Source organism: Anomaloglossus baeobatrachus, chromosome 6, assembly GCF_048569485.1.
Source record: "Anomaloglossus baeobatrachus isolate aAnoBae1 chromosome 6, aAnoBae1.hap1, whole genome shotgun sequence".
Taxonomy (NCBI): domain Eukaryota; kingdom Metazoa; phylum Chordata; class Amphibia; order Anura; family Aromobatidae; genus Anomaloglossus; species Anomaloglossus baeobatrachus.
In genome coordinates, this window is record NC_134358.1 from 259,047,619 (window position 1) to 259,191,797 (window position 144,179).

At 47.1% G+C, this 144,179-nt stretch overlaps 1 protein-coding gene across 1 annotated transcript; it reads right to left on the reverse strand.

Moving 5' to 3' along the window:
- Positions 1 to 2,840: 2,840 nt before the first annotated feature.
- On the reverse strand, positions 2,841 to 72,435 carry LOC142243187 (nucleoside hydrolase-like). Its single transcript, XM_075314827.1, has 6 exons — positions 72,222 to 72,435; positions 58,454 to 58,641; positions 36,386 to 36,568; positions 18,590 to 18,701; positions 5,908 to 6,044; positions 2,841 to 3,327 (listed from the first exon to the last, which is right to left on the reverse strand). Exons 1-6 carry the CDS (start codon positions 72,235 to 72,237, stop codon positions 2,980 to 2,982), a joined length of 984 nt encoding a protein of 327 aa, XP_075170942.1. The 5' UTR covers positions 72,238 to 72,435; the 3' UTR covers positions 2,841 to 2,979.
- Positions 72,436 to 144,179: the final 71,744 nt, after the last annotated feature.

Below are 144,179 nucleotides of genomic sequence, written 5' to 3' on the forward strand. Positions count from 1 at the left end.
CTCCATTGTTTAGGCACCTCAGGGGGTCTTCAAACCCGACATGGCGTCCGCTAACAGGTGCAGCTAATTTTGCACTCAAAAATTCAAATGGCGCTCCTTGCCTTCCGAGCACTGCTGTGTGTCCAAACATTTGATTTCCACCACATATGAGGTATCTGCGTACTCAGGAGAAAATGCACAATACATTTTATGGTGCATTTTTTCCTGTTACCCTTGTGAAAAAAAAAGCTACCTAGTTGAAGCAACCGTTTTGTGGTAAAAAAAATTTTTTTTCTTTTCACGGCTCAACGCTATAAACTTTTGTGAAGCCCCCAGGGGTTCAAAGTGCTCACCAAACATCTAGAAAAATTATTTGAGGCCTCTAGTTTCCAAAATGGGGTCACTTATGGGGGAGCTCCATTGTTTAGGCACCTCAGGGGGTCTTCAAACCCGACATGGCGTCCGCTAATGAGTGCAGCTAATTTTGCGTTCAAAAATTCAAATGGCGCTCCTTCCCTTCCGAGCTCTGCCGTGCGCCCAAACAATTGATTTTTACCACATATGGGGTATCAGCGTACTCAGGAGAACATGCACAATAAATTGTATTGTGTACTTTCTCTTTTCTCCCTTGTAAAAATGAAAATTTTATGGCTAAAGTAACATTTTTGTGTTAAAAAGTAAAATTTTCATTTTTTCCTTCCACATTGCTTTGGTTCCTGTGAAGCACCTAAAGGGTTAATAATCTTATTGGATGTGGTTTTGAGCAGTGTGAGGGGTGTAGTTTTTAGAATGGGGTCACTTTTGGGTATTTTCTGTCACCTCGGCCTCTCAAAGTCACTTCAAATGTGATGTGGTCCCTAAAAAAATTATTTTGTAAATTTTGTTGGAAAAATGAGAATTTGCTGATGACCTTTGACCCCTTCTAACTTCCTAACGGAAAAAAAATTTGTTTCGAAAATTGCGCTGATGTAAAGTAGACATGTGGGAAATGTTATTTAGTAACTATTTTGTGTGACATATCTCTCAGATTTATGGGCATAAATTTTCAAAGTTTGAAATTTGCGAAATTTTCAAAATTTTCGCCAAATTTCCTAAATTTTCACAAATAAACGCAAAAAATATCGGCCTAAATTTACCACTGACATGAAGTACAATATGTCACGAAAAAACAATGTCAGAATCGCCAGGATCCGTTGAAGCGTTCCAGAGTTATAACCTGTCAAAGTGACACTGGTCAGAATTGCAAAAAATGGCCCGGTCATTAGGGTGTTTTAGTGGCCGGGGGTGAAGGGGTTAATGATTATTATTAATAATTATTAATAATCAATAACTATTAATTATTATTCTGGATGTAATAATTAGTATTATTAATTATAATTTGGTAAATTATGTTTCTGATTCATATATTGATAGTACCCAAATCATTAAAAATTTGTCATTTAATAAAAAAAAAATGAAAATTGCTAATTTGGCAAGTAATGGGACATATCCAATTGTGGAAATCATTATTACTTCAAGATGTATTGATTAACATGAACTTTGCTTATGGTACAACCCCTTTAAGTGTTATAAAAATAAACTAGACTCAGTTGAAACAAGTAGTTATATTGTGACCAAACTCCTCTTGCTTCTTTTTTAGTTTTGTTTTGTTTGTTTTTTGTTTTTTAAAAAAAGCCATTATCCTTCCCAACCATGTTGATACATTTTTTTTATTGAAGATAGTAGGTGACAAAGTAATTAACCCGATGTGTACTCTGGCTAGGAGTGCATGGAGCAGGGAGCCGGCACTGGCAGCGTGAGAGCGGCGGTGCTAGTAACTAAGGTAAATATCGGGTAACCAAGGAAAGGGCTTCTTGGTTACCCGATGTTTACCTTGCTTACAGATTACCGCAGGCTGCCAGAAGCTGGTTCCCTGCTCGCTTCAGTTCGTCGCTCTCTCGCTGTCACACACAGCGATGTGTGCTTCACAGCGGGAGAGCGACGAGCAAAAAATGAAGCTGGACATTCAGCAACGAGCGGCGACCTCACAGCAGGGGCCAGGTCGTTGCTGGATGTCACACACAGCGTCAGCGACAGGACGTCGCTGCCACGTGACAGAAAATGGTGACGTAGCAGCGACGTCGTTGTCGCCGTCGCTGTTTGTGACACCACCTTTACCTAGGTGATGGTCATCTCAAGTTGATAAAGGTAGCTTGCTCCCCTATGATGGCATGAAACAATGAAACAGCTGTTGCAGTCCCCATGCAAGATGAAGCAGATAAAATGCTGGAAAGGAAGAGGTTGTATGGCAGCGCGACAATATTAACCCATTCCTTCCCGGCATTTTATCTGCTTCTTAATTCTGCATTAGTAAGGAAGATCGGGGAACATGTATCAGTGTTTCTGCCAGACAACTGGTGTAAAATACTTTGTAAAGTCACAAAGTTTTGGGCACAAAGATGAGTTGTGCAATATTGTTGCTACTTTTGGCACTTTTACATCAGCTCTGCAAAAAAAACAGAAGAGCTGAGGAGGAGCCGAACTGTATAGGTTGTGGCTTAACTTGCCAGTCAAATTCATCAATACTGCAAGTCCTTTCTTAATCCAGAAATGTCACTCCAGTTAATGACTAGAGTAACATTTCTGTCAAGGCACAGACCACTGAGAAGATGAGCAAAATTCACTGAGTGGAGTAAGTTTCTTTATCATTTTGGCTTATGTTGTTCCTGCATGTCCATTATGGTATATGCAATGCCAGTCTTAATTATTAAAGGCCCAAATGTAAAAGTGAGCAGAAAGCTGCCAGGTGGGGATCTAGAATAAGATACCATCTTCATTTAGGGTCTCCTTCAAATGAACTAAGAACAAAGAATGAGAACAGATTGTAGTCATATGCACTTTAATACTTATTACTAAGTATAAAGGATTCCATCATGAACAAGCCCAGTCTGATACACAATCTTGACTCTACTGCATATAAAGCTTACTAAGTGCCTATGTTACATATATAATACAACCAGATTATCTGATAGTGGATTCCAAAAGTGCTTTAAACTTTTCCATATCACATCCATTCATCACAAAGGCCTTGTGTGTTTTCTTAAGATCATCGATTAAATCCAGTACCATCATTCCACGAGCATATTTTCCATACAGCTCCACAGTTACTGCACATTCAATGACCTTTGTAACTATATCGCCATCAATAGCTGCCGCCATTGCAAAGGAATCACAGGGAACAAATCCAGGTCCATCCACAAGGGCCTTCTGCTCCTTCTCACTCCTAGAGTATTGTAAGCTGTGGGCATAGATCTTCTTTATAAAGTCTGATTTCTTGGTCCCCATATTCACCCATTCATCATACCACTCCTGTGTGATCAAAACAGAAAATATTAGGTACCATGTAGTATGAGGACTATTTACTTCTGCATAATATAACATAGGATGCATTAAAACAGGCATAGATCCTCATGAGAAGAACATAGTTTCACCCCTATACAGGTCACTAGTGTGACCACACTAAGAATACTGTGTACAATTTTGGTCTCCGGTATATCAGAAGGACAAAGCTGAACTAGAGAGGGTAAAGAGAAAAGCAACCAAGGCTATTAAAGGAATTGGTGTACCAAGACAGGTTGGAGTTATTCAGTTTGGAAAAAACCTAGCTTAGGGGAGATCTAATTACAATGTACAAATATATGAAGAGGCAGAAACCTTTCAATGATCTTTTCACACCTAAACCTGCAACAGGGACAAGGGGGCATCCACTACGGTTAGAGGACAGGAGGATTATTCATAATCATAGATGCAGATTCTTTACTGTAAGAACATTGAGACTATGGAACTCTCTACCACTTAATGTTGTAATGGTTGATTCATTACTAAAATGTAAGAGAGGCCTGGATGCTTTTCTAGAAAAATATAATATTACTGGTTATGTGTCCTAGATTCTGTGATTGGGCATTGATTCAAGTAACTAGTCTGACTGCCGTATGTGGAGTCAGGAAGCTATGATATCTGTCAAAGAAGGTGCTACTAGGTGCTAACCATACATCGACCCATTTTCCTTTTTTGTTAATTTAAAAATGTAAAAGATGGAAATAATTTTGGGGGCCTAAAATACAAAGGAAATGCGTAATCTTTACCTGTGTGTCTTTTAAAGATCATTTCTAGTGATGGGCGAACCAAGACTATAAAAGTCCGGATCTGCGCGGTTTCAAACGTACCTAAGTACCGGGCCTCAAGTATTTTTCCTTTATTTTTTTTTATTTCCCGAATTGCCAGATCCGGAGCAATTCCCTGGGAATTGCAGCCTGTATCTGTATGCTTTATCTGTGCTCGGTATCATAAAATGGGGGACCCTAGGCCAATTAATTTATTTATTTTTATACCATGATAGATGCACATAGTGCCTGTGATTGACAGCATTCAGCTGACACGCTGACACTCAGGGTGGAGGCGTGTCTTACTGCAACCAATCACAGACACCGGTGGGCCAAGGAAGCAGTGCATATGCATGAAGATACATGAGCCGCCCTGGAAGTGAATGAGCGGACACGGGAGCAGGTACAGATGCATCGGGGACTCAGTAAGTATGTAGAGATTGCTCCTATCCCCCTGTGTCTTCTACCACCATTTTTAACCTCCAGATTCTGGTCCCCATAGACTTCTATGGGGACCAGCGTCCAGGCAGATAACCGGGTTCAATTCTGGGCCGGAACCAGATTTTTTTTTAAATCTAGTTAGGTCCGCTGGTCTCGGTTATCTTTGAGTCTGCCCATCACTCATCATTTCATCTTCAAATTGCTTAACTGTTCACAATAACAGTATTCTAACCAGCGGTGCCCAAACTGTTGCATGCCACTGTATGTGAGGTCTTGTTTTTGGGACACAAATTGTAGTTTTGAATGAGCCCATTCATTTATCCTACGATAAGCTGAAAACTGGGTGACATAGTCCAGTGAAATGATGAATTGTCGTTTTTGTTTTAGTTCTTATCTCATTCAATGCGCGGTTAGAAATTATCTAACATTATGCATTTCCAGGTCAGTATTTTTACTATGAATTTAAACTTATAAATTTTGCTTTGCTTTTATTTAAATAATTGGATAAAAATGTAAAAAAAAATATGGAATCTCTGTCTCAATTTTCTAAAATATGCATGATTGTGTGGACGGCACTCTGGGACTGCTTATTGTTTTTTTTTGCATGGTGAACTCACCTTATAATTGCTATATTGTGATACATACACTGTTTTGATCATTTGTATCTGAATTTTTGTGAAGGTGGAGGGCAACCATAAATTGGCAATTATGGCATTTCATTTTTATGCCTTACATCGTTTATTATTATCATTATTATTATTATTATTATTATCATTACTTCGATATTGCAGTGAACAGTAGCTCAGCCTACAACCTTCAGCATGTCACCAGCTGCCATGGCATCATAGGGTAGGGTGATAGGTACCTGAATCAGCACACCGGGGGATCACTGCCAGTGATTCATGGTGACATTAAAGAAATTAAGCAGCCGTGATTAGAACTATGTGAAGTTTCTAATGAAGGGAGCTTCTTTTACAACACAAAAATTGAGCCCACTCTACAGACCTGCATCCAACATCCGTTATACATGTATGGCAGATGCCTAGAAGGTGTTAAATTGTTTTTATTTGGCCAGATAACCTATCAGGTATATTATTGATGGGGTCAAAATAACAAAGCCAGACATAGTCAACTGCCGTCACTGCCATGGATCCAGGGCAGGTTACCCTGGTGGTCTTCACCAACACCGTGAGCATCTATGCCTCTTGTCAGAGGACCAATGGAGCCTGTGATTGGATATAGCGGTCAAGTGACTAGAAGGGAGCATCATCTGATGATTCCCTATAAACCGTTAAGATATGATATTAGCATACATTAGACTTTGGAATTTTTAGGTTCTTCTTACCCATGAGAGCTTGTGACGACATGAAAATTCCCATGTAGCAATATAGGTTGTACACAAGTAGTCATTGAGGACAATATAAGCGGCTTCTGGATCGGCAAGGAAGTTGAATTCTCCACAAGCTGAAGTATTTCCTCTTGCTAAGACAAAGAAATATCTCATTAGTAACATGACTTTACAAGGCAACAAAGTAATGTAGTGCAACATTTGCATCTGAATATACCATAACATATTCTGACACCTGGCGCCGAGTAAATCCAAAATGGGCACAATAGACAATGCTGTAATTCCTAAAGCGGTTTTCCAAACATATAAAATGCAGAGTGCATTCTATTATATATCTATCAGACTATAGATGATGCCACCATAGCTCTGATGTATTTATATGAGAGCTTGTCTTTGGTGAAACAAGTTGTTATTGTGCCACCATTTACTTTATCAAAAAATAAAATGTTATGTGCACTGGAAAAAAAGTTGCAATATCTCTTTTTTTATTCTGTATATGTGCAGTAAAAATAGCCCCTTAACTTTATTCTAGGGATCAGTAGGGTTACATAATTTCCAAATTGTATATTTTTGCTACTTTTACAAATTTAGTTCACTTTGCTATATTCTGAGAGCAGTAAGTTTTCTTTTACCATTAATGAGCTTATTTTTTTGCTGGACAAAGTGTAATTATTAAAGCCATATGATGTTTTGATCATTCTTTTATTCTAGTTATTAGGGCAATAGAGCAAAAAATAAAATTAAAAGAGTATTTATTATTGTTTAATAACCTCTTAATGACTGCGAGCAGTAAAGTTACGTCCTAGCGGTCATAGTGTTAATCTTCACCGGCTGCCGCGGGCAGCCGGGGGAAGATCCGCGCACATGTCAGCTGATTTGTATAGCTGACATGTGTGCCTTGCAGGCATGAATGGAATCATTATCCACCCGTAGCGGTTAACCCCTTATAGTGCTGTCAAAATGTGACAGCGCAATTTTAATGGAAATCGCGGTAGATCTGTACTCACCGCCCACCACCGGAATTCACATGACGTGATCACGTGGATCCGATGGTTGTCATGGTAGCACAGGGTAGTGTGAAGACTCCTGTAGCTCAGAGGGCTCTGGTCCTGTAACCAGCAGCCGAGTACTGCAGGGTACAAGAGATGATCATTTCTCTTTCATCTGAGCGATGCTGCTCTGATTGGGAGAAAAGAATGAGCGATCGGATAGTTGATCCTTATAGCCCTGTAGGCTGGGGGACTAATAAAATAAAAAAAAAGTTTTGAAAAATTTAAAAAAATAAAAAAAAACTTAAAAGTTCAAATTACCCCCCTTTCGCCCCATTAAAAATTAAAGGGTTAACAAAATAAAAAATATACACACATTTGGTATCGCCACATTCAGAAATGCCCGATCAAAATATAAAATCAATTAATCTGATCGGTACACAGCGCAGCAGCAAAAAAATTCCAAACGGCAAAATTACGTTTTATGGTCGTCACAAATTTTGCGCAAAATGTAGTAACAGGCGCTCAAAAGATAGCATCTACGCAATGGTACAATTAAAAACATCAGCTTGAGACAGAAAAAATAAGCCGCCACTGAGCCATAGATCACGAAAAATGAGAAGGCTACAGGTCGTGGAAAATGGCATAAAACGTGCAACACTTTTTTGCACAAACTTCAGATTTTTTTTAACCCCTTCGATAAAAGTAAACCTATACATGTTTGATGTCTACAAACTCACACCAACCTCAAGCATCACACCAACACATCAGTTTTACCATATAGTGAACACAGTGAATAAAATATCTCAAAACCCATCGTGCAATCGCACTTTTTTTGCAATTTTTCTGCATTTGGATTTTTTTTGCTGTTTTCCAGTATACTACATAATAAAACTCATAGCTTCATTTAAAAGTAAAACTCGTTCCACAAACAACAAGCCCTCACATGGTTATATTGACGGAAAAAATAAAAAAAAGTTATGGCTCTTGGAAGAAGAGAGGCGAAAAAAAAATGGAAAGCGCAAAATCAGTCAGTTGTGAAGGGGTTAATGGTCTTCAGCTCAATCTAGAGCCATGGTGACATGATGGATGAACGCTGTGTAGGAAGATCGATGTTGTGCAAGCCAAGATAGGTCCACCAGAGTTTTCTCTGCCATTATCTTGATTGTATCAAGCCATTAGGTTAATGGTCTTCCCCTTCACCTTGTTCCTTCTATTCTTTTGACCATGATCTCCTTCTCCAGTGATTTTCTCCCTTCTTATGTGATGCACCCACGGGATCGCTGGGTGGACACTCGTCACTGGGCCGGTGTCGATTCGGGTTGTCACAGCGGCCTAACCTGGTTCCATGACCCCATCGATGTCAATAAAGATGGGGATGGGGATGATGGAAGTAGGTATTCATGACGCCATTTGTAGTATGTGGCTATTGATAAGCTGCTGCGGGAAGCATCTCTCTTCTGGGTCAGATGGTGTCACAGCTCAGGTGTTGCAGCTCTCCACAGGTAGAGCTAGGCACCAGGGCGGATGGTTGGTGTAGTAGTTGCATATGGCACAGGGGCGCAATGATGGGATCGCCAGCAATGATGGGACAACACAGTGCAGTTCAAGTTCTTTACTCAGTGAAATCACAACTCCTTTGGAGTGCTGTGTCCCACTAGGCTCCAGCCGATCCCGGATAGTTCGGAGGTCAAGGCTGGCATTTTATCTCTGTGTCCTTTCCAGTGGTCTTCCCTCCAACCCAGCTCCTAGGCCATGGAACAGGTCACGGGTGCCTGCTGCGAACCCTGGGATCCCCCTTCTTCCTAAGAACCGGGTCGAGCCTCCAGCTCCAGACCACAGGCCCCTTTTCTGTCCTTGACACTTCTGACTAACGTCTGTTTCCAAGTCCCACCTGGCACAGACCGCTGCCTGGTGCTAACTGCATAATGTGTGAGATGGCTCCTAACTTCCCCTGCAGGTGCCCCACCTCCCGAATTGCTGAACTAGTGGGCAAGAGGACCCATACCTTGTGATGGCCACCCCTGGCACCTACCCTAGCCGAGTCCCAGTGGAAGACCTCTCGTGTTATGTGTTGGATGTGTTGTGGTGGTAGTTTACTGGTGATTACCTGCTCCATATCCGAGATGAAAATTGCACCTCGGGTGAGGTGCAGTACCCTGTGGCGCCTGAAGCCGCAGGGGCGCCACATGTGATCATTGATCCGAATAGGTTGAAGTACTTTACAACTTCCAGTTTGTCACCTTTCATCTCAAATGTGACCCGGTTGTACCTGGCAATAGTCAGTATCTTTGTCTTCTTTGTACTAAGTCGGACTCCCATGTTTCAGCTTTCCATCTTGACACTCTGTTGTTTCTTGGTTGAGGAAAAGGTTCCTAATGAGGCTGAACAGATGTTTTGGCACACTCATATCCTTCATAGTACTCCAAAGTTTCTGGTGATCAACACAGTCAAAGGCTTTGCTGTAATCGATGTAGCACAAATAGATCTCCTTGTTGTATTCTTTGGCCTTTTCCATTATCTATTTAATGTTTGCAATTACATTTCATGGCATCTGCATGAAGGTGAAGCACAGCTGGCAACTGCTGTCTATGGAGCCGGGTTAACATTTAAGCTTACACTTTGCATAGATGAATTATATCACCAAAATAAAGACTGTGGCACCACGCTATATATTGTGGTAATACAATTAATCTATGCACTTTATATCCTTCTAATTTTGATTCTATTAGTGATTTAAACCCTCAGTATTTAACTTCACTAGGAGGTCTATTCCATTATACTTCACTTTGCAGTGATGTTTATAGATACACTCTGTTGTTATTGTGATTGTATTGGTTTTGTGGTGCCACCTACTGGCTATTTGAGATATTGCAATTGTGATTATTGGATTTGTAGTGCCACCTACTGGTTATTATTGGTTTTGCCACCTACTAGCTACCGTATTTGTGATATTATTATTATTATTATTGGTTTTGTGGTGTCACCTACTGGCTATTTGTGATATCACTTCTATTTTAAAATATATTAATAAAAATGTATTTTATAATTTCATGGTCTTTTTCTGCACATTTTTTCGAAATTATTTTATGTTACTTCATGCTTCACTAATTACATTTGGCCCTTTATTCTCCTTTGCAATATAGGTATGTAAAATTTGGGTTATAACATTTTTTCAAATCCAATGACTGATTTTTATGTTTTCTTATGCCCTGATTAAAGAAAAAAAAAACACTTCTATTTTCAACTATCATTTATGGATTTTGCACAAAGCACACTCAAAATGTGCACAATATTATATATAAACAGTTATTCAACATTCGTTCTGTAACTTTCTTGGAAATTAATTCTTGCGCCTTTTCCTTTTTTCCTTTTCTCGACAAACCTTCTCTTGATACCTGTTCTCTTATAGAAGACTTGTGGATCTTTTCTGTGAAGCATCCAGTAGTTTTCCTCCATCATGTTCACACTCCATCTACCTTGGAATCGTCGTTCCATCTCCTTGATATCCTGATTACATTTTTCCCTTTATCTTCGCTATCACCACCAAGGTTTCAAGGAAAGTAGTCCAAATGGGAATGTAAAATTATAACTCCTAACTCATGACAACCCAAAGCTTTGAAATGTTTCATCATGTTCTCCAAGACAGACTTAAATTTTTTATCTTTAATGTTACCTAGAAATTACTTCACTACTTCTTTAAAAGAATCCCAAGTCCTTTTCTCAACAGCTTTCATTTTTGTTTTCAATATGTCATCCTTCATGAGTTCCGAATATTTGGACCCACAAAAATGCCTTCTTAAAGTTTTGCTTCAGACAGTCCCTGAAACTTGGTACTTAAAAGTTTCTTCTTCTTTTGGTAGAACTTTCATAAACTGCGTCATAAGTCCAAACTTAATGCAGAGTAGTAGCAGGGGAACTTTAGTGAACTCAACTAAACTTTCTGCAACTATGTTGTTAAGTCTAGATTACAAGATGTTCTTGTTGGCCAATTTTTTGGGATGCAGTGATAAGTCCTATCCCGGCTGTACCTTTAACACAAAAAAACATGGGTACTTTGTGTATCCTCCTTGCTGCCCAAAGGACAAAGAGACACTGTTCAGAGCACCACATATTGATCATCCTTGATCGTTGTAGTTAAGGTTCTTGAGAATAAAGTCTATATTCTCAATGCTTTCCTTCAAGTGCACAAAATGCCCTACAGGCCCTGAAGCATACTTGCTACCATTGTGCAGTAGCACAGCTTTCAGATTTTTTTGGGATGAATCAATAGAGTCTCCACTCACTCACACTATAAAATACATTTTTCCCAGGAATATTACTACAATACACTAGAGCACTGTTTTCAGAAAAGTATGGAAGAAATTCCTTTTTTCTGCTACTGTACCATGAAAAACAAGTAAAAGAAGCTAGCAGGTTCTCTTCTTTTAAGGGTACTTTACACGCTGTGATATCGGTATATGTGGTGGAAATCAACTGTTTGGGCACACGGCAGGGCTTGGAAGGGAAAGAGCGCCATTTGACTGCAAAATTGGCTGGAATCAATAGCAGACGCCATGTTGCATAAGGAGAGTCCCTGAGGTGCCTAAACAGTGGAGGTCCCCTACAAGTGACCCCATTCTGGAAAATAGACCCCTCAAGGAATTTATCTAGATGTTTGGTGAGTACCCTGAACCCCTAGGTGCTTCACAGAAGTTTATAATGTTGAGCTGTGAAAATAAAAAAAAATACATTTTTACCACAAAATTGTTACTTCAACCAGATAGCTTTTTTTATTTTAACAAGAGTAAAAGGAAAAAAATCAGCATAAAATTTATTGTGCAATTTATCCTGAGTATGCTGATACCTTATGTGTGGTGGAAATCAACTGCTTGGGTGCACAGCAGGGCTCGGAAGGGAAAAAGTGCCATTTGACTGAACAATTGGCTGGAATAATTAGCGGACGTTATTTCGCATTTGGAAAGCCCCTAAGGTGCCTAAACAGTGGAGGTCCCCCACAAGTGACCCCATTCTGGAAACAAGACACCTCAAGAATACTTCACAGAATTTCATAAGCTTAGGTTGCCATATTGAAAATTTTCATTTTTTTCACAAAAATGTTGATTTAGCATCACATTTCTCACTTTTTCAAGAGGCAACAACAAACCGTGGACCCCACAGGTTGTTATCCAATTTCTTGTGAGCGCAGGGATACCCCACATGTGGCCAAAAACCTCTGTTTGGATAAATGGGAGGGCTTGGAATGGAAGGAGCACAATTTGAATTTTGGAAAAGTTGAAACAAATTGCGCGCACCATGTCACATTAGCAGGGCCTCTTGGGTACCTATACATCAGAAACCCACCACACGTGACCCCATTTTGGAAACTGGACCCCTCAAGGATTTTATTCAGGAGTATAGTAAGCATTTTGAATCCACAGGTACTTCACAAAAATGTTGCTGTGGCAACAATATTCTCACTGTTAGGCTATGTGGCCATGATCCAGCGACACGGCGTCTACTACACAGTGTCAGCCTTCCTGAAGAGATGTGTTGTCCACGGGAGAACGCAGCTGCCCATGCCCAGGATTTGGGTTTAGGCTGCTGTGGACTTTAGCTCTATTCTACCTGCAAAGAAAACTCTTGTCTCCGCAGCATAAATTGACTTGCTGATGCTTGGGAAGCTGCACCACAGGTCAGTTTATGCTGCGGAGAAAAGAAGCACAGTGGGCATGGGATTACTAAAAATCCTTCCACTGTGCTTCTACTGCACAACACAGCGTTATGGATGCAGGGAAAACACTCTGCACCCAAAACGCTGCAAACCCTGATTGTGGGCACACAACCTAAAATGCTACAATGGATGAATGGATAGATGTCAAACATATATATATATAACGTCCCACCCCCCTTGCATATTCTAAGCTGGCGCCCTTTAGTGCCTTTCATGTGGCACTAAAGGGTGCCTAGCCTTGTATTTAGCCCAAAAAAATAAATAAATAATTAAAATAAATGACATGGGGTCCCCCTTATTTTTGATAGCCAGCTAGGGTAAAGCAGACAGCTGTAGCCTGCAAACGACAGCTGACAGCTTCATCTTGTCTGGTGATCAATTTGGAGTGCTCCCCAAGCTGTTTTTTTTTTTTATAAATAAATAATTAAAAAACAAACAAACGTGGGGTCCCCCCAAATTAGATCACCAGCAAAGGTGAAGCTGACAGCTGGGGTCTGGTATTCTCAGGGTGGGCAGAGCCATGGTTATTGGACTCATCCCAGCCTAAAAATAGCAGGCTGCAGCCGCCCCAGAAGTGGCGCATCGATTAGATGCTCCAATCCTGGCGCTTCGCCCCAACTCATCCCGTTGCCCTGGTGCGGTGGCAAAACAGGGTAATAAATGGGGTTGATACCAGATGTGCAATGTCACCTGGCATCAAGCCCAGCAATTAGTGATGTCACGGCGTCTATCTGATACCAGACATAACTAATTGACAGTAATAAAAAAAAAAATTGACAACAAAAAAAAAAAATTATTTGAAAAAACACTCCCAAATCATTCCCTCTTTCACCAATTTATTGAAAAGAAAAAAAAGAAAAAAAAAAAAAAAAAAATCGGGTCCACAGTAATCCATTTTGGAAGTCCCACGACGACTCTGGACCTTGTAGAATATGGGGGGCACGCTCAGGGAACGTATCCCCCATTTTCTAGGCATGCAGACCCTCCATTTGAGGAGAGTGGGTGCAAAGAATCTGCACCCACTCTCCCCGGGTCACAGCAGCGGTGTGCGAGCAGCTTTCTGAAGGCAGGAAGCTGAGCTGTCAGCTGCTCTGCACATGTGAGCAGCGTGCACTGTGAAGGAGGAGGGATTGCGGTGGATGAAGGCTGTAAAAGGTACGGGGGACACTGGGGAACACCGGTGGGATTATAGGGGGTGACCTGGCAGGGCCTGGGGAGCAGTTTTCTGTCGCATGTGTCATAGCACATGCGACAGAAATCAGAGGAAAATGGTAAATGATATCAGATATCTATGTTGCTGATTTACCCTATGTTAAGTACTCTGTTTTACCACTGTTACTTGTGTCATATCATTATCTCTCATAATCCTGAATCAGTATGTAGTTAATAAGCCGTTTTTGGTTTAGTCACCAGGGCCTCCTCATTGTCTATTCCCGGAACGTGAGGCACTGGACGAATCGCTGACTGGAGATACGGATATATAATTTCCTTTTTATTTTTAAGGTTGAATCTTTCCACGTTGCACGTACAACACTAGCAGTCATCACTATGATTTTGCAGTTCCTTCCAGATCATAGGCACGCCAATTTTAAAGTCCCCTTTCTCCCCTTTTAGACCACTGTCTTAGTTCTTCTAAAGAAACAGAACACATTACATGTGGAGCCAAAGACTTGAACTGATCCATTAGATGTACACCAGAGTACGGATAATGTACTTTTATAACTAAAGCCTGCTCGATCTATTGTGCGATAGCACGAGTGATCGTACCCGCCCCCGTCGTTTTTGCATCACGGGCAAATCACTGCCCGTGGCGCACAAACTCGTTTAACCCCCATCACACGCACTTACCTTCGGGACGACCTCGCTGTGGGCGATGAACGTCCACTTCCTGAAGTGGGAGGGACGTTCGGCGTCACAGCGACGTCAGACGGCAGCCGGCTAATAGAAGCGGAGGGGCGGAGATGACCGGGATGTAAACATCCTGCCCACCTCCTTCCTTCCACATAGCCGGCGGGTGCCGCGGGACGTAGGTAAGCTTTGTTCATCGTTCCCGTGGTGTCACACGGAGCAACGTGTGATGCCACGGAAACGATGAACAACCGGCGCCATTTTAATTAAACAATTTTATGAAACCTAGCGATGAGTACACGACTCACGATTTGTGAGCGATACTGCGTCGCTAGGAGGTGTCACACGAGACGACATCGTGTATGATGCCGGATGTGCGTCACGAAAACCGTGACCTCGACGATGCATCGCACGATCAGTCGTCTCGTGTAAAGCCCGCATAAGTCCATAATGTTCTTTTGTTGTTTCTTCACTACAAAACAACCATAAATGTAGCAAAAGTTATGTGAATTACGACACCTGCGTGTAGCCATTTAGATCACATTGTTAGAAACAGAAGCTTAATCCACCACAACCACCAAATACTGAAAGGAATCATGGTAAGCACATCACCACACTCATGAACTCTGTCTAAAGGCTGCTTTACACGTTACAATTTATCGTGCAATCACACCTGCCCCCATCGTTTGTGCGGCACGGGCAATTTGTTGCCCGTGTCGCACAATGTTGTAACCCCCGTCACACGTACTTACCTTCCAAACGACCTCGCTGTGGGCGGCAAACATCCTCTTCCTGAAGTGGGAGGGATGTTCGGCATCACCGCGACGCCACTCAGCAGCCGGCCAACCGAAGCGGAGGGGCGGAGATGAGCAGGACATAACAACATCCCGCCCACCTCCTTCCTTCCACATTGCCGGCGGGACGCAGGTAAGCTGCAGTTCATCATTTCCGGGGTGTCACACGGAGCGATGTGTGCTGCCTCAGGAACAATGAACAACCGGACGTTCGTTTTTTAGAAAATGAGCAACGTGTAAACCAGCAACGATAAGGTGAGTATTTTTGCATGATCACAGTTGCTCGTAGCTGTCACACACTACGATATATCAAACGATGCCGGATGTGCGTCACTAACGACGTGACTGCGACGACATATTGTTAGATATATCATAGCATGTAAAGTCCGCTTTACAGAAAACCTGCCTTTACCACCCACAGCAAAAAAACACAGGGCGGTTTTAATTTCTTATATTGCTGAGGTAAAATGAAAGCTGTGCTCTGATTGGATGCTATGAACACCACCACACTCTATATAAGCTAGGTTAAGAAAATCTTCCCTGCCCACTGCATCCAATCGTAGCACAGCGTACATTAATTTCTAACCAATCTAATGACACTATTGTGATGCCCTGGCCTATCAGGTCATCACAGGGTATTGTGCAATCTGCCCTTCTGCATGATATCTACCTCCTCCTTGGTTACGGGTCCCTGACCTTTGGTGTTGCTAAGAACAAGCTAATCAAAACCCTAGGAAGACTCTGCACCACACCCACCAGACACACCAGTGGCTGAACTGAAGGGAATAGGGTCGCCCACTTGGGGGGTTGGTAAGGGGAGGTCAGGAAAGACTGAGTTGAGAAGTGACTCTCGAGAGGAGAGGTCAGGAGCTGCGCTCCTTGGTGTACTAGGTGGCAGACGTTGGTCTGGGCCTTGTAGGGGCTGGACCCCAGGCGCAGGGGATCATGACAAGGGACACGGACTGTCGAGGAGGACAGCTGGCAGCCTTATGCCATCACCGGGCAGGGGCCAGGGCACTACAGGGTACGTGGACTCTAGGCCAGGAAGTAGCTTCAGGCGTCCTGATAATTTACCAGACGAGGACAGAGCCTTCAAGATCCGTTCTCCACCCACTCCAAAATCGGGGTACTAGCGCAACGAGGGGGATAGGACTTTCCCACTACATAGTCCAGAAAATTCCAAGTGTGAACCCTGAGAGCAAGCTCACCCAGTTAGCCATACTGGTGAGTGGGACCCGTTTAGTTCCATGCTAAAAGGGACCAACTACAGAAAAGAGGTGCCAAGGTTAAGGTCACAGACTAACAAGCAACACCAACGGGCACGGGATCCAGGCGTGCTCCCTCCCTGCTGCGGTGCATTAAGAACTTTGGTTTACTACGATTGTCAGCGTTATTGGACTGAGTGAGTACGCAATTAACCCTTACCGGCCCGACGGCACCTCCCCAACGCAATCACAGAGTTTCGGGGCATCCCCCCAACCCGTGGAGGGGTTAAACACCTGGCTGCATGCACCATCGCCACCGGGTACTCCCAATCGCAGCGGTGGTACTCCAATCTTACCACGCACCACGGATGGCGTCACGAACCTTCCATATATTCCCCTGTAAATACCCCCTTTTTTATTCTGGGTGGCCGCGCGACCCCGACTCCTCGAGCTCGGAGACCCCTCGAGCCACCACGGATCCGGATCAGAGTGGCAACGGCAGTCTGCCAGCGTGAGGGTGACACACTAATCATACACCAAAGGTCACGCAAAAGGGTCAAAGTATAGTGCAAGAAAAAGAATATGGTGTCAGTGTTTGTGAAAAAATGTAAGTAATGGAATTTTTTGATTATTTTTATTGAGTTCAGCTATCAAATTTTAGCCTTGGAGAACTGTGTAATTATTATGAACCATTACCATTACTAGTGTATTAGAAAATTGCAGTTATTTCCTGACTCCATTCACAAAAATGTACGAGTAATTCCATTTTAAGGTTTTGTTCCCACTGGCTGTATATAGAGTGGATTTTCTGCTGATTGCAAGTAGTGGAAAATTAGCTGCGTATAGCAGCATTGTGGATATGATATTCTGAAATGTTATGCCCAGGCTGACCAATGCAATTTCAATTTATCCTGCAGATATCAATCCAAAATGTCTAATTATCTTTATAACAAAATCCGCTGTGATTTTTGGACTGTGTTTTCATTGACAGTTTGTGTCAGTGACATCCCTGCAGCTCTGGCTCTAAATGTACAGTATAACCCTAATATAGTGAAAGCAGAGCCAGCTTTTCCTCTGCAGCATCAATAGAGCTTGAAAGCAGCACTTACAAGCTCTATAGCTAACAGCTTATAAAAGCTGAATTTATTAGAACGATCATCACCTACGATTATAAATGTGGCTGGTAACCTATGCAACGAGTTGTAATGTAAACCATTAGAAATGTTTCTGTACTTGTGAATAAAGAAGATTTTTAATAAAGCGGACTTTACACGCTGCCACATCGCTAGCTGATGCTAGCGATGGCGAGCGTGATAGCACCCGCCCCTATCGTTATGCCGATATGTGAAGATCGCTGCCGTAGCGATCATGTTCGCTACGGCAGCGTCACGCGTACTTACCTGCTCGGCAACGTCGCTGTGACCGGCGAACCGCCTCCTTTCTAAGGGGGTGGTTCGCTCGGCGTCACAGCGACATCACTAAGCGACCGCCCAATCAAAGCGGAGGGGCGGAGATGAGCGGGACGAACATCCCGCCCACCTTCTTCCTTCCTCATTGCTGGCGTGTGGCAGGTAAGGAGAGGTTCCTCGTTCCTGCGGCGTCGCACGTAGCAATGTGTGCTGCCGCAGGGACGAGGATCAACTTCGCCCAAGCGACAGCAGCGATAATTGGGAGAGGACCCCCATGTCAACGAGGAGCGATTTCGGACGTTTTTGCAACAATCCAAAATCGCTCCTAGGAGTCACACACAACGAGATCACTACAGCGGCCGGATGTGCGTCACAAAATCCGTGACCCCAACGAGATCGCTGTAGCGATCTCGTAGCGTGTAAAGCCACCCTAAGAAGTAAATTGCAAAGTTGCAGGTTTTTGTAATTTCATCTATTTAGGAAGCTGAAAGAAACAATCTTGCAGATGAGATTCCTTTAAAGGCTAACAATTTTCTCCTCTGTTAGCCATTAAAAAGTATATCTACAATATCTTTTTTTTCCTACCAAAAGCAATAAATCTTTCAACTATCAAACCACTAGAAAAAACCTATTTCTCTTGCCTAACTTTAGACATAGGCAATATTAAATTTACCAAAATACTAACGTAGTGCATATAGACAAGCCATATACCGTTACTTACATTCCATATTTCCTCCCATTATGTACAAGCTGTAAAGTTTCTTAGGAAAGGTAGGGTCCATTCTTACGGCAAGAGCTAGGTTAGTCAATGGGCCTGTAGCTACTAAAGAAATCTGAAATTAAAAAAAAAAACAAATTGAAAGAATGAACCACACGGTGTGCACAATTATTAGCCAATTGGTATTTTTGATTATTCATTTTATCATTGAACAATTACAGTTCTGTTGGTCAATCCAACAGGTTAATAAACCTGAAATATTTAAAGCAAGAAAAAGTGAGGTTTTGCCTTTTTAAGAGAATATCTATGTGATCATAATACTTGGGTAACTATTAATGTCAAATAAGGACCACAGCCACACCATGACTTATATAGGTTGTTATGTAATAAGTTCAGTATATAAATTACATGGTGAAGTGAAAGACCCAGACAGGTCGCTAATATATAATTGAAAGAAGAGAGAACACGCGACCATATGCCAATTTGTGCAAAAAGTGATGTTTTTATTAAAGTCAGGGAGGTGAAAAAATGCGGCACAAATACAAGTGAAAAAGCAGGGCACAGGCAATCCAAGGTATTACATATGGTAGAAAGAAACCGTACGACGTACTATATTAGGTAAGTTGGTACTACCCCATCAATAATGGGATGGTATGCATTGTCAACCAGGATAGAACCCAAAAGAAAGGTAACCGGACCACAATTGATCCTATAGGTTACACATACAATTGCATGTGGATGAAATTGGGTAGAACCGCATTCAAGGTATATGCACGTACCTGGGAGACAAAGAACCTCAGTATGCCCAGTGATCTGCGTCACCCTACGATGATCACTGGGCATACTGAGGTTCTACCCAATTTCATCCACATGCAATTGTATGTGTAACCTATAGGACCTATAGGATCAATTGTGGTCCGGTTACCTTTCTTTTGGGTTCTATCCTGGTTGACAATGCATACCATCCCATTATTGATGGGGTAGTACAAACTTACCTAATATAGTACGTCGTACGGTTTCTTTCTACCATATGTAATACCTTGGATTGCCTGTGCCCTGCTTTTTCACTTGTATTTGTGCCGCATTTTTTCACCTCCCTGACTTTAATAAAAACATCACTTTTTGCACAAATTGGCATATGGTCGCGTGTTCTAACTATTAATGTGCAGAATTATTATGCAGTTAAATGAAAAACACATTTTCCATCTTAAATGTTTATTTTCATCTGTTACAGTGAGAAAAATAACCAAACAACTCATGATGTACAAAAATAAATCAGTGAACAATATATCTACCCTTCTTTTCAATAACAGTTATAAGTCTTCCATCCATGGAGTTTGTCAGTTTCTTAATCTATTGGCAGTCAACTTTTTGGGCAGCACCAACTACAGTCTCCAAGACACTGTTCTAAGAGGTGACTGTTTTCCTTCAATGTAAATCTCTCATTTAAAAGGAATCTGCCAGCAGGTTTTTGCTATCTCACCTGAGAGCAGCATAATGTAGGCAAAGAGATTCTGAATCCAATGGTGTATCACATAGATTACTGGCTGCAACTGTTTTGAAAAAAATCAAAGAATGTAGGTTCAGGAACCCTGCAGGGCTGGGATAGCTGCCCCAGCCCACACCAGACTCTCTATAGAAATTGTACATTGTGAGGTGTCAATCACAGCAGGAGGCGTGTCAGACTGCCCTGCATGTGTTTTTCTAGTCCTGTAATGGCAAATCACAGGGTAATAAACCCTTTAGATTATGTAAACAATTGCATAGATGCTGATAAGTGAGGTACAGTTGCGTTTTGTATTGTTTTTTTTAACTCTTGCAGCATTCTGTCCTTGGCTTACATAGCAAAAACCTGCTGACAGATTCCCTTTAAGAAGGGCACAAGAGTTCTCAATATGGTTTATGTCAGGAGATTAAGGGAACATCTTATTATTATTCTTTAAGACCTCTACTGGCTAGCCAATGTCATGACCATGCTCTGCATTACCGCTGTCCTGCAGAGCCGGTTTCTCACCTTGCTCTGCTGGCCGGCTCCCTGCAGAGCTGGTTTACCCCTTTCGGTCCCCTCCGGGTTTTCGGCCTCTCCCTGACCCTGGGGGAGGGGTCCTTCAGACCTCGTTTTGGACTCACTTCCGCTTTATTACGGAGCTGACCCTGCTGCCTCGCCGCCAGTGATATTTCCGGCTTCAGCAAGTGCTCGGCTTGGTTTGGCTTTGCTTAGGTCTTCCCTGATCCTGTCCCGTTACTGTTCCACTTCTCTTTCTGACTATGCCCGTGTTTGCTCTCCATGACCTCCCCGTGACCCCTCCGTCTCATGTCCACGTCTCAACTCGTCCCTGTTCTGTCCTTTTCCCTCTGTATTACCCACATTCTTCACCAAGTCCCACCTTTGTTGTCTGATCTCATCCCCTCCCTTCGACGGACTCCCTTGTGTACCGACTCCGGCTTGTGTTTTGACTCTGCTTCGGTTTCCCCTTTCGGTCTGGACTAGTACCTCTGTGTGTATCGACCTCGGCTTGTTTCTATTTCTCTCCCCTAGGTTCAGCGCCACCTAGGGTTTCTGCTATTAGATCCTGTTTGGTTGTGCTTGGGCGACACCTGGTGATGTAGTTGCCAACTGCAACAGGTGTAGCTTCACAGCCAATCAGTGGAGTACTTCTATGAGTGTGAGGGAGCATTGTCCTGGAAAAAATAATGGTTTTCTTGAAAAATGCAAAACTTTTCCCCCTACCATTGCTTGAAGAAAGTGTCTTCTAAAAGCTGTCAGAAGCTTTGGAAGTTGATTTTGAGTTCATCTTCAACCTGAAAAATGTCCAACTAGCTTATATTTAATAATTCCAGCCTATAACAGTACCCCACCTCCACCTTGCTAGTGTCTAAATTGGGGTCTATTCCTAACTAATTGTTCCAGTCATAGGCCCATCCATCTGGTCCACCAAGAATCACTCTCATCTCATCAGTCCATAAAACCTCTGAAAACCCTGTCAACAGATATTTCTTGGCCCAGTCTTGACATTTCAATTTTTTGTCTTGCTCACTGCTTGTCAGGCTTTTATTACCCTGGGCATGTGTCTAGGCACTGAACACCTTGTACTTCAGGGCACTCCAGGGAGGTTGCTGTTCTGGAATAGGACATCACTGAAGGACAATGCGTTCCTAGTCACATATTTTCTGCAACCCTATTAATAGTGATGAGCGAGTACTAAAAAGCTCGGGTGCTCGAAGCTCGGGCCGAGCCTCCCAAGATACTCGTGTACTCGGCCCGAGCAACGAGCCCAATGTTATCCTATGGGAGACCCGAGTATTTTTGTGAAATGACCTCCCGGCAGCATGGAGAAACCCTAAAAATGGCACAAAAGTCTCAGAAGAGTGCTCAAATGACATGGCAACAGCATGGGGAAGACCCCTTGAAGCATTTATCACTCAAAAGTCACAGCTGTGAACAATTTTGTCCGCGTTTTACGCCATTTTTACGGACTCACCAGAAAACCTTCCAAAATGACCCCAAAATGATTTTTTCATGGCGGAAATGTTAAGGGCACATACCCAATAGTGAGATAGATCTGGTGTATGTTACTTTTTGAGATTAATACATGAAAGATTTTACGTGAAAACATTGTGTGGCACTCCGATGTCCCTGAGAAGAGACGTACATGAAGGCCTCTTGAGTCTAATGTGCCCATTTTGAGGAAGTGAGTCTTTGTAGTATTTTCCTTTGCCAGGGCAGTCCAAAATTGTGAGGTTCACCAATGCCCCTGCATACAGACGTGCATGAGGGCCTCAAAACATTAAGTGTCCATTGTCAGGAAGTGGGTGTATTATAGTATAGCCCTTAGGCAGGGCAGCCAAAAATTGGGAGGCTCCACATTGTCCCTGGATAGAGACGTGCATGATGGCCTTTAAACCTGAAGTGCCCATTGTAAGGAAGTGGGTCTATTTCAGTATAGCCCTTTGCCAGGGCAGCCAAAAATTGGGAGGCTCCACATTGTCCCTGGATAGAGCCGTGCATTATGGCCTGTAAACCTGAAGTGCCCATTGTAAGGAAGTGGGTCTATTTCAGTATAGCCCTTTGCCAGGGCAGCCAAAAATTGGGAGGCTCCACATTGTCCCTGGATAGAGCCGTGCATTATGGCCTGTAAACCTGAAGTGCCCATTGGAAGGAAGTGGGTCTATTTCAGTATAGCCCTTTGCCAGGGCAGCCAAAAATTGGGAGGCTCCACGTTGTCCCTGGGTAGAGACGTGCATGATGGCCTCAAAACATTAAGTGTCCATTTTAAGGAAGTGGGTGTATTTCAGTATAGCCCTTAGGCAGGGCAGCCAAAAATTGGGAGGCTCCACATTGTCCCTGGGTAGAGACGTGCATGAGGGCCTCAAAACATTAAGTGTCCATTTTAAGGAAGTGGGTCTATTTCAGTATAGCCCTTTGCCAGGGCAGCCAAAAATTGGGAGGCTCCACATTGTCCCTGGATAGAGCCGTGCATTATGGCCTGTAAACCTGAAGTGCCCATTGTAAGGAAGTGGGTCTATTTCAGTATAGCCCTTTGCCAGGGCAGCCAAAAATTGGGAGGCTCCACATTGTCCCTGGGTAGAGACGTGCATGAGGGCCTCAAAACATTAAGTGTCCATTTTAAGGAAGTGGGTGTATTTCAGTATAGCCCTTTGCCAGGGCAGCCAAAAATTGGGAGGCTCCACATTGTCCCTGGGTAGAGACGTGCATGATGGCCTCAAAACATTAAGTGTCCATTTTAAGGAAGTGGGTGTATTTCAGTATAGCCCTTAGGCAGGGCAGCCAAAAATTGGGAGGCTCCACATTGTCCCTGGGTAGAGACGTGCATGAGGGCCTCAAAACATTAAGTGTCCATTTAAAGGAAGTGGGTGTATTTCAGTATAGCCCTTAGGCAGGGCAGCCAAAAATTGGGAGGCTCCACATTGTCCCTGGGTAGAGACGTGCATGAGGGCCTCAAAACATTAAGTGTCCATTTTAAGGAAGTGGGTGTATTTCAGTATAGCCCTTAGGCAGGGCAGCCAAAAATTGGGAGGCTCCACGTTGTCCCTGGGTAGAGACGTGCATGAGGGCCTCAAAACATTGTTCCCATTGCAAAGGAGCGGGTCTCCTGTCGTTGTAATGTCCATTCTGCAAAGAATGGGCGAAAAAATTTACCACTGGGGGTATACCTGAAACAAAGACCTAACTATTGTAACGGTCATCATGATGGCGCATGAGGAGAAGGAGGAGCAGTCCAGCGATTATCCAAAGTCGAGAAGTGTACCCATGGGTGAGTGGAGGTACATGGCAAACTTTAAATTCCGCTCTCATTTGCTGGTGGTGTGGTGAAGTCTGGCCCAATCCAACCCTTGTTCATCTTTATCAGAGTCAGCCTGTCAGCATTTTCAGTTGACAGGCGGGTGCGTTTATCTGTAATGATTCCACCTGCGGCACTAAAAACACGCTCTGACAAAACGCTAGCAGCAGGGCAGGCCAGGACTTCCAAGGCGTAGAGAGCCAATTCATGCCACGTGTCCAGCTTGGATACCCAATAATTGTAAGGCACAGAGGAATGTCGGAGTACAGTTGTTCGATCTGCAAGGTACTCCTTCAGCATCTGGGCAAACTTAGGATTTCTTGTGGCACTACCCCGCACCTCAGGGGCTGTGGTACGTGAGGGGCTGAGAAAACTGTCCCACATCTTAAAGACTGTTCCCCTACCTCTGGCGGATTGGACTTGTGCCTCTCTCGGCTGTACGCCTCGGTTGTCCACTGATTCCTGACCTATGCCGCTAGCGTTTTGTGAGGGGAATGCTTTGCCTACTTCCGTGAGTATGGCCTTCCGAAACTGCTGCATTTTGGTTGACCTCTCCTCCACGGGAATAAGAGACAAAAAGTTCTCCTTGTAGCGTGGGTCTAACAGTGTTACCAACCAGTAATGATTGTCGGCCAAGATGTTCTTAACGCGAGGGTCACGAGACAGGCAGCTTACCATAAAGTCAGCCATGTGCGCCAGACTCTTAACAGCCAGGACTTCAGTAGCCTGACCAACAAGATGACTGAACATGCTGTCCTCCTCCTCCTCCTCCTCCTCCTCCTCCTCATCTACCCTGTCCTCTGGCCAGCCACGCTGAATCGAGGATATGACTGGTGTGCATGTCATATCCTCAATTTGGCCGGAGAGTTGCTCCATGTCTTCATCCTCCTCCTCGTCATAGTCCTCCACTGCACGTTGTGATGAGACGAGGCTGGGCTGTGTGTTATCACCCACACCCACTACTGTTTCTTGCTGCAACTCATCGCGCTCCGCCTGCAATGCATCATGTTTGTTTTTCAGCAGGGACCGTTTTAGAAGGCAGAGTAGCGGTATGGTGACGCTAATAATGGCGTCATCACCACTCACCATCTTGGTGGAGTCCTCAAAGTTTTGGAGGATGGTACATAGGTCTGACATCCATCTCCACTCCTCAGGTGTTATGTGTGGAGTTTGACCCATTTCCCGACGGCTTAGGTGATGCAGGTACTCAACAACTGCCCTCTTCTGCTCACATATCCTGACCAACATGTGCAGAGTTGAATTCCAACGCGTGGGGACATCACACACCAGTCTGTGAGCCGGAAGATGCAAACGGCGCTGAAAGCCGGCAAGGCCGGCTGAAGCAGTAGGTGACTTTCGAAAATGTGCAGACAGGCGGCGAACTTTTACCAGCAGATCAGACAGCTCTGGGTATGACTTTATAAACCGCTGAACCACGAGGTTGAGCACATGGGCCACGCATGGAACATGTGTCAGCTGGCCTCGCCTCAAAGCCGCCACCAGGTTCCGGCCATTGTCACAAACGACCTTTCCTGGCTTTAGGTTCAGAGGTGTGAGCCAGTGATCTGCCTGCTGTTTCAGAGCTGTCCACAGCTCTTCTGCATTGTGGGGTTTGTCACCTATGCAGATTAGCTTCAGCACAGCCTGTTGCCGCTTCGCCGAGGCAGTGCTGCAGTGCTTCCAGCTTGTGACTGGTGTGGAGGGCACAGTGGATGAGGATGCGCAGGAGGAGGAGGAGGCTGAAGAGCATGACATTCCGGAGCTGTAGAGTGTGGGTGAAACACTGACTGAGGTAGGGCCTGCAAACCTTGGTGTGGGAAGGACGTGTTCCGTCCCTCGCTCAGACTGGGTCCCAGCTTCCACAATATTAACCCAGTGTGCCGTCAACGAGATGTAGCGGCCTTGCCCACAAGCACTTGTCCACGTGTCTGTGGTTAGGTGGACCTTGGGTGAAACAGCGTTGTTCAGGGCACGTGTGATGTTTTGTGACACGTGGTTATGCAACGCGGGGACGGCACACCGGGAGAAATAGTGGCGGCTGGGGACCGAGTAACGTGGGACAGCTGCCGCCATCAGGTCACGGAATGCTTCTGTCTCCACCAGCCTAAAAGGCAACATTTCCAGCGCAAGCAGTCGCGAAATGTTAGCATTTAGAACTGTGGCATGTGGGGTGTTGGCAGTGTATTTGCGCCTGCGTTCAAAGGTTTGCTGAATGGATAACTGAACGCTGCGCTGGGACAAGGACGTGCTTGATGATGGTGTTCTTTCTGCGTAGGCAACTGCAGGTGCAGGAGTGGAGGAGGCTTGTTCGCAGGCAGCATGGACAGAGGATTGGCTCGCATGCACAACCAGCGAAGACGTAGCAGTGACATCAGCAAGCACTGCTCCTCGACTCTGTTGTACTTCCCACAAAGTCGGGTGCTTGGCTGACATGTGCCTGATCATGCTGGTGGTGGTCAGGCTGCTAGTTTTGGTACCCCTGCTGATGCTGGCACGGCAGGTGTTGCAAATGGCCTTTTTTGAATCATCTGGATCCAACTTAAAAAACTGCCAGACTCGTGAAGACCTAACATTTGTACAGGCACCTTGTGTCGTCGTGTTGTTCCGGGGAACGGTTGCCTGACTTCTGCCTGGGGCCACCACCCTGCTTCTTACTGCCTGTTGTGATGCTACGCCTCCCTCCCCCTGTGCACTGCTGTCCTCGCTCTGCATATCCTCCTGCCAGGTTGGGTCAGTTACTGGATCATCCACCACGTCGTCTTCCTCTTCCGCACCCTGCTCCTCCTCCTGACTTGCTGACAATTGTGTCTCATCATCGTCCACCACTTGTTGAGACACGTTGCCAACTTCGTGAGAACGTGGCTGCTCAAATATTTGGCCATCTGTACAGACGATCTCCTCATGACCCACTTCAATATGAGCTGGCGAGAGGCCAGAATGTGTGAATGGAAACGTGAACAGCTCTTCCGAGTGTCCAAGTGTGGGATCATTAATGTCCGAGGAGGACGTGTACTCAGCCTGGTGGTAGGAAGGAGGATCAGGTTCAGAAATGTGCGGTGCAGTATCACGGCTACTGACACTTGACCGTGTGGAAGACAGAGTGTTTGTGGTGGTGCCAATCTGACTGGAAGCATTATCCGCTATCCAACTAACAACCTGTTGACACTGGTCTTGGTTCAAGAGCGGTGTACTGCTGCGGTCCCCAAGAATTTGGGACAGGACGTGCGAGCGACTAGATGTGGCCCTTTGTTGTGGCGAAATTAGAGCTTGCCCACGACCTCGGCCTCTGCCTGCACCACCATCACGTCCACTTCCTTGTTCCTTGCCAATGCCCTTGCGCATTTTGCAATGCTGTGCACTGCTGACGTGTATATTCACTACTTGTGCGTTATATCAAAGTTTGTGGAAATTGCACACAAGTGCACCTGTACGCTGCCACCGACAGGCACACACGTGCGGTTTTTAAATGCAAGCACGGACGCACTAAGAACCTAACACAGGTTTTAGGAGCAAAAATTAAGAACTCTGACACTATCAGCCACTGCTGACTGACGTGTATTATACACTACACTTGTGCGTTATATAATAGTTTGGTAAAAACGCACACCAGTGCACCTGTACGCTGCCACCAACAGGCACACACGTGCGGTTTTAAAAACCAAGCACGGACGCAATAATAACCTAACACAGGTTTTAGGAGCAAAAATTAAGAACTCTGACACTATCAGCCACTGCTGACTGACGTGTATTATACACTACACTTGTGCGTTATATAATAGTTTGGTAAAAACGCACACCAGTGCACCTGTACGCTGCCACCAACAGGCACACACGTGCGGTTTTAAAAACCAAGCACGGACGCAATAATAACCTAACACAGGTTTTAGGAGCAAAAATTAAGAACTCTGACACTATCAGCCACTGCTGACTGACGTGTATTATACACTACACTTGTGCGTTATATAATAGTTTGGTAAAAACGCACACCAGTGCACCTGTACGCTGCCACCAACAGGCACACACGTGCGGTTTTAAAAACCAAGCACGGACGCAATAATAACCTAACACAGGTTTTAGGAGCAAAAATTAAGAACTCTGACACTATCAGCCACTGCTGACTGACGTGTATTATACACTACACTTGTGCGTTATATAATAGTTTGGTAAAAACGCACACCAGTGCACCTGTACGCTGCCACCAACAGGCACACACGTGCGGTTTTAAAAACCAAGCACGGACGCAATAATAACCTAACAGGTTTTTTTGGGGAGCGACAATTACAGTACAGACAAGTCAGACACTATCTGGACTGTTTTACACTGTGTACACCAGCCCCAGATATGAAGGCTGGTATACGGTCACCACTACCCTGCCTGCCTGCCTGCCTGTATACTGCTACAATAGTCCTGACAAGGACTCTTTTGGTCACTAGCCTGTATTCAGACCTGGCTATACCCTGCCTGTATATAGCAACAATAGTCCTGAGAAGGACTCTGCTACTGTACGCCGACCTGGCTATACCCTGCCTGCCTCTATACAACTAGAATAGTCCTGAGAAGGACTTTTGGTCACACTGTTTGCAGCCCTGCAACTGAAAAAGCTATAAAGGGCCGCAAAGCTTTCCCTGAATCAGCGACACTCTCCCTACACTCACTGTCAGAATAGCTGTGAGCAGAGCACAGCGCGCCGGCCTATATAAAGGCTCGGTGACGCTGTGCAGGCCGGCCAATCACTGCAATTCCACAACTAACAGGGCTGTGGCATTGCAGTGGTCTGCCAGCCAATCCCTGCATGAGGGCTGGCTCTCAAAAGAGCACCAACATGCAGGGATGAAGACCACGAGTAAAGCACGAGTATCGCGAGATTACTCGGTCCCCGCCGAGCAGCCCGAGTACAGTGATACTCGTGCGAGTACCGAGTAGTGACAAGCATGCTCGCTCATCACTACCTATTAACTGTTTGCAACAATACTTGTGATGCTTCTTTGATCATACCTCAATATCTTAGCAATTTCAAGTGTTGCATCCCTCTGAAAGACCTTTAACAATTTTTGACATGACTCCGGAATGTCTGACTGAAGGCCTTTGACCTTCCCCAACAACCCCCTACCCCCTAGGGTTCTTATCTAAAATAAACACAAACACTGTGTGACGTTGGATATGAAGGCCACAGCAGCCCCATTTATTCGTAGCAGAAACATCAGCCATGTAACAATACAATTCTTCATTGAAGAACCCGAAAAGGAAGGGGGGGGGTACCTGAAGGTTAACCAAAATGTTCTTTGCAACATCAGCCCGTCTCCTGACCCTCAGCCGCAACACACCGACTCGAGAGCCCAAGCCAGATGTTGCCCCCACTATGTCCCGCTGAGACTCAACCCAGCAAGGACCCGTTTACCAAACAATTGCACCGCTAGAGGTAACCCGCTCCGGCACTGGGTTCCGTCCTCTCCTCTGTGCAAACCCCCACCTTCAGACACCCCCCTCCTTTCCGCCGCTGCGACAAATACGATCTTCCTTCTTTTCTTCATTGCTGTCGAATCCACAATCAGGGCGGGCGGGCGGGAACGATTCCAGTCACCGTCCAGGTAGGAATGGCCCACCCCCCCTCTGACCTGCCCTATATACTACCCCCTATAGCACCACCCCCTAACCAATCACACTGACCCCTGATCCTAACTGCCCCTTAGCACCACCCCCAAATTTCTCGCCCAAACTGACTTCTCCATTAACCCCTTATTAACCCTATGGCCTGGCATCCCTCCTAGTCATGTAGCCCTCCCTTAAGCCCCTTCGGGTCAGCAGTCCGGGCTCTTCCTTGACTCCGGAATGTCTGACTGAAGGCCTTTGACCTTCCCCAACAACCCCCTACCCCCTAGGGTTCTTATCTAAAATAAACACAAACACTGTGTGACGTTGGATATGAAGGCCACAGCAGCCCCATTTATTCGTAACAGAAACATCAGCCATGTAACAATACAATTCTTCATTGAAGAACCCGAAAAGGAAGGGGGGGTACCTGAAGGTTAACCAAAATGTTCTTTGCAACATCAGCCCGTCTCCTGACCCTCAGCCGCAACACACCGACTCGAGAGCCCAAGCCAGATGTTGCCCCCACTATGTCCCGCTGAGACTCAACCCAGCAAGGACCCGTTTACCAAACAATTGCACCGCTAGAGGTAACCCGCTCCGGCACTGGGTTCCGTCCTCTCCTCTGTGCAAACCCCCACCTTCAGACACCCCCCTCCTTTCCGCCACTGCGAGCGCGCATGACCCCTTGTGCGCGCGAGTCCTCCCACACCAACAAAGCCTTCTCAACCCCCTCCATCAGCCCTAAGGCCCAAATATCATTTCCCACCGAATTTAAATGGACCCCGTCCCGGCGCAACAAGTCGGCGGACGCCGCTTCCAACTCCGGGTGCCGAACAGAGACACCCCCAACCCGGGAAATGAACCGTCCAATCTCCCGATTCACTTTACTTCGCGCCCTGTTTACTGCCTCCACCGACCTGGCGTGCCGCCATGTCAGCCGCGCAACCATATCCGACCAGACAATTATTAGACCCGGGTGGGAAGACAGGAGCCGCAGGCAGTCACATTTTATGTCTTGGATCAGGTCCCTGGAAGCCCGGAGACCCAGGTCATTCCCACCCGCGTGTAGTACTACCACGTCCGGTGCTCTGTCCAGCTGTGAATGGTGGCGCCAGGTAGGCAACACCTCACACCACAGCATGCCCCTGACCCCGATCCATCGCACCGTAGCCTTTTCCCTGGGAAGCCCCAACTGGCGGCCGTCCGGTCGTATTCCCGCACGAAACGCCCCCCAATACACGTATGAGTGGCCGAGCACCCACACCAACAACGGTAAACCTACAAAACAAAAGGTGACAACACAAGGGGGGGTGGGGGGGGGGCACGAGGAAGAAAAGATGGGTAATGATTACCAAACAAATACCGCCCCCGACCCCCCCCCCCACCAATATCTCACAACAAGTTCGGCCGGACGTAAGATCTAAACCTGGCCGAGTCCCATCGTCCAATCTTACGGAGAGCCTGCGCGCCCAGACCCCAACGAGCCGCCTGAGTCGCAGCCCCAATCCGAAAGGAATGCGACGCGAACTCAGCCTCGTTGAGACCGCAACACTGCAGGCACCTCCGAAAGATGCAGACAAATTGGTAACTAGACAAGGCTGACCCGTCCTGGTGGGACAAAAGGGACCCCGGGCGAGCTCCCCTCACTTCTAAAAACGCCGACAGCCATCTGACAGGGCACTCCGCTAAACCAGGTACACCCCATAGTTCCACCATCCGACCTCTACCCAGCTGGTCCGTCTTTGACCGTCTCAAGCAACACCGTACCACATCCATACCGCATTCCACGTCCTCCAACAACAAACCTCCGTGACTCCTCGTATTTCTGCTCACCAGTTCACTAATTCTAAACGCCCCAAAGAAGGCCAAAACAAAAGCGGTCCCGAACAACTGGCATTCATACTCCGAACAGCACACCCGAGGCAAGACCGACAACAGCTTGCCCAGCAGCTCAAAAGATACCGGGCGCCGGAGGTCTCGGCGCGCCCCCGCCCTCCTGTAACCCTTCAGCGCCTGGCGCACCCAGAAATCCTTCGTAACATCCTTCCAGCCCAGTAACTTGAAAAAGAAAGCAATGCCCGCCAACCTGCCCGCCACGGCCGACCACGACAGGCCTTCTTCCTTAGCCCTGCCCAACATGAACAAAACTAAATAAACTCTGTCACCTTCAGATACATGACCTCCCACCTCATCAACCAACTCGAGCCAACGGTCCCACGCTGAATTATAGCTGCGCCACGTACTGGGTGCCACCGAATGTCTGATCAATTCCCAGGCCGGCTGCAAACCAGGTCCCACAACCAGACGGGCCACACGGTCTCCTGCTGCTCCGCGTCCGGCGCCAGCATTCGAAAGCGGTCCCACTGGAAGCGAGATAAAGCATCAGCCACAGAATTCAGCACCCCCGGCACATGTACAGCACAGACCCACAAGTTCAACTCCAGACATTTCAGCACCAAATGACGCAAGAGATCCACCACCGGGGGGGAATCAGCTGTCAACTTGTTAACACACTGAACGACCCCCAGGTTGTCACACATGAAACGCACCTTCCTGTCTTTCAAATCCTGTCCCCAAACCTCTATGGCCACGACAATAGGGAAAAGTTCCAACAGGGCCAAATTCCTAGTCAGACCGCAAGCCCGCCACGAATCAGGCCACCTGCCGGCACACCATCTCCCCCCAAAATATGCGCCAAAACCACTGGATCCCGCCGCGTCCGTATACAGTACCAACTCCTCATTTGACACCACCTCGCGAAGCCACAATGACCGTCCATTATACAGCTGCAAAAAACGGGACCACACTCTCAGGTCCGCCTTATGCTCCACCTTCAAACGCACAAAATGCAAAGGGTGCAACACACCGGTGGTGGCTTGAGCCAAGCGACGGGAAAAAACTCTCCCCATCGGCAAAATCCTACACGCAAAATTCAACTTCCCCAACAGGGACTGCAAGTCCCGTAAACGAATCTTCTTGGCCTCAATGGCCCCTTGAACGCAACGCCTCAAATCCACCAGCTTGTCCTCCGGCAAGCGGCACTCCATGGCAACCGTATCCAGCTCGATACCCAGGAATTTCAAAACCGTGACCGGACCCTCCGTCTTCTCCGGCGCCAACGGAACGCCAAAGCGGCGAGCAACCTGCTCCACTGTTCGAAGCAAAAGGGAACACTGCGAGGATCCAGCAGGTCCCATGCACAAAAAGTCGTCCAAGTAGTGCAACACTGAATCCAGACCCGCCTCCTCCTTAATTACCCATTCCAAGAAACAACTAAACTTCTCAAAATATGAACATGAAATTGAACAGCCCATAGGCAAACAACAATCTACATAAAACTTGTCCTCCCACCAACACCCCAACAGGTGAATGCTGTCCGGGTGCACCGGCAACAGGCGGAAGGCCGCTTCTATATCCGTTTTCGCCAAAAGCGAACCACAACCCAACTTCCTTAACCATTCCACAGCCTTATCAAAACGGACATACGATACCGAAACCAGCTCAGGATCAATACCATCGTTCACCGACCGGCCAGTAGGATAGGACAAATGGTGGATAAGCCGGAACTTGTTAGGTTCCTTTTTCGGGACCAACCCCAACGGGGACACAACCAAGTCCGGCAATGGAGGGGCATCAAAAGGCCCCGCCATCCGTCCTAGTTCCACCTCCTTCTGTAACTTATCCGCAACAATCTCACCATGTAGGCGAGTCGACTGTAAATTTTTCAAACGAATCTCTCCCGTCTTAACCACTGACGGTATCTTGAAACCAAAACTAAAACCGTCACTCAACAATTCAGCCGACCCCCGATCCGGGTATCTACTTAGAAACGGCGCCATCCGATCTACCCTCACCGGGGTCCTCCTTTTTTGACGAAGACTCAGCGGCCTTTCCTTTTCCCTTCCGGAAGCACTTAAGGTGACTATGGGCGCCACCACAGCCCGAACACTCGTGCTTGAATCGGCAGGAGGAACCAAACCGGCATTCCTTCTCATTGAACTGCCAGCAAACGCCCTTTTTGGGCCCCGGCGAGGTGCCAAATGACCCCCCGCCGGTGCCCCCTGGAAAGGACTGCGATGCCGACTTCGGCGCAGCCATCAGCCGCATCCATAGACTAATCTCTTTGTGGTCCCACCGTAAACTGGGTCTGACCGCCTTCCTCTGGCGAAACTGCTCGTCATATCTTAGCCAAGCAGTCCCCCCATAGGTCCTATACGCCTCACAGATAGAATCCAGATAACAAAAAAGCGCCGAACAGTTATCCGGAGCCTTTTCCCCCACCACACTGGCCAGTATCACAAAGGCCTGCAACCAGTTCTGAAAAGTGCGAGGAATAAGGCGATAACGCCGCCGTTCTTCCTCGTCCTTCTTGCTCTCATCCGGTTTAACCCGATCCAGATTAAACTTTTCCAACGGAAGCAATGAGAATATTTCAACATATTCATCCTTCCATATTTTTTCCCTGGTCTCCTGCATCAGATGCGCCCCCAACGGGCCATCAAAGCAGACATACACTTCCCCTCTCGCCTTGTCATCCAATCGAACAATGTCCACTGCAGCCGCAGCTGCGGCAGCGGGAGCCGCAGCTGCGGCCGCGGGAGCCGCCACCACCGGCTCACCAACCCCATTGCCACTAGCAACCCCTCCAACCGCAGGAGTCGCAACCTCCTGCCCCGTCGCTCCCTGCCACACCAAGCTAGGGCCCCCCACAGGGGCAAACAAACCCCTGACCAACCTCAACAACTCGGATGCCACACTGCCGTCACCCGTCACCACATTCATGACCTGCCCACCACTCGGGCCACCAAGCAAACCACCCGTACCACCAACCACATTCACGCCCTGCACGCCATCCATAGCACCAGACACACCATCCATAGCCAAACCAGGTGCACGAGAAATAGGAGAAACCGTGGTCTTACCAGGCTGACTCCGAGAAGATCCCGAAACAGCCGTCACATGTCCTCCGCGTCGCACTCCAGCCGCTTCGCCGACCTCCACGATCTGGTCCCCGGTGTCGTCCTCCGCGGCGTCCTCCTCCAAGGTGGCCTCATCTTCCTCACTGGACCCAGGCCCAGGGAGCCCGCCGTCCGGCAGACTCGACCTTAGGCCCCGTCCGCCCGCAGCACCGTCCATCCTCCGCGACGAACCAGACGCTGGCGCCGCCACATAATCACCGCCTGGGGCATGCCGTCCGACATCCCCGCGTGCTCCAGCTGATCCCGACGCCGTCCCATCGCTGTCCCTCCGCTGTGATCCCAGGCTGGGCCCCGCTGCTCCGGGCCGTCTCCGTACGGACTCCCCCGCCGACACTGGGACCCCATGCTCCTGCATGGGCCCCGCTCTGCTCCTGGCCCTTGCTGCCGCCGCCACTGTGGCCTCATCTGTGCCCCGCGGTCCCGCTGGCCCACGCAACCCAGCCGGCCCCCGTGACCCCGCTGGCTCATGCGACCCCGCCGACCCACGCGACCCCGCCAACCCACGCGCCCGCGCCGGCCCACGTGACCGCGGCGGGTCAGGTGACCGCACCGGGTCAGGCGAGCCTGCCGGATCGCGGGGACGCGCCGGGACGGGTGAGTACTCGGGGTCACATGACCGCGCCGGGTCAGGTGACCGCGCCCGGTCAGGTGACCGCGCCGCCCCACGTGACCGCGCCGCCCCACGTGACCGCGCCGCCCCACGTGACCACGCCGCCCCACGTGACCGCGGCGGGTCAGGTGAGCGCGCTCGGTCAGGTGAGGCCGCCGGAGCACAAGGGGACGCCGGGCCATGCGAGCGCAGCGGGCCACGTGACCGCGCCGGGTCAGGTGACCGCGCCGGGTCAGGTGACCGCGCCGGGTCACGCGGCCGCGACGCGCGCGTCACTGCCGTGCGCCGCGAACCGGAAGAGGAGGGGAGGCCGGCCGTGTCGCTCACCGCCCCGTTGCCTTGGCGCCCGCGGCCCGACTTCCGGCCGGGGCCTCGCGACGTCCCGGCTCCCGGATCCACCGCCGCACGTCCACTCGGGCTCCGTCTCCGCTGCCGGCTCCTCGGCGTCATCTCCGGGCTGAGGCGCTCCGGGGGCCGTGTTCTTCGCTGCCGCTTCGGAGGCAGGGGGGTCCCATCTTCCTCGCCGACGCCGGACCATCGCTGGAGCTGCTCGTCCATCCAACGCTGTCCACGCTGCTCCGCCATCCTCTTCATCTGTGCCATGAAGTCCTCCATCTTCGGGATCCAGCCACAACGATTCCAGTCACCGTCCAGGTAGGAATGGCCCACCCCCCCTCTGACCTGCCCTATATACTACCCCCTATAGCACCACCCCCTAACCAATCACACTGACCCCTGATCCTAACTGCCCCTTAGCACCACCCCCAAATTTCGCGCCCAAACTGACTTCTCCATTAACCCCTTATTAACCCTATGGCCTGGCATCCCTCCTAGTCATGTAGCCCTCCCTTAAGCCCCTTCGGGTCAGCAGTCCGGGCTCTTCCTTTTCAGAGTCATTTACATTTTTGGACCATTTTTCCTGAGGAAAAGAATCTGCCTAATAATTCTGTACATCTCAATTAAGGATGTTTATCTCTTTAGCCCTCACGCTCTCTCCCATTTCCCAAATACACATCACCTGGTAGGTTTTATTCAATAAGCATTCAAGTTTATACAGCTTGGAGTTGGAAAATCAGCATAAAAATGATGATATGGTGAAAATACTCACTTGACTAATATGTGCACATAGTATAGATGGCATAGTGATGTATATATATATATATATATATATATATATATATATATATATATATATAGGTTTGGTCATCATTATTTAGTCTCTAGAGAAGCAGCTTTATAAAAAACTCAAATTTTCTAATGACCCAATTAGTACATATAATGATTTTACAATTAATTGAATTTACATTGATGGTACCTTGCCAGGATTTTCAGATACAAGTCGTATCATAGCATCAACAGCATGTTCCTTCTGCAGATATTCCAAACCAGGAGCATTGGCATCAGGTACATCTCCTAGACCATCTACACCATGAAAATCTGTTGCATTGATATTTTGTCCTAGGATAGCTGTTGGTGATCCTCTAAAGACAGGAATTTCCTAAATCAGGAAAAAATAAAATAAAATTAATAATGTCAAATATGTATTATATTAGTGCATTGCTTTCTTAAAGCCCCACACCGGCACTTATTTTTTATTACAGTGGTGCTTTAAATGTAAGTCTTCTGCCCCAATCTTATACTCACTTTCTGGAGGCTTCATCTTTTCCCAGCGTTGCTCCGGTCAATGTCCGGCGATTTGTGATCTGCCGGCAGTTCCCATGTTTCATGGAGTGTGCCAAAGGTCACAACTCAATGTAACTCTATGACAGCCTCATTCTGGCTATCATAGACTTGTACTGGGAGCTTGTGACTTTACTTCTGACTTCCAGTCAGATGATAAGGGCACAAGATAGTGCTAAGAGACTGGAGTGGCACTGAAAGATGATGGAGGCCACCAGAGGGTGAGTATATGACAGGGGGTTTACATATAAAGCCCCAGAATAAAAGAAATGCTGGAGCAAAATAAATGTTTGCAAGATCAAATCATGGATATGTAATATCTTGTTCATTGTAAAACATTAGTATGTATTTTTATTAAATAATGTGTAGCTGTGTACTGCAAAAAAATTACGTGCATAACTATTAGTGTATAATGTACATAATATATTGCCATATCTCGCCTTTGAGCAATATCATTTTATAAAGGAGGTTAAAAAAAGCATTAGCGCCACCTGCTGACCAAGACTGAATACTACAACTTCATATCTTTCTCCAGACTTCTGACACTGGGGGGAGAGTCAGGACACTGCCATACACATTAAAGAGAACGTGTCATCTGATGCATGCTACCCAAACCACGAGCAGCATTAGGCCTAAGCCACACGGCGAGAAAATCGGTGCGAGTGGAGTGCGATAAAACATCGCATTCCCCTCGGACCAATTCTAGCCTGTGTGTCAGCACACATGAGCGATTATTTTCTCAGCCCTAATCGGACCGAGAAAACAATCGCAGCTTGCTGCGATTGTAAGCTGAGACTCTTTCTCTCGCACCCATTCAAGTGAATGGGGCGAGAGAAAAATCGCACTGCACTCGCGGTACACCGGTGTACTGCTAGTGCAGTGCGAGAATGGCTATAGCCGGCTACGCAGGAGAGAGGGGGAGAAATCCCTCCCTCCCCTCCTCCGTGCCAGCCCGCCCCCCGCAGCTGAGGTCTGCTCGCACGAACGGACCTCAGTTGCAAGGACACACGCATGACACTCGGCTCTGCTGTACTGCCAGCACGAGCCGAGTGTCATGCAAGGGGATCGCAGTAGTCCCCGTGTGGCCCCAGCCTAACCCAGAGTCTGGCTGCATGAATGGAGTCAGGTATATTTTTTGCAGAAACGCATACTCTGATATGTTTGGAGTATATGGCCAGGGAATACAGGAATAGAAAAGACTAGTCCAGAGCTTTCCCCTTGTTGCAGGATTGTCCAGAAATTTATGGATCATCTATAAAAAGGCCAAATGTTTCCATAATTTATTTTTTTTTTTAAGGTTGAAGAAATTTGATCAGATCATTATAACTGTAAGGCCAAGTTCACATGTTCAGTATTTGGCCAGTATTTTGAAAGCAGAACTTAAGAGTGGGTGAATAATGCAGAAGTGGTCATGTATTTCTATACTCCTTTCCCACTGATTGTTCCATTCTTCGTTTTGGTTACAAATACAGAGGTAAAATACTGACCAAATACTGAAAGTGTGAATGTGAGCTAGCTGTAATCATCTTGCAGAATGTAGTTGTCTTTGTTTCAGAAAAATTGACTGCAAACATGTTTCACTTAAAATGTTAATAATTATGTTATTCCAATATGTCTATAAAAAATATTTACTGTCCATGATTTTTGGATAAGCTCTCCAGGAAAATAAAAATTGGCAGCCATGCCTGGTTGGTTTCTCCTAAAGGGGGCTTTACACGCAACAACATCGCTAACGAGTTGTCGCTGGGGTCACGGAATTCGTGACTCACATCCGGCCTTGTTAGTGACGGCGTTGCATGTGAAATGCAGGAACGACCGTTAACAATCAAAATTACTCACCTCATCGTTGATCTTTGACACATTGTTCTATTCTTAAATATCGTTGCTGCTGCAGGTACGATGTTGTTCGTCGTTCCTGCGGCAGCACACATCGCTACGTGCGACACCGCAAGAACGACGAACATCACCGTCCCTGCGGCCGCCGGAAGGTGGAGGTGGACGGGATATTCCGGCCGCTCATATCCACCCCTCCGCTTCTATTGGGCAGCCGCTTAGTGACGCTGCTGTGACGTCGAACGAACCTCCCCCTTAGAAAGGAGGCGGTTCGCTGGCTACAGCGACGTCGCTAGGCAGGTAAGTACGTGTGACGGGTCCCAGCAATGTTGTGCGCCACGGGCACCGATTTGCCCGTGGCCTTAACTCTAACTGATTGACAGGTCTCTCCTATACAGGGTCATATCTGGGGGGTGGGGGGGAACAGGCAAAGAATTTGCCCCAGGCATAGCCAGCAGAAGGGTGTGGTCAGGCCAGCTGATGTAGTGTGTCCCACAAGCTTATCCCAGTCTGCTACATATTAATGCTGCCCTATCACGCCCACCCACCGGGAGTGGGATTCTTCATTCTGTGACCTATTGTCAAACTGACAGCCATTTCATGGAGCATATAATTCACTGGCTCCCTGCATTCAATTGCACTTGTGTCTTTAAGGCTACTTTCACACTTGCGTTGAACGGTATCCGTTGCATTGCGTTGTGTAACGGATGCAACGGATGTGTTGCATATAGTGACACAACGGATGCAACGGATGCTGCAAAACAACGCAATTCGTTTTGATTTTTTTTTTTTTTTTTTCCCGGTTTTACCAGCGGCAGACTATAGTGAACGATCAGCTGATCGTTCCCTGCAGCCGGCCGCTGGGTGATCAGCTGATTGCTCCCAGTAGCCGGCCGCCGGGTGATCAGCTGATCGCTCCCGCCCGCCGGGTGATCAGCTGATCGCTCCCGGCTGCCGGGTGATCAGCTGATCGCTCCCTGCAGCCGGCTGCCGGGTGATCAGCTGATCGCTCCCGGCCGCCGGGTGATCAGCTGATCGCTCCCGGCCGCCGGGTGATCAGCTGATCGCTCCCGGCCGCCGGGTGATCAGCTGATCGCTCCCTGCAGCCGGCCGCCGGGTGATCAGCTGATCGCTCCCTGCAGCCGGCCGCCGGGTGATCAGCTGATCGCTGTCACTTGCCGGCGCCCGGGCATGCCGGCGGGCGGGCGCTCAGCTGAGCGCTGTGACTTGCCTGGCGGCCGGGCATGCTGGTGGCCGGTCATTCAGCTGAGCGCTGTCGCTTGCCGACGGCCGGGCGCTCAGCTGAACGTTCGGCCACCGCGAGCCAAAATAAAGTTTGATTTAAAAAAAAAAAAAAAAAAGAGCATGCGCAGTGAAATCCAGAGGATTCCGCTGCTCAAAATAACGTTACATGCTGCGTTCCTCCCGCTGGGCGGAAGCAACGGAGCGTCGCCCAGCGGAAGCAACGCAGCTCCTTTTGGTACAATCCGTCAACCATACAAGTCTATGGGAAACAGCGGAATCCGTTAACGGATTCCGCTGTTTCCCAAAAGGGCGGATTGTAACGGAAGGAAAATAACGCAAGTGTGAAAGTACCCTTAAGAGTAAGAACATCAGCTGATGTCACTCCTGTAGCAGAGAGGAAGTAGACAGCGGTAAGATATGTGCTCCAATCAAGCAGGAGGAAAAGGAAAATTATTGAGGGGGCACTCTTCTGAGGTGGACAAATGTAAGGATGGACAAAAAAATGTATGTGCACAGAATAGAGACGAGGTAATATGGAGGTGGCAATACAGAGAGTGGGCAGCATGTGGGGGAAAATATGAGAGCACTGTGTGGAAGGGACAGTATGCAGGGAGGAGCGCAGAGTAAAGATGGGAGGAAAGTAAAGGACAGTGTGGAGTCCATGAACCATAAGACCAGCGAGAGGTAATTTTTTGTGCAGGGAACACTGTGATGGGCAATTATTCAAAGACACAGTGTAGAACAGATGGAAATAAAAAAGAGAACAATTCCAATCAGAGAAGATGTCACTTATAAAGTGTCTGGATGTAAATGTTTATTTTACAGACTAATTCTCGTCAGTACTATGGTTCATGTATGGTCCACATTCTGAATGATAGCTATTAACTCCAACTATCTCTTTATCATTGATAAGAACATACTGGGAGTTGCAGATATATCCTATATAATTGTATACAAGGTTGACCTGACACTGCAATTGATTTCTGTACTAAGCTTGGTGATGTATTCATGTACTAATGATTGTTCTGGTGATGTACTCATGTGCAGATGGTCATTCTGGTGATCTATTTCTGTTCTGATTGTGCTCCCGGTGATGTATTTCTGCACTGTTGGTGGTTGTAATGCTGTGTTTCTATACTGCTAGTGGTTCTGGTTTAATTTTGGACTGCTATTTGTACTCATCCTATACACATGTTGTATTCAATACATTTTCAGAATACGTGATACATGCCTATGTTAATAAAGTATTGTGCAGTCTGGCAAGTTAATGGTTATTTCATCTATATGTTTGAAGCATTAATTCTAAAATTAGCATAATGAATCCTAAAAGCATATGTTGTTCTCACAGTCAGGATTTGGTTTTGCTTGCCAATTTCAGCAGTCATCACATGACCACTCAGACCGCTATATTTTCTCTGACATACAAGAGTGCTTCAGAAAAAAATTAAACCTGTCTGCATTCGTGCAACCAGGCTCTAATTCATGCTACCTGTGGTTTGATCAATATATATCAGCTAACAGGTTCCCTTTAAATAGTAGTTTGGTCTCAGCAGGAGCTGTCAACATTTTCTTAATTGCCAGCTTAAAGGGGTTGTCCAGAACGTTTATACTGATGGCCTATCCTTAAAATAGATCATTGATATCTGATTGGTGGGGAGGTGCAACACCCAACGCCCCTGCTAGCCTGCTGTTCTTGGTGACACCATCAGTCGGATGTGCTTAGTTGTGGAGCAGAATTATAACCATGTCACTTGTTTCGTGGCCATGGACAGTTGTTGCAGATTCTCATCCTATTCAAATCAGTAGGGGGCTGATGTGCAGTACCCAGCTGCGACCACCATACAGCTGACTAAGGGTATGTGCGCACGTTGCTTTTTACCTGCTTTTTACCTGCTTTTTTGCTGCTTTTTCTTCTGCGCTGTTTAATGCCAAAATGGATGTGTTCTTCTATTCAAGCAAAGTCTATGGGAATTTGGGTTTCTTGTTCACATTATGTTGTTCAAAATGCTGCCTTTTTGTGGAAGAACTTTGGTCAAAAACTCAGCTTTTCAAAGAAGCAACATGTCAATTGTTTTTGCCATTTGGGTTTTGCACTGCAAAGCTGAGTTTTTGACCAAAGTTCTGCCACAAAAAGGCAGCATTTTGAACAACATAGTGTGAACAAGAAACCCAAATTCCCATAGACTTTGCTTGAATAGAAGAACACATCCATTTTGGCATTAAACAGCGCAGAAGAAAAAGCAGCAAAAAAGCAGGTAAAAAGCAGGTAAAAAGCAACGTGCGCACATACCCTTAGCTTTACTGTGCAGCTCCGTAACTAAGCACATCTGGCCACCGCCAGAACTGAGAACATCTGATTGGCGGGGTTCCAGGTGCAACACCCCCATGATCAGATATTGATGAATTATGGTAGATCATCAATAAAAATTCCAGGCAACCCCTTTAGTTACATACTCCTGGATAAACAAGTAATCTTAAAAGGGACGTTTCATGACCATGTTACTGATGATGTAAGCTTTAAATAGGTCATCAATATCAGATTGCAGGGTGACTGACACCCGGCACCCTCACACTGATCAGCTGTTCTCAGATGTAAACAGTAGTCGAACTGAACCGCACAGCTACGACACATTATTTAGTGGTCGCTGCCACGTACTGGAGATCAGCCCCAGATTTCAATACAAGCTGGAGCTAAAAACAGCTGATCAGTGGGGGTGCTGAGTATCAGACACAAATCGTTCTGATATTAATTCCCGTTCATAATATTATGAAACACCACTTTAAACACTTCTAGCTAGTTAAATGTATAGTCTGATTCAAGGACAATGTCAAACATGGAGAAAGATATTTGCAAGATAGTTTTTAGCATAAATATTGAGGTATAAAAACCTAACCAAACATTCATCATGCGCACAAGGCATAAGGGTTAGAATCCTAATTGATCCCAGATGAAAATTCATTCCTCAAGAGAATTTTTGACATATCATGAATATCTCAAGTATGTCTTGTTAGGGAACACCAGGGCCTCTTCATACATTCTTCCAAAATCCCTCCTACTCTTTCTTCATCTTATGTCCATAGCTCTATTGTACGTCCTGATCTTTAGCTAAATATTTCATCACGGTATTAAAAGAATTCAAACCTTTACTGTATATTTAGAGACTACAAACCACATGGATTTGTTTCTTTGAGACTTTTTCTTATGCATTTTTTTATTTGTACTTTCACATGCTAAACTGTACCAAGCTATTCTGTATGTTTCAGTGGAAATATACTTGGCCTGAATTTTAATTCTGGGAGAGTAAAAGTTCACAAAAACTGGCAGGAGTACAGAAAAAAAGTTTTCCCTGGAGGAAGCAGCTACACTAGATTGCCAGCATGTGTGACTTCCATATTTTCCTCTTCCGAACAAACGTAATTACAATAAAAATGAAGCAGACCACTCTTTGGCTCCGGTCACTGGCAACCCAAAGTTCTTCACAGCATATGAGCAATGCAGCCCCCTAGAACAAAGAAGGCACAAGACTCCTTATATCTGCGTCACAGACAACCACTTTCAGATCCCTTCGAGGCCTCTTCTCACAAGACATAGCCAGCAAAATAATACAATAAGATTATATTCAGTGACATCACTTCTCAGCTCTACCAAATATCTTCTATCTTTCAACACTTGCCAACTCCCTGGAATATCAGGTATAACTGCATCAACCCTCACCGTGTTGGTCATGCCACCAGCTGTCTCCGCCTGCTTCATTTTCCTTAAACTGGACTGACAACTAATAACACTGACAGCTGAGTACACTGTCAATCTACTGTATTACCAGACATACCATGTAACTAAAGAACGTAATTTACCCTAGTTTACTTGTTCTTCATGTCCTGAAAAAGACGCTTCAGAGCAGACTTAAACCTGGTCATAGGTGGAACATGAAGCATATGATTATGCTACACCAATCAATGGAAGAATACATATTGGCATACACTATGTGCCTATAAATCATGGGATGCAATATAAGCTATGAGACCATTTAAACTAAATCTGTCAGCAGGTTTTTGCTACCTCATATAAGATCAGCACGATGTAGGCAAAGTGATCCTGAATCCAATGATATCTCACTTAGATTACTGGGTGCAACCATTCCCACACAATCAGAATGTTTAAATTTAGTCATCTAGCAGAGCTGAGAGAGCTGTCCCGCCCACACCAGGCTCTCTATAGAGATTGTACATTGACAGTGAGATGTCAATCAGAGGAAAGGGCGTGTCAGACTGTTATGCGCAACAATGACACAATGCTTTTGTTTTTAATTTCTGAGGAAGAAGTTTGATTATTGGCCCTTGCACTGTTGTGAATGTAGAACTGGAATGACAGCTTCTAATTGTACAAGTCTGTTCATGTCTTGCACCAGGCTTGTTAAATTGGAGCTTTTTTGGTGGAGCCTGTGAAAGTTATACTTTGAAGCACTTTTTGTCTACTTTGTAAAACCCAGAGGTTCTGAGTTACCTCTTTCCAAGCTTTATAAAAATAGTGAAGTCCTCCACCTACTCCTGTAGTTTCATCATGGTCTCCCCATATTTCAGTTTGGAAGAAATTTGAGTTCTTTCTTTTCCAACATCTACCAGTCCTTCCTTTCTTTTTATACTCTTATCTAGGATGAAGACGAGACCTACGAAAACAGGACAATCTTTTTAACTTTTCTTCAGTAAACCCCTTTTCTTGTCTGAGGCCTTTTGGGTAGTCTTTTAGGATGTTGTCTAAAACTGGGCCAAATAGAAAATGGAACTGAGCAAAGCTTGTTCTTTGAGTGTCACCAGATGAAGTAGTTAGCCCTATAACCCACCTTGCTTGACTTAAATAAAGCTCCATTTCATACCGTGAACTGGACTGATTTGTCCAAGGAGTCAGCCATGAATCATATCTAATTTTTAGTAAAGGCAGTGATTTAAGAATGTCTTCTCTGGATATTACCATTTTGAGATGGTTCTCTGACTAATAAATCCAGTTACAGCGACCTTGTAACAGAGGTGGCAGCTATTTGTGTTTTGATGATAGCTGAAGAAGTCTCCCAAGCTCTTGTTCTGCTTTCCTAGCCATCAGATCTTTCTTGTTTGAGTAACCCTCAAAAGGAGATGGAATTCTTATTAATAACTAGAGATGGGCGAACTCTCAAAAAACTTGCTCTCTGTTAAAAAAATCTGAATCCACCCCCATATAAGTGTTTGGGGAGCAGAATCAGGAGATTAAACATGGTGGTAGAAAGGATAGAGGAATGGGAGCGCAAGCATCTGACCTACCAAGCCTCCGGCATGGCTGTACTCTGCTCCCAAACCATGCAGTCACTGCCAGGGCCGCTAGTTACAATCAGAGGCGCCCCCACCCTGAGTGTCAGCATGTCAGCTGACTGCATCCAATTATATGTTCCAGGGCAGCCAATGAGCGAGGAAAGCGTGTAACTGAAGGAGCCCATACACTCTAGCATCTACCGTGAGCCTAGAATGTATGGGTTCATTTCAGGTTAGTCGGATTGGTGATGTTTCCTCTTGTCCACCATAATCATGCAAGCGGAGCCATAACATTCCGCCCACCTCCTACATTCCTCATTGCCGGCGGCCGCATGTAAGGTGAGGTTCCTCGTTCCTGCAGTGTCACACATAGCGACGTGTGCTGCCTCAGGAACGACGAACAACATCGTACCTGTAGCAGCAACGATATTTGGGAACTGGACAGCGTGTCATCGAGCAACGATAAGGTGAGTATTTTTGCTCATTAGCGGTCGCTTGTACGTGTCACACGCAACAAGGTCGCTAACAAGGCCGGATGTGCGTCACGAATTCCGTGACCCCCAACGACATCGCATTAGCGTGTAAAGTGGCTTTAAGTGTAGCACCCAGGGACATGGGGTACTCGGTTCCGGGCAGTGTACGTCTGGGGAATGTCACAGATGTGGCCGTTACCCGGTTCAGTGCCCTGGGCCCTTTTTGTAATGGGGACATTTACAGGGGATTATTGAATAAAGTTTATATGTGACACCACTTGCGGTGTTGCAGCTAAATGTAGGGAGCCGCCGCTGCAGAATGTCTCTGCTGGGGCTGGTGGTATTGGCAGCTAGTATGGAAGTCCCTCCGCAAGTAGGGTTCTGACCCAGCGGGTGTATGGTCCAGTGGACGTCGGAAAAAGGGAGTCCACGCAGGTATTCAGTGCAACTGGTTTACTCACTTTTCTGAGTTGGTAACTGGGGGCCCGAGGCCGGCTGGTTTCGTCTCCAGGTTCCCTTCGTCCCAGTGCCAGTCTGGTTTCTCTGGTACCTTCTTCCCCTCCACCTGTCTCTCGTAAGTGGGTACCCGTGGTATAGAACACTGGGGGTCCCCGTTCTGTGTTTTTTTCCACTTCTGTCTGCCTGACGGTAGCGTGAACCCTGTGGGGTTGGAGTCTCTAGTCCTGTCCCCGGTTCTCCCTTTGCTACTGAGTCTTCGGATTCTTTAGGGTCAGCAAGGTCCTTGATGGTCCCCCTTGCGGTGCAGGCGTTAACATGTCGGCTTGAAGCTCTTTCCTGTCCTAGGGTCCTGTACCCCGTCGGTGCGTAGTTCCGGGAGTACTCCATCGTACTCCACTGGCAACCACTTCTCCTGGGAACCAGGTCACCGTCAACCCAAGCCTGACACTTGTCTCTGACTAATCTCCACAGTCTGGCCCTCCCACCTTGCCAACTAGTGGACTGGAGTGGCTCCACCTGTAGGTGGCCATCCATTGGTCCCACCCTAGCTTGGTACCATTGTATGGGGGATTGTAGGGGAAAACTGGGATTACGTATGCACTGGGGTTCTGGGTCCCAAAGGGGGTAGGCCCTGCATCCTTGTGGGGATGCAGAATCTTGTAGCACCATGATGGTCTCAGGGGCGCTACATTAGTCCTTCCTAGGTCTTTTTTCATGAGAACTATGAGAGGTTATAAGACAAGTCAGAGTGGTCTGAACATCTTCTCTAATTGCACCTCTTGTTTCACCATAAAACAGGATTTGTATTATTTTTGTAATGCAGTCGGAACATAGCCATTTCTTGTATGAATCCACAAGTTCAAGTAGTCAATATCATGCTGTACAAAGAGCTGGTGAAAAGTAGTACAGCGTATTCCCCACTAGGTGGCAGTAGTGTAGTGAAGGAGAGTCAAAGTAACTCTGTAACAGAAAGGAGGCTGAAGTACAGCAGAGTTACTTCAGCAGGCAGTTCACAGGCGAACCACCAGGGGGTAATAGAGTAGTCAAGCAGTAAGGGTCTAGCCGGGAAAGTAAAGTCAGTGCAGAGGGAGGATCAAGATCAGGTCAGAAAACAGAATCGAGGTCAGATGCCAGGAGATCAGGTATGCAGAGGGGAACACAAAGGGTACAGGGAACAGAAGACAAAAGCGGAGGGTGAGGAGACACAAACATGGGAAAGAAAATGAACCAGGATGGGGAAATAAATGACAGGAGAGGGAAGTCAGGGACTGGGACAGACGGACAAACGGGGCAGGGTACAGGTCAGGGCACGGCAACAAGGAGTCGGATCAAACAGGAAATCTCAGCAGAGCCAGTCACAGGCTGTAGAGCAAAATTATAACCAGCACTGGAATGCTGGTGCAACGCTCAGATATAGTGTCTCCTGAAACCAGAACCACCTTACCTGGAATGCGAGGAATGTCCAGATGTAAGAAGACCACCATATAAGGGAGGACCCCTGGTCAAGCTAGAGAGCCAACCCCCAGATTAGATGACATCATGGATTCCTCCACTGAAGTCAGACCCGCCCAGCAACAGCAACACAGATCTCCCTATTGGCTAGCCCATGAACTGTCCCACTAAATGGGCATATCTACTTTTGTACGCCCCTAGCCTATATCAGAAGACGCACGCTCTGTACTCGGGCTGTTCGGTGCCATTTTTACTGTGACCAAGAAGAGATTTCATATCCGACTGTGTCTGGTGTGAATTCTTTTACGTATGCACTTGGTCTATACCAATAAGGCCAGGCAGTAGGCAACTAGTGATCTCTGGTTAAGAGTTCACCCCAACATGTTTAAGGTTGCAGTAAGGATCAGTTGGTCGCTAGAGATAGTCCCAATTGTATATGTGCACAGCTCAATACTTTTAATAAGTGCCAGAACATATTACAGTACATTTCATCAGATTGGTGGTGACTCGGGCTCTTTGCTCTGCCAGGTCCATCAGTCCAAGGATTATACAGTATCTGGTGGAAGTAAAGTTGCTATTGTCCCTGGTAATGGACCTTCACATTCCTGCCCCACACATGACAGGGATCACATAATTTTACACATGCAGGATTTTGCAGTATTGTCCGGTCTGCAGTATAAGGGGAAAGATGATGATGGAAGTGTGAGACATGAAGCAATAAGTACACAGCTTCACAAAACAGGGCTACATACCTCACTCCCCTTGTGATTTAAAGGGATTTTGTGGCTTTGAAAAATCTCTGTCTTCTGAGTACATTTCATTAAAAAATACCTCACCCTACCTAGGTCCAATGCTGACATTCCTCTGTTACTTCCAGTGTCTGTTATTATCTGCAGTGCTTATGTCATGTCAACAGCGCCGCAGTCAATCACTAAGCTCAGCAGCTCATGCTGTTGTGCCGCCCCCGTGTCAGCAGCCGGGCTGCTCGGATCCGCGGTGGCTCGAGGGCTCTCCGGACCCGGGGGTCGTGCGGCCACTCAATGAAAGGGGGAGTATCTGTGACGTCCTGGAAAAACCAGGTAGTCACACATAGGCCCCCGCATAACACCAACCCTCACCTAGGTTACACACAGCCGACCTGAAACCCTAGTCACCCCCCTCAGGGCAAGACAGCCACACTAGTGGGCGGGACCAAATGATTAGGGAACACCCACCTAGGGGTCTAAACAGCCCGGGGCGGGAAAATCAGCAGTAAACAGGTGAAGTTCAAGTTGAGAGGAGTGTGGGCTGGAGCTAGAGGTAGCTCCAGTGGAGGAGAATTCCAAGTTGAACGGTGCCAGGGTCAGAGCCCTGGTATCTTGGCTAGGTGGCAGATGGTGGTCTCCGTCAGCAGGAGACAGGAAGACGGCTCGGCAGATCTGAGGAGGACCGGAGCAGGGTTGGAGCCCGCCGGTACCGACACCGGAAACCCGACCCGAAATCGTGCACAGAGAGGGTACTCGGACCCTGAAGCCAGGACCGGAACCAACGGCCTAGCTAATCAACCGATTGAGGGCAGGATTAAAGGTCCTGTCCCAACCAAAGTCCCAAAAGCAGACAACCACCCACAGAGAGGGATAGGGCAACCGCCAGGGCCCACGGGTCAGAGTCAGCGGGCATGGCTCCTTATTCACACAGAAAACCAGGAGCGGACTCCCGTGTTCCATACCGGGAAGTCCAAACACACAACCACAACTAGTGAAGAGGAAGAGACGGCGACCACCAGCCCGGGTGGAGGACCAGAGTACAACCGGCCACGGCGGCCGGCCACCAGCACCTTGGTTTACCAAAAGACTCGTGTGATTCATTTACTTGTGAGTAACCAAACATCCCCTGGTACGTCCGGGCGCGCAAGCCCCTGCCATCGCCATACCCTGCATAGAGACACTGGGCCCCGGGGCAACCATCCCTACCCACGGAGGGGTTAACATCCGGCTGCCACTACATCGCCCCCGGGTATCCCACAACAGCAGCGGTGGTGTCCCACTTCACCACACACCGTGGGTGGCGTCACGAACCGAATACGGTCAAGGACGTAAAACTACGTCCCCCTTTTCATTTGGCATGTCCACGTGACCCCCGAGTCCGGAGGATCCCTCGAGCCACGCAGCGGGTCCGGATCCGAGCAGCGCTGGCTGCTGGCACGTGGGCGGCACACCCCTATGTACAGGGGGATTGGAAGTTTGTGACGCCACCCACGGTAAGATGGTGTACCACCGCTGCTGTTGGTGGGGGAGCCCGGTGGCGGTAGTATAACAGCAAGGTGTTTAACCCCTCCATGGGTATGGGGTTCTGCCCCGGGGCCCGGTGATGGTGGAGAAGGGGAGCCGTGGGCTGTAGGCCTGGGAGACAGTGAGCAGAGAAACTTACAATGGTTATCGTTGTGGTGGATGAGGCTGTGCTGATTTGTGAGGTCAATGAACACACAGGCAGTGATTCAACCAAACGTCCTGCAGTACCATTGCCGCTGACGGGGAGCACGTCCAGGTGACCGTTCCCAGTGATGTTACTAGTGTGCTTTGGTCTAGTCCGACCCTCCGGGAGCCTCCACTTCACAGACCCTCACTCTCTGAGGCTGCTCTCTCTCGCTGTTCTGGGAGCTCCAAATCCCCAGACTGCTCTCCTCTCTGAGAGCTACTTGAGAGCCCACTGCTCTCCTTGCTCCTCTGCCAACGACTAACTAGCCACCTCCCCCCCAGTCTGCTTAACCCTTCGGTGGGCAGCCCTTTCCTCACTGGACCTTCCCACCGGTAAGTGTGTGTGGGGTTTGCATGCTGGTCTTACATCACTGGGTGGCACCTGGAACCAAGGGAGAGATGGATGCTGCACGGAAAGGAAAATTGTGCAACACCCTGTGACAGCCTGATAGGCCAGGGCGTCACACTGTCAACTCGGGCAGAGCCGTAGAATTCAATTTGAGCAGGAACTTGGCTGGCATTAGACAGTCCAGCTGTTCTCCTCAGGGCAGCACAGGACACCCATGCAGGACTTATTCTATCGAACCTTAAAATGTGAAACATGGATTAATGAGTAGGAAAGGGTTACTTGCATCCCATGAATTGGCACTCATGTTAATATATGCCCCTACTTTAGGACTGGTTGGAGCCTCATTCCTGTGAGGTTATGAAAGTGTTTAAAAGACAAAAACTTTGAGGCACCATACTGATCTCTGATAGAAGCATTCTACCAATGGAAGTAGACCATGCAGCCGCTATAGGGCCTGTGAGTGGGGGGCATGATGCAAGCTCTGGCACAGGGCCCCTCATGTAGAATTGCACTTTCAACTCTATCACCACTGCAAAGAACAGACCAGGGGTGACAAGAGGACAGGTAAGTTTTTGGGGTTTTTTTTGGGTTTTTTTTAAGTCAGGGAGTACATTGGGGGCCAATGGCCTTAATGCTAAATGGATGATTATGGGGTATGCATTATACTATTTGGAGGACTATGGGGTGTATTATACTATATGGAAGAAAATAAGGTGTACATTATACTATATGGAGGACTATGGGGATGTATTATACTGTATAGAGGACTATAGAGAGTACATTATACTATATGGGGAACTATGGAATGCATTATTCTATATGGAGTGCATTATACTGTATGGAGGACTATGGGGGTGATATTACTATATGGAAAACTGTGATAGTGCATTCAGTGGCGTAACTAGAGTTTGATGGGCCCTGGTGTAAAATTTGGACCGGGGCCCCCCTCCACGTACACCAACACTTAGGGAACGGGATAATGACACTGACACTCGGGGTACAGGATAATGATGCTGACACTTGGCTCTTACCCTCAGCGCCCAGATTTCCCATGATCTGAAATGCCTCTATCAGCACACAGCTTTCCCATGTTCTGATATCCATCCTGTCCTCGGCACTCAGCTTTCACATGCTCTGCTATACATCATTCCCTCAGCACCCAGCTTTCCCATATCAGAGCAAGGGAAAGCTGGGTGCTGAGAGATGTACAGCAGAGCATGGGAAAGCTGGGTGCTGAGGGAAATAGCCTTTTTCCCTCAGCACAAAACATTCCCATCCCATGCTTGTATCTTTGTTCCCCCTCGTATATAGTTCTCCAAATACTATAATGGCCTCCACATAGCCTTCCATATAGAATAAAGGGTCCCAAATAACCCTTCATATATTAGAATGCACCTCCATAGTCCTCCATGTATTATAATGCATTTCCCATAGTCCTCCATGTATTATAATTCACCCCATAGTTCTCCATGTATTATACTGTGCCCCACAGTCCTCCATGGTTTATAACTCACCCCCATAGTCCTCCATGTATAAAGTAGCCTCCATAGTCCTCCATTTATTATAATGTAGCCCCATAGTCCTATATGTATTACAATGCAGCTCCATAAACCTTCATATTGTATTATGCAGCCCCATACTCCTCCATGTATAATGCACCAATATAGTCCATGTATAAGGTGTCCTTCATGTTTATTATGCAGCCCCATAGACCTCCATGTATAATGCAGCCCCATAGACCTCCATGTATCATGCAGCCCCATAGACCTCCATGTATCATGCAGCCAGCCCCCCTAGGGCCTCCATGTGTCATTCAGCCAGCCCCCCCAGGGCCTCCATGTTTCATGCACCAAGCCCCCCAGGGTATCCATGTCTCATGCAGCCACCCCCACCCCCCCGGGCCTCCATGGGGCCTGGCTGCAGGACACAGGGAGTCCTTGGGGGCCCTGGCTGCAGGACACATGGAGTCCTTGGGGGACCCTGGCTGCAGGACACATGGAGGCCCTGGGGGGGGGGCTGGATGCAGGACACATGGAGTCCTTGGGGGGGCTTCCTGCAGGACACATGGAGTCCTTGGGGGGTCCCTGGCTGCAGGACACATGGAGGCCCTGGGGGGGGGGGGGGGGGTTGGCTGCAGGACACATGGAGTCCTTGGGGGGAGGCTGGCTGCATGACTCATGGAGACCTGGGAAGGGGCTGGCTGCATGACACATGGAGACCCTGGGGGCCTTGGTGCATGACACATGGAGGCCCTGGGGTGGCTGGCTGAATGACACATGGAGGCCATGACTCCATGTGTCCTGCAGACAGCCCCCCCAAGGACTCCATGTGTCCTGCAGCCAGAGCCTCCCCAGGGCCTCCATGTGTCCTGCAGCCAGGCCCCCCCAAGGACTCCATGTGTCCTGCAGCCAGCCTCCCGTGTACTCACTGATTTATTAAAAAAAACAAAAAAACAAAACAAGTACTCACCTCTTTTCTCCTTCCACCACAGCTCTGTCCTCACCTCTACTTATTTCACCACTGCCCATCCTCACTTCTGTCCTCGTTCCCCCGTGGCTCCAGTCGACATCCTCCTGTGCTCTCTGCTCTCACCACACACAGCGGTCGCACAGGAGTGACGTCACCGCAGGCACGGGGGAAGACTAATGATGCAAAGAGCGGCGCCGACCGCTCTATGCAATATCAAAGCACTGCAGTGTGCGCGGTGACGGACGCGCGGTGACGGGAGCGTGGTGCGGTGAGTGATGGGAGGGCGGTGACGGGAGCGCGGTGCGGTGAGTGACAGGAGCGCGGTGACGGAAGCGCGGTGCGGTGAGTGATGGGAGCGCGGTGACGGGAGCGCGGTGCGGTGAGTGACGGGAGCGCGGTGCTGTGAGTGACAGGAGCGCGGTGACGGGAGCATGGTGGCGAAAGCGCGGTGCGGTGAGTGATGGGAGCGCGGTGACGGGAGCGTGGTGATGTGAGTGACGGGAGCGCGGTGACGGGAGCACGGTGAGGTGAGTGACGGGAGCACGGTGACGCCACTGCTGGCACCAGGCAGGGGGCCCGGTGTCAGCGGCGGCGACCGGGTCATATCGCTGCTGCCGCGCCGCGTGGTCTGTGGCAGAACAGCACAGCTCCTCTCTCACAGAAAGGAGCTGGCTGCTGATCTGCCGGGCGGCTGCGGGCCCCTAACTTCCCGGGCCCGGTCGCAATCGCGACCGCTGAGACTGCGGTAGTTATGCCCCTGAGTGAATTATAGTATATAGAGGACTATGGGCTGCATAATACTATATTGAGGACTATGTGTGGCCAATTATTCTATATGGGGGGCAATTATACTATAAGGCTGCGTTTTTTCTGCAGTCATTCCCCAGCAAAACCTATGGTTTTGCTGCACAATTTCTGGAGCAAAAAGAATGTGCATGTCACTTCTTTTACACAGGTGTGGCACCCCTGAGTATATCAGGGTGTCACAGGGAACTGCTTCCTGTCACCCAGGGTGCAGGGCCTACCCCCCCATGGTTCCAGGTTCCTAAGAAACCGGTGTCACTACCACCAGCACCACAAATCCCAATCAACACCTCACATCATGACCTGTTAGACACACCAGTGGGTTGGTCAAGCTGGAATAGGGCCACCCACCGAGGGGTCAGGCAGACTGGTGGGAGGGAAGTGAGTTGAGTTGAGTCTAGGAGTGGAGTGAGAGCCCACAAGGACTGAGGAGCGGGAGTAGTAGCTCCCGGGGAGCTAGACCGAGGTTGGGCCGCAGACGATGGTCCGGGACCAGAGGAGTCGGGAACCAGTGGCGGTGACGTTGGAAAAGGGTGTGACGGACATAGTCTAGGAAGACTGTCGGCATCAGAAACCCAAAAGAACTGACCAACTGACCGGTACCGAGCACGACGGGGTACAGGACCTTAGGTTAGGAGCCGATTCAACGTCCTGATAATTAACCTGGGAGTGAGAGTATCTTTATGAACTTCGCTAAGAGCTCAGAGATTGAAGGCGACAGCACACCGCAGGGGATAGGGCTTTCCAGTAAAGCAGCCCACTGAAATCCCAAGTGCCAGCCATCAAGAGCACAGCCACAGTAGACATAGTGAGCGGGGCCCCAACAGCTTCAAGCCAAGGGGCCACAAGAGACAACTAAATTGTGCACTGAGGTGGGCTACAGATTGCCAAGTGACACCGGTGGGAGCAGGTACCTGGACGGGCTCTCGCAGTGACAGTGAAGCACAGAGACTTTGGTTTACCTTCGGTGTGAGTGTCTACTTTATAATCCCCAGCACCACGACTACCCACAGTGAGTACCCTGGACCCCCTGCACCCTGCGCTCCCAAATATCAACCAAAAACCCAGAGGCCGGAGCCTTCCCTACCTGCGGAGGGACTGACACCTTGCTACTCCACACCATCTGCCCCGGTACTCCTTCCAGCAGCGGCGGTATTCCCATTACCGCAACTTGTAGGTGGTATCACGAACTTCTGCTCCGTAAATAATCCCCTTTCAAGGATCGGAGTGTTTGCCGAGCCCGGCTCCAGACCCCTTGAGCCACGAGCACCCCGGATCCGAGCACCCCAGTTTGCTCCAGGGCGGCACACAGGTACCTGCGTTTTTTGCCATAGATAATGGTAAGAAACCGCAGGGAACAACCTGTGGAAAATTAGCCACAAAACCGCGGTAACATGCGGTTTTTGGGTGGGGTTTGCTGCGTTTTTACCACAGGTGTGGTAATCTTTCAGGGGGCGTGGAATTTTCTTAAGAAAATTCCATTTTCTAGTGCTCACGGGGCCTAAGGAAGACAAAGTGGTGGCCATTATAATACACTGACGAGCAAAAGGGTAACAATTGTTTGAACTTTTAATTTTCAGGCTCCACATCTCACCATCCACTACAGCTTCAAATGTGAGACTACCTTCAGTTTATTCCCTTGACTCCTGGGCAATTTTCCTTTTTTCGTTTTTGTTTTGCTCTTCTTCCAGGAGCTGTAACCTTTCTATTGTTCTGTCAATCTTGCCATATCAGGGCTTGTTTTTTGCGGGACAAGTTGTACTTTTAAATGAAACCATAAGTTTTACCATAAAGTGTACTGGGCAACAGCAAAAAAAATTCCACGTGTGGAAAAATTGCAAAAAAAGTATGATTGCACAATTGTTTGGGGGATATTTTAATCACTATATTCACTATACGGTAAAACTGATATGTTGTTGTGATGCCTCAGGTTAGTACAAGTTTGTAACATGTATAGGTTTACTTTTATCTACAGGGATGAAAAAAATTCAGAAGTTTGTAAAAAAAAAAAAAAAAATGTGGCACACTTTTTGCACCTTTTTCCACAACCCATAGCAGTCTCATGTTTCGGGATATAAAGTTCAGTGATGGCTTATTTTTTGCCTTTTGAGCTCCCGTTTTTAAATGTTACCATTTTTGTCACGTTTTGATTGCCTGTTATAGCATTTTGCGCAAAATTTTTGACGACCAGAAAATGTAATTTTGTCGTTTGGAATTTTTTGCTCTATTTAACCCCATACTTTTTTTTTTTTCACTGCGACCACTAAAGGACTTAACATAGTGGTAGAATAAGACATGGCCACACATCCAAAAATCACACTTCGATCTAATGCCACCAGGCAAAATTTAAATGCCTGAACATGAGGTTCTTAGTTTAACATTCTGATAAGACTGTATGAAGGTACTGCCACGTCATGGCGAACCTCTGAGTGGGTTCCTAGCGTATGCCTTAAAGGTGTGGCACCGTGTGCCAACCACTGCCGTAGCGACAATGCACCAGCAGGGCAGGTGACCTGGTGCTTCACAGGGCCCATACTGCAAGGCTGAGTCCCCAAGACCCCAGGCCACGCCGCCCCACTGACACAAAACCACCAGTTAGGGACCCACTCAGAGGTTCACTGTGACGTGGTAGTGGGCTTCATACAATCTGATCAGAATGTTAAACCAAGAACCTCATGTTCAGGTATAAAAAATTTTGCCTAGTGGCATTAGATCAAAGTATGATTTTTTGATGTGCTGTTTTTGTCTTTTTCCTCAGCTATGTTACACTAAAGGACTTTACTTTGCAACTTATTTTTTTTTAATTTGGAGACTGCGCGGTCACACACACGTACCAAGTAGGAAAGGTGGCTGCCCTTTAAGTCATTGTGTGATCTTAGAAACTGTGAAAGAAATTAGTCTACACATTGTTTCTGACTGAATTACAGTACTGGCATTGGGCATATAGTTTTTCAATATGTCATGCTTTAACAACTGCCATCTCCTATCTCAGTAATAGGAAAGTCTTCACAGAATACAAATTGTACCTCAGAATTAAAGGAAACCTATCATCAAAGTAAACTGACTGACGTGGATGACGCCTGGGATGCCATCCATGTAGGCGGTCAAAATCTCCATATTACCATCTTGTGCAGGTGCACTTCGCTCTGCCCTGTTGCGGGCAGAGCCGAAAACATAGGTGCAACTGCGCGAACCGGCGAGTTCTCTGCCCAGGTGCAAGATTTTGCCCGGTGATGTGGATAAAGCGGGTGACGTCATCTACATCGCCGGGCAGAATCTCACGAATTACGCCTGGACGAATCGGGAATATGGAAATTTTGCCCACCTACGTGGATGGCATCTGAAGCATCATCCATGTCAATCAGAACAGGAAGAAGGTGAAAGTAGGAACAGGAGGCGCAGATTAGGACGCCCATAAGACCGGATCGGACAATTTATGTACAGGGCGAGAGATTTTATACAGGAATTTTTGGGGTCTACGGAGGGGTCAGGGGGTAATGGGCACCTTTATAGAATGCAGCACAGGCACCTCTTAGGGTGCTAGTTTTAGTTCAGAAGGTCAATATCTGGTGACAGGTTCCCTTTAAGAATTTTGATAATGACTGATTCTCTGAGTCAGAGAAAAAAGCAGCTATGTCTGATAAGATATATTACAAAGTTGCTTATTTTCACATGTACTATTGATTTATGAAATGAAAACAATGTTTACACTTTAAGCAAAAATAATTGAAACTGCACAAAGCAACTAATATGCCCCAATCTAAAGCGGGCTTTACACACAGCGACATTGCTAGCGATGTCGCTGGTGAAAGCACCCGCCCCCGTCAGTTGTGCATCACGGGCAAATCGCTGCCCGTGGCGCACAACATCGCTTACACCCGTCACACGTACTTACCTGCTTAGTGATGTCGCTGTGGCCGGCAAACCGCCTCCTTTCTAAGGGGGCGGTTCGTTCAGCGTCACAGTGGCATCACTAAGCAGCCGCCCAATAAAAGCGGAGGGGCAGAGATGAGCGGGCCGAACATCCCGCCCACCTCCTTCCTTCCTCATTGCGGGCGGCCGCAGGTACGGTGATGTACCTCGTTCCTGCGGTGTCACACATAGCGAAGTGTGCTACCGCAAGAATGACGAACAACCTGCGTCCTGCAACAGCAACGATAATCGGGATTACAACGACTGGACAACGATCAATGATATGGTGAGTTTTTTTAATCGTTAACGGTCGTTCGTGCGTTTCACATGCAACAACGTCGCTAACTAGGCCAGTTGTGCGTCACGAATTCCGTGACCCCCAACGTCATCTCGTTAGCGATTTCGTTGCGTGTAAAGCCCGCTTAACACCAGTACAGCTAAACGGGCCCCTTTCCTAGTCTTTTAAGTTGGATAATAGCTACAACAATACAAAGTGGATTCGGATATGTAAATATTTTGTAAAGAATGCAAGTGATTCAGTAACAAATATCTTTTTGAAGACCTCAAACAATGAGTGTAAAACATACAATTACTTTAGTAATAATCACTACTTTATATGTGGTTTTCAATCTTGCACAATCCTTGTCTGTTTAGTCTACTTTGGTCCTCTGTAAATTCTTACTCTCTACCACTGAGGCTGTGGATACCTGCTGAGGTCAAGCCTTTAGACTTATTTTTCTCAGCTGCTATTTATAGTTGTTCCTTTAATCATAAAGCACCAACATTTTTGATTATACTATTGATTAGGGAAAAAATATTATGATAGAAAGAACAAACACTGCAAGAACTTGATTTTCATCCAATAACTCTAACTTGTACGATCCTATAAGTTTACTGTAAGTTTGATATTAGAAACTGGAGGACGCTTTTAAATTGGGCTCCATGAACATAATCAATCCATTACTTACTTCTAAGCAATCACACAATTTAAGGATGCGCAGAACATTTTTGCAAACATTGTCCAATTGAGTGTTGCCCCCAACACATGTGATTCCTAAAATTTTAACATTTGGAGATATAATTGCCATCATAATGGCCTGGGCATCATCTGTCCCACAGTCCACATCAATAAGCATTAACTTCTTATGGCTTGTTTCTGGAAAACAAGAAAGAGATCATTCATGAGCAAAATTAGAAAAGAAAAAAGCAGTAATAATTCTATACAAATGCCTACCAATACATCAATAGTAATAATACCTTTATATGAATAAACACACAAATATGTGACGTAAAAAATATATGCCACTAAAAAAAAAAATCAAAATGTTAGAATAGATAGCAAATAAATTATACAAAAGGGTCGTGCCTGTAATAATGTAAATCAAAGGAACAAATGTCTGAACACCAATAATACCATACAAAAATTCTACCGAATTTTGAGTTTTTGGAATCCATGAGAGTTCTTATCAGATATCAGCACAAATAGTAAGGAGTTGTACATAAATCTCAAGAGTGGTCAAGGGAGAAAGTACCGTATTTTCCGTCTCAGGGATGGCAGAGAACACACGGTACAACATTAAGGTTACAAGGTCTCGCGTGTGAATGGGGAGCAGGTGTGTTAAATTTGGTGTTATCAATCACACATTCTCTCATACTGGTCACTGAAAGTTCAATATGGCTCCTCATGACAAAGAATGCTCTGAGGATCTTTAAAAAAAAAATTATTGCTCTACATAAAGTTAGCATAGGCTATAAGAAGATTTTCAATACCCTGGAATTGAGCTGCAACACGGTTGCCAAGACCATACAACAGTTAAACAAGACAGGTTCCAGTCAAAACAGTCCTAGCCACGGCAGACCAAAGAAATTGAGTGCATGTGTCGGCTTCACATCCAGAGGTTGTCGACTCTTTTCAAAATAAATGTATGAGTGCTGCCTGCATTGCTGCAGAGGTTAAAAAGGTGGGAACAGACCATGCGCTGCACACTGTATGAAGTTGGCCTGCATGGCTGTTGTCCCTGAAGGAAGCCTGTTTTAAAGATGATACACAAGAAAGCTTGCAAACAGTTTACTGAAGACAAGCAGACTAAGAACCATGTCCTGTGGTCTGATGAGACCAAGATAAACATATTTGGTTCAGATGGTGTCAAGCATGTGTAGTGGCAACCAGGTGAGGTATTGTAGAGCCGGCTTCCTTAGTGCACTGGTGCTTCGCGGCATCTTAGCACCATGTCCCTGCTCCCTCCTCTATCCTACACAGCCAACCTTGTGCTGAACGATCCTCTGCTTACCTACATGGCTGTCCACACGTAGCGTTGTCCTCTGCACCCCCATATGACCATCCTCGTGTTGCTTGGTCCTCATCTCCCCCCGTGGCTATCCATGTGTTGCGTGGTCCTCTGTGTCCTTTCATTGCCGTCCATATGTAGTGCGGTCCCCGGCTCGCCCCACTCTCTCTTTCCGTGGATGCCCATGTGTGTGTCTGTCTCCACTTCCTGCCTCGGCCCCAGGCTTTGTGTATGTTGCATGGGGTTTTCTGATCTCCAGCCTAGACGTTGTGCAAGTGTGTGACGCCCCTGGACTATCAGGTCATCACAGGGTATTGTACAATCTGCCCTCTCGTGCAGTGTCAAACTCCTTCTTGGTTATGGGTCCCCAACTACATGGTGTTGCCTACATCAGCTAATTAAAATCCTGGGTACACTCTGCACCACACCCACCAGACACACCAGTGGACAGCCTGAGTGGAATAGGGTCGCCCACTTTGGGGGTTGGTTAGGGGAGGTCGGGAGTGTCAGGATAGTCAGTCAGTCGAGGGAAGTAGTTGGGAAGTGAAGGAGAGAGGAGGTCAGGAGCCGGGCTACTAAGTAGTTACCTAGGTGGCAGACGGTGGTCTGGGCCTGGAGGAGCTGGACCCCTGGTCGCAGGGGATCGTGGCAAGGGGCACAGAACTCTCGAGGAGGACAGCCAGCGGTCTTGCACCATCACCGGGCTGGGACGAGGGCACGATGGGGTACGTGGACCCTAGGTCAGGGAGTAGCTTCAAGATCCGCTCTCCACCCGGTCCAAAATCGGGTACTAGCGCAATGAGGGGGATAGGACTTTCCACTCAAACGGTCCAGAAAATCAAAAGCGTGAACCCTGAGAACAAGCTCCCACAGCCATAGTGGGGAGCGGGACCCGACTAGTTCTATACTATCGGGAACAACAGAGAAGTAAACTTAGTGCCAGGAGGCAGGTCACAGATCACCAGGCAGCATTATTGGGGACAGGACCCGAACTAGCTCCCCTCAGCAGCAGCGGTATCCAGAACTTTGGTTTATTCAGTTGTCGGTGTCAGATTAATGGACTGAGTGAGTACGAAAGTGACCCCTTTGCACCATCACCGAGTCCCGGGGCATCCCCCCTACCCATGGAGGGTCCTAACACCTGGCTGCCCCACTGCATCATCCCCGGGTACTCCCAACTGCAGCGGTGGTACTCCACCTTACCACACACCACGGGTGGCGTCACGAACTCTAAACACAATCCCCTGCAAATACCCCCCGTCATTTGAGTGGCCGCACGACCCCCGGGTCCGGAGACCCCTCAAGCCACCGCGGATCTGGATCTGAGCAGCCCAGCTTCTGGCACAGGGGCGGCACACATGCGCTTTCTGTCCTTTTAAGAGGAAGCATGCACAGCTAGCAAAGGTGTCCCCAGACTATTGCTGGGAGGCACCAGGTATTTAAGGCTCCTCTGCTGATGGGAGGGGTCAGAGTAATGCTTTAAGATTTGGTCCTAGCTTGTGTGTTGGTCCTGTCTGTCTGCTCTGGTCTCCTAGCACCAGTCCAGCATGCAACCAGTTCTGCTCTGCTGTGTCTATCTTGTCTGTTTCCCTGGACCTGTTTTGTCTGTTCCCTGGTACCACCCTTTTTCCCGCACTTGTCATTCTGTCTGCCTCAGCCATGCAAGCTGCACCTGTTTTTGATGTTATGTGCCAGATGTCCCATGCCTGGTTATCCATGCCAGATGACCTGGACCCTGATTACCAGAGTTCCTCCTGAGGTCCTGTCCCAGCTGCACCTGTGTTCGATGTCCTGTGCCAGATGTCCCACGCCTAGTGACCTGAGCCTGATGACCTGTACCAGAAGTTCCTTACCTGCCTCTGCCTGTCCATCCATTCCCCATTCAGACTGCGCCTCGTGTTATACCCGGTTTGTCCTGCCAGTATTTGTCCTATCTATAACTGTGTCTGCCTGTCCTGCTGTCTCCCTTGACCGCTCAGCTGCCACAGTCCAGGTTACTGCCTCTCCCAGGAAAGGGTAAGCCTGTGTCTCCCCTGTGGTCCACTGGGTCCACTCCCACTTGCCGCCCTCACCAGCGGTGAGTGTTACAGGAATACAAAAACAAGTGTGTCTTGCCTACAGTCAAGCATGGTGGTTGGAGTGTTATAGTTTGGAGCTGTATGAGTGCTGCCGGCTGTGGGAAGCTACAGTTCATTGAGGGAACCATGAATGCCAACATGTACTGTGACATACTGAAGCAGAGCAGTATTCCAAAATAACGACCCCAAACACTTCCAAGATGACCACTGCCTTACTAAAGAAACTGATGGTTAAGGTACTGGACTGGCCAATCATGTCTCCAGACCTAAACCCTAGTATCTGTGGGCATTCTCAAACAGAAGATGGAGGAGCACAAGGTTTCTAACATCCACTATTTACAAAAATGTAATGGGTATACTCACTTTTGTGATATACTGTGTGTTAAAATCACTTTTGCATGTCATAGATTTCCATAGCTTTTAAATAATGTTAACATCATCAATGGCTAAAGACAAGACAGAAAACTTGGTTCTATTGTACTATTAGGCCCCTTTCACACATTTAGTATTTGGTAAGTATTTTACTTCAGTATTTGTAAGCCAAAATTAGGAATGGAACAGTTAGAAGAAAGCTAAAATAAAAACATGTGCACCACTTCTGTATTTTTCTCTCACTCCTGTTTTTGGCTTACAACTCATGATGTAAAATACTGACCAAATACTGAACGTGAGAACGTGGCCGTAAGCTGATTAATTGCCAAAGCATCTGAAGACCTAATAAGAAGATCTTATCCTCGGAATATCTAACACCAGGGGCTGATAGGCTGTTTGTCAGTTTAAGGCCAGGTAGGTTGAGATCACTATAAGGCCGTGTGCGCACTTTGCTTTTTTTCATGCGTTTCCGCAGCATTTTGAACTGCAGCGTTTTAATGCCAAAATGCATGAGTTTTGATTTTCAAGCAAAGTCTATGGGAAATTGGGATTTCTTGTGTGCACAATGCTGTTAAAAACGCAGCATTTCAGTTGCAGAAAATTTGTCAAAACCTCTTTGTTTAAAGAAGCAGCATGTAAATTGTTTTTGCCATTTTGGCAGCCTTTTGCTAACATTAGAGTCAATGAGAAGTTTCAAAATGCATTATAAATCAAAATCCCAGCGTTTAGCATGCTTTTTTGACAAAATAAACGCATGCGTTTTTGACTTTATAATAAGGGTATGACATGTCCTTTTACACACACACACATAGTCCGACAATTAAATTAATGAAAATCCTTAATTTAACGTTATTTTATGCATAAATATTAGAACACAGTTATAATTTTAATAAAATTAGCTATTTTGTGTATGATTTTACTCATGATATTTGTTATCATTTTTTTCCGTTTTTTTCATAGTTTTTGAATGTTTAAACTTCATTTAAAATGTATTTGCATTCAAAACGCATCTGACTTTGAGCAATGAAAAAGCATGGAAAATGCGGTAAAAACGCGGCCAAAACGTGGTAAAAACGCAAGCGTATTTTTAGTGTTTTTGTGGTCAAAACCAAATTTGACAAAGATAGTTTCTGCCAGAGGATGCGTTTAGAACTGCAATAAACTCACCGTAAAGTGCGCACATAGCCTAATGCATATTAAAAAAAAACATTGCTTACCTGACTGGCCCCATAGGCTCAGAAGCTCATAAAACAGACCAGACTAATGCAGGCTGCAGTTTTATTCACACCGGTCATCTGTCCATGTAGAAATTTGCTGGGGTGAGATGGCCAATAGGTTATTGAATCAGTGCATCATTGCTTATACAAACAGAGCACTGACCAAATATTTGGCCATCTAAACCCAGTCTTACAGTGACAGGCATAATATATTGTAGATATTGTAGTATGTTGCAAAATAATGAAATAAAATTCTGCGAGATTAAATGGGCCAAAAAAGGCATTAGGAGTTTACAATGAAACAGATGGTTTCTGTAAACGAAACTGGAAATATTATACATTCCCAAATCTGTTTTTCATTTTTAGGGTTAATTATATTTTTTAAAAACACAAAATACTTTAGATATTAAAGTTGTGCATGTGTTTTTTCATAGGCTTTGGTATAGAGCATTTTACAAAATGCATGAAAAACATATGTAAAAAAAATATATATTTGAATAAAAAAACTCGAAGAAAAGAAAAAAATACATACAATTTAAAGGTGTTTATTTTTTTTTTTTAAACTCGTTTTATTGAAAGTTAAGTAAAGCATTACAAACAAGAATAAATCAGCAAATTGTTCAGTGAGACAGTGTACAAGTAAACTGGTTGTATATCAGAATAATAAAGTAACAACAATCAAATCTACGTCCATTATTTGCAGCATATCCAAATAGCATCAAACCTAGCAAAGGTATTAGTTCGCGAGACACATCCAACTCAAGGCAAGAGAACCCATATCGTCCAGGAGAGAGCAACCCAAGCTTCGGGGAACTCGTGGTATCCCTCATATATTGCATCACGGATCACATGTGTCTCCTTTCTGCATCTCAGGGCACTACTGGCTATTGCAATAATACCGATTGTAGGTTATCAGCAAGAGAACCAGGAGATCCGCCAGTCAAGGGCGACCTCATCCATCTACCCCAGATTTTGTCAAATTTAATTGGGGAGCCTCTTGACTTGTAAACAAATTGCTCTGACGGGATTATTGCGTTTACCAATGCAATCCAAGAGGCTCTAGTTGGGGAATGAGTGCTCATCCAATTTAGTATAATGCCTTTCCGGGCCAGAAAAAGAACCTTCTTTATTAATAGACTCTCATCTTGGGACCAGGAGCGTGCATCTACCACCCCAAATAGACATAGGACTGGGCACATAGCAACCGCTTTTTGAAATATGGCGGAAAGAGTCATTATGATCTCGCTCCAATAGGAGAGGATAACCCGGCAATCCCATATCATGTGCCAGAAATCAGCACCGTCTCTCCCGCATCTCGGACAGCCCATCCCCACCGAATTATTCAGCTTTTTCATTTTGTTCAGTCTCTGGGGAGTAATATAACTTTGGTGTATTATATATAATTGGATCAGTCTATTGTTAACAGCAGGAGAGACCAATGTGTGGGATTCGACAATGTCATCCCACACTACATCATCAATTTCAGGGATCCTGGCACTCCACCTCTCACGGACAGAAAGAGGATTATTCATGGCCTTGGCCCGAATGAGAGAGGAGTATAGTTTAGAGATAAGACCACCAGGGCCCTGTGATCTAATAATTCCAATAACTGGGAAGGAAGAGAATCTAACCCCACGACCAGAGAACTGAGCTCGAAAGGCATGTCTAATCTGGAGATACTGAAACCCATGAGATTCCGGCAAGTCAAATTCTGTCCGCAGTTGCGCAAAGGGGCGGAGTTCACCATCCCGGACCAGTGATCCCAGGGAGATTATTCCGCGATTCCTCCATTCACCAAACCCCGGCAACCCACAAAAATGTGGAAAAGGTGTTTATTTTACAAAACAAATAAGATCCAAACACCAAAAATATATATTTGATATTCTTTATAGCCATTTTACACGTTAACATTTCAGGATAACTATAAAACAAAATGATAGTTACTTTTTTTGTGTGCCAAGTTAATAATTAGCATAAAAGTCAGTTTTAAGCTCAGTAAAAGGCTGATTATGTACATCATCTTGATCCTGCAAGACAGGTTGTTTAGAGGGCATGACAACCTGTCTTACAGGTCACCTTTTCCTGGTGTAAATGGTTGGGTGAAGCTTCCTTGTAGCACAAAAGGAGGACTCAGGTTAGGGACACAAATATATTTGAAAGCGTTGTCCAGTCCAAGTTTACAGGGCACCTGTCATCTGATTCTCACTGCCCAAACCATGGGCAGACACTGGCTGCGTTATTCACACGGACGTGTATGTTTAACTCTGATAAGCTGCAGTGTTTCAGAGAAGACAGCCGAGATGACACACACATAGGGAGAGACCTGGGAGTCAAAGGCAGCAGCCAGCATGGCAATTATGTGTTACAATAGGCGCATGGATCTGTTGTGGATATTCACCATTATTTTGAACAAGGTAGAAAAATTATTTCTCATGTTACTGTGGATCTAAACCAAAATTTGCAAATATGAGTGTCTGAAAACAGTTTAGCCAATTTGCCACTATCCATGCTCTGCTAGCAACACTTCAATGGTGCCCCACCTTCAAGTCCACATTTGACTGCTGCAATCAGTTGCAATTTTTATCATTCACAAAATGACTAGACATGAGCATACCTGTGGAGATTCGGGTTTGCTGGGTGCAGCCGGACATAAAGTTCTGTTCGGGACCCGAACTTGGCCTGAACTTGATCCTGGAGTCCAAACCCTATTGGAAGTCAATGATTGGGGAGATTGGCTCTCCGCCCACATACATCCAGCCAAAAACTGTTACGCAGTGACTACCAGGGTTCCGACCAGAAGTAAGGGAACCCTGGGCAAGTGCCGCAACAAACTGTACACTGGGAACACGGTACAATAGTGGGCCCCAGCCCTAGGGAGAGGGCAGTGTGGTCACTTCCTACACTCACCTGAGGCTGATCCCTGAACTCCCTAATGTCCCTATACGAGTCCTTCCCCTCATCGCTAATCACGTGCTTAGGACCTGACTTGCCCTAAACTCACCCTGGCTAGTGAGAAGGCCGTTGAGAGCACTAGTCTCATCAATGCAATAATACAACACAAGGGTAGGAAGAAAGACAAGGGGAAATAAACAAAAAGGAAAACACTTCAAACTACTCCATTGCAGCAAACACCATAGCTACAATTGTCACAAAACTAAAGGTTCTTCAAGAGACTGGCTCCTTCCAAAGTGGTCAGCATATGATTGATGAGATTCTAGAACCGGCATCAGATGTTAGGACCTATGACTATTTAGAGCTAAGGAGAGTGGTCACAAAGAGCTGCACCTTAGATTAAGGCTCCAAAGGATAGCCATATAGGATAGAGTCCTTAACCCTACAGCACCAAAAGAAAGAAAATACATTGAAACACAAGCTGCAGACCACTGCACAATAAAGCACTGAGACTTTCTGGTCCCAGATTCTGCAGAGATCCCCCCAATGCAGGTTACACCCATGACAAACATATCATTTCTGGAGGAGGGAGGGCATGCGTGTGTTTTTTTTATGTACACACTACATCTGAAAACCTTGTTTTTTCCCCCAGTGAGAACCATTCAGAGACTTCAAACAGCTGAGCACTGAGCGTACCCGACCTCCCTAATGCTCAATCGCGTGGCTGGCATACGAAGAGCACCCAAATTCAAACATTGATTATTTTTTTTTGTAGGTTAGCTCATCTCTAATGACGACACAAGGTCATTGGAGACAGTTGAACATAATCTGTTGGGGGACTAAGGGAGAGTCTCTAGGTAATTGGTAAGATGGGTATCCTGCTCTCCTTCGCACTACCATGTATGCATCAGCCCTGTTCTCTGAAAGATTTGGCTTCTCTCTCTGTCCCGGCTAAGGAAGCAAAAGAACAGCACTGCCTGGTTATAAAAACACACCTTGCCAAGTGCACTTCATCAAGGCTCCGAATGGTGCTAGAGATTTAACCCTTTCCAAATAGCTTTTCCTAGCACACACTACGGTACTTAGTTCGGCTGTTCAGTAATAATGGACGAACATTCTAACAAATGCTTGACCTTCCTTTATTGCACAGTGTACAAAAGGAAAAAATGCTATAAAAACATTCAAGAATAGCATTTTGTTAATATCACAATAAATAAGAACATTCAGAAAAGTAATTTGTCAAACTACATAGCTTTCTATTGAATCACAAAAAAAAAAAAACAATACTGAATCTGCTTAGGTCTCTACATTATGGATGCAATACAGAATATTTTCATATTTCATATTATGGAGTGAAATAGTTCTCATGGCACTAAATGAACAGCTTTTAAAATGCAAAAAATACCACTTTATTCAATATGTCAGAAGATATAATTAGTGCTTGTCTGAAAGCTGGAATACCCCTGTTCATTAGCATGAGGGGGCCCACAATGGTCTTTTAGAAAAGTATATATACAGCCCCTTTTATTTTCAAAGGAAGCAAGGTCACCAGTTTGGAAATCTGGAGACTTCAAGCTGACAGCTTAAGGGGCCTTAGCAATGATATCTCCTGGCATGCCCGAGTAGCAAAAGATGTTAATAAATGAATTTACACAATAATGCAAATAAAAGTAAAAGAAGCATCAATTTCATAAGAATTTTATATTCTAATTATACGTACACAGAATAGTTTTTAGGCAGAATATAATAAGGCTTTTTTGATACGGAAAACATAAAAAGGAAAGCAATTTTGTTCCTACCGTAGCAATATAAAGCAATCATTGCCCTCTGAAATGTTCATATCCACTGCAAAAATTGGTGCAGTTTTCATTGCAGGAATGTGGCAGATCTGCCTCACCATCTAAGGTTCCCACACATAGATTAAAGGGCGCTTTACACGCAGCGACATCGCTAGCGATGTCGCTCGTGAAAGCACCCGCCCCCGTCGTTTCTGCATCACGGGCAATCGCTGCCCGTGGCGCACAATATCGCTAATACCCGTCACACATACTTACCTTCCTAGCGACGTCGCTGTGGCTGGCGAACAACCTCTTTTCAAAGGGTGCGGTTCGTGCGGCGTCACAGCGACGTCACATGGCAGGCGTCCAATAGAAGCGGAGGGGCGGAGAGCAGCCGCATGACAGACACACCCACCTCATTGCCGGAGGACACAGGTACGGCGTCCAGAACAAGGAACGATATTTGGGAAATGGACAATTTGTCAACGATCAACGATTTGGTGAGTATTTTACATCGTTAGCGGTCGCTCATATGTGTTACACTCAACGACGTCGCTAACGAGGCAGGATGCGCGTCACGAATTCCGTGACCCCAACGACATCTCGTTAGCGATGTCGTTGCGTGTAACGGGGCCTTAAGTTTGGATGAATCCACTCATATTGATAGGCTCACTCTAATTCGTGTGTGGGCGCAGACAAATTGAGGAGATTTCCATTGGGCTTGATGAATATCCAGCTACCGATCCCATTGTTTTTCCGGAGATAAGCCGCTGGCTGACTTGTCGTCTGGTGGCTTTCTCATAGAAAGGAACGCTTGTCTCCTGTACATGGGACACTCAACCAAAATTTCTGTTGGCCCAACCATCGTCAAAGCATCGTTCTGCCGATAACCATCTAACGTGTATGGAAGTTTTGACTCTGCACTCAAATGCGAGAAATCCATGAGACATTCTGTGGGCAGCATAAATTGACATTCTGTAGACTTTCAAGTGTGCAGCATTGTTCAATTTAAGCTACAGGTTTACTCCACAGCATTATCATCTATGACACTGCTACTTTTATTTGCCACAAGTTATAGATTTAGAAATTCTGTATATAAAGTATGCTGCATGTGCGCATACCCGAAGACAAGATCAGGGAGGCAGAAATGGCAAATTTATCAAAGTATCCACTACATTTGCAGATTGCGAAAAATATTAGGCACTTTTCTTTCCCTTGCTCCACCCCTTACTTCACGTTAGTCATAGATCTAGCACATATTAAAGTGCACCAATCAGCAGGATTTCCCTATAAAATCTAAAGCCAGTGCTGTACTGGCACTATCAGGCTGATTCTCTACATACCTTTAGTTGTCAGCTCGGATGTATAGGTTTTGAAACACAAGCAAGTAAAGTTTGTAAAATGAGCAGATTTTTTATTGACAGCAGCTGCTAATCAGCTAATAGCTGGGGTGGGTTTTGATAGTGATTCCCACCCCCAGCCTGTTTTTCCTCCCCTTTTATTTATAAAAATTTTATTATAGAAGCATTTTACTAAGTGGCTAGAAGGACCTTGCCGATGTCATACCCATGTGAGAAGGGGTTGGGGCTCAGCCAACAGAAAAATAATGTTGCTTCCTGGTATCAGCTATGTTGGCTGAGGCTCCGCCCCTTCTGGTCACATGGGTATGACATCAGCCCAGGTCCTCCTTAGTAAAATGATTCTAAAATAGAATTAACATAAATAACAGATAGAGAGAGGATGGACAGGGGACAGGAATCACTATGAATACCCACCCCCGTTATCAGCTGATCGGCAGCTGCTGCCATTCAAAAAGCTGCTCATTTTACAAACTTTACTTGCTTGTGTTTCTAAAACCTATACATTCTAGCTGACAACTAAAGGTATGTATAGAATCAGACTGATAGTGCCAGTACAGAACTGGCTTTAGGTTATATAATCCTGGTGATTGGTGCGCTTTAAGATTCTTCTTAGGCCCCATTCAGATTTCCATTTTTTTATGGATAGAAAAGCTACCTATCATAGTCTATGGGCATAATCACACGTTTGTTGGTTTTTGTAGACAAAATGTCCACAGAAAAAACTTGAATGGGTGTGTTAAAGAAGAAAAAAATGGGTATCATTCAGATATAAACTCTGCTATCCAGGTGCTGCATTTTACTGTGCACTGGCTCTGAGAAACTTCAACATATTTTTGTTTTCAAAAATGGATGCCATATATGTAGCAAAAATAGACCAAAATTGGTTAAAAAAAATTGCCATCTCGCAGATATATAGCTCAGTCATATGTAACTTGCACCGAAGTCTATGGCAAGTGAATCGTGTGCAACTTGTTCAGAAAATCTAACAGAAATGTTGTGACTGTGTGCTGCAGTTGGAAGAGGTTGCAGGTCGCTATGTGAATTAGAAGATATCGTTGGATGTGATGTGACAATGCAACAGTGCGATTTCAGTGTCACTTAACACATGTCATGGCGTAGCCCTAGCCTAGATCTTGCACAAGGCATGTACTGTACAACAGCTTTTTCTATGTAAATTGAGCAAGAACTCTGGTGCATTTAGGTTTGGAAATCTCCCTCGCTTTGCCATTTCATCCCTTACTGTTTGAGTGCTAAAGCTGACAAAGGTTCATATACCAGAAATAAAAGAAAATTGAGCCGAATCCAATTGCCAGATATAAATGAATGTAGATAGCGAATAATAATTGTTAAATTATTAACTATTGTATTATGCAAAAGGTAACAGTATGTGCACACGACGTCTTTTTCAGTTGGGCAAAAAAGTTTGGTTTGAGGTGGAAGACGCTTCCGGAAACTGAATTTTTAGACTGTTTTATAACCCTGAAGCATCTTTATTGATCATTTTCTGGTCATTAACAAAGAGCTTTTTCACAGTTTTTGACCGCCGGCAGTAATTTTAGGCATGTTTGTACTGGTGTTTTATAGATATTTTTATATATTGAAGAAATCAATATGTTTTTCATGCAAAAACACTGATAAGACACTCAAGAAGACTTCCAGGCATTTTCAGGACATTTTTTGAGATTTACCATTGACTTGAATTGTAAGTAAGGAAAATTTTCCAAACAAAAGATGCCTGAAGAATGGTCAGGTGAATTCTTTTAAAGGGCTTGTCCAGTTTAAAATTACGAGTCTGCAGTCACTCCATGTGACTGCAGACTGGTGAATCCTCACATCATCACCATGTCCGAGCTGGGAAAGGTGGTCACGTGGTCACAAGTATGTAATATGCATACTCCCAACTCCATTCCAAACAGATGGGCACATCCTCGCTCAATGCAAGTGTGTTGGGCAATGCTATCTAGTCTGAATGCATACTTTTGGCCACGTGACCGCCATTTCCAGCTCAGACCCCGGCGAATCCTCAATGTACACAATTTGAGGATTCACAAGTCTGCAATCATACGGAGTGATTATAGATTTATCATTTTAGGCCAGATGACCTATTTATAGGGAATCTGTCACCAGGTTTTTGCCACCTAATCTGAGAGCAGCAGAGATTAGTGTAGTTTTGATTAAAACTTAGTGTAGTTTTGATAAAATCACAGTTTAATCAGCAGTAGATTATCATTAGAGGACTACTTGACGTGCTGCCAAGTAATCCAGAATATTCATGAGCTCTGTATAACAGCTAGATCTGCAGCAGAAAAAAACATTGATTTTATCAAATTGACAGCAAACAGCTCAGTAAGTGACACATCACTGGAATCAGGGTCTCTGTCTCTACATTATGCTGCTCTCAGATGGGGGAGCAAAAACCTGGTGACAGATTCCCTTTAACCCTTTGGCGTCTTTGGAAAACTGAAGCAGTTATAAGATGCTCAGAAGCGCTCAGAAGTCGTTTTTACACAAACATGAAAATGGTCATCATTTTGAACAATTTTTTAGCGCTTTTTCTGGTAAGTCTCAGAGCGGACTCACTCCAAACGTGCCTGAAAAGACATTGTGTGTAAATACCCTGAATGAGAAAAGAGGCTTAGTTTATGATAACTCCACTACATACATGTAAACAATGCATACATTCCTAGCTTCTGCCTGTAATTCTGATCATGAACAATTTTATCCCAAAAAAAGTAACGCGTAACACATACCTTGTTTGCACGCCATGATAACCAAGTCAACCAGCAAAGCTGCTTTCTTGCTTTGTCTCTACAGCGAGGAGTCTGTGGACTGAGGAATGTTTTCCCTTAGCTTAGCCCTCTGCTACTTCCCTTCTGTTCCCTCAGGCTTGTCTTTATGTGATCACACTGTCTTCTCCTGAGAAAACTGAGCTGAAAAACTTTCAGCTTTTACTTGTTTTTACTACGAAGAGGCAGTACAAAGTCAACTCCACTCCTTTTAAACTGAGCAATGGTGGAGCTGAGGGATCCGAGCACCTCCTACCTCACTGATCACTATGTACAACCTCTGAAAAGTAGAAGCGATGCAATGAGAACTTACACATCAGCACTTTTTCCTACTGTCCTTATCCATTTTGAGCTGTATACGTCTAGTTCACTGCTGGTATATGATTATAAAATGTTAATATTGCCACTATACGAAGATGAAGTTATATAAGATACTTTGTAGCTTACACTCCATAGAAATATTGCACTGGTCTATAGGGCACCTACTATGAATGAGATGTTCTCTTTTTTACTCTCTATTAAATGTTTTGTGAGAAAAGGATAGTAAAAGAATAAGGCCTAAGACACACGGCATGAAAATTGGAGCAAGTGGAGTGCGATAAAGCATCGCATTCGGATTCCACTCAGACCAATATTAGCCCCATGAGCGATTATTTTCTCAGCCCTAATCAGACAGAGAAAACAGCTGCGAGTGTAATGCGATTCTCGTTCTCTCCCACCCATTCAAGTCTATGGAGCAAGAGAAAAATCGCACTGCACTCGCAATACACCGCTGTACGCGAGTGCAGTGAGAGAATGTCAATAGTCGGCTATGGAGGAGAGAGGGAGATAAATCCCTCCCTCCCCTCCTCAGCGCCAGCCCGCCCCTCCTCAGCACTGGCCCGCCCCTCCTCAGCACTGGACTGCCCCTCCTCAGTGCCGGCCCGACCCCGTAGCTGTGGTCCGATTGCATAATTGGACCTCAGTCGCAGTGACACTCGCATGACACTCGGCTCCCGCTGTGCTGCCAGCATGAGCCGAGTGTCATGCGAGGATCGCAGTAGTCCCCCATGTGGCCCCGTCCTCAAATTAGGAAATTGACATAGTAACGTTTGTGGTGTCCCCATTTCAGATATTCTCAATCCTTAATGGGAACCTGTCATCAGATTTTTCAACTATAATATATCAGGAGGACAGTATCAGCATCCAAATAATGTTTTTAATTATAGTATTACAGTGTCGGACTGGGGTGCCTAAGGCCAACAAGTAGAATTGACCTTTTAGCATTTAGGCGTTTTCTCTATAAGGGTGAAGTGTTGATTGTAAAATACATGTGGCTCAAGCACATAATAATAATAATAATCTTTCTCTAGCGCCAACATATTCCGCAGCGCTTTACAATTTCAGAGGTGCACATCTACTGTGCCAACTCCATAAAGCCTCGGTTTCACTTGTGTTTATGAGTGCAATCAGATAAAACATCAGATGCGGTTTTGATGTGTTTTTTTTCGCCAGGAGATGCACTTTTGGTGCCGGAATTTGGTGTATAAATTCCAGCACTAAATCTGCATCTCCAGGCAGAAAAGGGCACCAAAAATGTGGTTTTTCTGCCAGGTGATGAAATTTTAGTGCAGATATCTGGTGCAGACATTTCTGCACCAAATCTGCATCTCCTGGCAGAAAACCAAGCCTAAATTGTGTTTTCTTGCCAGGAGATGCAGTGATAAAATTTATACACCAAATTCCTGCACCAAATCTACGTCTTCTGGCAAAAAACAAATGCAGTTTTCTTACAGAAGATGCAGGTCTCTTCTGCCAGAAGATGTAGGTCTCATTGAACTCAATGAGTTCACTTTAGGTTAGGTCGATTGTGTTCAGATGTCACAGGGTATTGCATCTCACCTAAGATGCAGTACTCATCCCAGGTAAGGAAGAGGTTAATCACTGGTGTTTATCACTTACACAACACACGTACATTTGAAGTACTTTCCCAGCTTAGCAGTGAAACACTGAACTGGGCTAAAGGTGGTCACCATAACATCAGGTTTTTCCTAGCCACAAGTGAGTCATCAGGAAGGTGGGGGCAGCATGGGGGAAGTTAGAGAACACACAGGCTTTTACCTCAGAATAGTCTGAGACACAGAAGAAGGAGGGTCGCTGAGGGGTGTGCTGCATAGCTCACCTCAGAGGGACCGACCGGGAGGAGTGCTTAAGAGCTCTCCCGGGACCGACAGAGAGTGCCAGAACATCAGGGACTCACAGGTCGCTGGAGGGCGTGCTTCAGAGCTCCTTCAGTTAGGACCAGGCAGACTGGAAGAAGCAGAAAACGACTGGTGGAGCTGGTGAGACAGAGGAGAAACACGGTAGCTGATGAGAGAGCCTAACATCCCCTTTGGGACCGGCGCAGTCAGGGTGCAGAATCCTAGGGTGGCGTATACTTCATGGTGCGCCATCAGAATCTGCAGGGAAGGGGGATTTCATGTCCCATTGTCCACCACAAAGGTCCTGGGGCACAGCAGCATATAGAGTCAGGAGTCAAGACCACGGTCGGCCTACAATTGATTCGTGCTGCCTGCGAACGGGATGGAAACTAAACCCAAGGACAATGGGGTCCCCAGGTAGCTCCACGCCATGGGGATCCAAACTACAAGCACAAAGAAGGAAGGTCTCACACTCCACAAAACCGGTGGTGGCCTCTGAATCATCCAAGGTTGGCTGGAGCCCATCACACTCCCTCCAAGGGTGACGACCTGACACAGTGAGTAAAAGAACTTTGTCCACAGTCCTGGTGTCATCCCGCCATTGCCGTCGCCCCCCCAATGGCCGCTACCCCCTACCATCGTCCTCCCTGGGGCCGAGCTTTACCTGTAGGGAGCTGGACCATCTCAGCTGCGTGACCATCTGCCCCGGAGGAGAGCAAAATCTTGCAGCGACGGTGATCGTTGGTCGCATACCACGGGTGGCGCGTCACCTGCAATACCTTAGTTTTTTTTCTACCCGCAGTAACAGTTTCCCTAGAATAAAATAATCTACATTAGAGATGTCCGCCTTTGTGACCCTCTCACAGTAATAATGTCCCTCTCTGTTGCCCCTCTACAACAATGCATATATCCCCTTTTGTGGGCCCCACACAACAGTAAAATTCCTGTTTGTGAACGTATACAGTAGTATTATCTGTCTATCTGCTCATGTATAACAGTATTGCCGCTAACCCTGGAGACACCCATGCAGAACCTAAAAAAACCTTTTCCATCCACAATCACCATACAAAAATAGCATCCACCCTGCATGTAATCATGTGATCCCCAGGCCAGCTCTCTGGCAATGCCTAGGGACATCCCCTCACCTCCCACTTTGAAAACATAAGGAACATGCCACAGTAATTTTTGTATTACGCTACACCAATGCCCTAACCTTGACCAGTCCTTTATATGCACCCAAAGAAACTACTTATCTTAGTGATGCACATTAGTGTCCTCACACAGTATACTATCACTTTCATAGCACCCATAGTGCACACTTCAGACAATATAATGTGGACCACAGCCCCACATGAACAGTAATGATCCTATAGCCTTTTAGAACGTAGAAAATAGAAGAAACTTGCATGCAAATGGATATGGCTGAAGTCAGGGGCGGGGGCCCATTTCTACTTCCAAAACAGGTGAAATTGTGAATTTTGATGAGTTATTGGACTGAGAAGGGCCCATATATTGTTCTTGCACAGGGCTCTTTTCTGTCTGTGTCCGCCAGTGGTTGAAGTAGTGCAACTTTTAATAGCCAGACAAGCATAACGTTAATACCTTTTTCAAATATATACCAATAGTAAGGGGAAACTTAGAAAAAAAGGTGAAATTATATAAGACAAAAGAATATAAACAAGATACATAAACAATAAAGAGATAAATACTGTTGCAGCTGTAAGTAATATCCTAGTATGACAAACAGGATAAGTACATATACACATGTACAAGCACTGTCAATAGGTGGTGACCGTGTGGCAAGTATTGAAAAATATAAAGTAATATACCAAGGTTATTACAGTACACGTGTTAAGATTCTGGACAAATGGAAAAAAAGAGGGGTAAGGGAGAAGGAGAAAACAAAACACAGAAGTAGAAAGAGAACTCAAAAACAGGAACTCTAAGTGTAACGAGGAGACAAGATATTATTGCACAACTGTCTATCTGGTCATACCATGTGGCACAATATGCTGACAAAGCGTATTTTCAGGACTTGGCAGGAAACTGGTGATGCTGTGGGAGAGAGTAATCAATATTGATATATAAATGACTGAATGGATTAAGACTGTCTACTAATGCACAGTTAAAGATGTTAAAAGTCAGAGGTAGTGAAGTAAGTTGTATAAGACAGATAGACATAAAAATGCAGGCTGGCTACTATTAGCAGGTAATAAATAAAAGAGTGTTTCTTACCATCAAGGTTGCTTAATCACCAGTCAAAGCAAGCAATACGGCGCACATGGGGAACTGAGATCGCCATTGCTATGTCTTTGGCCCGTCAGTGGTGGGGCGGTCAGCCTGGGTTCAAAGGCCAGGCAAATAACATCACTTCTGGTGATGACATGGAGGTGACGTGTGAGGGAAGCTGCACATTGCAGTGTGCAAGGCGCGCAATTTGGGGACGTCACATCCAGTGGGAACTGCGGACATGACATGGTTGGATGGCAAATATTGCAGGTGTAGCGGGGCTGCAATCTTGGGCGACGGGGGTCTTCTGCTTCTGCTCAGTAGTCCTCTTTCAATGGCCTGCTACCCGGTCCCCACTACAGAACAAGAGGAAAGGGATGGTTGGCTGTGTTCTTAGTAGGGTTTGGGAACTTTGTGTTTGCAAGCCATACCTGTGCTGAGGTCGTCGTTCAGACCAGGATTTTCCCTCCAGGGATTCACAAACACAGTTTCTGGGGTTTTTTTCAACCGCTAAGCAGAGTATCTCTGTCACATCATTACTTTGGGCACAACACTTGAACATTGTAGGTACGGTACATTTGAGTTCAAAGCACACTTTTACTGCAGACTGCTCTGTAGTTCCTTGTACTGCTGCTGTTTGGACGTCCTCTTCCTCACTGTGTGACACCACAGTTTCACTCAATAAAGTCATAGAGTCCGGCATGGCCATGATGGCATCTCACCCACACGGACCCGATGCTATTAAAGGTTTTGAAAACACACTTGATTGATCTAAATTGATGTGAAAAAGATAGAAAGTAGGGGACAACCATTATTGAACATCAATCATTTCAACATCACTGTACCTTATGATCTAAACTAGGTGGTGAGCTACCACTGGTGGCCTAAAGCAGCAGTATCAATCTTGCTATCAAACTGGATGACCAGTACACTAAAAGTATGTTGCTTCAAGTCAGGCATATACAAATAGTTCTAACAAGTTCAAATAGGAAAATTGGCTTTCAGGTACTGGTGACAGAAAATTGGATTGATGGCACATTTTTACAGGTTTGATACAATACAATCGTGTGCAGGGGTATACCAATAAGAAACTGAAATCCCTCTTTATCAAAGTATTTAGGACACACAATTTCACCATATAGTATTCATGTATTATTTATTTTAAAATGGATGTACTGTACTGGACTGTATTTTCAACAAACTGTGCATAAGTCAATATTGCAGACCACTATAAGAAACTTTGTAATATAAATTATTATAATTCAACTTCCTTCACCACTTCAGTCACTTTTTCCTCTGCACCCTGCTTTCTGAACTTGTCATCTACTCTGAAGAAAAAAACAAAACGCTCAAATCCATCTTACTCAAAACCCTAGTGAACAAAAAAAACAACACAAAATGATCATCTATATAGGTTATGAGGTCAGCAATAGGCTGAAAGGCACTTCCCGGGAATGATGCGCTTGCAATTTAAGAGAAGGGAAACTGCGCACGCGCACTCCCTGGGGGAACTGTGCTGAGCATACAGATCCTGGAAGGAGGAAGCAGGAAGCACACAAATGGAGGGACGCAGGGACGCCAGGTAGTGTGGTGAGAACCGACCTCGGTGGTGAATAAGTGCATGTCCCTGTGAGGAGGGGAGCGAGGAGTGCAGGGACACCAGCACTAAAAAAAGGGGCAAGATGAGCAAGGAGAAGAAAAGGTTGAGGGAAGCATAAAAAAATGTGGTGGAATTTCTAACAAGTCTTTTACCTGACACCAGAGGTCATTCACATCCAGAGAGCTCCGCTCTGCTCATTTTTTGTAACTAGAGTCTGATGGGCCCCAGTGGAAAACTTTGACCTGGTCATCTATTTTTCTGCATATTGGTCAGATGTACGAGCCCTTGTTGCATTCTAAATTGTATAACGACATGTGTTGCCCCCCCTACCCTTCATTATGTAGTAATGTCCCCCATAATGTACTAATATGCCTCATCCTGGGCTGCTTCCTGGTAAATATGTTCTCCATCCTAGTCTATATGTCTCCCATCCTGGATACCCTCAATGGTAAATATGTCCCCATATCCTGGTATATATGTCCATATCCTGAGCTCCTTCATGATAAATATGTCTGGCATCCTGTGCCCCTTCCTGGTAAATATGCCACCCATCCTGGTATATACTGTATGTCTCCCATCCTGGGCCCATTCCTGGTAAATATGTCCCCTATCCTGGTATATATGTCTCCATCTTGAGTCCCTTCAAGGTAAATATGACCCCCACCTTGTGCCCATTCCTGGTAAATATGTTCCTCATCCTGGTCTCTATGTCTCCCAGTCTCCCATCCTAAGTCCCTTCCTGGTAAATGTGTTCCTCATCCTGGAATATATGTCCCCATCCTTAGCCCCTTGATGATAAATATGTCCCCCATCCTGATATATATGTCTCCCATCCTGTTAAATATGTCCCCATCTTGGTATATATGTCCTTATCCTAGGTCACTTCTTTGTATTCATGTCCCCATTCTGAGCCCCTTCATGATAAATATGTCCCCCATCCTGGATCCCTTCCTGGTAAATATGTCCCCCATTTTGGTATTTTGGTACATATGTCCCCCATCCTGGGCTCCTCCGTGGTAAATATGTCCCCCATCCTGGTATATAAGTCCCCATCCTGAGCCCCTTCATGATAAATTTGACCCCCATCCTGGGCTCCTTCCTGGTAAATATGTTTCCCATCCTATTCTCTAGGTTTCCCATCCTGGGCCCCCTTCCTGGTAAATGTGTCCCCCATCCTGCAATATATGTCCCCATGCTGAGCCCCTTTATGGTAAATATGTCTCCTATGCTGAACCCATTCCTGGTGGATATGTCCTTAAACAGTATGTCCCCATCCTTAGTCACTTCATGATAAATATGTCCCCAATCCTGGTGTATACAGTATGTATATAGCCCTCATCCTGTCAAATACAGTGCCTACAAGTAGTCTTCAACCCCCTGCAGATTTAGCAGGTTTACACATTCGGAATTAACTTGGCATTGTGACATTTGGACTTTAGATCAGCCTGGAAGTGGGAAATGCACTGCAGCAAAAAAGAATGTTATTTCTTTTTTTATTTTTTTTTTAAATTGTGAAAAGTTTATTCAGAGGGTCATTTATTATTCAACCCCTCAAACCACCAGAATTCTGTTTGGTTCCCCTAAAGTATTAAGAAGTATTTCAGGCACAAAGAACAATGAGCTTCACATGTTTGGATTAATTATCTCTTTTTCCAGCCTTTTCTGACTAATTAAGACCCTCCCCAAACTTGTGAACAGCACTCATACATGGTCAACATGGGAAAGACAAAGGAGCATTCCAAGGCCATCAGAGACAAGATCGTGGAGGGTCACAAGGCTGGCAAGGGGTACAAAACCCTTTCCAAGGAGTTGGGCCTACCTGTCTCCACTGTTGGGAGCATCATTCGGACGTGGAAGGCTTATGGAACTACTGTTAGCCTTCCACGGCCTGGACAGCCTTTGAAAGTTTCCTCCCGTGCCGAGGCCAGGCTTATCCGAAGAGTCAAGGCTAACCCAAGGACAACAAGGAAGGAGCTCCGGGAAGATCTCATGGCAGTGGGGACATTGGTTTCAGTCCATACCATAAGTAACGTACTCCACCGCAATGGTCTCCGTTCCAGACGAGCCCGTAAGGTACCTTTACTTTCAAAGCGTCATGTCAAGGCTCGTCTACAGTTTGCTCATGATCACTTTGAGGACTCTGAGACAGACTGGTTCAAGGTTCTCTGGTCTGATGAGACGAAGATCAAGATCTTTGGTGCCAACCACACACGTGACGTTTGGAGACTGGATGGCACTGCATACGACCCCAAGAATACCATCCCTACAGTCAAGCATGGTGGTGGCAGCATCATGCTGTGGGGCTGTTTCTCAGCCAAGGGGCCTGGCCATCTGGTCCGCATCCATGGGAAGATGGATAGCACGGCCTACCTGGAGATTTTGGCCAAGAACCTCCGCTTCTCCATCAAGGATCTTAAGATGGGTCGTCATTTCATCTTCCAACAAGACAACGACCCAAAGCACACAGCCAAGAAAACCAAGGCCTGGTTCAAGAGGGAAAAAATCAAGGTGTTGCAGTGGCCTAATCAATCTCCTGACCTTAACCCAAGTGAAAACTTGTGGAAGGAGCTCAAAATTAAAGTCCACATGAGACGCCCAAAGAACCTAGATAACTTGGAGAAGATCTGCATGGAGGAGTGGGCCAAGATAACTCCATAGACCTGTGCCGGCCTGATCAGGTCTTATAAAAGACGATTATTAGCTGTAATTGCAAACAAGGGTTATTCCACAAAATATTAAACCTAGGGGTTGAATAATAATTGACCCACACTTTTATGTTGAAAATTTATTAACATTTAACTGAGCAACATAACTTGTTGGTTTGTAAGATTTATGCATCTGTTAATAAATCCTGCTCTTGTTTGAAGTTTGCAGGCTCTAACTTATTTGCATCTTATCAAACCTGCTAAATCTGCAGGGGGTTGAAGACTACTTGTAGGCACTGTATGTCAGCATCCTAGTATATATGTCCTTAGGCTAGGTCCTTCCTGGTATTTATGTCACCATTCTGGGCCTCTTTCTGGTAAATATGTACCCCAACCTGTTATACATGTTCCCATCCTACGTCCCTTCCTGGTAAATATATCCCCCATCCTAATATATATATGTCCCCCATCCTGGCATATACAAGTGTATCTCAATAAATTAGAATATCATCAAAAAGTTAATTTATTTTAGTAATTCAGTACAAAAAGGGAAATGCATATATTATATAGAGTCATTACAAACAGAGTGATCTATTTCAAGTGTTAATTAATAGCACTATATAAATGAATAAAATTCTTAAAAAAATATTATTATTTATTTCTGTTAATGTTGATGATTATGGCTTACAGCCAATGAAAACCCAAAAGTCATTATCTCAGAAAATTAGAATATTATATAAGACCAACTGACAAATTGATTTTAAATTCAGAAATGATGGCGCCTACTGAAAAGTATGTACAGTAAATGCACTTGATATTTGGTCGAGGCTCCATTTTCATGACTTACTGCATTAGTGCAGCGTGGCATTAAGACGATCAACCTGTGGCACTGCTGAGGTGTTATGGAAGCCCAGGTTGCTTGGATAGCAGCCTTCAGCTCAACTGCATTGTTGAGTCTGGGGTCCCTTATTTTCCCCTTGACAATACCTTTTATAGATTCTCTATGGGGTTTATGTCAGGCGAGTTTGCTGGCCTATCAAGCACAGTGATACTGTGGTTATTAAACCACATATGGCTACTTTTGACAGTGTGGACAGATTCCAAGCCCTGCTGGAAAATGAAATTTAAATCTCCAAAAAGCTTGTAGGCGAGGGAAGCATGAAGTGCTCTAAAGTTTCCTGGTAGATGGCTGCGCTGATCTTGGTACAACACAATGGACCTACACCAGCAGATGACATGGCCCCCCAAACCATCACTGATTGTGGAAACTTCACACTAGACCTCAAGCAGCTTGGGTTGTGGTCTCTCCACTCTTCCTCCAGACTCTGGGACCTTGATTTCCAAATGAAATGCAAAATTTACTTTCATCTGAAAACATAAACTTGGACCGCTGAGCACCAGTCCAGTTCTTTTTCTCCTTGACCCAGGTAAGACGCTTTTGGCGTTGTCTATTGGTCATGAGTGGCTTGACACAAGGAATGTCACAATTGTAGCCCATATGCTGGATACGTCTATGAGTGGTGACTATTAAAGCACTGACTCCAGCAGCAGTCCACTCCTTGTGAATCTCCCCCAAATTTTTGAATAGTATTTTTTTAACAATCCTATCAAGGCTGCAGTTATCCCGGTTGCTTGTGCACCTTTTTCTACACCACTTTTTTTCCTTCCACTCAACTTTCCATTAATATGCTTGGATACAGCACTCTGTGAACAGCCAGCTTCCATAGCACTGACCTTTTGTGGCTTACCCTCCTTGTGGAGTGTGTCAATGACTGCCTTCTGGATATCTGTCAAGTCAGCAGTCTTCCCCATGATTGTGTAGCCTACTGAACCAGACTACGGAATCATTTGAAACGCTTAGAAAGCCTTTGCAGGTGTTTTGTGGTAATTATTCTAATTTTCTGAGATAATGACTTTTGGGTTTTCATTGGCTGTAAGCCATAATCATCAACATTAACAGAAATAAACACTTGAAATAGATCACTCTGTTTGTAAAGACTATACAAGGGGCTGCTCATAAGTCTTTGGCTTTGTGATTCTTTTTGTTTTTATGGTAACTAATGTTACATCACATGAAAGCCTTATGTGTCTAAAATAGGTTTTCAAAATGTAGTGTTTGTTGCTTATGGCAACAGTGTTTTACGCATGCGGGAAAACAAAATGGTGGAGTCTAATGTGATATTCACAGTAATTAAGAGCAGAGGAGTGATAAAATTCTTGTTTCTGAACAGACAGTCCACGAAGGATATTCATGGGGATATGTTACAGACATTGGGGGATCAATGCCCTTCATATTCCACAGTTAAGAATTGGGTTGCCAAATTTAAAATGAGCCACTTCAGCACCAATGATGAGGAACGTCCTGGACGACTGAGAGTGGTTGTTGTTCCGTAGATCGTCGATGCTGCGCACAATCTCATACTGGAGAATGGATGAATTTCAGCTAAAGCAATAGCAGATATCATGGGAATTTCCTGTGAACATGCTTATGTCATTATCCATGAACATTTGGACATGAGGAAGCGATCTGCAAAGTGGGCCCCCAAATGTTTGACAACAGATCAGAGAAGCATGCGAGTGAAAACTTCCCGGTCCATTTGTCAGCATTTCCAGACTGATAAGAACTTTCTGGATCGACTGGTCACTATTAGAGATGAGCCACCCCCCAAGAGTTCGAGTTCGGTTCGGTTCGTCGAACGGTGCCCCGTTCGACAAACCGTTCGAGGACCCTCTCGAACCCCATTGAAAACAAAGGGAGGCAGTCACAAACACCTAAAAACACCTGGAAAACACCCTCAAAGGTGTCAAAAAGGTGACAAACAATTCCCAAGACAACACAAACACATGGGAAAGTGACAAGGACAAATACCCATGCGAACACTAAACAGCTGGACAAGGAAAAAGAGGAGGAGACACAGATATAGGCATGGCATGCCCTTCTAAAATCATGTAAAACACAGCAAGGAGACTCCAAGCAGAGTCTCCCTTTTTTCCCAAAAATTGGGCCCCACAGACACCACTCCAGTGGCATCACTTGTGCCCATGTTGCAAACTGGACAGGTTGATTTGCATCAAGTACATTCAAAAATACGCCAGCCTTAACTGTCACCAGGATGACACCGGGGTAGGTAGCAAAGTCTTTGCTGAACCATGACTTGTTCATCTTGGCTCATTTTTAAAAACAACTCAAGGGGACTGCAAGCAGAGTCTCCCTTTTTTCCAAAAACTGGGCCCCACAGACACCACTTCAGTGGCAGCACTTGTGCCCCAGTTGCAAACTGGATGTGTTGATTTGCATCAAGCACATTCAAAAATACGCCAGCCTTAGCTGTCCCCAGGATGACACAGGGATAGGCAGCAAAGTCCTTGCTAATCCAAAACTTGGTCATCTTGGCTCATTTTTAAAAACACAGCAAGCGGACTCCAAGCAGAGTCTCCCTTTTTCCCAAAAATTGGGCCACACACACCACTTCAGTGGCATCATTTGTGCCCTAGTTGCAAACATTATGTTTTGATTTGCATCAAGCACATTCAAAAATACGCCAGCCTTAACTGTCCCCAGGATGACACTGGGGAAGGTCTAGCAAAGTCTTTGCTGATCCCAGATCTGTTCATCTTGGATCATTTTTAAAAACACAGCAAGGGTTACTAAAAGCAGAGTCTCCCTTTTTTCTAAAAATTGGGCCATACAGACACCCCTTCAGTGGCAGCACTTGTGCCCCTGTTGTACACTTCACAGCTAGATTTGCATCAAGAACATTCAAAAATACGCCAGCCTTAGCTGTCCCCAGAATGACACAGGGATAAGTAGAAAAGTCTTTGCTGAACCATGACTTGTTCATCTTGGCTCGTTTTTAAAAACACAGCAGGGGAACTCCAAGCAGAGTCGCCCTTTTTTCCAAAAATTGGACCACACACACCACTTCAGTGGCATCACTTGTGCCCCAGTTGCAAACTGAATGTGTTGATTTGCATCAAGCACATTCAAAAATACACCAGCCTTAACTGTCCCCAGGATGACACCGGGGTAGGTAGCAAAGTCCTTGCTAAACCAAGACTTGGTCATCTTGGCTCATTTTTAAAAACACAGCAAGCGAACTCCAAGCAGTCTCCCTTTTTTACAAAAATTGGGCCACACACACTACTTCAGAGGCATCACTTGTGCCCCAGTTGCATACTGGATGTGTTGATTTACATCAAGCACATTCAAAAATACGCCAGCCTTAACTGTCCCCAGGATGACACCGGGGTAGGTAGCAAAGTCCTTGCTAAACTAAGACTTGGTCATGTAATGGGGGCAGGGGGCACCTCGGGGGGTGTAGTCATTGTCTACTGCCCCGAGGGCGACAGGCTGACCCCCGGCCCGACCGTCACTAGTAAAGCGGGAGTGTTGTTGTGGCAGAGTGTGGATGGCAGGGACACATTCATGTCAACATATTGGCTTTCAGCAGCATCCATCTCTTTCAGCTCTTCGGCTCCTTTTACACTCACAGAAAAGAGGCGGTTGCAGGCAGCTGATAAACCAAACAACAATTTATTGTAAAAGGCTTCCATTCTTTGTTTGCATTCACTTTTCAGCACAATGGTTTACTTCAGTACCACAATTCTAAGTTACAGGTTCTTTTTACAGACGGTTCCCCTTTTTCCTCCAGACACTTTCCTTCACCTGCAGAGGCCACGTGTTATCCCCCTGATAGCTGCACTCCAACCCAGGTTTAGTCAAGCCCTATCTCAGGGGTTTTTCAGACTATGGGGCGGCTACAGAACACACTACCGGCTCCGGACAAGTCCCGACTTTTCCACCTTTCCTCAAAGGTTTATTCTGTTTTCTCGCTACGGGCGTTTCCGTCTCCTGAAGGTCCCTTCTACAGGCGTTCCTGCTGACCTCCACTTCTCTGCCAAAGCACCCACTCCCACACTCTGCCCAGTCACCTCAGACTGAGCTCCGGCCCTGCATTCAGAGCCCATCCCCCAGCTAGGCTACACTACTCCTCCCTCCCTCCCACTGTTACCGGGGAAACCACCTACTCTCTACTGACACCTAGTGGGGATTCTGTTTACTACCTAACACAGCAGATAACATTTTATCATTACTGTTATACATTTAACAAACATTCACCACCACACCATGTGGCGTCTTCAGGGGGGAATTCTCTTTTACTGCTCGGAGGTCCGACTACCCCTTACAGTCATCTTGGCTCATTTTTAAAAACACAGCAAGCGGACTCCAAGCAGAGTCTCCCTTTTTTCCAAAAATTGGGCCACACACACCACTTCAGTGGCATCACTTGTGCCATAGTTGCAACCATGATGTTTTGATTTGCATCAAGCACATTCAAAAATACGCCAGCCTTAACTGTCCCCAGGATGACACTGGGGAAGGTCTAGCAAAGTCTTTGCTGATCCCAGATCTGTTCATCTTGGATCATTTTTAAAAACACAGCAAGGGTTACTCCAAGCAGAGCCTCCCTTTTTTCCAAAAATTGGGCCACACAGGCACCCCTTCAGTGGCAGCACTTGTGCCCCTGTTGTACACTTCACAGGTAGATTTGCATCAAGCACATTCCAAATCCACAAGCCTTTACTCTCCCCAGGATGACACAGGGGTAGTAAAGTCCTTGTGGATCCATGACTTGTTCATCTTGATGAACGTTAGTCTGTTCACATTGTCACTGGACAGACGTGTGCGCTTATCTGTCAGCACACACCCAGCAGAACTGAAGACACGTTCTGAGACAACGCTGGCAGCTGGACACGACAAGATCTCCAAGGCGTAAGTGGAGAGCTCAGGCCATTTTTCAAGATTTGAAGCCCAAAATGAGCAAGGCTCCAGTTGCAAAGTCATAGCATCGATGTTCATTTGGAGATACTCCTGTATGATCCTCTGCAGCCGTTGACTATGTGTCAGACTTCTTGTCTCTGTTGGCCTTTCAAAGGATGGTCTAAAAAAATTATGAAACAATTCAATAAAATTGCTGTTACCAGCAACAGATACAGTGCTGCTGGTACGGTTAGACCGTTGATGACTAGACCGTCCCATGTTTGTCAAGTTACAACTGGGAGATTCACTCCGTGCACCACTGGTGTTTGGTGGAAAAGCCGAGCTAAGATTGAGTAACAGCTTCTGCTTATACTCCTGCATACGTGCATCCCTTTCTATTGCTGAAATTATTTCACAAAATTTGGACTTGTACCGGGGATCTAATAGTGTGGCAACCCAGTAGTCATCATCACTTCTAATTTTGACAATCTGAGGGTCATGTTGTAGGTAGTGTAGCAAGAAGGCGCTCATGTGTCTTGCGCATCTATGTGGACCAAGTCCTTGCTGTGTTTGTGGCATAGAGGTGCTAACCGTTCTTTCTTCCTCTGACATCTCCCCTCAACCTCTTTCAACTGAAATGTGACCAAGGTCTCCCTCATCTGCTGAGTCTTCCATGTCCATGGACAGTTCGTCCTCCATTTCTTCATGTTCTCCTGCACCTTCCTCAACATTTTGCCTGCTACCATGCGCCCTTGTTAATCCCTCTCCCCCATCGTCCCATGCCTGCCGCCTTGGTGATGATTAACGTCTGGACCTTGGTGATGTTGTTATCCCTTGCGCATATGAATCCTCCTGTACTTCCTCCCCTTCCTGTTGTCCCACCCCCTGACTCCGAATAGTGTTTAGCATGTGCTCCAGCATGAAAATGACTGGAATTGTCATGCTGATAATGGCATTGTCAGCGCTAAACAAATTCGTCGCCATGTCGAAACTGTGCAGAAGGGTGCATAGGTCCTTGATCTGAGATCACTCCTTCAGGGTGATCTGCCCCACCTCTGCATCTCGTTGGCCCAGGCTATACGTCATGACGTATTGCACCAGTGCTCGGCGGTGCTGCCAAAGTCGCTGTAACATGTGGAGAGTCGAATTCCAGCATGTCGGCACATTGCATTTCAGAAAGAATTCTGGAGCGATGCAAGTCGGTCAGCTGCGGCGGTTGCACGGCGGAAGTGAGCAGACAGTTTTCGTGCCCTGTGCAGAAGGCCATCTTGGCCGGGATAGTGTGTTAAAAATTGCTGGACAACAAGGTTCAACACGTGAGCCATACAAGGCACGTGTGTCACCTTGCCCAGGCAAAGGGTCGCACCCAGGTTTGCAGCATTGTCGCACACGGCCTTACCAGGCTGCAGGTTGAGTGGAGACAACCATCTATGAAACTCAGACCGCAGAGCTGCCCACATCTCAGCCGCTGTGTGACTCTTATTTCCAAGACATTTCAAGCAACAGACCACCTGATGCCGTTGCGCTCTGCTGTCAGCATAGTAAGGAGGTGTGCGTGATTCCTTGTGCGCAGTTACAATGCTGGTGGCCTGACCAGGCAGGCTTGGGGCGGAGGTGGAGGACCCAGACAAGGTTGAGGAGGCAGAAGCGTTGGAGGAACTTATACATACAGAAGATTGACGCACAAGTCGTGGGGATGGCAAGACTTGTGCAGCAGACCCTTCTCCATCTATCACCATAGTTACCCTGTGCCCAGTCAGCGACACGTAATGCCCCTGTCCATGCTTACTGGTCCAAGTATCGGTGGTGAAATGCACCCGTTCACACACAGAGTTTGTCAAGGAAGCGGTGATCTTGTGTGCGACATGCTGGTGTAGCACAGGCACACCTTTCTTAGAGAAATAGTGGCGACTGGGCATCTGGTACTGGGGCACAGCGACTGACAGAAGGTCTCGAAAATCCTGTGTGTCCACCAGGCGGAAAAGCAGCATTTCGGTAGCCAAAAGCTTACAGAGGGATAAAGTCAACCTCTTAGCTTTGTCATGGGTCAGAGGAAATGGCCTTTTATTTGTCCACATCTGAGGGACAGAGATCTGGCTGCTGTGTGTAGAAGGTGGTGAGTAGTGTGTCCCTGGAAAAATGCAGGTTTGTGAGGAAAGTTCAGGCGGAGACATGATGTTGCCTTCATCCAACGTTGTTGCTATCGATGTCTGAGAGAGCTGTACACCCGCACTTGTTTCCCCTTCCAAATCAACTGATGACCTACCAAGCAAACTGCCTGTTGCGGTTACAGTGGTGTAAGGTGTGCGTGGAAAACCAGGTGTGACAGCTGTCCCCACAGTCATAGAAGATGAAGAGCGCGCGGATGCACTTGAAGGGGCAGGCGGTGGTTGGCCCGCTACGATAGGCCGCATTGCAGCACCATGAGCTTCCCACTGGGAATTATGCTTGGCATTCATGTGACGATTCATGGAAGAAGTTGTCAAACTAGTGAGTTTTTGGCCTTTACTTATAGATTGCCGACAAATTTTACAGATCACATGATTTGGGAGATCCTTTGCAAGGTCAAAAAATGGACCAGGCTAGGCAAGGCTTAGAGGCCATGCGACCTGCAGAGCCACTTCGACTTGCGCTCAGAGGCAGAGTTGTGGCTGAGGATGCAGTTGTAGACGTGCTACCAGTACTCCGACTCTGTCCAGAAAGGCGCAAGGTAACTTCGTCGTCAGTTGCATCCTCCTCCACCGCCTCTGTTGACCTCCTCAAGTGCCTGACTGTGGGTTGACAGTAAGTTGGATCTAGAACTTCATCATCAAGCATTGTGTTTGCACTCTCCTCGCCCTCAGACCTAGCCTCTTCCTGCCCTGACCGATTATTTAAGTTGTCATCCCAATCTAGTATTTGCGTCTCATCGTCATCAGTATTTTCCGCATTGTCTCCACCAACAGGTGTTACAGTTTGTGAATGAGGGTCTACATTATGCTCATAAACTTGGTCATCAGGGCCTGAATCTGATTCACAAAGCTTCTGGGCATCATTGCAGACCATTTCCTGGTCTGTACTCACTGTAGCTTGGGAACAGACCTCTGATTCCCAGGCTATAGTGTGACTGAACAGCTCTGCAGACTCAGCCATCTCTGTTACACCATACTGTGCAGGGCGGGTGGAGTCTTGAGAGATGGGAGAAAGCAAGTGTGATTAGGATGACAACTCAGAGGACTGGGTTTTTTTACAGTTGTTCGGGTCCGTAAAAAAAGGAGCACATCGGATTGTCCACGGAAAGTAGTAGACATCTTACTTTTGCTGGAAGATGGCTTATCTTCAGCAGATGTTAATATAGTTTTGCCACCTTCCCCACGGACACAATTTTTTTTTCCTTTTCCAACACGCCTGTTCTCCTTTCCACCAGAATCTGTCCTTTTGCCACTCATTTTCTTAGCGACAAGATTAGTCACTTAAAATGTGGTAGCAAAAATTGAGAGGTGGTGTAGATTGCAGAGGTGGTCTAGCTGTATTGACAGCTGAAGAACCAACACTGACTATCCCTGACAATGCAACTATGGCCCTAAAACTGGCAGCACTGTTTGCTATAAAAATAGCGTAGCAAAATGTGCATGAGGGTTGAATGCAGAGGTGGTGGGACTTGCTTGGCACAAGTGGGACACTAAATTAGTATAGCAGACACTTTGTGGATGCCACTAAGTTTCAGCACTTTTTGCTTTAAAAATAGCATATCAAAATGTGCATGAGGGTTGAATGCAGAGGTGGTGGGACTTGCTTGGCACCAGTGGGACAGCAATGGAGTATAGTAGCCACTTTTTGGATGCCACTAATTTTCAGCACTGTTTGCTATAAAAATAGCATAGCAAAATGTGCATGAGGGTTGAATGCAGAGGTGGTGGTGTTGGGGATAAGAATTGAGTATCCAAAAATACTTAATTTAGCCATCTCATAGACTCAGGTATATAGTTTAGTAGATGTAAACTAACATACATATTTATGCATGTCTTTGTTCTCTTTTACTAACACGTATATATATATTTATATATATGTATATATATATATGTATATTGCATATTTAGTGATTTTCCTTAAACCGAGTATATACCGTGTTTTTCCAAAAATAAGTAAACTTACCCCCAACCGTGTTTCTCCAAGAATAAGACCTCCTCCAAAAATAAGCCCTAGCGCTTTTTTGGGGGGCAAAAAAAATATAAGACAAACACGGTTGGGGGTAAGTTTACCCCCCCAAAAAGCAGACCCCCCCACTTCCCAGGAGACTCATACTCACCAGACCAGGACGTCTGCATGGTTCCCAGGTCCTCCTGTGATCTCCGGTCGGTGCTGCACGCCGTCCTCCCCTGCTTCTAGCTGACAGGCTGACACACACAGAAGATCCCAGACACACACAGCAAATCACACACATACACACAGCAGATCACAGATATACACAGCAGATCACACACAGCAGATCGCAGGAACACACAGCCGATCACAGATACACACAGCCGATCACAGATATACACAGCCATCACAGACACACACACAGCAGATAGCAGATATTTACAGCAGATCACACACAGCAGATCTCAGGCACGCACAGCCATCACAGATACACACATCCGATCGCAGACACACACAGCCGATCACAGATACACACAGCAGATCACACACAGACACACAGCAGATCACAGATATACACAGCAGATCACACACAGCAGATCACAGGCACACACAGCCGATCACAGATACACACAGCCGATCACAGATACACACAGCCGATCACAGATACACACACAGCAGATCGCAGATATACACAGCAGATCACACACAGCCATCACAGATACACACAGCCGATCGCAGAAAAACACAGCCGATCGCAGACACACACACACACAGCCGATTGCAGACACACACACACACAGACACACACACACACACACATCACATCACATCCAGCACTTACGGCAGCAGGGAATGAGAGCAAGTCACGTGTCCGGCCGCAGGTCCTGTTCGTCGCGCTGCACTGCACTGCCTCTCAGGATTCTCCCGGCGAGAAGAGATCGGTGTCACTGGATGAGGTGAGTGTGTATGCGATCCGATGTGTGTGCGATCCGATGTTTGTGTGTGTGTGTGTGTGATTTGTTGTTTGCGTGTGAGCCTATGTTTGTGTGTGCGATCTGATTATGCGTGCGATCTGACTGTGTGTGCGATCCGATGTTTGTGTGTGCGATCCGATGTTTGTGTGTGAGATCTGGTGTGTGTGTGAGATCTGATTGTGTGTGTGTGCGTGAGAGCTGATGTGTGCAGGTGTGTGATCACTGCAGGTCCTCTGCTCGGTGTCGGGTGAGTATAATTGCCGGGTGCCGCTGTGTATAATGAAGTGTCCTGCAGTATCTGTATCTTTTTTAGCTGCACGGACACTTCATTATTGATCTGGGACTAGGGCTTATTTTCGGGGGAGGGCTTATATTTAAGCCTTTCTCCGAAAATGCTGAAAATCCCTGCTAGGGCTTATTTTTGGGGGAGGTCTTATTTTTGGAAAAACACGGTATCAGTATATGTAACTTGAAGATGGCTGCTACATTCTGGACAACGCCTAAGATGATAAACAAAAGAAATTACTGGAGTCTGGACTGACCAATCAGGAAGAGACTATGCAGATTTCTATATATCTTGAAGCCATGACCTACGATACTTAATTGGACTAAAACTTTTGTTTCCAACCCTTTACTTCTTGGTCTAGGGGCTTTGTCTGAGAATAAAGTTTTTGAGTTTTGCCCAGCGTTTGTCATGAGAGGAAGAGTCATAATTGATTCAATTAATTGTTATTCTTTCTCGTTGTGCACACAAGACACTATAATTTGAAACAGCAGTCAGATCCAAAGAGCGACCAGTTGAGTCGCGTCCTTAATAGTGGAGGCATGGCGGCACTGCTGAGATTACCGTAAGAAAGATTGGCCGAACTTCTCTCTCGGATCGAGGAGATCATTTCCCAGTATTCGGGGACTGCCGACAGAGACCTGATCAAGCTCAAAATCACAGGTAGGTTTCATGTACACTGTATATGACGATTTACCTGTGACTCGGCGGTCTTTGGCGAAAGGTTTGACCTCTGAACTGAGAGGGGTGTTGACGTTGTAGACCCCAACGTAGGCTATTATCTTTTGCCGGTAGTCTAGAATAAAGAACGAATCCACACCCATAGGTGTTGGATAAGGGTTAAAAGATCTGACTGTCTGTCTGTATAGCTGAATTGTGAACGGGGGTTTTTAGCCCCATAGAAAGCTTGTAAATTCCTCGCTCTGACGTAGTTCTCAAAGAGTTAATTGTCTGTTGCTGTATGTAAAGGACTAGCTGAGAGGAAGAGGGAGGGGGTGTCATATACCCAGCACTGCTTAGAGTGAAGAGGCAGACAGCGGTGGGGGGGGGGCTTTTTAGGGGTTCCTGCATTCCTTCACTGAGAACAAAGAAAGCAAGGGGTGGGTCAGTGTGTGTTAGCAATTACCCACACGGATGCAGAGCGGAGGTCGAATTACGCAGCTTTTAACTATAGAGGGAGAGAGGAGGGGTCATATACCCATAGCTGCTTGCTGCATTATATATATGATATATATAGATAGATATAGATATATATATATATATATATATATATATATATAGAGAGAGAGAGAGAGAGAAAGAGAGAGAGAAACTAACTGGTTTATGCTTTTCAGTATTTCGTAATTGTTGTTTTGTTTTTGGAACACAGAGATAAGGGAACCGGCGTTTCCCCCAGTGTTTATAGCACATCGATTTCCGTGTTTATAGCCGGAGAAATAGGAAAACGTGGAGAACGGTATTAGTATCCACGTGTTGGACGCTGAAAATTGCATCCTCTTTACACGGTAAAGAGGGAGAGGGGTTTCAGGTGGAAGATAAGTGTTTGAATCAGCATATTTCCCTGAGTATTAACTCATGTACTGCTGTGTAAGACGCCGGAAATAGGGACGTGTGAGGAACGGTATTGCATTCATACGTTGGACGTCTAAGTGTGTCCTTATTGCATAGCAGGGGAGTTGGATAAAGGATTCAGATGGAACCGGTCGGTCCAATTAAAGCACTATGTATACTCTGATCAGAAAGAAATCCGTTTTTCCAGAAAATGCTGAGGGCGCTGTCGCCTTAGTTGGTAGACGGGAAAGGAAGAAATCTACGAAAAATTGTAACAAATTGTGTAAAGTAGTTGGATTATCACCAGGTGGCAGGCTGCAGCCCAGTGTATAGAAGTCCATATTGACCTCCAATAAGGGTATACTTGAAGGTAATAATCTGTTAGATACAGAAAAAGCTTGGTTTCGGACAGCTGCAGTTTTGCAGAAAGAGGGCTAGCAGGAGATTGAAGTGGACCAAGGAAATGTTAAACTGCATGGTTATGTTTTAAGTGAAAAATCAAAGGTTCAAGTGACAGATTCACGAACCTTATTGCCGCCGTCTTACAATAGTATCACGGCCGGTCCAGGGGTTGGTCCAGGTGGGTGGATATGCCCTGTTTCTGATTGCCAAAATCCTGATTATTGGGGTGTTTGTTATAATTGTGGAGGACAAAGACCTCATTCCCTGCCTGCTATATCTCACAGCCCCTCCAAATACCTCCCTTTGCCTGTTGCTGTTTTTGACGTCACTAAATGTCTTCCTTCAACTGTGCTCCATTGTCCTTCTTTAGCAGTCACTATATTCGGTACTACTCAAACCCCTCCTTTGTATGCTGTAATGCAAACTGGTTTACAGTCATTACAAGTAACACCCCTGACTCCACCCATAGCTTCTGCCCCTCCCAGTACACCCATAGTGTCCCAACATGGCAACACTCCCGGAAGTCAGGTGCCTGGAACTTCCTGTGGTGGCCATCTTGCTACACCCACTGAAGGCAATACACCTCATAAACCACAACTACTTTGTCCAGTCATCACCCCAGCTGGCACCTATTATAGCCCGGTGCCTGAACCTGGTATACTTTGTCCCAATCTTCCAGCATCCTCAGTGGCACCTCCTGTTCTGATATCTCAGAGGCCCCCACCACCATACTACCTGTTCTGTACTGTCACATGAGCTTATTGATCTCGATCCACTCAGACAGGAGGGAGTAACTTATGCACAGGATGGTGTGGCTTATGATAACCCCCATACGGATGGAGGATCACAGGATTCATTTTCTACGGAATCCGAGGAGTGGGACCCTGTCTTTCAGCACTATTATGCCTGTGCCAATGGCACCCTCCTCCTCTCAGTTGGAAAAGGAGACATCACCATCATGTCTGTAGGAGCCGTGGTTAATCCTGCCAACGGCAATCTGCGCCACAGAGGTCGCCTAGCTGCCCGTATAGTCAAGGCTGGGGGCGAATCTATTCAACGTGACTCAGAAGCCCTAGTACGTTCACAAGGCCCTGTCCAACCGGGACGCATTGCTATTACAGGCCCTGGCAACCTGCCCTGCAATCTAGTCATTCATGCAGTTGGCCCACTCTATGATTCCAATCAACATGACACCAGTTGCCGGATCCTCCGAGAGGCAGTTGAAGCAGCCATCCTACACGCTTCCCAAACCTCTCAGACCCAGATGCCTTTACGGTCAATAGCCTTGCCCGTCATTTCAGCTGGACTTTTCGGATTCCCTATCCGAGCTTGTGGAAACGAGATTGTTAAAACCATAATGCCCCTAATCCATGGCCAGACGTTGAATTTGCAAGAAATTCGTCTAGTCGGAAGTTTGGAAGCGACTGTAAAGGCACTCCAGGATGCCCTCCAAGGATATGTTCGCCCATCCAAACCCACTGCCACCTCCAGGAAATTATCTATTATGGTTGAAGATGCAAGTGATGATAATGTACCAGTCCGGACACAGAAAGCCATACTTGACAAGGACGACCCAGAACCCTTGATGTACATAAAATTTACTCCTGGACAGGCAGCCACCTTAGTCTCCACACTGCCAGACCCAGAGGCCCAACCTATGCCATTCTACCGCCGTATCGTACAAATCCAGAAGATGTATGCAGCTACATGGCAAGATTTAATGTCACTGGCCCAAGTTAAAGCAGGAGACTCCTACTGGCCAGTCATGGAAGGGGCACTGAATGATTCTCGTCTGTCTTCTGAAGAAACCTGGCAATCCGGTGTCACATTTTGTGAACAGTTGAAATCCTGGGCACAAGACCATTTATCTGATCAAGCTACTAGCCTTAAGGATGTGATTCAAGAACAAGCAGAGTCAGTTGAGAAATACGCTTCCAGACTCACACAGATGTTCGCAGACCTCGGATTCTCACAACAAATTAAGCCTCAGGCTCAGCTTCTGTCACAAGCCTTTGTCGCTGGTCTGAGGGAGGAGCTTAGGAACAATATAATGAAGACTTGCCCTGAAATTGAAAATACCACCATGACAGATGCTATTATTATAGCAAAAAACTTCCAGTAGAATATGAAGCCCTCCAAGAAGGTGATGATTGTCCTGACGGAAGAGGACCCTGCGGACCCTCAATACGTCATGTCTAATGTATCACCATTTCCTGCACAAGTGTACCCTCCCGCCATCCATCAGGCTACAGCTGAACCTTCACCACACTTTCAAAACTACCCTGACCAGAGAGGAGTCAGAGGCCCTTGCTTCCGGTGCGGAAGAGAAGGACATATCAAACGTGATTGTCGAGTGCCACCTAACAGGTGTTACTCTCGGAATGGCGATAGACGACAACTAAGGAGACAATACCTGGAACCTCAACAAGCTGTCCAAAACCAGACCCAATTACAGCCACAATGATGGTCAGGCACGCCTGAACCTGCCATGGCTTCTACCACAAGTGCCTTTTCCCCTTGCTCTGCAGTCACCATACTGGTAGATGAGAACCCAATCAAATTCTTGGTGGACATAGGTGCGGCCAAAACAGGTTACTAGACAAAAAGACTTACCATTGTCAGTTCCTCTTACTTCAGACACCTTTACTTGTGTTGGTGTAGATGGCACACCAACTAGAAACCAACTCACAGTGCCGGTCCCAATCAGCCCTTTTCCTGAAGTTTTGACCAGACTCCTGGTGTCACCTACCTGTCCCATTAATCTTCTGGGTGCTGACCTCTTACACCATTTCCGAGCTAACATCAATTTCGACTCCGATGGCATGACGGTAACTTTTTACAATCCCAATACACCGGAGGGAATTGAAGACGTGTGTATTGTCTCAGCACTGCCTATAATGCTCCTGTATCGAGATGATCCCTTGTATGGAATACCTGACAATGTTATAGCTCTTATACCACAGTCTCTATGGTCAACGGGACCCAAAGATGTTGGTTGTCTGCTTTACCCCCCGTTATGGTGCGTCTTAAAACTGGGGCCCAGCAACCCCGAGTGCCGCAGTATCCTCTGAAATCCATCCAGGAAGAATCACTCAAACTGCAGATATCAGCTCTCCTCGAAAACAGGGCTCTCATTAGCTGTGTTTCACCATGCAATACGCCGTTGTTTCCTGTTAAGAAGAAGACATCTAAAGGAGAAGCTCCTAAGTTCCGGTTAGTGCAAGACTTGAGGGCTGTCAATGCTGCTACTCTGTTGGAAACCCCAGTAGTACCCAATCCACATACTCTTCTGGGACAGATCCCACCCTCAGCAACCGTTTTCAGCGTCATTGATCTCGCCAACGCTTTCTTCAGTGTACCTCTACATCCGGACTGTCAATATCTGTTTGCTTTCACCTTCCAAGGGGGCCAGTATACATGGACAGTCATGCCACAAGGAGCACAAAACAGCCCTAATCAGTTCACTCAAGCAATGTCTATCATTCTCTCACCATGGCAACAAGAGCATCCGGAAGTGGCTCTTTTACAGTATGTGGACGATCTGCTCCTCTGTGCAGGAAGTGAACAGGATTGCTATGATTTTTCTGTATCTTTGCTCCAGTTCCTTGCAGCCCAAACTTGTAAAGTCTCTAAAGCAAAGGTTCAGTGGTGCCAACCCAAAAGTCGTATTCCTTGGTCACTGTATTTCACCAGGCTCCAAACATCTCACGGAGGATAGGAAAGCGGCCATTGATGCTCTATCCTTCCCCAGGAATATCAAACAACTACAAGGCTTCTTAGGACTCATCACCTATTGCAGACAATAGATACCAGACGCTTCCAGGATCATGCAATCGTTGTACGACGCTGTCAAGACCAATCATATCACCTACAACGACTCTCCTGAGGATTATGACAAACGATACTAGGCTTTTGAAAAACTCAAAGACGCCATCTTAACAGCCCCAGCATTGGGCCTTCCGAACTATGCTTTGCCATTCACTCTTTTTCTTCATGAGATCGATGGCCATGCCTCCGGAGTGTTAACACAAGACTATGGCTCCAGGAAAAGCCCAGTTGGATACTACTCCTGCAGACTAGACCCTGTGGCAAGGGCCTCATCTACCTGTCTTCATGCGTTCCATGCTGCAAATCTTCTTCTTGACAAAACGGCCAACATTACCCTTGGCCACCCCACGGTGGTTCAAGCACCCCATGACTTGAAGGCGATTCTTGACCAGACTCAACCAAGACACCTATCTGACCAACGTCACCTTCGTCTTCAGTGCTCCCTACTACTTCCTGACAACGTTACTCAACAGCGGTGTACCACTCTTCTTCCGCTTTCTAGGGGGGACTACCCCATATGTCAACATGAAGCCCATGAACGCTGCAGCTCCTGCGACATTGTTGACATCCCTGTTTGCAGCCATGATTGCTTTAAGGAGATGGAAAAGGAAACTACTACACCTTGCCAAGTATCTGAAACACCTTTGCCAGATGCAGATCTTACTTTGTGGACAGATGGTTCTCGGTACGCGGATGGCGGCAAGTTCTACACAGGATTTGCTGTGACCTCTCTGGATCAGCCAATTGCATCGGGAGCCATACCACCTCACATGTCAGTGTGACGCCCTGGGCAAGCCAGGGGTCACAGGTCATCACACCACCACACCCTACACCCCAGTTAGGAACACCAAGGCTACCAAAATCCTTATTGCCTTCCTCCAGGGGCTGATGTTCACACCAGGGGGTGGGCCAGGCGGTTGGCTCCGCCCACCGAGGAGTTCACAGCCCTGGAGGCGGGAGGAACCAGGCAGTTAGAGTTTGGAGGAGGAAGTGAGAGGAGTTGAAGCCAGACTAGAGTCTGAGGAGGAGTTCGGTTAGGAAGGTTAAGGAGTAAACAGGGAAGTGGTAAAGAAGCTAAATGAAGTGGAAGGGCAGTAGTAGAGGAGCAGAAGAAAAGAGTAGTAAAGCCTGAAGTTGGTCCGGCTGTGTGCCAGGACAGTATCAGCAAGGTCAGCAGACGGCGGTGACAGTCTGGAGGGGGACTGCTCGGAGGTTGCTGGAAGGACCGCGGACGGGTAGTGGCCCGGCGGTCTGGAGCAGTATACAAAGAAGAATCAGCACCAGGGCAGGGGCCTTTCGGATCCCGGCAAGGCTAGGAGTCGCCGTAAATTTGCCAAATCCGTCAGTGAAGGGGACGTCTGTCTCCAAACAACCAAGTCCCGATTGAAGGCAACAGTCCAACCATTGAGGAGAGACACCGCCACCGCCAGGGCACCAGTTTCTCAGGGCCAGCGCCTGCGGGCAAAGTAGGGCTCCTCCGGCCTATATCCAAGCCGGGGAGCGGGTTACCGGTGGGAACCCATCGCTACCAACACAGAAACATCAGGTGCAGGAAAAGGGACATCACCGTCACCTACTGGGGAAAGCAAGTGCAGCCGTTCGTGGGAACCGTCTTTCCAGCCGTGTGTTTTACCGAGAACTGTGTTATCGTCTCAGGCTGAGTGAGTACCACAGTGCCGCAAGGCACAGCGCTGCCCCCGCGTCTCTGCGCCCACCAAGCCCTGCATCTCCCAACTCATCACTGGGCCCCGGGATCACCAACCCCTACCCACGGAGGGGCAACACAACAACTGGCTGCTCCATACCATCCTTCCCGGGAACCCCATACAGAGCAGCGGTGGTGCTAACAAATCACCACAACCGTGGGTGGCGTCACGGACAATAAACAATCCCCACACCCAAAACAAACCCCCATTCACTCACGGGCGAGGAGCGCCGCTCGAGTCCCCGGGATCCGGCCCATCACTTGAGCCACCGAGCAGCGGCAGCAGCAGGCCGCAGTGCCAGCCGGACCCAAGCAGCAGAGGGAGAGCGCGGCGTCCCCTCCTCCGCCCGCGACATCAGCACAAGAAGCAGAATTGGTAGCTCTCATCAAGGCGTGTGAAGCAGCAGAATGGAAAAGAGTCAACATCTATAGTGACAGCAGGTACGCTTTTGGGGTTGTACACAATTTTGGACTGCTATGGTTGCACAGAGGATTCATTAACACAACTGGAACTCCAGTGAAGAATGCGGTACTTATCCAGAGACTGTTTCAGGCAGTTCAGTTGCCCAGAGAGATAGCTGTCATGAGGGTCAGAGCGCATGGACGGCTGGACAGCCCAGAAGCACTTTGCAATCATTATGCTGATGAACTAGCGAAGACGGCAGCACGAGAGAAACCGGAAGAATTGGCGGGTATTCTACTTATGGTACAACCAGGATGGGGAAAACTACACAACCAGGAGACTCAGGCAACAAGGTGGGGAGGACTCCATATGATAAACTCATATCGGAGCAGATCCATGCTCCATATGATGAAAGACAAGAATGGAAGAAGATGGGAGCCAAGGTGGATTGGAAACTTTGGAAGCTCGAGGGTCGAGTCTGTCAACCAAGAAGAATGTTCCCTGCAGTAGTAGCATGGGCCCATGGTTGTACGCACAGAGGCAAGAAACAAATGTTGGCACTTATCCAGAAGTTCTACTACGCACCAGGAATTTTCTCAGCAATATCCGCGTACACTAGAATCTGTCAGACTTGCATAACATGTAATCCTGCACGAACAGAGAAGACACCACAAAAACATTTGGCGAAGCCCCTTTATCCATTCCAAGGGATACAAGTGGACCACATCCAACTACCCAAAGTGGGGAAGTACAAGTATGTTTTGGTAGTTGTCGACATCTTTTCCAGTTGGCCCGAGGCCTACCCAGTAGTCAACATGACTTCTAGAGTCACAGCTAAACGACTCATCACAGAAACCGTGTGCAGGTTTGGAATGCCAGAAGTCATCGAAAGCGATCAAGGACCAGCCTTCACAGCTAACATTTACCAAGAACCGTGGAATAAGCTCACGCAAGTCTTGGACTTCATACTCCTTATCATCCCCAGAGCAGTGGGAAAGTGGAAAGGATGAACTCAACTCTGAAGACTAAACTGCTCAAGGCCTCACAAGACAGTGCACTGCCCTGGACAGAACTTCTCCCTATAGTCCTGTACCATGTCAGAAACACCCCTGTTGCAAAACATGGCCTGACCCACTTTGAAATACTTTTCGGTTCCGTCCCCAGATTAGGATGTTATTTTCCTCAAAATTTGTCTGACCACCACGACTCGGTGGTGCAGTTTGTTATTAAACGAAGTCGTGAAACTCGAAGGCAGGACAACATGGATCCACGCCTCGCATTGCAGAAGGGTCGATCCACCAGAGCTGCACTGAGTGTCCTGCTTATACTTATCCTTTTCAAAAAATCTGTGTGGTCTCAGGCCACTGTTACCAAAACAAATGAGGTGGTTATGTTTTGGTACAATAGTTCAACACAAGTTGTCACTTTCACATTTGATTACTGTCATATTGTGAAATGTGAAATAGGACGGGTCCCCCAAATGGGATGTCAAGCACACTTGAGACAGGGACAACAGTACATATGTGTTACAGGAGGTGGATATGGAGACAAATGTAGCTCATGGAAGGCTGTTGGGTGGAATACTGGTGAAAATTGGGGATACAAACCAAGTGTAGCCTTAAATAAACGGGATGAGAAGGGTAGATCTTTACTTACCAGGATGACACTCTCCCATGCACCAGTTACTAGAACATGTACTACGAATAACCAGTGTAACCCTTTAGTTCTCAACATAGAACACCCCCAGCCACAGGATGAAGGTATATACCTTCTGGGTACACATATAAAGGGTGGACACAATGGTTGTACACAGTTGGGAAAATTCAGGTTATCACACATGACAAAAGTTCTACCAGCATTTCGAATGCTTACACATATTCAGACCTTTCACAGTATGGTAGCCATAGCTAATCCCACCATGGAAGATGTATATGCAGTTGAACAGGGTTATACAGACACCAACCTGTGGTTAGAATGGATGAAATATACAGTACACCAAGTCAACAGGTCAGACTGTTATGTATCTGCAGGAGCTAGACCACATTTAGGAACCGTCCCACTGAATTTAGATTACGAAGCTGAATTATGTCTTGTTAGTCTGTTTACAAATATGACAGAGGGAAATGCATGTGAAGAATGGAAAAAGAGATACCCGATAATAGCCAAGGCCTCCTCCCCTGGGAAAGGCATCACTATATATATCCTGGCAACTATACTTGTTATAATGTGAGTGGTCAAGGGAGAGATATGGGTAGATTTCGAGATGGGTTCTGTGGATCCTATAGCAATCTCACCCATGATCACTTAATTAACCAGGTACAGTCTGTGGCAGATGTGTTTTGGATTTGTGGGGATATGAAAATCCGATCACGAGTGGAAGGAAATTGGACGGGAGAATGCACTTTAGCTAAGGCACTTATGCCTATACACATAGCCCCCGCTGACCACACTGTCAAAGAAAATGACTTTATAGCGCACATCAAAGTCAACTTACGGAATCGACGGAGTACACCTAAAGGCTCTTTTGACCCACATGCTTACATTGATGCTATTAGAGTGCCCAGGGGGGTCCCTGACGAATATAAAGCTAGAGACCAAGTCAGAGCGGGATTTGAATCCATTATCCCCATAATTACTGTAAATAAAAATGTAGACTGGATTAATTATATCTACTATAATCAGCAACATTTTGTTAATTATACACGTGACGCCTTACAGGGACTGGCAGAACAACTAGATCCGACTTCCATCATGGCTTATCAAAATAGAATGGCCTTAGATATGATCCTTGCAGAAAAAGGTGGAGTCTGTAAAATGGTGGGGGATGTTTGTTGCTCATATATACCAGATAACACTGGAGTGGATGGGAAGGTCACCTTAGCTATAAAGAAACTCACTACACTGTCTGAAGAGTTAAAAAAAATTCAGGAGTGACTGACCCCTGGGGAGACTATTTTGGGTGGACGAGTTATTTTAAAGGCTGGTTGATACAGATAGGGACCGCCTTAAGTATAGTACTAGTTATATTACTAGCCATTCTGGTTTGTGTAAGGGTACCTTCACACTTTAGCGATGCAGCAGCGATCCGACCAGCGATCTGACCTGGTCAGGATCGCTGCTGCGTCGCTACATGGTCGCTGGTGAGCTGTCAAACAGGCAGATCTCACCAGCGACCAGTGACCAGCCCCCAGCCAGCAGCGACGTGCAAGCGACGCTGCGCTTGCACGGAGCCGGCGTCTGGAAGCTGCGGACACTGGTAACTAAGGTAAACATCGGGTATGGTTACCCGATGTTTACCTTAGTTACCAGCTCACACCGCTTAACTTAGCGTGTGCAGGGAGCAGGAGCCGGCACTGGCAGCGTGAGAGCTGCGGAGGCTGGTAACGAAGAACGAAGGTAAATATCGGGTAACCACCTTGGTTACCCGATGTTTACCTTGGTTACAGCTTACCGCAGGCTTTCAGACGCCGGCTCCTGCTCCCTGCACATTCAGGATTGTTGCTCTCTCGCTGTTACACACAGCGATGTGTGCTTATCAGAGGGAGAGCAACAATAAAAAAACGAACCAGGGCTGTGTGTAACGAGCAGCGATCTCACAGCAGGGGCCAGATCGCTGCTCAGTGTCACACACAGCGAGATCGCTAATGAGGTTACAAAAAACGTGACTCAGCAGCGATCTCAGTAGCGATCTCGCTGTGTGTGTGAAGTACCCCTAATTCCGTGTTTAAAGAAAATATTTTCCAAAACAGCTGAAGTCTGGAGGGACCTTCCTTTACTCGAAACAGAAGACCTAGGTATGACAGATGACATGCCCATAAAGACCAACACGACCCTCTCCTCCAGTTACAAAACGATTCTGCTAGAATAAATGGAAGAAGAGAGGACTTAGAGAACCTTGGGACATGGGAAAGCCCCACTACAAAGGGTGAGGACTCGCCTAGGAGTCCTTGGTCTCAAACCGGTGAAGAAATCCTTACCCTCTCCACCCATGCCTCAACGTTCAGTTAGGCAGGTTTTCCAACAGGTCTTTCTACCTCTCTTCCTAAGGGAACACAGTATCCTTAGAATTCAGAAATGGCAGAAATAAGTCTTTAGGGGGGACTGTTGGGGATAAGAATTGAGTATCCAAAAATACTTAATTCAGCTATCTCAGACTCAGGTATATAGTTTAGTAGATGTAAACTAACACACATATTTATGCTTGTCTTTGTTCTCTTTTACTAACACGTATATATATATATATATATATATATATATGTATATTGAATATTTAGTGATTTTCCTTAAACACAGTATATATCAGTATATGTAACTTGAAGATGGCTGCTACATTCTGGACAATGCCTAAGACGATAAACAAAAGAAATTCCTGGAGTCTGGACTGACCAATCAGGAAGAGACTATGCAGATTTCTATATATCTTGAAGCCCCGGCCTACGATACTTGATTGGACTAAAACTTTTGTTTACACCCCTTTACTTCTTGGTCTAGGGGCTTTGTCTGAGAATAAAGTTTTTCAGTTTGCCCAGCGTCTGTCGTGAGAGGAAGAGTCATAATTGATTCAATTAATTGTTATTCTTTCTCGTTGTGCACACACGACATTATAATTTGAAACAGCAGTCAGATCTAAAGAGCGACCGGTTGAGTCGCATCCTTAACAGTGGGACTTGCTTGGCACAAGTGGAACACTAAATTAGTATAGCAGACACTTTGTGGATGCCACTAATTTTCAGCACTGTTTGCTATACAAAATGTGCATGAGGGTTGAATGCAGAGGTGGTGGGACTAGCTTGGCACAAGTGGGACACTAAATTAGTATAGCAAACACTTTGTGGATGCCACTAAGTTTCAGCACTTTTTGCTATAAAAATAGCGTAGCAAAATGTGCATGAGGGTTGAATGCAGAGGTGGTGGGACTTGCTTGGCACCAGTGGGACAACAATGGAGTATAGCAGCCACTTTTTGGATGCCACTAAGTTTCAGCACTGTTTGCTATAAAAATAGCGTAGCAAAATGTGCATGCGGGTTGAATGCAGAGGTGGTGGGACTTGCTTGGCATAAGTGGGACACTAAATTAGTATAGCAGACACTTTGTGGATGCCACTAAGTTTCAGCACTTTTTGCTATAAAAATAGCATAGCAAAATGTGCATGAGGGTTGAATGCAGAGGTGGTGGGACTTGCTTGGCACCAGTGGGACAACAATGGAGTATAGCAGCCACTTTTTGGATGCCACCAAGTTTCAGCACGGTTTGCTATAAAAATAGCGTGGCAAAAGTGGACAGGTGGGTACAGTGCCCGGGTTCTCTGGGCCAGTGGACAGGAAAGAAAGCTTCACTTTCTATCCTTCCTAATGGTGAAATGCAGCAAGGAATTTCCTGAGCTTAGGTACACAGATGCTGTTATCTGAAGCTGTATAAAGTGTTTCCACGGACCTGCCTGTCACCTATGGCTCTGAGCCCGAGGAAATCAGCCTTGAAAAGGGCTGAAATAAACTTCTGTCCCTAATCTGTTGAGCGCTGTGTGTACAGCGTACACAGCAGGAGCGGCGACAGGAGCTGCGTGAGCGGTGACTGTCACCTACACGCAGAAGGCAGATAATGGCGCCGTGAGGGAAAATGGCCGTATTTATAATGCAAGGACATGTGACATTCACAGCCTATGACACGTGCCCTTGCTTGTCTGGCAAAAAAGTCCACTTAGCTGTGTGTGTGTCTGTGATTGGCTGACATGCTGGCCATTATCCCAGCAGCACTGATCTAAAAGCGACCCCCCCCCCCCGCACACTATACGCTGAAATTTGATAATAGTGTGAATCACAGAGTGACTCACACTATTACAGTGAAAAGCCAGCTAGTAACTAGCTAGGCTTTTTGCTGATCGAAACGTTCTCGAACGTAACTCGAGCTGTCGAGCTTTCAGAAAAAAGCTCGCGTTCGAGTTTGATCTCGAGCACCCCCAAAATCACTCGAACATGAAATTGGTGAACCTCGAACCTCGAACCTCGCTCAACTCTAGTCACTATGTTAAGGATGGGATACAAGTGATCCCTTTTTTCGATCTGACCGTTGTTCCAAATTAAAATGTCGTTTGTGCACAGCGAAAAAGAATAATAATTAATTGGAATCAATTATGACTCTTCCTCTCACGACAGGAGCTGAGGCAAAACTGAAATCTTTATTCTTGGACAGCTAGACCACGAAGTAAAAGGGGTGTAAACAAAAGTTTTAGTCCAATCAAGTATCGTAGGTAGGGGGCTTCATGACGTATAGGATCTGCATATCCTCTCTTTGATTGGACAGTCCAGACTCCAGGAATTTCTTTCGTCCATCTGTCTCGGGTGCAAACAGGAAATGGCAGCCATCTTCAAGCTAAACATATATATATATATATATATATATATATCCTAGTATATACTGAGTCTAAGGAAAATACACTGAATATGCAATATACTTATATAAATGTATTAGTAAAAGAATAAAAGAGAACAAAGACATGTGTGTTAGTTTACATCTTACTAAACTATATACCTGAGTCTATGAAATGGCTGAACTAAGTATTTTTGTATACTCAGTTCTCATCCCCAACAGTCCCCCCTAAAGACTTATTTCTGCCATTTCTGAATTCTAAGGGTACTATGTTCCCTTAGGAAGAGAGGTAGAAAGACCTATCGGAAAACCTGCCTAACTGAACATTGAGGCATGGGCGGAAAGGGGAAGTGTTTTTTTTCACCGATTTGAGACCAAGGACTCCTAGGCAAGTCCTCACCCTTTGTAGTTGGAATTTCCCATGTCCCACGGTTCTCTAAGTCCTCTCTTCTAACAGCTTATTCTAGCAGAATCATTTTGTAACTGGGGGAGAGGGTCGTGTTGGTCTTTATGGGCATGTCGTCTGTCATATCTAGGTCTTCTGTTTCGAGTAAAGGAAAGGTCCCTCCTAATGTGACTTCAGCTGTTTTGGAAAATATTTTCTTCAAACACGGAATTACACAAACCAGAATGGCTAGTAATATAACTAATACTATACTGAAGGCGGTCCCTATCTGTATCAACCAGCCTTTAAAAGAACTCGTCCACCCAAAATAGTCTCCCCAGGGGTCAGTCACTCCTGAATTTTTTTTTAACTCTTCAGACAGTGTAGTGAGTTTCTTTATAGCTAAGGTGACCTTCCCATCCACTCCAGTGTTATCTGGTATATATGAGCAACAAACATCCCCCACCATTTTACAGACTCCACCTTTTTCTGCAAGGATCATATCTAAGGCCATTCTATTTTGATAAGCCATGATGGAAGTCGGATCTAGTTGTTCTGCCAGTCCCTGTAAGGCGTCACGTGTATAATTAACAAAATGTTGCTGATTATAGTAGATATAGTTAATCCAATCTACATTTTTATTTACAGTAATTATGGGGATAATGGATTCGAACCCCGTCCTGACTTGGTCTCTAGCTTTATATTCGTCAGGGACCCCCCTGGGCACTCCAATAGCATCAATGTAAACATGTGGGTCAAAAGAGCCTTTAGGTGTATTTTTACCGGTACGGTCATCATCTGCACTCCGTCGAGTCCGTAAGTTGATTTTGATGTGCGCTATGAAGTCATTTTCTTTGACAGTGTGGTCAGCGTGGGCTATGTGTATAGGCATAAGTGCCTTAGCTAAAGTACATTCTCCCGTCCAATTTCCTTCTACTCGTGATCGAATTTTCATATCCCCACAAATCCAAAACACATCTGCCCCGGACTGTACCTGGTTAATTAAGTGATCACGGGTGAGATTGCTATAGGATCCACAGAACCCATCTCGAAATCTACCCATATCTCTCCCTTGACCACTCACATTATAACAGGTATAGTTGCCAGGGTATATAGTAATGCCTTTCCCAGGGGAGAAGGCCTTGGCTATTATAGGGTATCTCTTTTTCCATTCTTCACATGCATTTCCCTCAGTCATATTTGTAAACAGACTAACAAGACATAATTCAGCTTCGTAATCTAAATTCAATGGGACAGTTCCTAAATGAGGTCTAGCTCCTGCACATACATAACAGTCTGACCTGTTAGCTTGGTGTACTGTATATTTCATCCATTCTAACCACAGGTTGGTGTCTGTATAACCCTGTTCAACTGCATATACATCTTCCATGGTGGGATTAGCTATGGCTACCATACTGTGAAAGGTCCGAATATGTGTAAGCATTCGAAATACTGGTAGAACTTTTGTCATCTGTGATAACCTAAATTTTCCCAACTGCGTACAACCATTGTGCCCACCCTTTATATGTGTACCCAGAAGGTATATACCTTCATCCTGTGGTTGGGGGCGTTCTATGTTGAGAACTAAAGGGTTACACTGGTTATTTGTAGTACATGTTCTAGTGGCTGGTGCACGGGAGAGTGTCATCCTGGTAAGTAAAGATCTGCCCTTCTCATCCCGTTTATTTAAGGCTACACTTGGTTTGTATCCCCAATTTTCACCAGTATTCAACCCAACAGCCTTCCATGAGCTACATGTGTCTCCATATCCTCCTCCTGTAACACATATGTACTGTTGCCCCTGTCTCAAGTGTGCCTGACATCCCATTTGTGGGACCCGTCCTAGTTCACATTTCACGATATCACAGTAATCAAATGTAAAAGTGACAACTTGTGTCGAACTATTGTACCAAAACGTAACCACATCATTTGTTTTAGTAACAGTGGCCTGAGACCACACAGATTTTGTAAAAAGGATAAGTATAAGCAGGACGCTCAGTGCAGCTCTGGTGGATCGACCCTTCTGCAATGCGAGGCGTGGATCCATGTTGTCCTGCCTTCAAGTTTCACGGAGGTGGGAGTCACCAGGATTATCTGGAACGGGCCTTCGTATCTGGGCTCCAGACAATTCTTCCTGACGTGTTTCTTAACCACCACCCACTCTCCTGGTTTCAATGTGTGGGTGGCTAGATCTGTGTCAGGATCTGGAAGAGGAGAGAAAACTGCTGCATGTGTTTTAGTTAACTCTCGACTTAGTTCAATAACAAACTGCACAACTGAGTCATGGTGGTCAGACAAATTTTGAGGGAAATAGGACCCTAATCTGGGGACGGAACCAAAAAGTATTTCAAAGGGGGTTAGGCCATGTTTTGCAACAGGGGTGTTTCTGACATGGTACAGGACTATAGGGAGAAGTTCTGTCCAGGGCAGTGCACTGTCTTGTGAGGCCTTGAGCAGTTTGGTTTTCAGAGTTGAGTTCATCCTTTCCACTTTCCCACTGCTCTGGGGATGATAAGGAGTATGCAGTCCGAGACTTGCTCCAAGCATATTCCACAGTTCTTGGTAAATGTTAGCTGTGAAGGCTGGTCCTTGATCGCTTTCGATGACTTCTGGCATTCCAAACCTGCACACGGTTTCCGTGATGAGCCGTTTAGCTGTGACTCTAGCAGTCATGTTGACTACCGGGTAGGCCTCGGGCCAACTGGAAAAGATGTCGACAAACTACCAAAACATACTCGTACTTCCCCACTTTGGGTAGTTGGATGTGGTCCACTTGTATCCTTTGGAATGGATAAAGAGGCTTCGCCAGATGTTTTTGTGGTGTCTTCTCTGTTCGTGCAGGATTACATGTTATGCAAGTCTGGCAGCTTCTAGTGTACGCGGATATTGCTGAGGAAATTCCTGGTGCGTAGTAGAACTTCTGGATGAGTGCCAACATTTGATTCTTCCCTCTGTGCGTACAACCATGGGCCCATGCTACTACTGCAGGGAACATTCTTCTTGGTAGACAGACTCCACCCTCGAGCTTCCAAAGTTTCCAATCCACTTTGGCTCCCATCCTCTTCCATTCTTGTCTTTCATCATATGGAGCATGGATCTGTTCCGATATGAGTTTATCATATGGAGTCCTCCCCACTTTGTTGCCTGAGTCTTCTGGCTGTGTAGTCTTCCACGTCCTGGTTATTACCATAAGTAGAATATCCGCCAATTCTTCCGGTTTCTCTCGTGCTGCCGTCTTCACTAGTTCATCAGCATAATGATTGCCAAGTGCTTCTGGGCTGTCCAGCCGTCCATGCGCTCTGACCTTCATGACAGCTATCTGCCTGGGCAACTGAACTGCCTGCAACAGTCTCTGGACAAGTACCGCATTCTTCACTGGAGTTCCAGTTGTGTTAATGAGTCCTCTGTGCAACCATAGCAGTCCAAAATCGTGTACAACCCCAAAAAGCATACCTGCTGTCAGTATAGATGCTGACTCTTTTCCCTTCTGCCTCTTCACATGCCTTGATGAGAGCTACCAATTCTGCTTCTTGTGCTGACATGTGGGATGGTATGGCTCCCGATGTAATTGGCTGATCCAGAGTGGTCACAGCAAATCCCGTATAGAACTTGCCGCCATCCCCGTACCGAGAACCATCTGTCCACAAAGTAAGATCTGCGACTGGCAAAGGTGTTTCAGATACTTGACAAGGTGTAGTAGTTTCCTTTTCCATCTCCTTTAAGCAATCATGGCTGCAAACAGGGACGTCAACAATGTCGCAGGAGCTGCAGCGTTCATGGGCTTCATGCTGACATATGGGGTAGTCCCCCCTAGAAAGTGGAAGAAGAGTGGCAGGATTCAAGGTGGTACACCGCTGTAGAGTAACGTTGTCAGGAAGTATTAGGGAGCACTGAAGACGAAGGTGACGTTGGGTGAACAGGTGTCTTGGTTGAGTCTGGTCAAGAATCGCCTTCAAATCATGGGGTGCTTGAACCACCGTGGGGTGGCCAAGGGTAATGTCGGCCGTTATGTCAAGAAGAAGATGTGCAGCATGGACCGCACGAAGACAGGTGGGTGAGGCCCTTGCCACAGGGTCTAGTCTGCAAGAGTAGTATCCAACTGGGCGTTTTCTGGAGCCATGGTCTTGTGTTAACACTCCAGAGGCATGGCCATCGATCTCATGAAGAAAAAGAGTAAATGGCAAAGCATAGTTTGGAAGGCCCAATGCTGGGGCTGTTAAGATGGCGTCTTTGAGTTTCTCGAAAGCCCAATATCGTTTGTCATACTCCTCAGGAGAGTCGTTGTATGTGATATGATTGGTCTTGACAGCATCGTACAACGGTTGCATGATCCTGGAAGCGTCTGGTATCCATTGTCTGCAATAAGTGATGAGGCCTAAGAAGGCTTGCAGTTGTTTGATATTCCTGGGAAAAGATAAAGCATCAATGACCGCTTTCCTGTCTTCCGTGAGATGTTTACAGCCTGGTGAAATACAATGACCAAGGAATACGACTTTGGGTTGGCACCACTGAATCTTTGCTTTAGAGACCTTACAATTTTGGGCTGCAAGGAACTGGAGCAAAGATACGGAGAAGTCGTAGCAGTCTTGTTCACTCCCAGCACAGAGGAGTAGATCGTCCACATACTGTAAAAGAGCCACTTCTGGATGCTCTTGCTGCCATGATGAGAGAATGATAGACATTGCTTGAGTGAACTGATTGGGACTGTTTTGTGCTCCTTGTGGCATGACTGTCCATGTATACTGGCCTCCTTGGAAGGTGAAAGCGAACAGATATTGACAGTCCGGATGTAGAGGTACACTGAAGAAAGCGTTGGCGAGATCAATGACAGTGAAAACGGTCGCTGAGGGTGGGATCTGTCCAAGAAGAGTATGTGGATTAGGTACCACTGGGGTTTCCAATAGAGTAGCAGCATTGACTGCCCTCAAATCTTGCACTAACCGAAACTTAGGAGCTTCTCCTTTAGACGTCTTCTTTTTGACAGGAAACAACGGCGTATTGCATGGCGAAACACAGCGAATGAGGGCCCCGTTTTCAAGGAGAGCTGATATTTGCAGTTTGAGTGATTTTTCCTGGATGGATTTCAGAGGATATTGCGGCACTCAAGGTAGCTGAGCCCCAGTTTTAAGACGCACCATAACGGGGGGTACTTGCATACGACCAACATCTTCAGGACCCGTTGACCATAGAGACTGTGGTATAAGAGCTATAACACTGTCAGGTATTCCATACAAGGGATTGTCTCGATACAAGAGCATCATAGGCAGTGCTGAGACAATAAACACGTCTTCAATTCCCTCCGGTGTATTGGGATTGTAGAAAGTTACCATCATGCCATCGGAGTCGAAATTGATGTTGGCTCGGAAACGGTGTAAGAGGTCGGCACCCAGAAGATTAATGGGACAGGTAGCGGTCACCAGGAGTCTGGTCAAAACTTCAGGGAAAGGGCCGATTGTGAACGGCACTGTAAGTTGGTTTTTAGTTGGTGTGCCATCTACACCAACACAAGTAAAAGTGTCTGAAGTAAGAGGAACTGACAATGGTAAGTCTTGTTGTCTAATAACAGTTTTGGCCGCACCTGTGTCCACCATGAATTTAATTGGGTTCTCATCTACCAGTAGGGTGACTGCAAAGCAAGGAGAAAAGGCACTTGTGGTAGAAGCCATGGTAGGTTCAGGCGTGCCTGACCATCATTGGGGCTGTTGTTGGGCCTGAGCTCGATCACCTTGTTCAAGTGGTGGGCATTGTCTTCTTGGTTGACGATTATCGACATTCCGAGGATCGCACCTATTGGACAGTGTTCGACAATCACATTGGATATGTCCATCCCTTCCGCATCGGAAACAAGGGCCTCGGAATCCTCTCCGATCAGGGTAGTTTTGAAATTGTATTGAAGGTTTGGCTGTAGCTTGATGGATGGCGGGAGGGTACACCTGAATAGGAAATGGTGATACATTAGACATAACGTATTGAGGGTCCTCAGAGTCTTCTTCCGCCAGGACAACCATCGCCTTCTTGGAGGGTTTCATATTCTTCTGGAAGCTTTTTGCTATAATAATAGCATCTGTCATGGTGGCATTTTCAATTTCCGGGCGAGTCTTCATTATATTGTTCCTAAGCTCCTCCCTCAGGCCAGCGACAAAGGCTTGTGACAAAAGCTGAGCCTGTGGTTTAATCTGTTGTGAGAATCCGAGGTCTGCGAACATCTGGGTGAGTCTGGAAGCATATTTTTTAACTGACTCTGCTTGATCTTGAGTCACATCCTTAAGGCTGGTAGCTTGATCAAATAGACGGTCTTGTGCCCAGGATTTCAACTGTTCACAAAAAGTGACACCGGATTGCCAGGTTTCTTCAGAAGACAGGCGAGAATCATTCAGGGCCCCTTCCATGACTGGCCAATAAGAGTCTCCTGCTTTAATTTGGGCCAATGACATTAAATCTTGCCATGTAGCTGCGTACATCTTCTGCATCTGTACGATACGGCGGTAGAATGGCATAGGTTGGGCCTCTGGGTCTGGCAGTGTGGAGACTAAGGTAGCTGCCTGTCCAGGAGTAAACTTTATGTACATCAAGGGTTCTGGGTCGTCCTTATCAAGTATGGCTTTCTGTGTCCGGACTGGTACTTGATCATAACTTGCATCTTCAACCATAATAGGTAGTTTCCTGGAGATGGTAGTGGGTTTGGATGGGCGAATATATCCTTGGAGGGCATCCTGGAGTGCCTTAACAGTCGCTTCCAAACTTCCGACTAGACGAATTTCTTGCAAGTTCAACATCTGGCCATGGATTAGGGGCATTATGGTTTTAATAATCTCGTTTGCACAAGCTCGGATAGGGAATCCGAAAACTCCAGCCGAAATGGCGGGCAAGGCTATTGACCGTAAAGGCATCTGGGCCTGAGAGGCCTGGGAAGCGTGTAGAATGGCTGCTTCGACTGCCTCTCGGAAGATCCGGCAACTGGTGTCATGTTGATTGGAATCATAGAGTGGGCCAACTGCGTGAATGACTAGATTGCAGGGCAGGTTGCCAGGGCCTGTAATAGCAATACGTCCTGGTTGGACAGGGCCTTGTGTACGTACTAGGGCTTCTGAGTCACGTTGAATAGATTCGCCCCCAGCCTTGACTATACGGGCAGCTAGGCCACCTCTGTGGTGCAGGTGGCCGTTGGCAGGATTAACCACGGCTCCTACAGACATGGTAGTGATGTCTCCTTTTCCAACTGAGAGGAGGAGGGTGCCATTGGCACAGGCATAATAACGCTGAAAGACAGGGTCCCACTCCTCGGATACCGTAGAAAATGAATCCTGTGATCCTCCATCCGTATGGGGGTTATCATAAGCCACACCATCCTGTGCATAAGTAACACCCTCCTGTCCAGGTGGATCTAGATCAATAAGCTCATGTGACAGTACAGAACAGGCAGTATGTGGTAGGGGCCTATGCGGTTGCAAAACTGGAGGTGCCACTGAGGATGCTGAAAGATTGGGACAAACCAAACCGGGTTCAGGTCCCGGGCTATAATAGGTGCCGGCTGGGGTGATGACTGGACAAAGTAATTGTGGTTTATGAGGTGTAGCAAGATGGCCACCACAGGAAGTTCCAGGCATCTGACTTCCGGGAGTATTGCCATGTTGGGACACTATGGGTGTACTGGGAGGGGCAGAAGCTACGGGCGGTGCCAGGGGCGTTACTTTTAAGGGCTCTAAACTAGTTTGCATTACAGCATGCAAAGGAGGGGTTTGGTTAATACCGGATACAGTAACTCCTAGAGAAGGAGAACAATGGGTCACAGTTGGAGGAAGACATTTAGAGACGTCAGAAACAGCAACAGGCAAAGGGGGGTAAAGGGGGGGACTGTAAGCTATAGCAGCCAGTGAATGTGGTCTTTGTCCTCCACAATTATAACAAACACCACAATAATCAGGATTTTGGCAATCACAAACAGGGCATATCCACCCACCTGGACCAACCCCTGGATCGGCCACGGAACTATTGTAAGACGGCGGCAATGAGGTTTGTGAATCTATCACTTGAACCTTTGATTTTTCACTTAAAACATAACCATACAGTTTAACATCTCCTTGGTCCACTTCAATCTCCTGCCAGCCCTCTTTCTTTAACACCGCAGCTGTCCGAAACCAAGCTCTTGCTGTATCTAACAGATTATTATCTTCAAGTATCCCCTTATTGGCGGTCAATATAGACTTCCATGCACTGGGCTGCAGCCTGCCACCTGGTGGTAATCCAACTATTTTACACAATTTCTTACAATTTTTCGTATATTTTTTCCCTTCTCGTTTTCCAACTAGCATACTAGCGCTCTCAGCATTCTCCAGAAGAACCATTTTCCTTCTGAACAGAGTATACATAGTGCTTAATTGGACCGGCCGTTCCAACGGAGTCCTTTCTCGCCTCGTCCGCGTTTGTAATGCACTGACAGTGACTCGCGTCTAATACGCAGGAGAATCCGCTAACTCCAGCACCCTTAACTTAACCAAAATGAAATTCTGTCCCGCCTCGTCTGCGTATCGAACGCAAACAGTGACATGCGCCTAAAGCGCAAGGGAATACGCTAATTCCACTTTAAGTTACCAAAACCCTTCCCGCCTCGTTTATCTAATAAGTAATATTTAATAAACAGTGGCTGTGTCATCCGCAACACAGGGGAATCGCTAGTTTTTACACTTCTGTTCAAAAAGAAAACTACTCAACTGAAAACACCGAAAAATGCATGAACCCGTCAGGTTCTGTTCCAATCCAAACCAAAATAACACTTGTCTTTCTTTCAAATCATTACAACTCCTCCGTTTGCTTTACTATATAAAGGCTGCAGCCACCTCCTGTATGTTAGCCCACTGACCCCTCCTTTCTACTGAAAAACTGAAATCTTTATTCTTGGACAGCTAGACCACGAAGTAAAAGGGGTGTAAACAAAAGTTTTAGTCCAATCAAGTATCGTAGGTAGGGGGCTTCATGACGTATAGGATCTGCATATCCTCTCTTTGATTGGACAGTCCAGACTCCAGGAATTTCTTTCGTCCATCTGTCTCGGGTGCAAACAGGAAATGGCAGCCATCTTCAAGCTAAACATATATATATATATATATATATATATATATATATATCCTAGTATATACTGAGTCTAAGGAAAATACACTGAATATGCAATATACTTATATAAACGTATTAGTAAAAGAATAAAAGAGAACAAAGACATGCATAGATATGTGTGTTAGTTTACATCTTACTAAACTATATACCTGAGTCTATGAAATGGCTGAACTAAGTATTTTTGTATACTCAGTTCTCATCCCCAACAACTATAAATGAGACTTGGATTTATTTGTATGATGCCCTGGCAAAACCAGGTAGTCCCACACTAGGCCCCCACATAACACCATCCCCCATAGGATCACATAAAGCCGACCTGAAACCCTAGTCACCCCCCTCAGGGCAAGACAGGCACACCAGTGGGCGGGACCAGGTGATTAGGGAACGCCCACCTAGGGGTCTAGACAGCCCGGGGCGGGAAAAACAGTAGCCCTGGTGCCTTGGCTAGGTGGCAGACGGTAGTCTCTGTCAGCAGGAGACGGGAAGATGGCTCGGCAGATCTGAGGTGGAGCGGGACAGGGTTGGAGCCCGCCGGTACCGACACCGGAGACCCAACCAAAAACCGTGCACAGAGGGGGTGCTCGGACCCTGAAGCCAGGACCGGAACCAACGGCCTAGCTAATCAACTGATTGAGGGCAGGATTATAGGTCCTGTCCCAACCAAAGTCCCAACAGCAGACAACCACCCACAGAGAGGGATAGGGCAACTGCCAGGGCCCATAGATCCCATGGGTCAGCGTCAGCGGGTATGGCTCCTTAGGCACACAGAAAGCTGGGAGCGAACTCCCGTATTCCATACCGGGAAGTCTAAACACACAACCAAAACTAGTGCAGAGGAAAAGACGGCGACCAGCCCGGGTGGGGGACCAGAGTACAACCGGCCGCGGCGGCCGGTCACCAGCACCTTGGTTTACCAAAAGACTCATGTGATTCATTTAATTGTGAGTAACCAAACATCCCCTGCTACGTCCGGGCGCGGAAGCCCCTGCCATCGCCATAACCTATACAGAGACACTGGGCCCCGGGGCAACCATCCCTACCCGCAGAGGGGTTAACATCCGACTGCCACTACATCTCCCACGAGTATCCCACAACAGCAGCGGTGGTGTCCTACTTCACCACACACCATGGGTGGCGTCACGAACTAAATACGGCCAAGGCCGTACAACTACGTCCGGAGGATCCCTCAAGCCACACAGCAGTCCGGATCCGAGCAGCCCATCTAATGCGGGCATGGGGGCTGCACATTTGTATGACCCTGAAAACAAGGAGCAGTCAAAAGAGTAGAGCACAGTGGTTCTCCTTGTCCAAAGAAGTCCATGGTGCAAAAATCAGCCACTAAGGTGATGGTGGCGTCTGTGCTCTGGGATAAAGAGGGCGTGTTGCTAGTGGACTACCTTCAAAAGGGTTCCACCATCAATGCAAGGTATTGCATTGACCTTTTGGACTAAGTGAAGGTAGCTCTAAAGGTGAAAAATGGTGCAGTAAGCTGACCAAAGCAATCTTTTTCCTGCAAGCTCCACTCCCACTGCACAAGCGACCACAGCAAAACTGGCGGAGTTGGGCTTCCAGCTGGTTGACCACCCACCTTATTCACCAGATTTAGCTCCCTCCAACAATCGTCTGTTTTCAAACCTGAATAAACACCTCAAGGGTACCAAATTTCACACCATTTCTGATGCCATGGCTGGTACGGATGCCTGGTTTGAGGCACAACCGAAATCTTTCTTTTTGCTAGGCTTACAGAACTTGGAATACCAATGTAAGAAGTGTCTTGACATCAGTGGAGAGTATGTGGAATAAATGTAAAGTTTCATCATCCTATCTCGCTTTTTTCTGGGTAAAGTCAAAGACTTATCAGCAGCCCCTCATATAATATATGCGTTTCCCTTTTAGTATTGAATTACTGAAATAAATTAACTTTTTGATGATATTCTAATTTATTGAGATGAACTTGTATAGCCTCATCCTGAGCCCCTTCCCGGTATATAAGTCCTTATCCTGGGCCACTTTATGGTATATATGTCCCCATCCTAGGCCCATTCGTGGTAAATATGTTCACTGTTCTGCCTCTAACAAATAAAAAAAAAACATTCTACTCACCTTCCCTGGCTCTTTTGCGCAGCGTCCTCCTCTGTAGCCGGAAGCTGACATCAGCGTGCCTGCTATGGTGACACATGACATCACAGTCATGCATCCCCAGTCACAGACATGCCCACGTCAGCTGCCAACATTTGTTTAATCAGCAGCATGTGCTCAGACTTGATGGGACTCTGCACAGCAATACATTTCAACTGAATGTGCATCCTCATATGCACATCTAGCTGTAGTAAGTACTGTGGTTTGTGGGCCATCTTCACCCCTGGCTGGGTCGGCGTCAGCACCCAGCTCACATGGGCAAATGCCGGGCCCCTGGACAGCTGGGGTGCCCACTCGCCCTCATAAGTCCTGCGAGCCACGGGCTGAGTTCTGGTGACCACAGAGCTTGGGCTGGATCCTGGATCAGTAGCGTAGCTACCAAGGGTGGTGCAGAGAGCAGCAGCCGTGGGGGGGGGGCACATGGGGGGGCCCATGAGGAGCAGCACTGCCATTAACTATATTGGTGTGCACAGCGCGTACATTTGACATAAACATGTCAATGTTGCATCAGGGTCCATAGGACTCTAGTTATGCTACTGGTGTGGGGGGCACTTATACAGTGGGAGGAGCCCTTATACAGTGTGGGTAACTAATGTGGGAGCTGACAAACTGTGGGGACTTCTTTGGGGCCCTCATATAGTGTGGGGGCTACTACTGAAGCCATTATACAATGTGGGGGCTGCTGTGGGGACAATTAATCAGTGTGTAGGCTACTTCATACTGTGTATAGGGGAGGTGTAGATGTATCATACTGTGTATAAGAGGAGCTATGGGAACATCATACTGTGTATAAGGGAGGTATAGGGGCTGCACTGTGTATAGGGGAGGTGTAGAGGCATCATACTGTCTATAGGGGAGGCATAGGGCTTTCATACTGTGGGGACATTATTAACTGTTAAGTGGACACTTAAGAACCATTATTGATTGTTATAGGGGCATTCAGGGTATTGTGACTGTACTCCAGTCCCACAGATGAAGAGGAGCTGCAGCGCAGCTTCAGCCAGCGTCCCCTCAGGCAACACACTGAGCACAGTGTATGTCCTCCTGCACTGTATGGGCACCCCCTCCACGATCCTTAGCGGTATGTTCCACCCCTCTCCCCCGATCTGTATGGGCCCCCCCTTCTCTTGAGCTGTATGTTCCACCACCCCCTCCATCTAAGCTATATGTTCCAGTGCCCAAGAGCAGTATGGCTCCATCAGAGCAGTATGCCCCCAGCCTCACCAGAGCAGAACAGTGTGCCCCCGACCCCACCAGTGCAGAGCAGTATGCCCCCGGCCCCACCAGAGTACAGCAATATGCTGCTGGCCCCCCTCACCAGAGCAGACTAATATTCCCCCGCCCCCCTCATCAGAGCTGCATGGGCCACCTAGAGCAGTATGGCTCCACCAGAGCAGAGCAGTATGCCCCCCAGCCCCCCTCACCAGAGCAGAGCAGTATGCCCCCAGCCCCACACATCATAGCAGCATGGGCCCCCCAGAGCAGTATGGCTCCACCAGAGCAGAGCAGTATGCCCCAGTCCCCCTCATCAGAGCAGCATGGGCCACCAGAAGCAGTATGGCTCCACCAGAGCAGAGCAGTATTCCCCTGGCCCGCCTCACCTGAGCAGAGGAGTATGCCTCTAGCTCCCCTCATCAGAGCAACATGGGCTCCTCAGAGCAGTAGGGCTCCACCAGAGCAGAATGCCCCCACCCCCTCACCAGAGCAGAGCTGTAAGCCCCAGCCCCCCTCACCAGAACTGTATGCCCCCAGCCCCTCTACCCGGACCCGGGGACTTGCGGCAACTCAAATGCAAAGGGGGCTAGTTACAGGGGAAAAGAGTTTGTGACGCCACCCATGGTTCACGGTAAGGGAGTACCGCCGCTACCGATGGGAGTACCCGGGGGAGATGCAATGGGGCAGCCAGATGACGTTCCCTCCATGGGTAGGGGAGGCCCCGGGACTCTGGATGATGAAGCAGGTTTGAGAGGTTGGGAAGAAGGGAGCAAGGTACTCACTGCTGGTAGTTGTGGTGCTGGATGATGTTTTGTAAAGTCATTACACACACACACGCTGCAGGTGAACCAAAAGTCCCAGTGCACCACTGCTGCTTGGCAAGGGGGAGCACGTCCAGGTATTCGCTCCCAATAGTATTGCTTTGCTGTGTCCCAATCTCGTCTGACCTCTCGGGAGCTTCAACTCCCCAGCCCCTCACACTATGAGGGCTACTACTTCACTTTTCCTGGGGGCTCCAACACCCAGTCTCCTCTCCCTTTGAGAGTTTCTACTACACTTCCTCTCCCTTTGCTCCCACTGGAGCCGACTCCTCTGTCCCCTCCCACCAATCTCCTTAACCCCTAGGTGGGCGGCCCTTTCCCCTCTAGACCTACCCACTGGTTTGTCCGTCCAGTTCTGGTGTATGTGTGGATTGAAATTTGAATGCGGTTGTTAGCAATACCATAGGGTGGAGCCTGGAACCAAAGGATGGTAGGCCCTGCATCCCTTGGGAGGGGGTGCAGTTCCCTGTGGCACCCTGACATGCTCAGGGACGCCACATATATATATATATATAGTATATATATATATATATATATATATATATATATATATATGTATATATATGACGCCCCGCAGTAACCAGGTGTCACAAAAATAAGATAACAACAAGGTAACAGCTAGGGTCCTATATGACTGTGCCAGTCTTTACACACACACACCAGGACATTTACACTTGCTGTACCAGCTGGGAGCCTCACCTAGCCAGATGACAAGGCTGGGCAATGTTAGATAACAGGCAGCCAACTGGGAGGAAGAGACTAGACCTGGGGGAGGAGAAAGTGACCTGGGGAGTGTGGGTAGACAGTAGTGAGTCAGAGAAGAGTTTAGGAGGAGGAAGTAGAAGGAAGGAGGAGAAGAGTTGTAGGAAAGGTGTCAAGACAGACCACAGACTCTTGAGACACAGAGAAAGTGGAAGGAAACAGATAGGAAAGTGAGGAGTAAGAAATCCGGCGGAGTAGTAGTAAAGATACTGCAAAGACCGGGGTAGAAAGAACAGCCACTCAGAGGAGGAAACTAGCTGAAGAGCAAGAGAGAGCAAGCTCCAAGGACAGAAGGATCCTGTGGGGTGGACATCCAGGGCTCTCAGTACTTTGCACGCATGGGTTGCAGATCACAGAACAGACCAGGACTTCAAGCCATCTGTTAACTCTGCCAGGCGGGTGGGATTTACGGACTCATCTGCCACCACTAACGTACGAGGCATCATCCGTAAAGAGGTGACTGGGACATGTTCCCTTAAATAGTCCAAGCTACCTGCGGCAGGACCCAGACACCAGGAGGACCTCCAAGTGCTTCACACAAGGGAGGACCCACAAACACTAGAGTGCACAGGTGGAGAGTGGCACCAGGTTGGCAGGCACAGCTATCCGCACATGGGCGCACCTGGGATCCTGTACGTCCCCAGGGCGTGAATCCAGTGAGTAAAAACCATCAAACTGCACTCTCTGTCTGGACTGCTTCATTGCGCTGCCCCTCTACGTTAACCCTTTCACCTACCCCTGGGGAAAAGCCCTGCTCGCGGAGGGCTCCACCATCCACACTGCCCCCATCCATCATCCCCAGTGGAAACCTGCAGCGGCGGCCCTACCATCCCTGGCCGCAAACTGCGTGTGGCGTAGATGGATTTTTATTTTCTTATTCTTTTTATTTTTCATTTAAAACTGACCGACAATGCCCCCAGATCCGGTACCCCTCAAGCCACGGACTGGCCGGATCCGAGCAGCCCGGATGCCCCGGGGCACGGCATATATATATATATATATATATATATATATATATATATATATACAGTATACACTGCGTGCAGAATTATTAGGCAAATGAGTATTTTGATCACATGATAATTTTTATACATGTTGTCCAACTCCAAGCTGTATAGGCTTGAGAGCCAACTACCAATTAAGTAAATCATAAATCAGGAGATGTGCATCTCTGTAATGAGGAGGGGTGTAGTGTAATGATATCAACATCCTATATAAGGTGTGCTAAATTATTAGGCAACTTCCTTTCCTTTGACAAAATGGGTCAGAAGAGAGATTTGACGGGCTCTGAAAAGTCCAAAATTGTGACATGTCTTGCAGAGGGAGGCAGCAGTCTTGAAATTGCCAAACTTTTGAAGCGTGATCACCGAACAATCAAGCGTTTCATGGCAAATAGCCAACAGGGTTGCAAGAAGCGTGTTGGGAAAAAATGGCGCAAAACAACTGCCCATTAATTGAGGAAAATCAAGTGTGAGGCTGCCAAGATGCCATTTGCCACCAGTTTGGCCATATTTCAGAGCTGCAACGTTACTGGAGTATCAAAAAGCACAAGGTGTGCCATACTCAGGGACATGGCCAAGGTAAGGAAGGCTGAAAAACGACCACCTTTGAATAAGAAACATAAGATAAAACGTCAAGACTGGGCCAAGAAATATCTTAAGACTGATTTTTCAAAGGTTTTATGGACTGATGAAATGAGAGTGACTCTTGATGGGCCTGATGGATGGGCCAGAGGCTGATCAGTAAAAGGCAGAGCTCCACTCCGACTCAGACGCCAGCAAGGTGGAGGTGGAGTACTGGTATGGGCTGGTATCATCAAAGATGAACTTGTGGGACCTTTTTGGGTTGAAGATGGAGTGAAGCTCAACTTCCAGACCTATTGCCAGTTTCTGGAAGACAACTTCTTCAAGCAGTGGTACCGGAAGAAGTTGGTATCGTTCAAGTGTGCCGCCCCCCCACGACAGTCGACGGACTGCTCGGACCCGGATCCGCAGTGGCTTGAGGGGTCTCCGAATCCAAGGCGGGGACGTGCGGCTACCTCAGAAATAAAAGGGGGGAATTGGTGTTTTGGGGTGGTGAATGGGATTATGTTCGTGACGGTGCGTGGTAATGGGAGAGACCACCCCTGCTGTTGGGGAGCCCGGTGACGATGTTGAAGCAGCAGGATGTTTCAACCCCTCCATGAGTAGGGGGTTTGGTGTCCCGGGGCCCGGTGATGGGATGGAGTGGGGAACCCGTCGGTGTGAAGGGATATCGGGTACTCACACAGTCCAAAGTCACTGACACCAGGTAAACCAAACTCTTGAAATGCTCTGCTTTTCTTAGTCGAGCACGCTGGGTCCGTGCCCCTTTGGTGTTGCTGGTTGGTCTGAAGCCTTGTCCCTTGGCACTGTGTGTAACTTGGTGGATCCCTTTCGCCTAAGACTACTTGGGTCCCGCTCACCTGCGTGGCTAACAAGGTGAGCCTGCTCTCAGGGTTCACGCTCGGGATTTTCTGGACGATTTTGGGAAGTCCTATCCCCCTCATTACGCTAGTTATTCTGGAGCGGGTGGGGAACGGTTCCTGAAGATTCCGTTCCCGTCGGGTGAATTACTGGGCTGCGTAAAGCTACTTCCCAGCCTAGGGTCCGCGTACCCTGTCGTGCCCTGGCCCCTGCCCGGTTGTAGCACAAGGCAGCCGGCCTGCTCTCTGTAGCAGCACCGTACCCCCTGTCACTACCCCCTGCGACCGAGGTGCCAGCTTCTTCTGGCCAGGCCAATGTTTGGCACCTGGGACGGATACAGGAGCCCAGCTCCACAGCGTGACCTGCACTGTCACCGCTGTCTCACTGCTCCACTCTTCTCTTCTGCTTACACCCCAGAGTACTGAAGGAGTTAGCAGAGGAAATATTAGAACCACTCTTCATAATTTTTGAAAATTCTTGGAGAACAGGAGAAGTTCCAGAAGACTGGAGAAGAGCAAATGTTGTCCCTATCTTCAAAAAGGGGAAGAAGGTGGTCCCAGGGAACTACAGGCCTGTGAGCCTGACTTCCATACCAGGAAAGATCTTTGAACAAATTATTAAACAACATTTATGCAAGTACCTGGATGAGAATGAAGTGATTAACCAGAGCCAGCATGGGTTTGTAACTAATAAGTCATGTCAGACTAACTTAATTTCCTTCTATGACAAAATCACTGACTGGGTGGATCAGGGAAATGCAGTAGATGTAGTATATCTTGACTTCAGTAAAGCATTTGACAAAGTATCTCATACAATCCTTACTGAAAAAATGACCAAGTGTGGAATGGACAAGGCAACTGTTAGATGGATTCGTAACTGGCTTAGTGATCGGAGTCAAAGAGTGGTCATAAATGGCTGCACATCCAGTTGGAAGACTGTCTCAAGTGGGGTACCACAGGGCTCTGTCCTGGACCGAGTGTTGTTCAACATCTTTATCAATGATTTAGATGAAGGTATTAAGGGTAAACTGATTAAATTTGCTGATGACACAAAGCTAGGAGGAATAGCTAATACTAGAGAAGAGACAGAGAGGATTCAACAAGATGTAAACAAGCTGGAACAATGGGCAGCAACTAATAGAATGGTTTTTAACAGGGAAAAATGCAAAGTCATACATCTTGGCAAGAATAATGAAAAGAGCATATACAGCATGGGAGGAATAGAGCTATCCAAAAGCATGTGTGAAAAAGACTTAGGTATACTAATAGATCACAGACGGAACATGAGTCAACAGTGTGACGCAGCAGCAAAAAAGGCAAACACCATTCTAGGATGTATTAACAGAATCATACAGTCTAGATCACGTGAAGTCATTATCCCCCTTTACTCCTCTTTGGTCAGACCACATCTGGAATATTGTGTCCAGTTCTGGGCACCACATTTTAAAAATGACATCAACAAACTGGAGCAAGTTCATAGAAGAGTGAACAGAATGGTGACTGGTCTGCAAACCATGTCCTATGAGGAACGGTTACAGGATTTAGGATTGTTTAGCTTGCAAAAGAGAAGACTGAGAGGAGACTTAATAGCTGTCTACAAATATCTTAAAGGCTGTCACAATGTAGAGGGATCAGTTTTATTCTCATTTTCATAAGGAAAGACTAGAAGCAATGGGATGAAACTGATGGGGTGGAGACACATTAGATATTAGAAAAAACTTTTTGAGAGTGATCAATGAGTGGAACAGGCTGCCACAAGAGGTTGTGAGTTCTTCTTCAATGGAAGTCTTTAAAAAGAGGTTGGACGGACATCTGTCTGGGATGATTTAGTGAATCCTGCTTTGGGCAGGGGGTTGGACTAGATAACCCAGGAGGTCCATTCCAACTCTAATATTCTATGATTCTATGATTCTCCACTCAACAACTGACATCTCTGCCCTCCCTTTTCCATCCCCCATCTGGGTGGCCCTATTGCCCTCAGGATGCCCAATGGGTGGTTGGTGGGTGTGGTGCAGAGTGTTCCTCAGGATTTATGTACACTTGTTGGTAGCAACACCAAACTGACAGGATCCATAACCAAGGAGGAGCGGGTACCATGCAGAAGGGCAGATTGCACGGCACCCTTGTGACGACCTGATAGGCCAGGGCGTCACATTCCCCCTTGGTTAAATGTAGCTCATCCGCGAGCTACAGAACACCAAGCATTTATTTTGTTAAAGGAAGGAAAAAAGGTTAACATTTATTCAAAAGATTCATCCCACATTAGGGAGGCACTTTCTTGAACCGTTACTAACATTTATGAGTTCGCCTGCCAACAGGGGACACCACCGGTTTTAGTGGCAGCGGGGACCCAACCTTCCACGTTGCGGTCCCTCCCTGTGACAGTCCAGTCCCAACATCCCGGATCCCAATAACCCCCCTCCCATACAACCTGGTTCCCCTGGAAACCTAGATGGGTCCTTGGGCTGGGTTAAGGTCCCGGAGTGTGCCAGACGACTCCAGTTGGCACAACAGGTGCAGTTTTTTTACAAGACACAAGTTTGTGTTGGTCAAGCCAGTCCTGTGACCGTGGTCCATTTTTAACTATAAAAACATGGAAGTCTTTGCAAAAACACAATAAGAGTCCCTGTACCGTAGTACAACTGCTGTCAATCTAGGAGAAAATCAGGTTAAATATAGCAACAAGGTTGAAAGTACGAAAATCTCCTAGGAGACACTAAAAATAAAACTTAACATTTATTAATGACCTTAAATAAAAAGTGAACAGGGTCACTAGTAATCGTGATTAATGTTAAAACGGAATAACATACATCTGGAGTATGATCCCAGCCTTATATGAGTCAATACCGTTATGTATAATTAAATGCAAGAAACATACAGCATCTGACTCAAGCTATTCAGAGATCAACCCCAGTGCACGCGACACAGATTGAATCCATGTATAAAATGGTCATGTCAGACCTAATCCACTCCAAACATAGACTTAGCCCACTCATATAGTAGACCTTGGAGTGGTCATGGAAAGTGAGATCCAAACCTGCCACTTCTCAAGGCGCACGTCACCCAGGTTAGTGGGTCCTGCTCGCATCCTGTTCGTGATGCCAAGTTTTTCCTTTAAGGTGTGCTGCCCCCCCCCGCGACAGCCGATGGGCTGCTCGGAGCCAGATCCGCAGGGGTCTCCGGATCCGAGGCGGGGACGCGCGGCTACCTCGGAAATAAAGGGGGGGAATTGGTGTTTTGGGGTGGTGAATGGGATTATGTTTGTGACGCCAGCCACGATGCGTGGTAATGGGAGAGACCACCCCTGCTGTTGGGAGCCCGGTGACGATGTTGAAGCAGCAGGATGTTTTAACCCCTCCGTGGGTAGGGGGTTTGGTGTCCCTGGGCCCGGTGATGGAATGGAGTGGGGAATCCGTCAGGGTAAAGGGATATCGGGTACTCACACAGTCCAAAGTCACTGACGCTGACACCAGGTAAGCCAAACTCTTGAAATGCAGAGGGAAAGGGGGTAATCAAGCTCACCGTACTGCCTTGCTGGTGTGTTCCAAATCCTGCGCACGGATTTGACTTGGCAGTCAATCAATAATAGAAAAGGAAAAGAGTTCCAGCGCCAGGAATGAGAAAATTAAAAATCCATTTTATTGTGCCAATGCATATTAAAATTCCAGCAGGTACAGCATATCAGTCGGATGGGAGCAGAACAACGCGTTTCGACGCCTCAGGTCTTAATCATGTTCCATGCTCTTTTTCTTTTCTATTATTGATTAAACTCTTGAAATGCTCTGCTTCTCTTAGTTGAGCACGCTGGGTCTGTGCCCTTTTGGTGTTGCTGGTTGGTCTGAAGCCTTGTCCCTTGGCACGGTGTGTGACTTGGTGGATCCCTTTCGCCTAAGACTACTCGGGTCCCGCTCACCTGCGTGGCTAGCAAGGTGAGCCTGCTCTCAGGGTTCATGCTTGGGATTTTCTGGATGATTTTGGAAGTCCTATCCCCCTCGTTGCGCTAGTACCACGATTCTGGAGCGGGTGGGGAACGGTTCCTGAAGATTCCGTTCCAGTCGGGTGAATTACTGGGCTATGTGAAGATACTTCCCAGCCTAGGGTCCGCGTACCCCGTCGTGCCCCGGCCCCTGCCCAGTTGTAGCACAAGGCAGCCAGCCTGCTCTCTGTAGCAGCACCGTACCCCCTGTCACCACCCCCTACGACCGGAGTTCCAGCTCCTTCTGGCCAGGCCAACGTTTGGCATCTGGGACGGGTACAGGAGCCCAGCTCCACAGCGTAACCTGCACTGTCACCGCTGTCTCACTGCTCCACTCAACAACTGACATCTCTGCCCATCCCCCATCTAGGTGGCCCTATTCCCCTCAGGTTGCCCAATGGGTGGTTGGTGGGTGTGGTGCAGAGTGTTCCTCAGGATTTATGTACATCTGTTGGTAGCAACACCAAATTGACAGGACCCGTAACCAAGGAGGAGCGGGTACCATGCAGAAGGGCAGATTTCACGGCACCCTTGTGATGACCTGATAGGCCAAGGCGTCACACAAGAACAACAGGATTTTCATGCAGGACAATGCTCCATCACATGCATCCAACTACTCCACAGCATGGCTGGGCAGTAAAGGTCTAAAAGATGAAAAAATAGTGACATGGACCCCTTGTTCACCTGATCTGAACCCCATAGAGAACCTGTGGTCCCTCATAAAATGTGAGATCTGCAGGGAGGGAAAACAGTACATACCTCAGAACAGTGCCTGGGAGGCTGTGGTGGCTGCTTCATGCAATGTTGATCGTAAACAGTTCAAGCAACTGACAGAATCTATGGATGGTAGGCTGTTGAGTGTCATCATAAAGAAAGGTGGTAATATTGGTCACTCATTTTTTGGGGTTTTGTTTTTGCATGTCAGAAATGTTTATTTCTACATTTTGTGCAGTTATATTGGTTTACCTGGTAAAATAAACAAGTGAGATGTGAATGCATTTGGTTTTTATCAAGTTGCCTAATAATTCTGCACTGTAAGGGTATGTACACACATCAGGTTTTTGCTGCGCACAATCTGGTACTTTTCTGAAAAACCGACAGCTGTCGCCGCATCCGTTTTTTTCCCAATAGACTTTCATTACCGCCGGATTGTGCCGCATGGCCGTGCGTTATCTCCGTTTTTTGCCGGATGCGGCGTAATTGTCTGATCCGGCGGCCGGAAAAAACGCAGACCTAGACGTTTTTTGTGTCATGAGAAAAATCGCATCACGCTGCATCCGGCACGATGCGGCGTAACGTATAATGGCTGTCTATGGACGCCGGATGCGGCAAGATGCGGCAAAAACTGGATTACATGGACGGATCAGTTTTTTTAAACTGAGCATGCTCAAATTGGCACAACACAGCTATATAAAGCTATGTAGCTCCTCCATTGCAGAAAAAAAAAGAGATTAAAAATAGAAATATTAACCTTGTTCCAAAACCTTTGTATTTGGTGTGTCATTTTAAGTTAACTCTTCATGATTGGGTTATTTCTCAAAGGAAAGCACCTATGGTATTTTGGGTGTCTTTGTTTTAAAAAACATGGTGTATTTTTTTTTAAATTAAGGGTTTTTTTAAACCTTACATATGTGTTATATATGTAATAAAAGAGGGGATTGAGGGATTTAACCCCTTCACGACCGGCCGATTTTTCGCTTTCCGTTTTTTTTTCCCCATTCTTCTTCTGCGAGACGTAACTTTTCTATTTTTCAGTCAATATGGTCATGTGAGGGCTCATTTTTTGCGGAACGAGCTGTACTTTTAAAATAAACCATAAGTTTTAACATATAGTCTACTGGAAAACGGCAAAAAGATTCCAAATACAGAAAAATTGCAAGAAAAGTGCGATAGCACTATTGTTTTTGAGATCTTTTATTCACTGTGTTCACTATATGGTAAAACTGATGATGGTGATGGTGTGATGCTTCATGTCAGTGCGAATTCGTAGACACCAAACATGTATAGGTTTAGGGTTAAAAAAAAAAAAAAACGGATCCGGCAAAAAACAAAGAAAACCGGATGCGCCGGTATGCCGGATCCAGAAAAAAACCGGTCCAGCGTATCCATTTTTTCACAAATTTTGCTGGATCGGTTGCGGGACACAAACGACGGATTCTGCCTGATGGAAAAAATACTGATGTGTGAACTTAGCCTAATAGTTACCTGCACAAACAGATATCCTCCTAAGATAGCCAAATCTAAAAAGCCACTCGAACTTCCAAAAATATTAAGTTTTGATATTTATGAGTCTTTTGGGTTGATTGAGAACTTAGCTGTTGATCAATAATAAAAAAATCCGCTAAAATACAACTTGCCTAATAAGTCTGCACCCAGTGTATACTGTATACTGTATATGTGACGCCCTGGCCTGCCTATCAGGTCGTCACAGGGTATTGTGCAATCTGCCCTTCTGTGCAATATCCACCTCCTCCTTGGTTACGGGTCCCCAACTAATGGTGTTGCGATCATGAGCCAATGAAAATCCTAAGAACACTTTGCACCACACCCATCAGACACACCAGTGGACGGCCTGAGTGGAATAGGGTCACCCACTTGGGGGATTGGTAAGGGAAGGTCAGGAGTGTCAGGAGTAGGTCAGTGAGAGAGAGTCAGAGAAGGAGAGAGGAGGTCAGAAGCCGGGCTCCTTGGAAGCAACTAGGTAGCAGACGATGATCTGGGCCTAGTAGGAGCTGTACGATCACAGAGGATTGTGACAAGGGGCACAGAACTGTCAAGTAGGACAACCGGTGGCCTTGTACCATCACCGGGCTGGGACCAGGGCACGACGGGGTACGTGGACTCTAAACAGGGAGTAGCTTCATGCAACCTGACAAATTACCCAATGAGAACGGAGCCTTCAAGATTCACTCTCCACCTGCTTCAAAATCGGGGTACTAGCGCATGAGGGGATAGGACTTTCTACTAAAACGGTCCAGGAAATCCCAAGCGTGAACCCTGAGAGCAAGCTCCCTCAGTTTGCCATACTGGGGAGCAGGACCCGACTAGTTCTACACTACCGGGACCAACTGACAAGTGAACTTAGTGCCAGGAGGAAGGTCACGGATCACCAGGCAACACCAGTGGGAACTCAGTGAGTCTGGAAGAATGCAGCCGGCTGCACGGATGTGACGTGTGTGGCACTTGACGTGATGTCACCGGAGCAGGGAACAGCGGTCTGCAATAGCGCCCCTCACAGGCACTATTGCCAGCACAAGGTATTTGAGAGAAACATTGTTTCTCAATATAATATCGATCTAGACAATTAAAAATATGGGTGAAACACCCCTTTAAGTCCATGTCTCAGAGACTGCAAGCTGTTATATAAGCCAGAGGTGGTGCAAGAAAATACTAGTGATGTATTGGCGTGTTCTTTTGTTTGTTTTACATGATTCCACATTCTTTTCCTCAGAATTGAGTGATTACATAATTTTTTCTCCCTGTTTGGTCTTGAAAGTAACCGTTACTGGCTAGCACATTATGTTTTCATGATTATTTGTAGTGTTTCAGAGAGAAAGTTGACATTTGAAATGACTTTAGTTTTGTGCCATGTCTGTGATCTGCTTTTTTTAATCAAAAGTAAACAACTGAATGAACATCCTCAGAACCAGGTGAGCCCATAATTTTTGCCAGGGGTTGTAGTTTTTCCACCCCCAACAATCCTAGTGGGTTGTAAATTTAGAGACAGATCATGAAGAGGTAACAATGCAGGATACCAGTTTTATAATGGCCATAAGTAGTGCTATTCCTAATTTACACCTACAATGCGGTTTATTCTGAAAAGTTCCAATTACCCTTTAAGTAATGGCAAGCATTATAAATGTTCTCATTTAAGGGAATCTGTCACATGAAAACATGCTAAAGAGTTCATCTGCAGGTTAATAGTGTCTTGCGCTTGCCCAACACCGTCACCTAGAGCCCTACTTATAGGAGGAAATGAACTTTATTCCTTCTGGCAGTAATCGGCTTCCAGTCATAGGGGTGGCGCCGGTGCGGTTTCAGTACCGCTCTAAGTATAGTGGACGGCAACTGTAACCGCGTCCCCCGCACTGACAGACAGCCGGGTCTAATACTGTGTCGGTTGTCAGTCAGTAGGGGGGGCGCAATTACAGCTGCCGCTCAATATAGCCAGAGTGGTGACTGTGCCAGCGCCACACCTATGGCTGAAAGCTACCATAGGGGTAAAGATAATCAACTCCTGCCAGCTAGTCCCTAAGTGCCAATGCCAGGCAGGTTCACCCCACTATTAACCTACAGATTAACCCCATATCTGCAGGTTAATAACTTTTTTCATGTGACTTATTCATGTTAAGTCTGAATTGCCACTCCACTGCATTTTGCCTGCAAAATGTGCAATAAGCAAACAGCTCTTTGCTGCTACAAGAATTATTCTGTGGATTTTCCCTCCCAAAATCCGGACAATATATCAGCAGCGTATACAATACAGGTTTGTTGGCATAGCGAATATGAAATAAAGTCTTCATTCAGACATCTATTTCTCACAAAAATTCTATCTGTGGTTTTCATTGGTCAAACACTTGAACCCCTTACAGTCTTGTACTTGAATCCCTTTGTTGTCTATGGGACTGTGACAAGCCCATGTTTTGGGTTTTTCTTGCGAACCCAGTGATCTGTCAAAAACTACTAAGACATGTCTATATATTTGATCAGAGTTATGGATCTTAGGGTGCATGCAAATGATCAGTTTTCACAGTGTTTTGGACACAGCATGCTTCAGCTGCATACAAAACGCTGTGATGTACAGTACAAGCACAGTGGATGGGATTTCTAGAAATCCCGTGCCCACTTTGCTTGTTTTTTCTGTAGCAAACATTGACCTGCGGTGCGACTTCCCGAGCCGCAGTATGTCAATTGTTTGCTGTGGAGTAACAAGCGTTCTCCATAGGGAGAACAGAAGAGAGAGACTACAACTGGCCGAGCCCGGATCATGGGCATGAGCAGCTGCGGTCTCCTGCGGAGGAGACTCACAGCCCCGTAGGTGTCACGCTTCCCGGTCCCCGTGCTCCGCTCCCCGGTTCCTGTGGCCCGCTCCCCGCTTCCCGGCGGCGTCCCCGGCTCACCACTCTGGTCCTGGCCTCCTCTTCCTCACCCGCGCCCTCCTTGCTTCCCGCTCCCCGCTCCCGGCGCTCCTCAGCGACGTGGGACACCCTGCCGGGTGCCCCTGCTTCCTCTGCACCGCTCCCTGGACTGGCTTCTGGCACACGGGCCTCGCGCATGCGCATTAGGGCGCGCGCGCGGTCATTGACCCTTTCTTAAAGGGCCAGCACCCTGAAACAGGAAATTGCATAGACAGGTACAGGGTATATTAGGATTCTCTTTCCTGGTGGGCGGGGCCTGTTCTATGTGTTTAGCAAGCTAGTGTTCAGGTCCCCGTATTGCTTTGCCCTGTGCTTTGCCCTGTATTAACCCTGTCTGTCTCGCAGAGCCTGCCCTGCCACCCCAGCCGCTCCGAACCAAGTCCATCCCTGGACCCTGACGGTGACTTCGGCGGATGTTCCACCACCTCTGCAGCTCCGCTAGTCTCCAGTCCCTGGCTCCGTTCGGTGACCTGTTCCATCGCTCAGCAGGTTCCGGATCCCGTCTGACCCTTCAACCCGGCCTCGGACCCTGAGCTTCGTCACCCGGACTACCGTCCAGAACTCCGTGTGCTCAGCGACATCCACCTTTCCTGCTCCTCTACGGACTGTCTGGCTACCAATAGTGCTTCGGCTGCCGTGCATCAGGACCCTCTGGCGGGGTGACCGGCCTGGCTGCCTCCTCAGGGGAAATCGGTGTACGGTCCAGTGTTTCCACCACCCGGACGTAACAGCTAGAACAGGCCATCGATCCTGCCAAAGCACTAGCGGCCTTGCAGCAGGAACTCGTACGACAGCGCGAGACCCAGTCCCGCATGCTGGCCTTTATGTCCTCTGTGGATACCCGCCTGAACACGCTACAAGCAACAGCCACGTCCTTGGCGTCTCCGGCTTCCACTGCACAGTCCACGGCCGCAGTTCCCGTGGCAGCCTCCTCGCATACTTCCAAACTTCGTTTGGCCTCACCACCCCGGTACGCCGGTGACCCCAAGACCTGTAGGGGATTCATAAACCAATGCTCCCTCCATTTCAAGCTGCTGCCGCACCTTTTTGCCTCTGACCAAGCCAAGGTCGCGTTCGTGATGTCCCATCTAGAGGGGGAGGCACTGGCCTGGATGAACCCCTTGTGGGAGAAGGAGGATCCGGTAACTACTGACATCCAGGAGTTCCTGCAGGCTTTTCGTAATACCTTTGACGAGCCCGGACGCGCCTCCGCATCTGCCTCATCCCTCCTCCGGCTACGTCAGGGGACTCTGACGGTGGGCCAATATGCTATTCGTTTTCGCACCTTGGCTTCGGAATTAGGGTGGAACAATGAGGCCCTAACCGCCGCCTTCTGGGAGGGACTCTCGGGTCGTATTAAAGATGAGCTGGCTGGTCGTGACGTGCCTTCCACCTTGGATGCCCTGATTGCTCTAGCGACTCGAGTGGATCTTCGCTTTCAGGAACGATCCAAAGAGGTGTCCCGCGAGAGGCGTCCGATAAGGCACTCCTCCCCACCACAGAAGTCCATCGCTCCCCAGTCGGCGTCACCTGGCGCGTCTAACGTCGAGCCCATGCAGATTGACCGCCTGAGGCAGTCTGAGCAACGCAGAGCAGAACGACTAGCAAAGGGTCTCTGCTTCTACTGCGGTGATTGCACACACCTGCTACGCTCTTGTCCCGAGAAGCCGGGAAACTCCAAAGCCTAGGCTTGGTAGGTGGGGCCACCCTAGGTGCAAGGACTCTCTCAGACTCCGTTACATGGACTGTGCAAGTGACTACAGAAGAGACCCGGTTCACGGCAGAGGCATACCTCGATTCTGGAGCAGCAGGCAACTTCATCCAGCAGGCCACGGTGGATAAGTACCAGGTGCCTGTTCTCCCACTAGAAAAACCGCTGGTGATCGCCTCTGTAGATGGGAGACCCCTCTCTGACACCGTCTCTCTGATCACCAAGCCTGTGGACTTACGGATCGGTGCCCTGCACACCGAGAAGATCACCTTCTACGTCCTCCCGCGCATGTCTCATCAGATCCTGCTGGGACTCCCATGGTTACGGGCACACGAACCGTCGGTCAGCTGGAGTACAGGTGAAATTACCCGATGGGGCTCCTCGTGTCACGAGAGATGCCTGAAGTCCATCCAGCCCATCCGACGACCTCCGGTTCCAGAGTCTCTACCAGGACTGCCTTCGGCCTACTGGTCCTTCTCGGACGTTTTTGATAAAAAGGAATCAGAGGTACTACCGCCTCATCGTCCCTACGACTGTGCCATCGATCTACTGCCAGGAACTACGCCTCCTAGAGGAAGGATATACCCCTTGTCCCCTGCTGAAACACGGGCCATGTCCGCCTATATCACCGAGAGCCTGGCTAAGGGGTTCATTCGGAGATCTTCGTCCCCTGCCGGAGCAGGTTTTTTCTTTGTCAAGAAAAAGGAGGGTGATCTGCGCCCTTGCATTGACTATCGGGGATTAAACCAGATCACCGTAAAAAACAAATACCCCCTGCCACTCATCCCCGAACTATTCGATCGGCTCCGAGGAGCTCGTGTATTCACCAAGTTGGACCTCCGTGGGGCTTATAACCTGGTTCGCATTCGCTCTGGAGACGAATGGAAGACCGCATTCAACACTCGGGATGGGCACTACGAGTATTGTGTCATGCCCTTTGGTCTGTGTAATGCTCCAGCAGTCTTCCAAGAATTGGTGAACGACGTGTTCAGAGATCTCCTCTATCTCTGTGTCGTTGTATATCTGGATGACATCTTGGTCTTCTCTCCGGACCTACAGACCCACAGAGAGGACGTGCAGCTAGTTCTCCAGAGGCTTACAGAGAACCGTCTGTACGCCAAGTACGAGAAGTGCGTCTTTGAAAAGTCGTCCCTTCCCTTCCTGGGGTATGTAATCTCAGACACTGGCCTGCAGATGGACCCAGAAAAAGTGTCTTCCATCCTCAACTGGCCTCCTCCATCCGGACTGAAGGCTATCCAACGCTTCCTTGGCTTTGCAAACTATTATCGACAATTGATCCCGCACTTCTCTGCCCTGACTGCGCCTCTCTCTGCCTTGACTAAGAAGGGAGCTAATCCTAAGGACTGGCCACCGGCGGCCGATGCCGCGTTCTGCTCTTTGAAACAGGCGTTTGCTTCTTCCCAAGTTCTCCATCGCCCTGAATTGAACCGACAGTTCACCTTGGAGGTGGATGCCTCCTCCTCAGGGGCTGGGGCAGTGTTGATGCAGAAATCCTGCTCCGGGAAGATGGTTACATGCGGATTCTTCTCCAAGAGCTTCTCGGCACCCGAACGCAACTACACCATCGGTGATCGGGAGCTACTGGCCGTCAAGCTGGCCTTGGAGGAATGGCGCTATCTCTTGGAGGGAGCTGTATACCCTGTGATCATCTACACGGACCACAAGAATCTGGAGTACCTGCGGTCAGCCCAAAGACTGAACCCACGACAAGCCCGCTGGTCCTTGTTTTTCGCTCGTTTTGATTTCCAACTCCATTTTCGGCCCGACAAGAACGTGCGGGCAGACGCCTTGTCTAGGTCCTTCGTGCCCGTAGAGCTGGAGGAGGAGACGCTCCAGCCCATCATCAGCCCCAGTAAAGTCATTTCGGTGGCTCCTGTCGCTCTGACTCAGATACCCCCTGGGAAAACCTATGTCTCAGATACTGACAGACAGAGAGTCCTGCAATGGGGCCATGCCTCAAAGATCGCTGGTCACGCTGGTCAGAAGAAGACTTGGAGTACGATTGTCCGCCACTATTGGTGGCCATCTCTCCGTAAAGACGTCGCAACCTTCGTCTCAGCCTGTTCGTCCTGTGCCCGGAACAAGACACCCAAGCACCTACCATATGGACGTCTTCTGCCTCTGCCCATCCCTTCCGTTCCGTGGCAACATATTGCAATGGACTTCATTACGGACTTACCCTTATCCTTCGGACACACAGTCATATAGGTTGTGGTGGACTGTTTCTCAAAAATGGCTCACTTCATTCCCATGGCCGGGCTGCCCTCTGCCCAGGAACTAACTGACTCCTTCATACAACATATATTCCGATTGCATGGCTTTCCCGCACACATTGTGTCCGACAGAGGAACTCAGTTTACCTCGCGCTTCTGGAAGGCTCTCTGTAAACATCTGGGAGTATCCTTGGACTTTTCTTCGGCCTACCATCCTCAGTCGAATGGCCAAGTGGAACGGGTCAATCAGATCCTGCCCTCCTTCCTGCGCCACTACGTTAATGCCCATCACGATGACTGGTCCACGTTTCTTCCTTGGGCTGAGTTCTCCCACAACCAACACATCAGCGAGTCCACCTTCAGCTCTCCCTTCCAAACGTTGACGGACTTCAGCCTTCTGTCCCATTGCCAGTATCCTCGGCTTCCGATGTCCCCGCAGCAGATGCTCTGGTCCAGGACTTCTCAGCCATATGGAGCTCTGTCAAGACTTCCCTAGAGCGTGCTTCTTTGCGGATGAAGAGACATGCGGACAAACGGCGCCTGGATCCCCCGTGTTTCTCCCCTGGTGATCTGGTCTGGCTTGCCTCCAAATATGTCCGATTGAAGTTGCCATCGTACAAGTTGGGTCCTCGTTACATCGGGCCATTTAAAGTCATCAGCAAGATCAATGCAGTCTCCTACAAGCTGCAGCTCCCGGCCACGATGCGGATACCCAATTCCTTCCATGTCTCCTTGCTCAAACCTGTTGTCCTTGGTCCCTTCTCCACTGGTGCCAGTACTGCTCCTCCTCCCATCGCAGACGATGACATCTATGCGGTAAGGGATATCATAGCCATGAAGACCGTGCGAGGTCGGCAATACTTCCTGGTGGACTGGGCGGGTTATGGCCCCGAGGATAGGTCCTGGGAGCCCCAGGAGAATGTTGGCACTCCTCTGATTCGTGCTTTCCTGTCCCGGTTGCGGGGAGGGGGGCGTGGGGGAGGGGGTACTGTCACGTTTCCCGGTCCCCGTGCTCCGCTCCCCGGTTCCCGTGGCCCGCTCCCCGCTTCCCGGCGGCGTCCCCGGCTCACCACTCCGGTCCTGGCCTCCTCTTCCTCGCCCGCGCCCTCCTTGCTTCCCGCTCCCGGCGCTCCTCAGCGACGTGGGGCACCCTGCCGGGCGCCCCTGCTTCCTCTGCACTGCTCCCTGGACTGGCTTCTGGCACACGGGCCTCGCGCATGCGCATTAGGGCGCGCGCGCGGTCATTGGCCCTTTCTTAAAGGGCCAGCACCCTGAAACAGGAAATTGCATAGACAGGTACAGGGTATATTAGGATTCTCTTTCCTGGTGGGCGGGGCCTGTTCTACGTGTTTAGCAAGCTAGTGTTCAGGTCCCGGTATTGCTTTGGCCTGTGCTTTGCCCTGTATTAACCCTGTCTGTCTCGCAGAGCCTGCCCTGCCACGCCAGCCTCTCCGAACCAAGTCCATCCCTGGACCCTGACGGTGACTTCGGCGGATGTTCCACCACCTCTGCAGCTCCGCTAGTCTCCAGTCCCTGGCTCCGTTCGGTGACCTGTTCCATCGCTCAGCAGGTTCCGGATCCCGTCTGACCCTTCAACCCGGCCTCGGACCCTGATCTTCGTAACCCGGACTACCGTCCAGAACTCCGTGTGCTCAGCGACATCCACCTTTCCTGCTCCTCTACGGACTGTCTGGCTACCAATAGTGCTTCGGCTGCCGTGCATCAGGACCCTCTGGCGGGGTGACCGGTCTGGCTGCGTCCTCAGGGGAAATCGGTGTACGGTCCAGTGTTTCCCCCACCCGGACGTAACAGTAGGTCAGGACCTGCCGCACCCAGAATGCATCAGGTCCTGATTGTGGGCACGTACCCCAACTCTCCAATACATGTCTGTGGGTCCCTGAAGAACTCAGAAGGTATTCTGATGCTCTAATAGTACAATCTGTGTGTTGTCAGTTTTTCACTGATTCCTAGGTTATATGCACAAACTGCAGATTTGGTGCAGAAATTTTCTGCATGAAATCTGCACCTTATGGCAGAAAAACGCACCTAAAAACGCATACGTTTTTGATGGTTTTTTTTTCCATGTGTGTTTTTATGAAGTCAATAGCTGGACTGGCAGGAGCCCATCATAGCAGAGTTCAGCAGTCTAAAGGTGGTGACAGCTCAGTGAGTAAAGAACTTTAACTGCAACCGCTGTGTCGTCCAATCCTTCCTGCGCCCCGCACTCCTTTATTAGAGTGACTACTACTCCCAACCTCCCTGTGGACCTGAGCTCTGCCTGTGGAGAGCTGTACCAACCTAGCTGCACAACCACCGGCCCTCAGAGGAAACCCCTTGCAGCGGCGGCTCCCATATTATAGCTGCACACCACAGGTGGCATCACGAAGAACTACTATCCTTATCATCCCCCCCTCCCATTTATTGACACCGCCGGGGTCACGGAACCTGGCCTAGCCGCTATGACATCCCAACCCCCTCACCGGCCTAGTGACGAGTAACCCCCCAGAACCCGTGGGCGCGTCATTTTCTTATGCTTTGTTGATGAGTTTACATCCATTATTTCTTCATCGGAATGGGTGAAAAAGGTGCAAAAATGCTGAAAGAATTGACATGCTGCAGCTTTGTAAAATTACCGGTAAGTAGCATGAGATTTCAGTCCTCTCAATAACTTTCCTGGTATTGTAAAACTTTTTTTTTGCTGCACAAACACAGCAAAAGCACACCATGTAAACAAGCCCTTAGGAGAACTTTGAGAATCACATTATGTTGTCTCTGAAGGCAATATGATTGCTCTAAAATGTATCCTTCTTTTATCTAACAAGTCTACTGACTATGAGTAAACATTACATAGGATTAGAACAACAGGTACTACGTCTATATTTAATATAGACAGATTCATGTGTCAGAAATATTTGTTTTCTGAATATATGAAGACAATATATGTGTTACCTTGTAAATTTTGAAACGTCCCCGCCTGTTATTATTCTATCTTAGGAGTGTTTCATATTGAGTATATGATGAATGTAGCAATACAAGTATAACTTGACAGCTACTGTTTACGAGGGAATTTACTGTATTAAACCTATTTTGTTGGCTGCTAAAATTATATTTATATTCTCATATATATTTTACTGACTTGTCACAGACATCACGGGCTCTTATGTAGACTAGAGCAATAATAAATTATTTCACAAAGACGTTTCAACCCTTCCAGCTCTTGGTGATTTGGTATTGCTGTAGTGTAAATGAGAATTAAAAATAGAAGATATGGTTACATGTATTTATCACATGTCGGACTATAATGTGTGATAATACAAGAAGTCCATTGTAAGCTGTCAGTAGTATGTTGGAGCAATATAATGCAGCCAGTTGTTAACCGTTAATACTATTTCACGGTGGCATAATAACCTTGTGTAGACTTATGTATCCAATACTAATAAACAGGCAGCAATCGAATACCAAGCTGTTAAGGAAGTTGTCAGGGGGCTGCCCACGATTGTTAATATTTTTTTTGAGCTCCACAGCATCCCTTATGCATTGTACTCCCATTGTATAGCATAGAGCCTGCAGGATTACTTAAAGAAGTTATCCACTACTTTGATGGCTTATCCTTAGGATAGTTCATCAATGTCTGAATGACCAAGGTTCAACACCCTTGGACCCCCACTGATCAGCTGTTTTCACTTCTAGCAGCTGGCAATGCTCAGTTCTGGAGCTTCCCAGACTTCTGATAGCGGCTGCTGCCGGGTACTGCACATCCACCTACTAGTAATGTGAATAGGAGGTGGATATGCAGTACCCGACAGTGGCTGCTGTCAGTTGACACTGCAACTCTGGAACTGAACATTTTCGTCTGCCTGCTGTCCCCACCTAGATCAGCTGATCGTTGTGGGTGCAGGGTGTCGGACCAATGCCAATCAGATATTGATGACCTATCCTAAGGATAAGCTATCAGTCTAAATTTAGCAGGCACCCGTCGGTCCCGATTTTCTGCTAGTCCGCCCACCTCTAATCACAGTCTATAAGCCTTGGGGTGTTCCAATTCTGAAACCCCTTTGTTAATCTGTATATCATGAATCAGAGCCAAAGCAGTAAAATACTTCACAATATAGTTGAACACTATAACCAAGAAGCTACTCCTCTTTACTTTCATACCTAATGGGTTCAGCGCAGACTTGATATGAATTGGTCCATCATCTTGTAACGAAATAAGGTGGTGGACTGTAGGCCTGGTGCATCTGTCGCGGACGGGGGGTGCGCTGCTCGACCGCGCTTGCGGCTCGAGTCCGGCCGCTGCTGCTGCTGCTCGGTGGCTCGAGTGGTGGGCCGGATCCGGGGACTCGAGCGGCGCTCCTCGCCCGTGAGTGAAAGGGGTTGGTTTGGGGATTTAGTTTGTGACGCCACCCACGGGTCGTGGTGAGGTTGGGGCATCACCGCTGTTGGTGACGGGGATCCCGAGAGCGTTGTTAGGGAGCAGCTGGGATGTTTTCCCCTCCGTGGGTAGGGGTTGGTGGTCCCGGGGCCCGGTAAGGTGAAGGGAGGAATGCAGGGCAGGTGAGGTGCAGGGTCGCGGGGGCAGCGCGGTGCCGGAGGGCACGGTGGTACTCACTCAGCCAAGAACAGATACAGGTAAAACAAATGGCTGGATGGACGGGTCCCGCAGCCGGCTGCTGTGGTTACTCCCGGACGGTTGGTGGTGGCTGCCTTTCCCTGCACCTTGTGTGTGTCTTCGGTCCCGATGGCTTCCCACCGGTAACCCGCTCCCCAGCGTATAGGTGCCGGAGGAGCCCTTTTGCCCGCAGGCTCTGGCCCTGGGAGCTCTAGCTCTGGCGGTAGCTGTATCTCCCTGTTCAGTTTGGACGGTTGCCTTCAATCGGGTCTTGGTCGCTAGGAAACCCAGGAGGTTCCCGTTGCTAACGGATTTTACCAGTTTAACGGCGACTCCCAGCCTGGTCAGGGTCCGCAGGCCCTGTCGGTTTGTGCTGGCTTCTCTTCGCTCCCCGGTTCGGTACCGGTGGGCCACCGCCCAACCCCGGCCCTACGGTTCCGCGTCGATAGGCCACTCCTGCAGACGGCCACCACCGTCTGCCAACCTTGCTGTATGTGCCCGGGCCACGTACCCGGACACGGTCAGTCTGCTCCTCTACTACCACTTCCCTAAACTGTTCTCTCCACTCAACTGAACTCCTTTCCCGCCTCCAGGACTGTGAACTCCTCGATGGGCGGGGCCAACCGCCTGGCTCTGTCCCACCTGGTGTGGACATCAGCCCCTGGAGGGAGGCAACAAGGATTTGTGTGTGCGGCTGATGTGCCTAACCGGGGTGTGGGGTGTGTTGTTGCAGTATCTGTGACGTCCTGGCTTGTCCAGGGCGCCACACATCAATCAAAATAGGTGTATGTTCCAATATATTCATCCATTGGTTATCGATAAATGAGCCCAAAGAACTTTCCCATTTGTCTCTAACTTTTCCTCTATCCCAGACATTAAGAAACATGGGCAATGTTGGATACCCAACTTTATTAACTTTTAGAGATCCCAATGTAGACTGCCACCTCGTGCCCTCCTTTATCAAACAGCATCCTGCATCATATAGCCCATATTCCCTGATCCATGAAAATGTTGCATCTGGGATGCAATATAATAGAACCGTGGTTTAGGTATTGCTAATCCACCATCATCCTTCCCCCTTTGGAGTGTTTCCAATGTAACTCCTGCATTCTGTGTTTTCCAAATAAGTTTGTTGAATAAAGTATTAGTTTTCCTAAAGAAGGGCATATGAATCCAGATCAGCGCATTATGTAGCAGATATAAGAGCATCTTTATTAGGTTAGTAATGCCAATGACTGTCAATGAGAGGCGACACCAGGTGTTAAGGGCGCTTTACACGCTGCGACATCGCTAACGATATATCGTTGGGGTCACGTCGTTAGTGACGCACATCCGGTGCCATTAGCGACATTGCAGCGTGTGACACCAATGAGCGACAATCAGCGAGTGCAAAAACGTGAAAAATCGTTGCTCGTTGACACGTCGTTCATTTCCTTAATATCGTTGCTGCTGCAGGTACGATGTTGTTCGTCGCTCCTGCGGCATCACACATCGCTATGTGTGACACCGCAGGGACGACGAATATCTCCTTACCTGCGTCCACCGGCAATGAGGAAGGAAGGAGGTGGGCGACATGTTCCGGCCGCTCATCTCCGCCTCTGCTTTGCTATTGGATGTCTGCCTTCGCAGGGAAGGTAAGTCCGTGTGACGGGTGTTAGCGATGTTGTGCGCCACGGGCAGCGATTTGCCCGTGTCGCACAACCGATGGGGCGGGTACGCTCACTAGCGATATCGATACCGATATCGCAGTGTGTAAAGTACCCTTTAACCTTGATACTGAAACAGGTAAGCAGAGGTTTCAGATTCAGGAAATAATAATCTAATGGCCAGCTGCTCACCATTATCCCAGATATTTAAACTTGTCTACAATCGAGATCTGTATTTGCAAAAGAAGGAATTCTGATGTAAAAAGGCCCACCAGCATCAAGGCCAGTTAATGAGAAGGCCCAACCATCTACCAAACTCCTTCATTAAATTCATTGCTGTAATAATAGAGGACATAATATCTCCCAGATATGGTAATTAGTCATCAGCATAGAGGGAGGCTCTGTGGTCTATAGATCCACATTTAAAACCAGTAATTTCTTTCAAGGATCAGTGTTGGGATGACTGGGGTTCTATTGCTGCTGCAAAGAAGAAGGTAGAGAGGAGCATCGCTGCCGAGTACCTCTGCCCAATCCAAAAGAATCCGTAATGCAACTGTCGCGGGCGGGGGGTGCGCCGCTGCTCGACCACGCTCGCGGCTCGGGTCCAGCTGCTGCTGCTCGGTGGCTTGAGCGGTGGGCCGGATCCGGGGACTCGAGCGGCGCTCCTCGCCCGTGAGTGAAAGGGGTTTGTTTGGTTTGGGGATTAAGTTTGTGACGCCACCCACGGTTTGTGGTGATAATGGGACACCACCGCTGCTCTGGACGGGGATCCCAGGAGCGATGACAGGGAGCAGCCGAGATGTTTCTCTCCCCTCCGTGGAAGGTGGATGGCGGGAATTGGGGAGGTGCAGGGTCGCGGGGCAGCGCAGTGCCAGACGGCACAGTAGTACTCACTCAGCCAGTAACGTACACGGAGTCTCTGGTCAAACAAACGGCTGGATGGACGGGTCCCACAGACGGCTGCGGTGGTCACTCCCGGTAGGTTGGCAGTGACTGTCTCTCCCTGCACCTTTGGTGTGTTGTCAGCCCCGATGGTTTCCCACCGGTAGTCCGCTCCCCAGCGGTGTGGTTGCTAGAGGAGCCCCTCTTTGCCCGCAGGCTCTGGCCCTGGGAACTCTAGCTGTGGCGGTAGCTGTATTTCCCTTCACGGTTGAGCGGTTGCCTTCAGTCGGGTCTTTGGCTGCTGAGGAACCCCGAAGGTTCCCGTCGCTGACGGATTTGACCGGTTTAACGGCGACTCCAAGCCTGGTCGGGATCCGTAGGCCCTGCCGAGTGGTGCTGGCGTTTCTTCGCTCTCCGATCCGGTACCGGCGGGCCACCGCCCGACCCCGGTCCTTACGGTTGTGCGTCAATCGGCCTCGCCTGCAGACGGTCACCACCGTCTGCCAACCTTGCTGTATGTGCCCGGGCCACGAACCCGGACATGGTCAGTCAGCTCCTTGACTACCACTCTCCTCAACGGTCAAAACAAAACTCAGTCCTTTTCCCGCCTCCAGGGCTGTGAACTCCTCGATGGGCGGGGCCAACCGCCTGGCTCCGCCCTACCTGGTGTGGACATCAGCCCCTGGAGGAAGGCAACAAGGATTTGTGTGTGACTGGTGTGCCTAACCGGGGTGTGGGGCGTGTTGATGTAGCTTCTGTGATGTCCTGGCTTGTCCAGGGCGCTACATTCCCCCTTGGTT

What these genes read in the sequence shown, in the direction of transcription:
- LOC142243187 (XM_075314827.1), bottom strand. An exon ending in AATTGTGTGATTGCTTAGAA is followed by an intron (nt 36,569 to 58,453) that starts GTAAGTAATGGA and finishes TTCCTGATTTAG; the next exon opens with GAAATTCCTGTCTTTAGAGG. An exon ending in AATGGGAGGAAATATGGAAT is followed by an intron (nt 6,045 to 18,589) that starts GTAAGTAACGGT and finishes TCTTTGTCTTAG; the next exon opens with CAAGAGGAAATACTTCAGCT.